The 144179-nt window shown below is 45.5% G+C and overlaps 1 protein-coding gene across 2 annotated transcripts; it reads left to right on the plus strand.

Moving 5' to 3' along the window:
* The first annotated feature begins 53238 nt into the window (after nucleotides 1-53238).
* On the plus strand, nucleotides 53239-102388 carry LOC140728176 (ATP-dependent 6-phosphofructokinase, liver type-like). Of its 2 annotated transcripts, XM_073046492.1 has the most exons (22): nucleotides 53239-53429; nucleotides 60032-60105; nucleotides 60959-61036; nucleotides 65378-65567; nucleotides 67813-67978; nucleotides 69452-69496; nucleotides 73424-73532; nucleotides 76559-76654; nucleotides 77007-77099; nucleotides 79817-79942; nucleotides 85284-85348; nucleotides 87699-87762; nucleotides 90011-90157; nucleotides 90660-90730; nucleotides 91179-91266; nucleotides 92480-92632; nucleotides 93203-93367; nucleotides 94252-94313; nucleotides 96350-96461; nucleotides 98476-98575; nucleotides 99387-99492; nucleotides 100576-102388. In XM_073046492.1, exons 1-22 carry the CDS (start codon nucleotides 53345-53347, stop codon nucleotides 100721-100723), a joined length of 2343 nt encoding a protein of 780 aa, XP_072902593.1. In that variant the 5' UTR covers nucleotides 53239-53344; the 3' UTR covers nucleotides 100724-102388. The 2 variants fall into 2 exon arrangements, with proteins under 2 accessions (XP_072902593.1, XP_072902592.1); XM_073046491.1 differs by lacking the exon at nucleotides 65378-65567 and having other exon boundaries at nucleotides 53366-53429.
* Nucleotides 102389-144179: the final 41791 nt, after the last annotated feature.

A 144179-nucleotide genomic window follows, 5' to 3' on the forward strand; every position in this document is an offset into this window, starting at 1 on the left:
CATGGGTGCGTGAAGCAGCACCAGTGCAGTCACCGAGGTAGCACAGGAAGAGTCGGGAAGGCTTGGAACATGGGCTGTTCTACATAGCCAATGAAAACACAGGCATAACCGCGGCCCATGCGGGTGTCTATGGCTACCCTTTGAGTTTGGAAGAAGTAGTAGGAGCTGAAGGAGAAATTGTTGAGGGTCAGAACCAGTTCTGACAGATGGAGGTCTTCGGTGGAGGAGGGAAACTGGTCAGGTCTTTTGCTGAGAAAGAGGTGGAGAGCTTTAAGGCTTTCGTAATTGGGGGTAGAGGTGCACGGGGACTGGACATCCGTGGTGAAAATAAGGCAGCCAGGGCCAGGGAATTGACCGTTGTTGAGGAGATCAAGAGCACATAAAGTGTTGCAGGTGTAGGAGGGGTGTGGGAAACAATGGAGTTGAGGTATGCAGACAGCAGTTCAGTGGGGAAGAGCAGGCAGAGACAGTGGCCCCACCTGGATAGTCAGGTTTGTTGATTTTGGGTAGGAGGTAGAAACAAGCAGTGTGAGGTGAGGGAACTATGAGTTTGGTGGCAGTGGATGACAGTTCTTGAGAGTTGATGTGGTTAGTGATGGTATTGGCTACAATTTTCTGATGGTCCAGAGTGCGGTCCTTCTCAAGGGGTAAATAAGAAGAGGTAGCTCAGAGTTGCCACCCAGCCTCAGCAAGGTAGAGGTCAGTCCACCACACTACAACAGAACCCCTTTGTCTGTGGGTTTGACGGTAAGGTTGAGATTGGTGAGGACAGAGTGGAGGGCAGTGCATTCAATACGTCAGTAACTTTACTTGAATGGGGGAAAGAGGTAGATGCTGGGCAAGGTGCAATAAAAACAGAACATGCTGGAAATGCTCAGCAAATTGGGCAGCATCTACAACAACAAGAGGCACTTGTATAATGTCATGGCTGATAAAACTTTTGAAATTGCTCAGCTGGAGAAACTGCACCCGGAAATTCAGGCACTTGAGAAGTAGTGAATAAATAGTTCTGTGCTGTAAATTGAATAAAAGCTATTCAGATCAAAATGTCAGGCTTCATAAACTTCAACAAGAAGCCTCAGCTGCAGCAGGAATTGAGATGAGTGTTTCAGTAAATCACATTTCCCAGGGTACAAGTACAGTCAGGACTCAAAAGTCCCTTAAATTCTTCTGCAGAAAACAACTTCCAACTCGTATATGATCTACAGAAAAGTATGATGCATGCAAACATTAGATTACTGATATTTATCACTGCTTATTCTATAATGCAGCACTACAGGTTACCTCATCTTCTACCCAACAAACTGGTTCAGCCTCCTTTACAGCAAGATGATAAGACACATTGGGACACTCAACAAATGTTTAACATTTCAAGTTGACAATCGGAACATCTGGTGAAAGTTCATTGACTGGAAACATTAACCCTTTCCCAAGTTCCTAGATTTCTGGGTGTAGTTTTTTTTTTGAAATATGTCATCAGCCATGACATCATACAAGTGAGTCTTGTTTTTGCAGATGCTCTCTGAACTGCTGATTTACTGTTTTATATGTTTTACTGCAGATTGGCAACACCTGTTTTTTCTTTCCCACTCAAGAGAAATTAGAGGCATCCAGACCACCTAATCCTTGATTGTGATAAAACGGCATATGGATAGATAGCTCTACACTTTGTTCCATTCAGTTAAATTCAGTCAATTCAATGATCAAAAGAAATATAAACAAACAAAGTCTCAATAATCATCTGGGTCACTAATGTTCTTACCTGGTATGGCTGTATTGCCCACACCATGATGGACATCAATGACTACTGGACTGACCGCTGTAATCTGCTTTGATATTTTCATCGGCCTGCCCATAATACAATAGAGACCACAGGAATGTTTCCTCAAGAATATCGAATTTGTCAAGGATGGTGCAAAGATAGCTTGTCTCAGACAGTCCTTCACAGGCCACCTGACAACCCCCAATCAACAGGGGCCACTGATTATTCACAGCATCTGAAATGCCCTGAATTCTAATATAATTACATTTGTGAAGTCACTCTTGGCTTCTCTAACATGAGGAATGGGGTTTGATGAGAATGACCAAGAGACAGGTTCAGAAGCAGATTAATAACACACATAAAACACTCTATCTCATCTTGAGGGAAAGAATGAGGAGGAATCTCGTTGAAACCTATCAAATATTGAAAGGTAGCGTAGACGTGGAGATGGTTCCTATAGTGGTATATTCTAGGACCAGAGGGCTCGGTCACAGAATACAAGAATGTCCCTGTGACCGGGTTAAAGACACCTAGCATGGGTCCGTGGTGCAGGAGGGAAAGAGAGAGAAGGGAGCTGTAGTGATAGGGGACTCGATAGTGAGGGGAACAGACAGGAGATTCTGTGGACGTGAACTGGACATCCAGATGGTATGTTGCCTCCCAGGTGCCAGGGTCAGAAATATCTCAGATGACGTCCACGACATTTTGGAGAGGGAGGGGGAGCAGCCAGATGTCTGGGTACATATCGATACTAATGGAATAGGAAGGAAAAACAATGAGGTCCTGAAAAGAGAATTTAGAGAGCTAGGTAGAAAGCTGAGAGGCAGGACCTCCTGGGTAGTAATTTCTGGATTGCTACCTGCGCCACGTGCCGGTGAAGGTAGAAACAGGATGATTTGGCAGATAAATGCACGGCTGAGAAGCTGGTACAGGGGGCGGAGCTTCAGATTCTTGGATAACTGAGATCTCTTCTGGGGGAGGTATGACCTGTTCAAAAGTGACAGGTTGCACTTGAACCCGAGGGGAACTGATATTCTCACGGGCAGGTTTGTTAGAGCTGTTGGGGAAGGTTTAAACTATCTTGGCAGGGGAATGGGAACCAGAGTGAAGGGTCTCAGGAAAGGACAGATGGTAAAAAAGTAAAGATAACATGCAGTCAGATTGTCAGGAAGGGCAGGCAGGTGATGGGACTTAGTTGCAGCCAACAGGCTGAGTATCAAATCATTAGGGTAGAATCGGAAAGGATAATAAATACGGTACTCAAAGTGTTGTATCTAAATGCAAGAAGTATAAGAAATAAGGTGGATGATCTTATTGCAATATTTCAGGTTGCCAGGTATGATGTTTTGGCCTTCACTGAATCGTGGCTGCGGGATGGTTGTAGTTGGCAACTGAATGTCCAAGGTTACACGTTGTATCGGAGGGATAGGAAGGTAGGCAGAGGGGGTGGTGTGGCTCTACTGGTAAAGAATGGCATCAAATCAGGAGAAAGATGTGACACTGGATTGGAAGATGTTGAATCCTTGTGGGTTGAGTTAAGAAACTGCAAGGGTAAAAGGACGTTGATGGCAGTTATATGCAGGCCTCCCAACAGTGGCTGGGAGATGGCCCACAGGTTACAGCAGGAAATAGAAAAGGCAAGTCAAAAGGGCAATGTTATGGTAGTCATCGAAGATTTTAACATGCAGGTTGATTGGGAAAATCAGGTTGATAATGGGTCTCAAGGGAGTGAGTTTGTTGAATGCCTAAGAAGACAGCTTTTTAGAGCAGTTTGTCATTGAGCCTACTAGGGGATCAGCTATACTGGATTGGGTGTTCTGTAAGGAACCGGAGGCGATTAGGGAGCTGAAGGTAAAAGAGCCCTTAGGAGGCAATGATCACAATATGATTGTGTTCAACTTGAAATTTCATAGGGAGAAAATAAAGTCTGATGTAGCAGTATTTCGGTGGGGTAAGGGAAATTACGGTGGTATGAGAGAGGAGTTGGCGAAAGTAAACTGGAAGGAGCTGCTAGCAGGGATGTTGGCTGAGAAGCAATGGTGTGTGTTTCTGGGGGAAATGAGGGAGATGCAGGACAGCTGTATTCCAAAAACGAAGAAATATTCAAGTGGTAAAATAGTACAACCGTGGCTGACAAGGGAAGTCAAAGGTATTATAAAAGCAAAAGAAAGAGCATTCAACAAAGCAAAAATTAGAGGGAAGGTAGAGGATTGGGAAGCTTTTAAAAACCTACAGAGAGCAAGTAAAAAAAACATTAGTAGGGAAAAGATGAAATATGAAAGCAAGCTAGCAAATAATATCAAAATGGATAGTAAAATTTTTTTCAAGTATGTTAAAAATAAAAGACAACTGAGAGTGGATATAGGACTGCTAGAAAACGAGGCAGGAAAATAATAACGGGGGACAAGGAGATGGCTGATGGAACTAAATGAATATTTTGCATCAGTCTTCACTGTGCAGTATGCCTGATGTTGTAGTGTGTGAAGGAAGAGAAGTGAGTGCAGTTACCATTACAAGAGAGAAGGTGCTCAAAAAGCTGAAAGATCTAAAGGTACATCAGTCACCCGGACCAGAGGAACTGCACCCTAGGGTTCTGAAAGAGGTAGTGTTAGAGATAGTGGTGGCATTAGAAATGTCATTGGACTCTGACATGGTGCCAGAGGACTGGAAAATTGCAAATGTCACTCCACTCTTTAAGAAAGGAGGAAGGCAGCAGAAAGGAAATTATAAACCATTTAGCCTAACCTCAGTGGTTGGGAAGATGTTGGAGTCAATTGTTAAGGATGAGGTGATGGGGTATTTGATGTCACAGAACAAGATAGTACAAAGTCAGCATGGTTTCCATTCAGGGAAAATCCTGCTTGACAAACCTGTTGGAATTTTTTGAGGAGATTACAAGTAGGATAGATAAAGGGGATACAGTGGAAGTTGTATATTTGGACTTTCAGAAGGCCTTTGACAAGGGGCCACACATGAGGCTACTTACCAAGTTAAGAGCCCATGGTATTACAGGAAAGTTACTAACATGGTTAGACCATTGGCTGATTGGTAGGAGGCAGCGAGTGGGAATAAAAGGATCCTTTTCTGGTTGGCTGCCAGTGACTAGTGGTGTTCCGCAGGGGTTGGTTTTGGGACCATTTCTTTTTATGCTGTATATAAACGATTTAGATGATAGAATAGATGGCTTTTTTGCCAAGTTTGCAGATGATACAAAGATTGGTGGAGGGGCAGGTAGTGCTGAGGAAACAGATAGGATGCAGAGGACTTAAATTAGGAGAATGGGCAAGAAAGTGGCAAATGAATACAATGTTGGAAAATACATGGTCATGCACTTTAGTAGTAGAAATAAATGTGCAGACTATTTTCTAAACGGGGAGAAAATCCAATCATCTGAGATGCAGAGGAACTTGAGAGCCCTGGTGCAGAACACCATGAAGATTAACTTACAGGTTGAATCGTAGTTGGCATTCATTTCAAGAGGTCTAGAGTTCAAGAGCAAGGGTGTGATGCTGAGGCTTTATAAGGCACTGGTGAGGCCTCACCTTGAGTATTGTGAACAGTTTTGGGCCCCTCATCTTAGAGATGTTCTAGCATTGGAGAGGGTCCAGAGAAGGTTCACAAGAATGATTCCAGGAATGAAAGGGTTATCACGGGAGGAACATTTAATGGCTCTGGGTCTGTACCCGCTGAAATTCAGAAGTATTGGGGGGGGGGGGAGAATCTCATTGAAACCTTTTGAATGTTGAAAGGCCTACACAGAGTAGATGTGGAAAGGATGTTTCCCATTGTGGGCATAGCCTCAGGATAGAGGGGCACCCTTTCAAAACAGATGCAGTGAAATTTCTTTAGCCAAAGGCAGGTGAATTTGTGGAATTTATTGCCACATGCAGCTGTGGAGGCCAGGTCGTTGGATGTAGTTGAGGCAGAGATTGATAGGTTCTTGATTGAAAATGGCATCAAAGGTTATGGGGAGAAGGCCAAGAACTGGGGTGGGGTTGAGGAGGAGATAGAAAAAAATAGATCAGCCATGGTAGAATGGTGGAGCAGACACAATGGGCCAGATGGCCTAAATCTGCACCTATGTCTTATGGTCTTTAGAACAGAGATGAAGAGGAATTTGTTTAGACAGTGGTTGGTGAATCTGTGGAATTTATTGCCGCAGGCAGCTGTGGAGACCATATCATTGGATATATTTAAAGTCGAGGTTCATAAGTTTGTGATTATTAAGTGTGTCAAAGGTTACAGGGAGAAGACAAGAGCATGGGGTGAGAGGGATAATAAATCAGCCTTGATGGAATGATGGAACAGACTCGATGGGCTGAATTCCTTAATTATGGTCTTATGGTCTTAAGAAGGAGAGAGGCTGTGGTTCAGCAGAAAACATGTGACCTTACAGAACATACAGTGGATGGAAAACAATGCAAGAGGCTCTATAGCTCATTAATAATTACTCCTGCAGACTCTTCAGTGCTGTCAAAACCATCTTCTACACAAATGGCGACAGTACTGACAGCCAAGAATAAAAGAGTTTATGAAGGATGGAGAGTCGGTATGTGACGACTGGAAGAACTCCTCAACCATGACTGTGCTCTTGACTCCATACCATAGCAACCATTTTGGTCCAGCGTCATTGCTCCTGCCTGTAAACCGAATAGAAACTGAAATGCGAGGAGCCATACAGTGCTGGTCTGAGCTTCACAAGACTGCTTTGACCCAGCACACTGATCAACATTCAGGGACCTAGTGATCGATTTTAATGCCTAGGCCAGTGTTGTCACAGACTACATCAGCAAGTGTGCAAGGGGCTGCGTACCAAAGAGATCCAGCTGGGTGTTTCTCAACTGGGAATCATGAATGAACCAAGAGATCCACTCCCTAATGAGGTCCAGGAGCGTGTGTCCTCATCAAAAGAGCTGGTCATTACCATTAGGAAGTGGTACAGAGTACATGTCACCGTATGGCAATAATGTTGAGTTGGCGAAGGTTGAGAGCTTCACATTGTAAATATCACCAATATATTGTCCTAGTTCAAGCCCGTGAAGCCTGAAGACCTACATTCAATGATACAGAAACAGCTTTTTCCCTCCAACATCAGATTTCTGAGCCCATGAACACTACTCCATTGTTCCTTTTCTTGGCACTATTTAATTATTTTGTAATTTATAGCAATTTTATGTCTTTCCACTGTACTACTGCTGCATAACAACAAATTTCACATCACATAGGACAGTGATCCACTGGATGAATGTGGTAAACTATGTATACCTGTCTGGACACGCCCCTCTGCTGACTACTCCTGTGGCTCCTCCCACAGACCCCTGTATAAAGGCGATTGGGACACTGCTCCTCCCTCAGTCTTCAACATGGTTGTGCTCCCTTTTTCGCTGTTAATAAAAGCCTTTCGTTCACTTCCAGTCTTCTAGAGTTATTGATGGTGCATCAATTTTATTAACAGTGATTTTAAAACATGGAATACATTTTACGACCCGACAGATTGGATCTCGACCCTCAATCCCAGGAAGCTGGCAACACTTTTGAACTCTGGCTAGCATGCTTCGAATCGTAGCTGGAGGATATTCAAGAGACCGAGCCTGCCATGATGCGCAGAGTTCTCCTCTCCAGGGTCAGTCCACGGGTCTACTCGATGATCAGGGACCAGACGAGCTACCAGGGCGCGCTGGACGCCCTCAAGAGACAATACCAGTGGCCGGTGAACACAGTCTACACAAGACATCGCTTAGCGACACGGCGGCAGTGGGCCGGAGAGTCAAGCGCTGAGTTTGTCCGGGCCCTACAGACACTCGTGCGGGCCTGCGACTGCAGGGGGCTGACGGCCGAACAGCATGCGGAGCTGCTAGTGAGAGACGCCTTCGTTACGGGGATCAGGTCAGTGTACGTGCGCCAGCGGCTGCTGAAACACACCGATCTTACCTTACATTCGGTAATCGAGCTGGCCGACACGCTGGAGGCCGCTCTGCACAACGCTGACACTGTCCAGGCGCACGATCTCCCGCCAGCCTCATGGACGCCACGGACCCCGCAACCCGCTGGCGAGTCGACCTCGGCTGCTGCCAGTCGCGAGTCCGTGAAGTCCCCGCAACCCGCCGGCGAGTCAACCTCGGCTGCTGCCACTCACGAGTCAGCAAAGTGTTACTTCTGCGGACTCAAGAAGCACCCTCAGAAACGCTGCCTGGCCCGAGAAGCTACCTGCTCCAGCTGCGGAAAGAAGGGCCATTTCGCCAAGGCCTGTAAGTCCAAACCACGAGCGGGGTTGAGCAGCGCCGTGTGCGAGGCATGGGGGTCGCCATCTTGCCTGCCCGCCGCGTGCGAGGCATGGGGGTCGCCATCTTGCCTGCCCGCCACGTGCGAGGCATGGGTGCGGCTATCTTGGTCGGCACCACCTCGCACCACCTACGACCCACGGGTGCTTACCGGGCCTCCCACTGCGCCAGACCAGTGGTGATTCAACTCTGGCCTCCATGACCCTCGACCAAAGCGCTCCACACCAGCTCACAAGGTCAATGATGGACATCCTGGTGGAGGGGCGCAGGACTAGCTGCCTGTTTGACACGGGCAGCACTGAGAGCTTTATTCACCCGGACACGATGCAACGCTGTGGACTCATGACACGGCCGGTAAGCCAGAGGGTCACCATGGCTTCTGGATCGCATTCCACAGACATCCGGGTGGGTTGTGTAGCGACATTGGTGGTGCAGGGCACAGAATATCGGGACTTTGCGTTACTGGACATGCCTCAACTGTGTGCCCCTGTGCTATTGGGGCTCGACTTCCAGAGCCATCTCGAAAGTGTGACTATGGCATATGACGGGCCCCTCCCACCACTCACTGTCAGAAATCCTCAGTTTTGTGGGACTTCGTCATATACCCCGCTACTGACCACACACACACACCGACCCACACATCCCACCCAACACCATGCCAACAGCCGCGCTACTGACACCACTTGCAGCCTCTCCACCCTCAATATCCCTCCCCCACCGTTGTTCGCCAACCTGACTCCCGACTGTAAACCTGTGGCAACTAAAAGCAGGAGGTACAGCGCGGGGGACAGGGCCTTCATTAAGTCGGAGATGCAGCGGCTGCTCAGGGAGGGGATCATTGAGCCAAGCACAAGTCCTTGGAGGGCCCAGGTGGTTGTTGTTCAGACCGGGCAGAAAAATAGGATGGTCGTGGACTATAGCCAAACCATCAATAGGTTCACGCAGCTTGACGCGTACCCCCTACCCCGCATCGCGGATATAGTCAATCAGATAGCTCAGTACAAGGCATACTCGACCATAGACCTGAAATCCGCTTACCATCAGCTCTCCATTCGCCCGGAGGACCGCCCCTACACCGCCTTCGAGGCGGGTGGCAGGCTCTATCAATTCCTGCGCGTCCCCTTCGGTGTCACGAATGGTGTCTCTGTCTTCCAGAGGGAAATGAACCGGATGGTGGACCAGTGCCAACTGAAAGCCATGTTCCCATATCTGGATAACATCACCATCTGCGGTCACGACTGGCAGGATCACGACACCAACCTCCAATGATTTTTCCAAGTGGCCAAAGCTCTTAACCTCACCTATAACAGGGACAAGTGTATGTTTGGAACCACCCGACTTGCTATTCTTGGGTATGCCGTGGAGAACGGGGTCATTGGCCCTGACCCCGACCGTATGCGCCCCCTGTTGGAACTCCCTCTTCCCACCACCCTCAGAGCCCTCAAAAGGTGCCTGGGCTTCTTTTCATATTACTCCCAATGGGTCCCTCACTACGCAGACAAGGTCCGCCCCCAGTCAAGTCCACCGCATTTCCCCTCTCAGCCGAGGCCCGTGCGGCCTTCAGCCACATTAAAGGGGACATTGCCAAAGCAACGATGCACGCGGTGGACGAGACCATTCCCTTCCAAGTAGAGAGTGACGCCTCTGACTTTGCGCTGGCTGCTACCCTCAATCAGGCAGGCAGGCCAGTAGCATTCTTCCCTCGTACCCTTCAAGGCCCTGAAATTCGGCACTCCGCGGTGGAGAAAGAAGCCCAGGCCATAGTGGAAGCTATTAGGCACTGGAGGCACTATCTCGCCAGCAAAAGGTTCACCTTGCTGACCGACCAGTGCTCAGTTGCGTTCATGTTTAGCAACCAACAGCAGAGCAAAATCAAAAATGATAAAATTTTGAGGTGGAGAATAGAACTCTCCACCTACAACTATGATATCCTGTACCGGCCTGGAAGGCTCAATGAGCCCCTGATGCCCTATCCCGGGGAACATGTGCCAGCGCACAGATCGACCCCCTATACGCCCTCCATGCAGATCTTTGCCACCTGGGGATCACCCGGCTTTTCCATTTCGTGAAAGCCCGGAACCTGCCTTACTCCCTTGAGGAAATCAGGACGATGACCAGGGACTGCCAAATCTGCACTGAGTGCAAACCGCACTTCTACCGTCCTGAAAAGGCGCAACTTATCAAGGCCACCCGCCCCTTTGAGCAACTGAGTGTTGACTTTAAGGGTCCCCTTCCCTCCACTGACCGCAATGTCTACTTTCTCAACATAATCAACGAGTACTCGCCGTTCCCCTTTGCCATCCCCTGCCCCAATACCACTGCCACGTCCGTCATAAAAGCCCTGCGCCAGCTCTTCACTCTGTTCGGATATCCCTGCTATATCCACAGTGACAGAGGGGCGTGTCCAGACAGGTATACATAATTTACCACAATGAGAGCTTTGAAAATCTAGTTGCAGTATCTCCAGAAGTAGGTGTCCCCCTTGCTAAGCTATAACAATGCCGCTGCGACACTGCAACAATGCTAACATTTGCCCAGGTACACACTCCTCCAAAAGGCAGAAAGACCCAGTCCAGTTCATCACCTCCCAATACTATACTGGCAACAACCGAAGAATTATCTTTGAAATGCCCATGAGCTGGGACTCACTCATCACAACATGTTCTGTGGACCTTTCAGCTCCATCCCTCACCTTGGCCTAAATGTGGACAAAGAAGCTGGACTGCAAAGATGAGGCAGGGGCCGGTGCCCTTAACTAACTGAACTTGTTGATAAAACTGGAAGCAATGGGAATCAAAAGGAGTGCTCTCGACTGACTGGGGCCTCACCTTGCACAAAAGATGATTCAGATTGAGTCGATCATCTGATCCCCAGAATAATGCTACAGGGAGTTCCTTGGACAGCACCTGAGGCACAACCAGCTTCAGCCACTCATCGAGGATCTAACCTTTATAAAGCCAAAGTGGGTATATTTGTTGATAATTGCGCAATGTTCAATCCTTTTACAACTCTTAAGATAAAAAGTAGTTCATCAATGAATGAAACCTCAATAGTGCTTGAAACCATCCAGGACCCAGTTACTCAATTCTGTCCCAATCAATCTTCCACGCTAGGCTTTCCCTCCACCCTGATAGTGTCGTGGATATACCCAACACTATCTACAAAATGGACTGTAACCACGTGACAAGGCTTCTTCAACAGCACCAGTGAGCCTGCCACTTATAACAACAAGGGCAGAGGGCACATTGGATTGATACCTGATGCAGTTCCCCTTCAAGTCAAGCACCGTGCTACCTCGAGAGTATTTCAGTCCAGCCCAATCCATTGTGGTGTTAGCTTCATCAAAAAGACTGTAGCATTGTCATAGCCAGGGGCAGAGTAGGGGTGCGAGTTTAAGCTCCTATTACCTATTAAATGCCCCCAATGACAAGTGTCATTATTAAGCCCAGCAGAACTGTTTCTACTGACAGGAGAAAGGGCAAACGTGGGATACTAGCACCTTAAAACCAGTTGCTTTGGGTAGATGGGGCTCGTTAGCCACAGTTGGCAGTTCATCGCAAATCTGATCTCAAATCTTCACTGCCTTGAGGCTATAGCTGCTTATAGGAGCAAACCCTGAGGAAAAATCTGGAGCTGGAGTCCCCAAGACTTTCTACACTCCAAAGTAGAAAGCTTAACCGGTCCAACCTCTCCCTATAACTCAGTCCCTCAATTTCTGGCAACATCCTTGGAAATCCTTTCTCGAAATCAATTCAATCAAGTTTAATTGTCATTCAAACCATACTTAGATACAACTGCACAAGACAACGTTCCTCTGGGACCAAGGTGCAAAACATTCAAAAATAGCGAGTAACATAATTCAAATATCAGGCAAAGAAGCATATTCACTATGTGATCCAAGACCCTGAGTGACAATGTCCAGCAATCGATGGTACTGTCTCCTGGCAGTGTACAGGCACATGCAATCCAGCCCATCATTCTACCTCTCAAACACGGGAGGGCAGCACCAATGGGCAAGGCCAGGCCTCAGTGAGTTTAACCTCGCTGCAGCGCTTCATGTCATTCACCTGGTCTGCAGCAGCAGGCAAGCCTGAGGCCTGAGGCCTAGTCCACTACAACTGAGGGCACACAGCTCCTCACACTCTTTCCAGTTAAATAACATCTTCCCACTAGCAAGGTAAATAAACTGACCTCCATACACCAAGTGCAGCCTCGTTAGCGTCTTGTACAACCACACCACAACCTCCCAACTTCTACATATCCACACCCTGACTGAAGAGAATCAATATGCCAAAAGGCTTCTTTAACATTCTGTCTCAACTTTTGACTCCACTTTCAGAAACTATGTACCTGAAGCTCCAGGGCCCTACTGTTCACTTTGAAATTCCTACATTGATTTGACTTTCCAAAATACAACACCTCACACTTATCTGAATTAAATTCCATTTGCCATTCCTTGATCAAGATTCAACCTGTAATTTTCACTCATTGCCAACAATACTACTCTTTTTATTGTAATTTATTGGCTTACTAACAAGGTCTAGTACATTCTCATCTAAATTGTTGATACAAATGACAAACAAAAATGGCCTAACACAAAACCCTGACATACACCAATATTCATAGGAAACAACTTTCTATTATCACCCTCTGCTCCCTACCGTCAAACCAATTCTATATCTAAATGGCCAGTTCTCTCTGGATTCCATGTAACCCATCCTTCCACGGCAACTTGCCATATGGGAACTTTAACAAGCACCTTACTGCCATGTAGATCGTATCTACCCCACCACCCTCATTGACCTTCCTGATCACATCATCAGAAAAGTCAAGTTCATAAGCCGTGATCTCTCATACACAAGTCTATGCTGAATACCCCTAATTGACCCCTGCCTATCATAAAGCATCTATATTTTATCCCTCGGAGTCCACTCCAGTGAATTACCTTCCACAAATGTTAAACTGACTGGTCTATAGTTTCCAGGATTTTAGTTGCAGGCCTTCACAACATTCACCATCCTCCACTTGTCCGGCATCTCACTCATGGCTAACAATGCTTCTCTGAATCTCCCTCCGCAAATGGATCCTCAACCTCCTTATCAGGAGGCCTTAGTCAGTGCAGATCGGCAATAACATCTCCTCCTCACTGACAATCAATGCAGGCACACCTCAAGGATGTGTTCATAGTCCTCTGCTCTACTCTCTCTGCACTCATGAATGTGTGGCTAGGCACAGCTCAAGTGCCATCAACAAATCTGCAAATAACACTACTGTAATCGGTAAAATCTCAGACAGCAATGAGGAGGCATACAGGAGTGAGACAGATTGGCTGACTTGGTAGTGTTGAAACAACAATCTCGCACTATCATCAGCAATACCAAAGAACTGATTGTGGACTTCGGGAAGGGGAAGTCAGGAGAACACACACCAGTCCTCGTGAAGGAGCCCACAGTGGAAAGGGTGAGCAGCTTTAAGTTCCTGAGAGTCACCATCTCAGAACTGCCCAGGACCAACAGATTGATGCAATCACGAAGGAGGCATCCCAGTGGCTTTACTTCGTAATGAGCTTCAGGAGAATTGGTATGTTACTAAAGACTTGCAAGGTGGAAAGTATTTTGACAGGTTGGATCACAGTCTGGTATGGAGGCTCTGATGACCAGGATTTCAAGGGGCTGCAGAGATTTACAGACTCAGCCAATTCCACCAAGGGCACAGCCCTCCCCAACATCAGGAACAGCTGCAAAAGGAGGCACCACAGGAATGCAGCGTTCGTCATTAAAGACACTCGCCATCTGGGACACACCCTCTTCTTGGTACTACCACCATTGAGAAGGGACAGGAGCCTGAAAACACACACTCAGTGATTTAGGAGCAGATTCTTCCCCTCCAACATCTGATTCCTGAATAGTCCATGACATTACACCATTGTTATTAAGCATATAAGGCTGTTTAACAAGTAAGAGGCCATGGTATTACAGAAAGATACCAGCATGGATAGAAGATTGGCTGACTGGCAGGAGGCAAAAGTGGGAATACAGAGGGCTTATTCGGGCTGGCTGCCAGTAACAAGTGGTGTTGTACAGGGGTTGGTATTGGGACCACTTCTTTTCATGTTATATGTCAAATATTTGGATGACAGTACTGATGGCATTGTGGCCAAGTTTGCAGACAATACATAGATAGGTGGAGGGGCAGGTAGTGTTGAGGAACCGGGGAGTCTACAGAAGGACTTGTACAGATTGGGAGAATGGAAAAAAAAATGGTAGATCGTATATATGTTGGGAAGTGTATAGTCTTGCACCTTGCTAGATGGAATAAAGGCATAGACAATGTTCAAAATGGGGAGAAAGACCAAAAATCAGGGGTGCAAAGCATCTTGGGAGTTCAGGACGGCACAAGTCGACCACTCTCCATCTTCTGTGGAGAGAGCGAAAAGCATGAAGTTCCTAGATGTTCACACAGTAGACGACCCAATGTGGACCAACAACACCTCCTCTTCAGTCAGGAAGGTACAGCAGCACCTACACTTCCTGCAGAGACTGAGGCATGCAGGTCTCCACGCCCTCATTCTAACAACTTTCCACAGGACCACCATCAGAATTGTCCCATCTGGCTGCATCATTGTGTGGTGCGGAAGCTGCAAGTCATTGGATCTGAAAACCCTACAGAGAGTAGTAAAAACCACCGTGAGGATCATCAGGAAGCTCCCTCCCTCGTATTGGTGACATCTACTAGGAGCATTACAGACGAAGGGCCCACAGCATTGCTGAGGATCCCGACCACCCATCCCACAATCTCTGTGACCCACTACTGTCAGAACGGGGGTGCAGAAGCATCAGGACTCGGACTGTCAGACTGGGTAACAGCTTCTTCCCTCAGGCTGTGAGACTAATGAATACCCTGCCACCACCGCAGTCTCGTCACTGGGACAGCGAGCTGTTCACTGTTTACCTGTGCTGCACTTTACGACATGCATTTGGAATTATATTTTATTAACTTATAGTATAATATTTTAGTTTATGTGCTGCACGTGATATGTGTTATGAGGGTATACCATGGTCCAGAGGAATGTTGTGTTGTTTGGTTGTGTATATGTATATTTATAGCTGGCCAGTCATGTAGTGGCATTAGCACCAGACTTTGAGGTGAGTGGTCCTGGGTTCAAATCTGGCTTTCCACCTGTGCTGGTTTGAGCATTGAGCTAGCAACTCAGCCTCATAAAAATACAGGCAAAATGCTAATGATACAGCAAGATCACTGCCCAATGTGCCACAAGACATGGAGAGAAATAACATGACACTGTATATATTACAGTCAGATGACAATTAACGAACTTGTACGAGAATGATTCTGGGAATGAAAGGGTTAACATACGATGAGCATTTAATGACTCTGCGCCTGTACTCACTGGAGTTTAGAAGAATGTGGGGGGACCTCATGAAGCCTATTGAATATTGAAAGGTCTAGATAGAGTGGATGTGGAGAAGATGTTTCCTATAGTGCATGGGTCTAGGACCAAAGGGCACGGCCTTAGAATAGATGGACATGCATTTTCAACAGAGATGAGAAGGAATTTCTTCAGCCAGATGGTGGTGAATCTGTGGAATTTATTGTCATAGGTGGCTGTGGAGGCAAAGTCACCTAAGGCAGAGGTTGATTGGTTCTTGATTAGTCATGGCGTGCCTCAAAGGTTACAGGGAGAAGGCAGGAGAAGGGTTTGCAAGGGATATTAAGTTAGCCATGCTGGAATAGTGGAACAGGTTCCTATGTCTTATGGTCTTATTATTCCTTTTTTTTACACTTTTTTTTGGAATAGGTGATAAGCATTGTCTCTTTGCATTACCCTGCTGCTGCAAAACAACAAATTTCATGGCATATAAGACAGTGATAATAAGCCTGATTCAGTAATGGAGGCTATCCCCAAGACCTCCCCATTAACTTTCCTTAGTTCTGCATTCTTCATATCTTTCTGCATGGTAAAAAACAAGAGGAGGGATATTTATTGAGGAATATGCTGCTCTCTGTTGTCTTGACACACACAGTAGATGTCGTCTTTGGTCTTCAAGGGGCTCCGTTCTGTCTCTCGCTACTCATCGTCCCAAAACATAAAATCTCTTTGGGTTCTCCTTAATCTTCCTTGCCAAAGCTATCTCATACGCTCCTGATTTCCTTCATGAGTACACTCCTGCATCCCCCATGGGTTCACTTGATCCCTGCTGCCTACACTTGACTCATGCTTCCTACTCTTTCCTGAGTAGGGCCTCAATATCTTGTCACCCAGGGTTCTCTATTCCCACCAGCCTTGCCTTTCTTTCTAACTGGAATATGGGGACCTTAATCTCTTGTTATCTTACTTTTAAAAGCCTCTGGCCAGAGGTACAACCTACTCCAATTGACCTTTGCAAGCTCCTGTCAAAATTTGGCATGCCACAATTTCAAACTTGAAGCCTTGAGGACCAAGTGAGTAACACTTTACAGCACCAGCTGCAAATTCAATTCCCACCGCCATCTGTAAGGAGTTTGTACATTGTCTCCATGGCTGGGCGGGTTTCTCCCAGGTGTTCCAGTTTCTTCCCACATTCCAAAGACACATGGTTAATACTTTACTGGCATTCTATGCTGGTGCCGAAAGCATGGTGACACTTGCAGGCTGGCTCCAGCATACCTTCGGGCTGTGTTGGTCATTGTTCACTGTATATTTGGATGTTTCCGTTTATATGTGACAAGTAAACTATTCCCTAAGAAAAGTTGCTACAACCTTGGAGGATGACTGCTAATTGAGATTAATTTGTTTTAACCACTAGGTGGCGCACACAGCCCCTTTTTGAGTCCAACAATTCAGATTGTCCACATTTGTATTCCTGAATTCTGTATATTAACTTTCCTACTTTTTTCTCATTTTGTGAAAGCACATGCTCTCCCTGGATATGACTTCACTAGTGCTGCCTACATTCCAGGGATCTTACTTATCTCTGGGCCTGGATAATGAACGTGAAAATAAAGAAGCAAACGTATCCAGAGTGAAAAAGCAAACGTAAGCAGATATTCAAACTCCGAAACGGAAACGGAAAATGCTGGCTTCTGAGGCTTATCTGTGGGGAGAGAGGTAGAGTTCACGTTTCGGATTACTTACCTGTTTCTCTCTCCAGAACGCTGTCTGTCCTGCCGAATAGTTTGAAATCTTCCGTTTAATAACTCGACCTTGAAATTCATCAGTAGCAGCAAAAGCATGGTATAGTAGAGTCCGTGTATTATATCCTGCATTCTAAATACCCATATACTTCCATTAATTTCAATGTGCAGGAGCAACAATACTACTGATTACAAATAGAAAGTCCAAAACCTTGCTGGAAATCTATAAAACCATAAGAAATTGAAGCAAGCGGTGGCCATTTAGCCCATTGTGCCCCATTCCACCATACGAATAAACTCATGACTGATCTTCCACAGCAGTTCTGTTCCCCAGCGATAATGACGCATCTGTCCAATGCTAAACATCTATTCGGCTGGATCTCAAATATACTCAGCAAATGAATCTGCAGAGCATGAGGCCATATTCCAGGGATCTATATGATGGGAGCAAGACACATCTGCTCAGCTCCTCCTCCAGTAAAGCCCAGCACACCTCTCGTCTTCGTAATTACTTGCTGTCCCTCCATGTGAACTCGGTGAGGCGGCGCAGCAGCAGAGCAGTCAGTGCATCACCAGCTGGAAGAACGTGGTTCGATTCCTGTCACCGTCTGTAAGGAGTTTGTACGTTCTCCCCATGACTCCAGTTTCCTCCCACGTTCCAAAAACCTAAGAGTTAGGGCTGGTGAGTTATGGGCAGTGTGGTGAAACTTGCGGACTACCCAATAATCCTCACTGATTTGACAAAGCAAAAATCAACACATTTCACTCTGTTTCCATGGACATGTGACAAATAATAAAGCTAATCTCTGATTCATACAAGAACTCCCTATACCAATACCATTTCAAACACCCACCATTTTTATTAAATGTATTGTTTACTGTTCCTTTTTTTCTAAAGTAAGCCTTAAGTTGTATGGATATCCAAACTTCATTTCCATGCAGACGCAAGCTGTCAGCCTATAGTTGCTAGCAACTTGAAGAATACCCAAAAGTCAACTCAAGTTGATGATCAAGAAGCACAGGAGAATAATTCCTAGACAAAGTTGTGATTTTTGTCACAATTTCTTTGAAGACATTCATTAGTTAAAAATAAATATTGGTAACAAGGGGAAATGGCTGTATGGCTAAGAGTGAAGAAAAGGTCACCCAACTGTGTAGCAAAGAGTCTGTTCAACAATACAGAGAAAATTTACAAGGATATTGCTGAGACTTGAGGACCTGAGTTATAGGGAAAGGCTGAATAGGTTAGGATTTTATTCCATGGAGTGTAGCATAAAGGGAGATTTAATAGCAGTATTCAGAATTATGGGGGGTATGGACAGTGGGAAAAGCCTGGCTTGTACTTACCCAGAGGTTGGGTGAAACTAGAACTAGAGGTCCTAGGTTAAGGGTGAAAGGAGCCTGAGGGGGAACTTCTTCACAGAGGGTGGTGAGAGTGTGGAACAAGATGCCAGCGGAAGTAGCAGATGCAGTTTTGATTTCACAAATTTGGATAAGTACATGGATGGGCGTGGCATTAAGGGCCATGGTTCAGGTGTGGGTGAATGGAACTAGGCAGATTAATAGCCGGCACAGACTAGGTAGGCTGAAGGGGCCATTTCTGTCCTGTAGTGCTCTAAGACTCTATAACAAAAACACAGCCTTACAAAGATGGACATGCTGGGTAATCTATGGTGGGAGTAGCACATTTTGGTGGAAGAAGCTGGACAATGAGCTAGATTGCAATTCCATGCCAGCTCCAAACCTGGATATTGAGGCTTATATTTACCCAGAGGTCAAGAGGGTGAGATCAAGCTAACTACCTGTACATTACCTCTCCACAGTGACAGACCTGCAGTTCTATTTTGCTTTGATTGTTTCATTTAATCCAGGTTTTAAATGTTTCTCTGTGTTCTTTTTTTCTCATTGTTGTGTTTCATCAGTGTAGATATGGATTGCAATTTCACTGATAATCTTCCCCATACATACTTGCTATCTTTCAACAAAAATCTCAGCAATATGGTGCGATATTATACAGCAATTGGAATTCTATTACCAAACAGTGAAGGTAGTGCAATGACCTTCACAGAAAGTCATCATGAATTACATTAGGCTTAGACACAAATGTCAGAGGATGGATTTACAAGTTAATTAAAGTACTGTGATCGATTCTTAAAATTGCAGCAATTTTTAATCAAGCTTTGTCCTTTGTTAATGGCAGGCGTTACTGAGTGCAGAGATTGTTATTATTTGGCCTGTGTTGACGTGAAAATCTGTGAACAAACCCCAAATTAATGCTGAAAAATAACAAAATAAAATTTGTTGTAGTTGATAATTGACTTTTACTGTTCCATAGCAAATAATTGTGCTGAATCTAACAACGAAGTGAAATTTGCAGATGCTCTTATATCATTAGACATCGGAGCAGAATTAGGCCACTTGGCCCACAGAGTCTGCTCTGCCATTCCATCATCCCTCTCAACCCCATTCTCCTGTCTTCTCTTGGTACCCTTTCACACCCTGACTAATCAAGAACCTATCAACCTCCACTTTAAATATACCCAATGGCTTGGCTTCCACAGCCATCTGTGGCAATGAATTCCAGATTCACCACACTCTGGCTAAAGAAATTCCTCCACACCTTTTATCTAAAGGGATGTCATTGTATTCTTAGGCTGTGCCTTCTGGTCCTAGACTCCCCACTATAGGAAACACCTTCCCATATCCACCCCAGATAGGCCCTTTTAATATTTGACAGGTTTCAGTGATACCCCCATCATTATCTAAACTCCAGTGAGTACAGCCCCAGAGCCATCAAACACTCCTCAGGCGTTAATCATTTTCAGAATCATTCTTATGAACCTCCTGGGAACATCTCCAATGCCAAGTTCCAGGGAATTATAAATGGGCTGCACAGGTGGACAATGAAGTGGGTATAGAATTTAATCCACAGGGTGAGAGATCATGCATTCATCAGAAATGAGGGAGGTGTAATATCTATCTATCTATCTATAAGTATCTATCTATCTATCTAATATATAAACTACGGAAAGTTATCTTCTCTTTAGACAATTCCTTAGTATTGAGGCTGACTTATTTCCAACAGTTTTGTAGATAATGAAGTGGGAAAAATTAACTCTCCCACAACCGGTGCAGGAGGTATCTGACAGATTGTGGGTAATTTGTGAGCTCCTCTGCCATTTTGGGGGGGGGGGGTTGTGTCTGCATGTATAGTTCAAGTGTAATTGTCCTTCAACAATATATGAATACCCATGGATCGTGGCTATCCCCTGAGGTCGAGAGTAATGGTCTTTGTTCCGTTTCCACAGAGTGAAGACGCCTGTGTGTGTATTTGTTTAACGTGTACTTGATGTTGCACCCCAAGAAGCACACGATGCTTCACAAATCAACCAACTGATTCCAGTGGCATGGAAACCACGACGATTGGAGCTGATGGATTTGTTGCAGCCTTCATCCGCCTTCACAACCATTGAGTTCGAGGTAACTTCATCCGTCTGTTCCACCGTTGAGGTCCTGGTTGGATTGTTCTTTGTCAGGGACCTCACCCTCGACCTTACCGCCGTGGGTGACCCTACCAGGAGCATAGCTCCAGACGGCATCGCTCTCAGGATCTCAGGACCACACAAGCTTCTCCACCACAACAAGGTGACAGTCCACGGAGAAGCAACCCATGAATACAGCCAAATGAAACAGCGTTACTCTGGGGCCAAGGTGCAACACACAGCACAAAGTATATATAGCACATATAGGATATCAGTAAAACACAGTCACACAAAAAAATATAGTTCAAGACCCTGAGTCCATGAATGCTGCAGAAATCTGCAGTCAAACCCAACATGGCTTGTCTTCTGCCAAGTGAACTCTAGGGGACAGCATTAACTCCAGCCATACCACCTCTGGTGGAGCGCACCGACTCTGATGCCTCCCTCTTGGGCGTCTGCAAACAGGCAACACCGGGGCTTCTGACCTAGTCCTTGCTACAACCAAGGCCACACAGCTCCCCTGCCATCTGCCAATAAATCAGAGAATCGGACTTGCAGCATTCCACATTAACGATGTCCAACAGGGTCTTGCGATCACAAGGAAAGTGACTAAGACAATCACTTGCTGTTAGACTGCACCCCTCCTTCGCACACCAATACCCCCGATGCCTCGAGATATAGGCTTTTATTGACTGGAACAAAGAAAAAGCAGCAACTGACCACCATGCTACATCCTGGAGACTGAGAGCCAGGGCTCAGGCCCCAATCGCCTTTATACCGGGGTCTGTGGGAGGAGCCACAGGAGCAGTCAGCGGGGGGCATGTCCAGACAGGTATATGTAATTCACCACATTCACCCCCCCTTTGTTTTAAAAGAGAGTCCCCATGTGGCGAAGTTTCTTACAAGTATATTTACAGGTTAAGTCTATCAGGTGGTCGAATCTGTCGCTGCGATCTACGTAGCACCGGCTGTGATTGCACAGGTGCCGGTGGTGATTGCACCGGAGAAGGTGGTTGTGCTGGTTCCGGACTAACTGGAGGTGTCAACCCACTAGACGTCAGTGATCCCTCATGCGTGTGCGAGGCGCCTGGTATATACGCGTACGAGACGCCCGGTATAGGAGTGTCGTGAGGAGTCTGTGTAGGGCTCAGTGTGCGTGGTGTCACCTCGGGTACAGGGTTCATAGTTACCGTGGAGTGTTCGGGGTAGTGGTCTGCTGCTCCTGCGGGCGCCAGGTCGCGGACGGAGACCGTGTCCTCCCGCCCATCAAGTAAGACCACGTAGCCATACTGGGGGTTCGCATGTAGAAGGTGAACCCTCTCGACCAGCGGGGAGTATTTATTGCTCCTCACATGTTTCCGGAGCAGCACTGGCCCTGGGGATGTCAGCCAAGCTGGTAGGGTGGTCCCAGTGGCAGACTTCCTGGGAAAAGAGAATAGGCGCTCATGAGAGGTGGCATTGGTGGACGTACATAACAGGGAGCGGATAGAGTGGAGGGCCTCCTGCCATCGAGAGACCGGCAACCCTTTCGACTTAAAGGCTTAAAGTATGGCCTTCCACACTGTGGCATACTCCCTCTCCACCATTCCATTTCCCTGAGGATTATAGCTCGTGGTCCTACTAGTAGCAATGCCCCTAGCCAGCAGGTACTGGCGTAGCTCGTCACTCATAAAGGAGGACCCTCTATCACTGTGGATATAGCAGGGATATCCAAACAGAGTGAAGAGCTGGCGCAGGGCTTTTATGACGGACGTGGCAGTGGTGTCGGGGCAGGGGATGGCAAAGGGGAACCGCGAGTACTTGTCGATAATGTTGAGAAAGTAGATATTGCGGTCGGTGGAGGGAAGGGGGCCCTTAAAGTCAACACTCAGTCGCTCAAAGGGGCGGGTGGCCTTGATAAGTTGCACCTTTTCAGGACGGTAGAAGTGCGGTTTGCACTCAGCGCAGACTTGGCAGTCCCTGGTCATCGTCCTGATGTCCTCAAGGGAGTAAGGCAGGTTCCGGGCTTTCACGAAATGGAAAAGCCGGGTGACCCCCGGGTGGCAAAGATCTGCATGGAGGGCGTATAGCTGGTCGAGCTGTGCGCTGGCACACGCTCCCCGGGATAGGGCATCAGGGGGCTCATTGAGTCTGCCAGGCCGGTACAGGATATCATAGTTGTAGGTGGAGAGTCCTATTCTCCACCGCAAAATTTTATCATTTTTGATTTTGCCCCACTGTTGGTTGCTGAACATTAACGCAACTGAGCGCTGGTCAGTCAGCAAGGTGAACCTTTTGCCAGCGAGATAGTGCCTCCAGTGCCTAATAGCTTCCACTATGGCCTGGGCTTCTTTCTCCACCGCGGAATGCCGAATTTCAGGGCCTTGAAGGGTACGAGAAAAGAATGCTACTGGCCTGCCTGCCTGATTGAGGATAGCAGCCAGCGCGAAATCGGAGGCGTCACTCTCTACTTGGAAGGGAATGGTCTCATCCACCGCATGCATCGTTTCTTTGGCAATGTCCCCTTTAATGCAGCTGAAGGCCGCGCAGGCCTCGGCTGAGAGGGGAAATGTGGTAGACTTGACCAGGGGGCGGGCCTTGTCTGCGTAATGGGGGACTCATTGGGCGTAATAGGAAAAGAAGCCCAGGCACCGTCTGACGGCTCTGAGGGTGGTGGGAAGAGGGAGTTCTAACAGGGGGCGCATACGGTTGGGATCAGGGCCAATGACCCCGTTCTCCATGACATACCCAAGGATAGCGAGTCAGGTGGTTCCGAACACACACTTGTCCCTGTTATAAGTAAGGTTCAGGGCTTTGGCCACTTGGAAAAATCGTTGGAGGTTGGCGTTGTGATCCGACCAGTCGTGACCACAGATGGTGATATTATCCAGATAGGGAAATGTGGCCTTCAGTTGGCACTGGTCCACCATCCGGTCCATTTCCCTCTGAAAGACAGAGACACCATTCGTGACACCGAAGGGGACACGTAGGAAGTGTTAGAGCCTGCCGCCCGCCTCGAAGGCGGTGTAGGGGCGGTCCTCTGGGCGGATGGGGAGCTGGTGATAAGCGGATTTCAGATCTATTGTCGAGTACACCTTGTACTGAGCTATCTGGTTGACCATATCCGCGATGCGGGGTAGAGGGTACGCGTCAAGCTGCGTGAACCTATTGATGGTCTGGCTATAGTCCACGACCATCCTATTTTTCTGCCCGGTCCGAACAACAACCACCTGGGCCCTCCAAGGACTTGTGCTTGGCTCAATGATCCCCTCCCTGAGCAGCCGCTGCACCTCCGACTGAATGAAGGCCCTGTCCCCCACGCTGTACCTCCTGCTTTTAGTTGCCACAGGCTTACAGTCAGGGGTCAGGGTGGCAAACAGCGATGGGGGAGGAATCTTGAGGGTGGAGAAGCTGCAAGTGGTGTCAGTAGCGCAGCTGTTGACATGGTGCTGGGTGGGATGTGTGGGTCGGTGTGTGTGTGTGGTCAGTAGCGGGGTATATGACGAAGTCCCACAAAACTGAGGATTCCTGACAGTGATTGGTGGGAGGGGCCCGTCATACTCCATTGTCACACTTTTCAGGTGGCTCTGGAAGTCCAGCCCCAATAGCACAGGCGCGCACAGTTGAGGCATGACCAGTAGCACAAAGTTCCGATATTCTGTGCCCTGCACCACCAATGTCGCTACACAACCCACCCGGATATCTGTGGAATGCGACCCAGAAGCCATGGTGACCCTCTGGCTTACCGGCCGTGTCACGAGTCCGCAGCGTTGCACCGTGTCCAGGTCAATAAAACTCTCAGTGCTGCCCGTGTCAAACAGGCAGCTAGTCCTGTGTCCCTCCACCAGGATGTCCATCATTGACCTTGCAAGCTGGTGTGGGGCACTTTGGTCGAGGGTTACGGAGGCCAGAGTTTAACCGCCGTCTTGGTGCCCGGTAAGCACCGGTGGGTCGGGGGTGGGGCGAGTTGGCGCCGACAAAGATGGCTGCCCCATCCAGGCAGGCAAGATGGCGGCCCCCATGCCTTGCACGAAGCGGGCAGGCAAGATGGCGGCCCCCATGCCTCGCACGAGGCGGGCAGGCAAGATGACGGCGACCAAGATGGCAGCCCCCATGCCTCACACGCAGCGCTGTCTGACCCCACTTGTGGTTCAGACTTACAGACCTTGGCGAAATGGCCCTTCTTCCCGCAGCTGGAGCAGGTCGCTTCTCGGGCCAGGCAGCGTTTTCGGGGGTGCTTTTCGAGTCCGCAGAAGTAACAATGCGTGGACTTGCGACTGGCAGCAGCTGTGGTCGGTTTCGGGGAGTTCGTGGACTCGCGACTGGCAGCGGTGGCGGGGTCTGAGGTGTCCACGGGACTGGCGGGGGATCGCGCGGCTGGACAGCATCAGCGTTGTGCAGAGCAGCCTCCAGCGTATCGGCCGTCTCGATCGCCGAGCGTAAGGTAAGATCAGCATTTTCCAGCAGCCGCTGGTGCACGTACACTGACCTGATCCCCGTAACGAAGGCGTCTCATACTAGCAGCTCCGAATGTTGTTCCGCCGTCAGACCTTTGCAGTCGCAAGTTCGCACGAGTGTCTGTAGGGCTCAGAGAAACCCGGCGCTCGACTCATCGGGTCGCTGTCGCCACGTCGCTAAGCGATGTCTTGCGTAGACGGTGTTCACCGGTCGCAGGTACTGTCTTTTGAGGGTGTCCAGTGTCCCTTGGTAGGTCAGCAGGTCCCTGATAAGTGAGTAAACTTTCGGGGTGACCCTCGAGAGGAGAATTCTGTGCATAACAGCGGGCTCAGTCGCACAAACCTCCTCCAAGTATGATTGGAAGCATGCAAGCCAGAGTTCAAAGGCAAGAGCTGCTTCTGAGTTTTGAGGGTCCAAGTCTAATTTTTCCGGACGTAAAATACTTTCCATGTTTTAAAACTTACAGTCAATAAAATTGATGCACCATCAATAACTCTCTGAGACGTGAGGCGAGATATCGGCTTTTATTGACTGGAAGAAAGAACAAGCAGCAATTGACCACCATACTACATCCTGGAGACTGAGGGCAGGGCTCAGGCCCCAATCGCCTTTATACCGGGGTCTGTGGGAGGAGCCACAGGAGCAGTCAGCGGGGGGGGCGTGTCCAGACAGGTATATGTAGTTCACCACACACACACAGCAGCACAAACCGCACCACCTCCTGCTCACTGATGAAGTAGACCTGCAGTACTTTAAGTTCTTAATGTCCAGGAGGGTCTTGCGATCATAAAAAATGATTAGAAACATAGAAAATAGGTGCAGGAGTAGGCCATTCAGCCCTTCGAGCCTGCACCGCCATTCAGTATGATCATGGCTGATCATCCAACTCAGAACCCTGTACCTGCTTTCTCTCCATACCCCCGATCCCTTTAGCCACAAGGGCCATATCTAACTCCCTCTTAAATATAGCCAATGAACCGGCCTCAACTGTTCCCTGTGGCAGAGAATTCCACAGATTCACCACTCTCTGTGTGAAGAAGTTTTTCCTCATCTCGGTCCTAAAAGGCTTCCCCTTTATCGTTAAACTGTGACCCCTCATTCGGGACTTCCCCAACATCGGGAACAATCTTCCTGCATCTAGCCTGTCCAATCCCTTTAGAATTTTATACGTTTCAATAAGATCCCCCCTCAATCTTCTAAATTCCAGCGAGTATAAGCTTAGTCGATCCAGCCTTTCTTCATATGAAAGTCCTGCCATCCCAGGAATCAATCTGGTGAACCTTCTCTGTACTCCCTCTATGGCAAGAATGTCTTTCCTCAGATTAGGGGACCAAAACTGCACACAATACTCCAGGTATTAAAAAGGACAATAACACCTTTGGTTAACCCCGTAGCAGCCTCTGCGATCGAACATGCGCCCATCTTACCGGAAGATAGAGCAATGTATGGACCTGATTACCTCAATCCTGTCATGAATATTCCCACTTCATTTCGAGCAGCCACGTATTTTTTTCCAAGGAGATTTTAAACACATCCTTAAATGTTTTCTTTGGTCCACTTGGTAATTATTTCACAAACTAGGCAAAGGTACAATAGTGGCAGTATGCTGAAATACATAGGGGTGCAGCTGAAGAACAGCAGTGTGTTTACATACAAATAAACTGGTTAAGGAGGCATAAGATTTACTGACTGAAAGAGACCATAAAGGAACAAGGAAGTTGGGCCTGAACCATACAAAGTTGGGCCTGAACCTTAGGCCACAGCTCTTGATCACAACCTTGCCTAAAGCATGTGATACCATTACAGAAGACGCAGAAGAGATTTGTAAGGGCATTGTCAGGATCAGTCAATCTTTATTAAGAGAAAAGATGGGGATAATCTCAGATTGCTTTAAGTATAAAGGAATATGATGGGAGCTTTAATTAAGCATGTAAATTATTAAGGAATGAAAATGAAGACCTATTTTTCTTAGCAGACAAGTTAATAGGGGGGGGTCATATATTTAAACTAATAGGTAGAATAATTAGGGTGAGTTGTTATAGAACAGCTTTTTTACTCAGAATGTTCAGATCTAGTACATAGACAGAAAGAGCTGGGAAAGCAAACAAATTTATTATGTTTAAACAGTATCTGGAGAACTCTGCTGTATTCTGGAGTACTGTGGATAGGCAGTTGAAGGTAGGAATGGTATGAATAGTTTTATTTGGTTGGCAGGTTCACAATGATATGGGATTCCTCCATATTATAAATGATAATAATTACAAAAGTGACTACCGTAGATTCCGGATTTTAAGCCGCTACTTTTTTCCCACATTTTGAACAGCTTTGAACTCTGCGGCCTTTAATACGGTGCGGCTAATGCATTATTTTTTTTCATGGCCGCCAAAAACATTTTGCCTCGTAACAGTAGACCAATAAAATTGATGAGTAGTTCACAGAGGTCCAATGAAATTGTACGATAAATCAAGCGCACTTTCACAATTAAATTATTGTAAATCAGTCATTTGTACTCACCTTCATCAACATGGAAAACACTCGAAGAAAAGCATTGTGCTGCCTTTATGGCAGTTATTTAGTTTATAATATTTTCGCTTAGTATTTCATTTGTTAGTTAAAGTTAGAACTGTTTTAACTATATTTGTTTTCTGTACTACATCGCGGGATGCTATGACGTCACACCCGGTTTCGCCGCGTCTTGTGGGAAAATGCCGGTTTGCGATAAACGGGACGGCGGGGGGGAGCGGCGGAGCGGCGGAGCGAAAACGCTGCTTTTAAGTTAAAGGCGATCAATAACTTTTCCTGGTAGGCTGCAGTATATATATTTTTTACCAGTCGTTAGGAGATATTGGAATGTTGTTCAGTAAAGAAGTATACGCAACGTATATTTAAAAGTAGCCGCGTTACAGGCACGGTTCGAAAAAAAGCATTTGCAATATGTATTTGTTTATGTTACCATATGGATTTAATTAAAAGTTAAAAAATCCTCACGTGTAATATCTTTCTGTGTAAATATCTCATATTACAACGTGGGACACCTGCGGCCGAAAATCCGGTGCGGCCTAAAATCCGGTGCGGCCTGTACAAGTAAAAAATTGATTTTATTTCTAAAATTAGAGCCAGCGGCTTTTAATCAGGTGCGCTCTGTAGTCCGGAATCTACGGTATATTCCAAAAATACATTATTATTTGCAAAATACTTTGGGGGTCATCTAAGTGGAAACATTTCCAAATGACCTTGCAGAGACTAAAGAAAAAATGATTCACTAGGTCACCAGGATTATTGGTTTATTATTGTCACATGCAGCAAGATAGAGTGAAAAGCTGTGTTTTGTATGCAGTTCAGACAGATCATGTCCTACGTCGTGGTAATAAAAAGAAAGGAGATGGTGTTGCAGAAAGTGCAGTACAGGTAGACAAATAAAGTGCAAGGGCCATGATGCCGTTGTGTGTGAGAGGTTCACTCGGAAGTCTGATAACAGTGGGATCGAACTGTCCTTCGGTCTGATGGTTCATGTTCTGGCTGACGGGAGAAAGCAGGATCGAGTGCTCCATTCCATAGTGTCCAGTGTAAACTACTTAAACAGGTAATTGGATCCATGTCGTAGCCCTAACTGCTCACATTGACTTTAACCACTAATGCATTGATTCATTTCACACCAATGGGGTCAATGTGTCTGCCGGCATCTAGCTGACCTATTAAATGTACCTATTGATATTAGCCAATCCATTGTGTAAACCATAAGCATACAGGTATTTTAGATTTCCACACATACAGATCGTCTCTGTTTTTCCAGATGCAAGTAGGTCCTACCCCTAAGAATCTTGTCAAGTAATTTCCACACCACTGATATAAAACTCAAAGGCCTATAATGTCTTAGTTTGTTTCTAGTACCCTTCTTAAACAGAGGAACAACACTGCTTATTCTCCACTCCCCTGGGAGTCACCTGTGGTTGGAGAGAATACAAAGATCTTTGTCAAGGCTACAGCAATCTCCTTTCTTGCTCTCTCAATAATTGGGGTAGACCCCTTCATGCCCAATTTACTGTTTGTCAAGATAACCAGCACCATCTTCTTGCTATCAGTGTGCCCTATATTATCAGCATATCCCTCAATGATTTCACAGGGTCCTTCTTTTTGGAGAATACCAATGCAAAATACTCACTTCAGTAACCCACCCACTTCCTCTGATTGCAAGTATAAATTCCTTCCTTTGTTGAGTGGCCCTACCCTCCCCCGAGTTACCCTGATTTTTAATGGATGTAAAAAAATGCCTAGGGTCTCTCTTTAATCCCATTTGCCTAGGACACTCATGATTCCTTTTAGCCCTCCTAACTCCTTGTTTAAGTTCTGTCCTGTATCCTTTACATTCCTCTCAGACCACATCTGGAGTGCTCTGTACAATACACATTGATGGGCTGAACAGCCTAATTCTGTTTTATAGTCTAATACTGATTTCCTTATATAAAGATTTTAATACATAGAAAACAGTTCCTGGAAGTTTACTAGACTAGTACCCTAGAAAAGGAGAATTATCTTGTGAGAAAAGGTTGGATAGACTCAGTTGAAATTTAGAACGGTGATTTGACTGGGACGCCACAGTTGTGTGGTGGGCTAGCACGATGATATTACAGTTCAGGGCATCAGAGTTCGATCCCAGTGTCCTCTGGAAGGAGTCTGTGCCTCCTCCCCGTGGAATGCGTGGGTTTTGTCCGGGTCCTCCAGCTTCATCCCACAGTCCAAAGATCTACCAGGTAATTTAATTGGCTATTATAAATTGTCCTGTGATTAGATTAGGGTTAAATCGGGTTTGTCAAGGGTTGCTGGGCAGTGCAGCTCGAAGGACCAGAAAGGCCTATTCTGTGCTGTATCTCAGAATGACTCAATAAATAGATAGATAAATAAATAAGAATCTGATAGTTTTGACAAGATAGATATAGAGATTATCCTTCCTCTTGTAGCAAAAACATAGAATTAAGTCATTATTTAAAAATAAGGAGTTAGCCAATATAAAACAGATAATTTTTCTTTCTTTGAGAACAATCAGCCTTTGGAACACTGGAAACATTGTCTTTGAATATTTTCACTGAATATGGAAATATTTTATATGCAAAGGATATCAAGCGTAGACAGGAAGGCAAAGTTATAATCAGACAACTACAATCTATTGAATAGCACAGCAAGCTTGATTGACAAATGCCTTACTCTTGCTCTAGCTCCTAACTTGCAAGTTTATATATTTGTTTTGTTTTGCATTCTGATGCTAAATCTTTTGCATTTGCTTAGTTCCTCAGCTCCAAAGGTACTGCAATTTATTATCCACCTTTGACTCGGCTGAATTTCTATTGCCCAGGTAAAATATTATTCCTAAGGAGGAGAAATTGCCCTACTTCATTTTCATGGAAAGCTCTTGGAAGCAAAAATATTTGTACGTGATAACACAGAGATCTGACAGCCCTCGTTGGTTAGACTGTGGCTAGAGATTCTGTATGTACACTTCACTATCTGCCTCCTCACAAATCACCATCTTCAAACAGAAAACTAACTTTTCCTGGCTCAAACCATTTTGATCCCTTCTTCCTATTTTTAAAAATAGAAAATCCAAGCTTTCAAAGAGAGTAAAAAAGGAGAAACAAATTCTTCTATTTTCCACAGGGTTGCTCAAAGCAATGTGCTAAAAATTAAACTTCAATTCCTAGAGGGTGAACAATACTAAGTTTACATTGAGAATCACAGGCAGTTTTCTTAAATTGAGCCCTAATATTTGATGAGTTTTTATGATCAAATTGCACAGATGAATATCAAGCTACTGTCATTCATGGGACAGATTCTGATGAATGAAACTAATAAACTGTCAGTTATAGGTTCTGTTGTGTTTTGTAACTTCAAAACATTACACTTATTCAAAGGAAGACATGGGGGTCTGAAATGTGAGTCTAACTTTGCGTCTGCTTTAGGCAAGGCATGCACGTATCACGTGGTACTGTCATGATGTATATAATTCATGTATTTATTCATCTAACTCATAATGAATTACTTAAACAAACAAGGATGCTTAATCAAACGATATATATACAAGGATACTCAAATATTGTTGAAACATTAAATACACAACACTACTCCCTGCTTGGCTCTAAAATCGTGCTGAATAAAGAATGCATCTCAACTATATACACAGTATATTATATAACTACTATATACAGACATCCACAGCATAGTAAATTTTAAATTGTCCCATTCAGGCCTAAAGAATTAATCACTGTGGAGGATATCTTACTCTTTTGGGATAACACCTTTCCTGACAAGGGGAATCACTCTGCTTGGCAGGTGAGACTTGTGGTTGTGAAAACAATCTCAGCTTCTGGGGCCTCCTCCATGCTGGTTGTAGGGGTTGTCTCTGAGACTACAGGAAGTGGTTTTTGATAGCGGTAGCCAACTTTCTTCTCTAACAGTTGACTCTGCTCTCCTCAACTGATCTCCGCAGACGATATCAGGCTCAATCTCCACTGTGTAGGAGAGTGGTCCAGTTCTGTCCTTAATCTTTCCGAGTACCCACTTTTGATCATCTCTGTAGTCGTCACCAGGACGGCTTGTCCAGAAGTGAGATATCGAACCTCCCTGTTTGAGGAGCCTTCAATTTGTTTCAGCTGTTTGTTCTGCATACTCCCTCTGAGATTGGATTTGAGGAGCTCCTGTTACGAATGTGCCACAACTCTGAGGGGCCGAAGGGTACAAAGTAGCCCCCTCCTTTTTGAGAATTGCAAGATCGCTATTAATTCGGGTCTGGGACCCAGGAAATGAGAGAGAATCCACAAGGTTTTGGAATGTGTCCTGGCCTCAGCGAAACAAAGCCACGGATAACGGCCATTGTCTCTTGGAGATGGAATTGTGTATCGAGTACTGTACTATTCATTGAAGCCCTCAGGGAACGACCAGAGTGGGTTGGTTGAGGGATTGCATCATCTCAACCTGATTGACATCTGAGACCCCGTGAGTAAGGATAAAAGAGGGTCTGGGGAACAACCCCTTTAGACGCACCAGGAGAAACGCTAGAAATCCCGTGACAGCATTTTATAGTGAATGCCGGTGAGGGCCCATGTGCGTCCTCCCTCGCCAGGGTAGCGGGCTCATCATGGAAGATCGGCTTAGCTAAAGGAGAGGCCACAAGTGAACGGCCACACCAACGAGACTCTGATGGATCGAAATCATAAAAGGAATTGGCAAGTTTCTCAAAATCTCTCTCTCGACTCCAACCAAAGGCTGCAGCCTGCATGAACTGAGTGACTTTTATATTTCCATTGGACCATACATTATCCCCTAGACAACGATAGAGCTTATTTCTTATTGATTATTATTATACCCGCACTTTTAGATTTAGTATTGACGACGTATATTATCTGTATATTTGCATTGATATTATTTTTGTGTATTTTTACTAATAAATACTGTTAAAAATCGTATCATCAGGCTTCAACAGACTGCTCTATCTTTGCTGGTAAGTGACCCAGTTACGGGGTTCGTAACAAAGTGGGGGCTTCGTCCCGAGATTTGATACCAAATTGGAGGGCCAGTGAATTGGGCTTTTAAGTCCAAACTTGGATCTGGTTGCGCGGGTAACCAGACGGGAAATCAGCAAAGATGGACGTGGATGAATTTATAGAAAACCTGACTCTGGAGGCGCTAGAGGCGGCCACAAAGTCGGACTTGATAAATATTGCGGAAGGACTAAACCTCGCAGAGGTGAGGTTGTCGATGAAAAAGCGGGAGGTGCAGAGGGCCATAACTCAGTATTATATTGTGAAGAAGGTGTTTTTTGCTGAGGTATTGGAAAATATCCCTGAAAAGGCACCAGCTAGTGGGACGGCTCAGTTAGAGTTGGAGAAATTAAGTTAAAACAGCTGGAAGCAGCTGAAAAGGAGAAGGAAAGGTCCGAGAAAGAAAAGGAAAGGGCCGAAAAGGAGAGGGAGAGAGCCGAGAAGGAAAGGAAGTATGAGGAGAAAGAGAAACAGAGGCAACATGACTTGGACATGGAGAAGTTAAGGCAAGAGCGAAGAGCTCAAGGGTCTGACCGAGAGGAGCGGTTTAATGTTAGTCGGGAGTTTAGGTTAGTACCTCCGTTCGAGGAGATGGATGTTGATAGTTATTTCTTGCATTTTGAAAAGGTGGCAGTGAGTCAGAAGTGGCCCAAAGAGCAGTGGGTGGCGTTGTTACAAAGTGTGTTAAAAGGGAAGGCACAACGGGCATATGCGGCGTTGTCCATGGAGGAGCAAGAGTCGGAGAATTACGAGGAAGTAAAACAGGCCATTCTTCGGGCCTACGAATTGGTACCTGAGGCCTATAGACAAAAGTTCAGAAATTTAAAGAAAGGGTGGAATCAGACGTATACCGAGTTTGCCTATGAGAAGGGTGTGCTCTTGGATCGTTGGTGTGCAGCAGAAATGGTGGAAGAGGATTTTTGGCGTCTCAGGGAGTTAATTCTGATTGAGGAATTTAAAGGTTGTGTTTCGGATGATATCTGGATGTATTTGAATGAGAAGCCGAATAAGTCCATCTCCGAATTTGCTAGGTTCGCAGATGAATATGCCCTAAACCACAAGACAAAGTTTTCCTCGAATAAAAGTTACCAGAGAGACCGTGGGAACGGTAGAGAAAGCCCGCCGGCTGAGGCAGAGATCCCGCCGGGAGCTTGGGGTAAAATTAAGGAGGAGGAAAGGCAAGACGGCAGGAGAGGTCCTGGCTTGACCTGTTTTAATTGTGGAAAGGTGGGTCATATTGCATCTAAGTGCCTTGCTCCGAGGAAGGAGACAGGAAAATGGAAAGCAGCAGTCCCTACAGGATGTGTTGTGGTGATCAGTAAATTGACGAGAGAGCCCCAGGTAGACAGAGTACGAGAAGGGTCTGAGAAATGTATTTCAGAAGGAACCGTGTCTGTGAGAGAGGGAGACACACCAGTTCCAGTGCAGATCTGGAGAGACACGGGAGCTGAGCTGTCACTGATTAGCAGTAAGGTACTAGATTTTGGTCCTCAGACTGGGGAGGTAGCTTTGAGAGGCATAGGAAAAGGGACAGAAGCAGTGCCCTTGCATAGGATCATTATAAATTGTGAGCTGGTATCTGGACCAGTTGAAATAGGGGTGCGATCAGAATTCCCGAGAACTGACGTGGACGTCCTTCTGGGTAACTATTTAGCTGGTGGTGACGTTTGGTTGGCCATGGAGCTGACAAGCCAGCCTGTAAGTGTTGTGGTCCCGCCCCTAGATTCCAAGATCTATCCCGCATGTGCAACCACTCGCAGCATGTCGAGAAAGGCAGCTGAGAACGAGACCCGTTTAAATCCGGCCAGTATCGATTTGGCCGAGACGTTTTTACCGACCCTGTACCAAGAGGGGTTAGAGGGTGGTAAAATGGAGAATAGGAAAGTGAAAGAGAGTAAGGGAGAGGAGGTAGTCCTGCCCTTAGCCAGGAGGAAATTTATAGAGGCACAAAGTAAAGATGAGAAACAGATAAGGCTGTTAAAAGGTCCAGGATTGGACATGGATGATCTGTCCGGTTTGGTAGAACTGTTTGAAGAAGTTGAAAATTCTAAAGGTGTTCCCGATAATGAAATGCGGGCAGTCCTAGATGAAAAGGATGCCATTACCTTGAAGAAGTCTGCTGGGTTGGCAAATGAGGTTGTTTCAGCCCGCGGGGTTGAGTTTACTCCGGAAGGGAGTTGCCCAGAGAGGAACTGGGAGGATCAGGGGAATTTAGAATTTGAAAAGGGTACGGGTATTGAAAGCCTGGAAGAGGCAGATGTCCCATGTGAGTGTGTTCAAGATGTGGATGCACGTGGTACTGAACCTAGTAATGGAGCTCAGAAAAAGTCTGAGGTATTTGATTCAGTGGAAAAGGAATGCAGTCCTTGTGGGTCAGATGGACTTGGTTCAGTGAAAAAAGGGTTAACCTTGGTAATAGTGGGAAGTGAGAATTCCCAGTTGTTTGTGTTCGAAGGTGAGTTAAAAGTTAGTGAGGAGATAAAAGGTGGTGAGGTGAATATTATTATTGAAGGAAAAGGGAACAGTGTAGTTCCTAAATTGAATGAAGAAAATTTAAAGTCTGGATTGATGTCAGAAGCAGCAACCAGGCTGCAGAGACAATGGCTTGGTAACACGGTGCCTGCGAATCAATTACAGGTTGATTTGGAATGTAAAGGTGCCCCACACGCTATTGTTATTCAAGAGTGTGCTGTGAAGAGGCTGAATTTGAAATGCTGTTTGAACAAAGAGGGGTCGCTTGCAGATCTTAAATTGAAAACTAATAGCATGAAGGGTCCTGAAGATAATGCTAACAACTTGCTTAAAATTAAAGAATTGTGTGGAAATTCGGAAAATGGTCTAAGTTTGGAACACATTGTTGATAAAATAACTCCTATGAAAGGAGCATGCAAAAGCTTATTCCACACTAGTATACAAGTTAACCACGTGGGAGTTAACTGGAAAAGGGGCGAGGGTTGACAGGATGCCATTTTAAATAACAGGATCCGGTTCTAAGGGATTTTGACAAAGCATGTGAATAATAAAGACAACCCCCATGGAAGTTTGAAAGTAACATAAAGATTAGTATTTGCATGAACTTTTGTAGTATACACGTAAGCTAAGATCACAACTCTTTAGTTTTTGTTTGCTGAAGGAAAGGAATAAAAAAAATAGGTGGTTATTAAATTGGAGTCTGATGCTACAAGAATTTATTAAGGTACAAGATGTTAAGATATTAAAGGAAGTGACAATGTAATCACTAACTGTTTAGATGCTGAATTGAATGTATAACTGTATTACTCTGTAGAGAAAAAACTCTTTTGTATTGTGTTAGATTCAAAAATCCTGTAAGACTCTGTATTAATTCATTTTTACCGATGGTAAAAATCTTTGAAGGAAGGGGGTGTTACGAATGTGCCACAACTCTGAAGGGCCGAAAGGTACAAAGTAGCCCCCTTCCTTTTTGAGAATCGCAAGATCGCTATTAATTCGGGTCTGGGACCCAGGAAATGAGAGAGAATCCACAAGGTTTTGGAATGTGTCCTGGCCTCAGCGAAACAAAGCCACGGATAATGGCCATTGTCTCTTGGAGATGGAATTGTGTATCGAGTACTGTACTATTCATTGAAGCCCTCGGGGACGACCAGAGTGGGATGGTTGAGGGATTGCATCATCTCAACCTGATTGACATCTGAGACCCCGTGAGTAAGGATAAAAGAGGGTCTGGGGAACAACCCCTTTAGACGCACCAGGAGAAACGCTAGAAATCCCGTGACAGCATTTTATAGCAAACGCCGGTGAGGGCCCGTGTGTGTCCTCCCTCGCCAGGGTCGCGGGCTCATCACAGAAGAACGGCTTAGCTAAAGGAGAGGCCACAAGTGAACGGCCACACCAATGAGACTCTGACGGATCGAAATCATAAAAGGAATTGGCAAGTTTCTCAAAATCTCTCTCTCGACTCCAACCAAAGGCTGCAGCCTGCATGAACTGAGTGACTTTTATATTTCCATCGGACCATACATTATCCCCTAGACAACGATAGAGCTTATTTCTTATTGATTATTATTATACCTGCACTTTTAGATTTCGTATTGATGACGTATATTATCTGTATGTTTGCATTGATATTATTTTTGTGTATTTTTACTAATAAATACTGTTAAAAATCGTATCATCAGGCTTCAACGGACCTCTCTATCTTTGCTGGTAAGTGACCCAGTTACGGGGTTCGTAACACTCCAACCGTGGACCCAAGGTGTGATACAGCAACAGCATGGATGGTGAGTTATTGATTGGGAAATATGTTGCATTACAATATACAAGGAGGAAACTGGCGAGTTTCACTGTAAGTGTAGTCTGTTCTGCTGACATTGCTCACAGTGCTTCCTTTAGACTCTGGACCAACCTTTTCACCAAGTCATTTGCAGCCAGGCAGTACAGTGCAGATATAATATGTCTATTCCATTCATCTTCAGGAATGATTGAAACTTTTCTCCCACAATTATGTCCGTTGTCACTGACTAAGTGTTCCGGAACACCAGTCCCTGTGAAGAAGCTTCTCAATACATCAACAGTGTGTGAGGCTGTAGCGGAGGTTAATGGGAACACTTCTGGCCACTTTGGTGCTGCATCCATTACTACTAAGAAATTTGTGCCCATGAAGTCTGGCAAAATCCATGTGAATCCTCTGTCAGGGCAGTGCAGACCATTCCCAGGCATGGAGAGCTGATGCTCCTGGCATCTTCTGGATGTGTTGGCATCCTCCTGATCTATCCCAGGCCACCAGACAAAGCTTCAAGCCAACACTTTCATTTAACCATGTGTAGACAACTGGCATGCAACTGCAACACTTTAGCTCTCAGCTTGGATGGTACAACAACCTTCAATCCTCACATAAGACAACCTCCATAAATATCCTGACATTTCTGCCAGGATATTGGTCCCTCTCCAGTTCAGCTGCAAACCATCCTATTTGTGTAGATCCCACTTGCCCTGGAAAAGAGCCCAATGCTCCAAAATCTGAAAACTTCCCTCCTACATCATCTGCTTAGCAACATGTTAAATTGCACTATCTTCCTATTTCTTGACTCACTAACATGTGGCACTAGTAGCAATCCTGAGATCACCAGCATGGCGGTCATATCTTTTAAATCAGCACATAATGACCTAAACTCACTTTGCAGGACCCCGTCATTATTCCTGCCTATGTCATTGGCACTAATGTATACCACAATCTCTTGCTATTTGCCATCCCCCATAAAAATGAATGCTATGGGCATGATATGAGGCATCCATCTATCTTTGTGGAAAGTTTTCCAGGCATGAAAAGCAAGCAATCCAACTCAGATATGTAACACACAATCAATTTATTTTTGATCATCAGAAAGGTGATGGAAAGTATCATCAGCAGTGGTATAAAGTGGTACCTTCTCAAAAATAACTTGCGTACTGATGCTCCGTTTCAATCTTGTCAGCACAACTTGGCTCCAAGTCTTGTCACGATGTTAGTCCAAACATGGGCCAAAGGGCTGAACTCTGGAACAGAGGTAATGTCAAGGTGACAATTGAATATATATAGAACCAATATATAAAAGGCCACACTGGGAGCACCGGACACAGTATACCACACCAGCTGACTCACCTTTTATATTTTGGTGAGACCCAACGCAGACTGGGAGACCGTTTCGCTGAACACCTACGCTCTGTCCGCCAGAGAAAGCAGGATCTCCCAGTGGCCACACATTTTAATTCCACGTCCCATTCCCATTCTGATATGTCTATCCATGGCCTCCTCTACTGTCAAGATGAAGCCACACTCAGGTTGGAGGAACAACACCTTTGATGCACCATCAATAACTCTCGGAGACGGGAGGCGAACGATAGGCTTTTATTAGCAGCAAAAGGGTCATCTCGGAGACTGAGGGCGGAGCAGTGCCCCAATCGCCTTTTTACAGGGGTCTGTGGGAGGAGCCACAGGAACAGTCAGCAGAAGGGCATGTCCAGACAGGTATACATAGTTTACCACATTCACCCCCCCTTTGTTTTAAAAGAGAGTCCCCACGGGGCGAAGTTTCTTACAAGTATATTTACAAGTCTATCAGGCGGTCGAGTCTGTCGCTGAGATCTACGTAGCACCGGTGGTGATTGCACCAGTGACGGTGGTTGTGCTGACTCCGGCCTGACTTGAGGTGCCAGCCCATTAGGCATCAGTAATCCCTCATGCGTGTGTGTGGCGCCTGGTATGGGAGTGTCGTGAGGAGTCTGTGTAGGGCTTGGCGTGCACGGTGTCTCATGGGTATATACATCGGTGGGTACAGGGTTCATAGTTACCGTGGAGTGTTCGGGGTAGGGGTCTGCTGCTCCTGCGGGCGCCAGGTCGCAGACGGAGACCGTGTCCTCCCGCCCATCAGGTAAGACCACGTAGGCATACTGGGTGTTCACATGAAGTAGGTGAACCCTCTCGACCATCGGGGAGTATTTATTGCTCCTCGCATGTTTCCGGAGCAGCGCTGGCCCTGGGGACGTCAGCCAAGCCAGTAGGGTGGTCCCGGTGGCAGACTTCCTGGGAAAAGAAAAGAGTCGCTCATGAGGGGTGGCATTGGTGGACGTGCATAACAGGGAGCGGATGGAGTGGAGCGCCTCGGAGAGGACCTCCTGCCAGCGAGAGACCGGCAATCCCTTTGACCTAAGGGCTAAGTGTGTGGCCTTCCACACCGTGGCATTCTCCCTCTCCACCTGTCCATTCCCCCGAGGATTATAGCTCGTGGTCCTGCTAGTAGCAATACCCCTAGCCAGCAGGTACTGGCGCAGCTCGTCACTCATAAACGAGGACCCTCTATCACTGTGGATATAGCAGGGATATCCGAACAGAGTGAAGAGCTGGTGCAGGGCTTTTATGACGGACGTGGAAGTGGTATCGGGGCAAGGGATGGCAAAGGGGAACGGCCAGTACTCGTCGATTATGTTAAGAAAGTAGACATTGCGGTCAGTGGAGGGAAGGGGGCCCTTAAAATCAACACTCAGTCGCTCAAAGGGGCAGGTGGCCTTGATAAGTTGCGCCTTTTCAGGACGGTAGAAGTGCGGTTTGCACTCAGCACAGACTTGGCAGTCCCTGGTCATCGTCCTGATGTCCTCAAGGGAGTAAGGCAGGTTCCGGGCTTTCACGAAATGGTAAAGCCGGGTGACCCCCGGGTGGCAAAGATCTGCACGGAGGGCGTATAGCTGGTTGATCTGCGCGCTGGCACACGCTCCCTGGGATAGGGCATTAGGGGGCTCATTGAGCCTTCCAGGCTGGTACATGATGTCATTGTTGTAGGTGAAGAGTTCTATTCTCCACCTCAAAGTTATATCATTTTTGATTTTGCCCCGCTGTTGTTTGCTAAACATGAATGCAACTGAGCGCTGGTCGGTCAGCAAGGTGAACCTTTTGCCGGCGAGATAGTGCCTCCAGTGCCTAATAGCTTCCACTATGGCCTGGGCTTCTTTCTCCACCGCGGAGTGCCGAATTTCAGGGCCTTGAAGGGTACGAGAGAAGAATGCTACTGGCCTGCCTGCCTGATTGAGGGTAGCAGCCAGCGCGAAGTCGGAGGCATCACTCTCTACTTGGAAGGGAATGGTCTCGTCCACCGCATGCATCGTTGCTTTGGTAAAGTCCCCTTTAATGCGGCTGAAGGCCGCGCAGGCCTCGGCTGAGAGGGGAAATGTGGTGCACTTGACCGGGGGCGGGCCTTGTCTGTGTAGTGAGGGACCCATTGGGCGTAATAGGAAAAGAAGCCCAGGCACCTTTTGAGGGCTCTGAGGGTGGTGGGAAGAGGGAGTTCCAACGGGGGCGCATACGGTCGGGGCCAGGGCCAATGACTTCATTCTCCACGACATACCCAAGGATAGCAAGTCGGGTGGTTCCAAACACACACTTGTCCCTGTTATAGGTAAGGTTAAGAGCTTTGTCTGCTTGGAAAAATCGTTGGAGGTTGGTGTCATGATCCTGCCAGTCGTGACCGCAGATGGTGATGTTATCCAGATATGGGAACGTGGCCTTCAGTTGGCACTGGTCCACCATCCGGTCCATTTCCCTCTGGAAGACAGAGACACCATTCGTGACACCGAAGTGGATGCGCAGGAAGTGATAGAGCCTGCCGCCCGCCTCGAAGGCAGTGTAGGGGCGGTCCTCTGGGCGGATGGGGAGCTGATGGTAAGCGGATTTCAGGTCTATGGTCAAGTACACCTTGTACTGAGCTATCTGATTGACCATATCTGCGATGCGGGGTAGGGGGTACGCGTCAAGCTGCGTGAACCTATTGATGATCTGGCTATAGTCCACGACCATCCTATTTTTCTGCCCGATCTGAACAACGACCACCTGGGCCCTCCAAGGACTTGTGCTTGGCTCAATGATCCCCTCCCTGAGCAGCCGCTGCACCTCCGACTTAATGAAGGCCCTGTCCCCCGCGCTGTACCTCCTGCTTTTAGTTGCCATAGGTTTACAGTCGGGAGTCAGGTTGGCGAACAGTGGTGGGGGAGGGATCTTGAGGGTGGAGAGGCTGCAAGTGGTGTCAGTAGCGCAGCTGTCGGCATGGTGCTGGGTGGGATGTGCGGGTCGGTGTGTGTGTGTGGTCAGTAGCGGGGTATATGACGAAGTCCCACAAAACTGAGGATTTCTGACAGTGATTGGTGGGAGGGGCCCGTCATACTCCATTGTCACACTTTTCAAGTGGCTCTGGAAGTCGAGCCCCAATAGCACGGGGGCACACAGTTGAGGCATGACCAGTAACTCAAAGTCCCGATATTCTGTGCCCTGCACGACCAATGTTGCTACACAACCCCCCCGGATGTCTGTGGAATGCGATCCAGAAGCCATGGTGACCTTCTGGCTTACCGGCTGTGTCACGAGTCCGCAGCATTGCACCATGTCCGGGTGAATAAAACTCTCAGTACTGCCCGTGTCAAACAGGCAGCTAGTCCTGTGCCCCTCTACCAGGATGTCCCTCATTGACCTTGCAAGCTGGTGTGGAGCGCTTTGGTCGAGGGTCATGGAGGCCAGAGTTGAATCGCCATCTTGGTGCCCGGTAAGCACCCATGGGTCGGAGGCAGGGCGAGGTGGCGCCGACATAGATGGCCGCCCCTATGCCTCGCACGCAGCGCTGCTCGACCCCGCTCGTGGTTTGGACTTACAGGCCTTGGTGAAGTGGCCCTTCTTTCCGCAGCTGGAGCAGGTAGCTTCTCGGGCGGGGCAGCGTTTTCGGGGGTGCTTTTCAAGTCCGCAGAAGTAACACTGCGCGGACTTGCGACTGGCAGCAGCCGAGGTCGACTCGCCAGCAGGTTGCGGGGTCTGCGGCGTCCTCGGGGTCAGCGGGAGATCACGCACCTGGACAGCGTCAACATCGTGCAGAGCGGCCTCCAGCGTGTCGGCCAGCTCGATCGCTGAATGTAAGGTAAGATCAGCATGTTCCGGCAGCCACTGGCACACGTACACTGACCTGATCCCCATAACGAAGGCGTCTCTTACTAGCAGCTCCACATGCTGTTCGGCCGTCAGTCCCCTGCAGTCGCAGGCCCGCATGAGTAGCTGTAGGGCTCGGACAAACTCAGCGCTCTCCGGCCCGCTGCCGCCGTGTCGCTAAGCAATGTCTTGCGTAGACGCTAGTATTGTCTTTTAAGGACATTCATCGCACCCTGGTAGTCCGTTTGGTCTCTGATCATGGAGTAGACCCTTGCACTGACTTTGGAGAGGAGAACCCTGCGCATCATGGCAGGATCGGTCACATGAATCTCCTCCAGGTACGATTCGAAGCATGCTAGATTGTAAGCGTCGCCGGCTTCCTGGGATTGTGGGTCGAGATCCAATCGGTCTGGTCGTAAAATGCTCTCCATATTTTAAAATTGCTGCTAATAAAATTGATGCACCATCAATAACTCTCGGAGATGGGAGGCGAACGATAGGCTTTTATCAGCAGCAAAAGGGACATCTCGGAGACTGAGGGAGGAGCAGTGCCCCAATCGCCTTTATACAGGGGTCTGTGGGAGGAGCCACAGGAGCAGTCAGCAGAGGGGCGTGTTCAGACAGGTATACATAGTTTACCACAACCTTATGTACCAGCTGGGTAGCCTCCAACCTGATGGCATGAACATTGACTTCTCTAACTTCCGTTAATGCCCTTCCTCCCCTTCTTACCCCATCCATGATATATCTAGTTTTTTTTCTCCTTTTTTTTTCTTTCTCTCTCTGCCCATCACTTTGCCTGTTCTCCATCTCCCTCTGGTGCTCCCCTCCCCCTTTCTTTCTCCCTAGTCCTCCCGTCCCATGATCCTTTCCCTTCTCTAGCTCTGTATCCCTTTTGCCAATCACCTTTCTGGCTCTCAGCTTCACCCCACCCCCTCCGGTCTTCTCCTATCATTTCGCATTTTCCCCTCCCCCTTCTACTTCCAAATTTCTTACTATCTTTCCTTTCAGTTAGTCCTGACGAAGGGTCTTGGCCCAAAACGTCAACAGTGCTTCTCCTTATAGATGCTGCCTGGCTTGCTGTGTTCCACCAGCATTTTGTGTGTGTTGTTTGAGATAATAAAAACTAATTGTTTCATCTATCTTATATTCCTTACTTTCTCAGATCTGACACTGTTCTATTGAAACTATACATATATAAAACGTAACCATTTATTTCTGTATTTTTAAAAACTCAATTACAAGATATATTACATTTATTTAATTGCTTCTCATAATGTGTCAATATTGGCCACAATCTAACTTTGGTTAACACTTTGTGAAATATTTCTGTTTCTTGCATAATTGCGTCTACTCTCCCTTCTATCATCCACTTGTAAGAGACGGTTTTGCAATTGACACTGGAGTCTTGCTAACATTTGTAAAATAACAGGTTAACAATATTCAGAGGCTCTACAGTTAGTTCTAATTTTCTACCTCAAAGATCTGACCTGAGGACATAGTTTTTAAAGTTCAAGGCCAGCTTTTCTTCAGCATCTGGAGGGAGTCAATCAGGAATGAGTGCATGGTATAGGATTCCTCCGGTGTTGGAGAAATCTGCACAGGCTTCTGAATAACAGTGGCAGGACTGTGCAAAACAGCATTTCTGACAAGGAGTTTCGAAAGTTGCTATGAATGTCCTCTACAAATATCTGCAGTTGAGTAAGTCTTGTGGCTCAGCCAATGCCTCTACAAAGAATAAATTGAAGAATTCATTAAAAACGGAATGTTATTCACTTCATTGACAAAGATTTTCTTGACACTTGCAATGCTACAGTCAGTAATGTTTTAGAGCGATAGAATAAATCATATAAGTCTATACTTCAGCCCCTGTGGGATGAAGAGCCCAACGTATAGATGCAGACACACAAGCTCTCTCTGATTGCACATATGTTTCCTGTGGTGACCATCTATGTTCAACAGAACTGTTACCCTTTCCCGAAACAGCATCATCATCATCAAGTGCCTATTATGCCACTGGCATTTTAGGTATGCTTTCAAGTAGAGATGAATTATTTTGGGAAACAAGCATGTGATTCATTTTATCTTTATCTCCACCGTACCCTTCCCATTGACAGCCTATCTTGAGATAACAAGTCAGCTACCCCTTTCCTCTACACATCTCCATTTGTATGGTCCCATTTGACATGCACTTGTACTAACCCAGGGTATAATTGCTATGGAGTTACCACAAAAGATTTGTATAATCCTGTGACCTGCAATGAGGTGAGGTCAGGTTATCGGAAAGAGTAAGGTCTAATAGACTGTCACGTCACTATTTCTGTTGCAAATATTTCTAGGACAGCTCTAAATTTCTGTGGGGCACAAGTACATTCTTGTCTTATAGTTATGGTATGCAAAATTAACCGTATATGCCACCATCTGTGTCCAGAAATCCCACTATAAGCAATAAAGTGTTCCATGGCCATATCAACAAAGATCACCTCAAGGATCATAAGTCCATGTTTCTGAAAATAAAGGAATCTATGGTTTTTGGACCAGGGTAGTGAGTTTTGTTTGTTTGCTGGACAAACCCCTCAAGTAACAACCAAATACAAATGCCAAGCTGCTCTCGTTATGGAGAATACAGTCAGCATCATTCTCCAAAGTCTTGCTGTGGGCCCTTTGCATGTTGCTTTTGCCACATTTGATACTTGCTGCTCTCTAATGCATTGCAGGTCAAAAATGAGCTTTACCAGCAAACTGGAGATCCTTCCATTTTTGATGAATATGTTTCTTACATCCACAGTCAGATGGGCATACAATTGCACTCTTGTCTTTAGACAGCTCCCAGAAACTTCCTGCTGAAGTGCCATTTCTTCAGATGTCTTTCTCTACTTTATCTTAACATACTTTTCACCTGACCAGCAGAGAACCTTTCCTTTTTTTGCAGAATTTCTGGCTACCTATGTTTCAGGGTGAACCTGCAGAAACATGAAGATTTGAGTGACTGTAGTCCCAGTTTGAACCTTTGGCAATATTAAAAGTTGATTCTTCTGTGAGTGAACAATTCTAGTCCTGATTCAGACTAATGTACTTGAAAGTAATGGGAGAAAAGAACCTTGGATATTGCTCAGTGTTACTATTACTTGACTAACCTAGACTAACTAGAAAACAAACAAGGTTTTTGTAACTATCATATCAAATCATCCGCTTTTTCTTAATGACTCAAAAGCATGCACAAAGTTTTTGAGAAGATGCTCAAAACATCCTCTCAACACAGGAGGCCCTCAGGGTTGTGTACTAAGTCCCCTCCTTTATTGCCTGTATACCCATGACTGTGTGCCTCCCACAGCTCTAAACTGCTAATTATATTTTCCAACGACACTATATTGATTGGCCTAATCTCAAACAATAACAAGGTGACCTACAGGGAAGAAGTTATCCTTCTGACACAGTAGTGTCAAGAAAACAAACTCTACCTCAATGTCGCAAAAAACAAAGGAGCTGGTTGTGGACTGCAGGAGGAATGGAGACAGGCTAACGCCAAAAGACATCAATGGACCTGGGGTTGAGAACATAAACAGTTCCTCAGCATCCACATCACCGCTTGGTATGGGAACTGTACCTCCCTTAATCGCAGAATTCTGCAGAGAGTGGTGCAGACAGCCCAGTATATCTGTGGATATGAACTTCATACTATTCAGGTCATTTACAGAGACAGGTGTGTAAAAAGGGCCCATACCGTGGAGAGCATTCTGACAGGCTGCATCACTGTCTGGAATGAAGGAGCTACTGCACGGGACCGAAAGAAGCTGCAGAAGGTTGTAAATTTAGTCAGCTCCATCTTGGGCACTAGCCTACAAAGTACCCAGGACAACTTTAGGGAGCGGTGTCTCAGAAAGGCAGTGTCCATTATTAAAGACCTCCAGCACCCAGGGCATGCACTTTTCTCACTGTTACCATCAGGTAGGAGATACAGAAGCCTGAAGGCACACACTCAGTGATTCAGGAACAGCTTCTTCCCCTCTGCCATCTGATTCCTAAATGGACTTTGAAGCTCTGGACACTACCTTGCTTTTTTAAAATATACAGTATTTCTGTTTTTGCACGTTTTTAATAATCTATTCAATATACATAATTGACTTACTTTTTTATTTATTATGTTTTACTTTATTATTTTTTCTCTCTCTGCTAGATTATGTATTGCATTAAACTGCTGCTGCTAAGTTAACAAATTTCACGTCTCATGCCGGTGATAATAAACCTGAATCTGATTCTGAGGATCATTGGGGACACAAGTCACCCCAACCACAAACTGTTCCAGCTGCTACCATCCGGGAAATGGTACCGCAGCATAAAAGCCAGGACCAAAAGGCTCCGGGCAGCTTCTTCCACCAGGCCATCAGACTCATGCTGATTCGAGTGTATTTCTATGTTACTTTGACTGTTCTATCAAGACCCTGCTGCCCCCCTCACTGGACCCCCTGCAGTTTGCGTACCATCCCAACCGCTCAACAGATGATGCCATTGCCACCACCCTCCACCTGGACCTAACCCACCTGGACAAAAAAGATACATACGTTCGGATGCTGTTCATAGACTTCAGTTCAGCATTCAACACAATCATCCCTCAGAAACTGATTAGAAAGCTGAGCCTACTGGACCTGAACACCTCCCTCTGCAAATGGATCCTAGACTTCCTGACTGGGAGACCTCAGTCAGTCCGGATCAAGAGCAGCATCTGCAACACCATCACACTGAGCATGGGGCCTCCCAGGGTTGCGTGCTCAGTCCACTGCTGTTCACTCTGCTGACCCACGACTGTGCTGCAACACACAGCTCGAACCACATCATCAAGTTCGCCGATGACATGACCGTGGTGGGTCTCATCAGCAAGAACGACGAGTCAGCTTACAGAGAGGAGGTGCAGCGGCTAACGGACTGGTGCAGAGCCAACAACCTGTCTCTGAATGTGAACTAAACGAAAGAGATGGTTGCTAACTTCAGGAGGGCACAGAGCGACCACTCCCCGCTGAACATCGACAGCTCCTCGGTAGAGATTGTTAAGAGCACAAAATTTCTTGGTGTTCACCTGACGGAGAATCTCACCTGGTCCCTCAACACCAGCTCCATAGCAAAGAAAGCCCAGCAGCATATCTACTTTCTGCAAAGGCTGAGGAAAGTCCATCTCCCACCCCCATCCTCACCACATTCTACAGGGGTTGTATTGAGAACATCCTGAGCAGCTGCATCACTGCCTGGTTCGGAAATTGCACCATCTTGGATCACAAGACCCTGCAGCAGATAGTGAGGTCAGCTGGGAAGATCATCCCACCATCATGGACATTTACACTACACTCTCCATCCGTAAAGCAAACAGCATTATGAAGGACCCCACGCACCCCTCATACAATCGCTTCTCCCTCCTGCCATCTGGGAAAAGGCACCAAAGCATTTGGGCTCTCACCACCAGACTATGTAACAGTTTCTTCCCCCAAACTATCAGACTCTTCAATACCCAGCGCCTGGACTGACACCTTGCCCTATTGTCCTGTTTATTATTTATTGTAATGCCTGCACTGTTTTGTGCACTTTATGCAGTCCCAGGTAGGTCTGTAGTCTAGTGTAGTTGTGTGTTTTTCTCTCTGTGTTTTTTTTAACGTAGTTCAGCCTAGTTTTTGTAATGTGTCATGTAACACCATGGTCCTGAAAAACGTCGTCTCATTTTTACTATGTACTGTACCAGCAGTTATGGTCAAAATGACAATAAAAGTGACTTGACTTGACTTGATAAATCACTATGATTGTACATTGCACATTTAGACAGAGACATAACATGTATGTGAAGGATGTAAGAAATAAAGAAATGAAGTCAATTCAAGTTAGTTAATGCCTCATGAGATGATTTCAGTTGTATAATGCTGATTTGGATACCACACAAAAAAATATATAAGCCAGTAACTTCAAGAGATGACTGATGAAAACAGGCAAATTCTGTTTCTGATAAGTTATTTGATTAAAAAATTTCCTGCAAATACAATTTAATAAATTTAAGTTAGAAATCCTGAAACTGAAACAGTAAAATCTGGAACAAACAAAGGGTACAGAAAAGATTTTAAAAATGACTTAAATGAATCTGTAAACATAGGGCTATCTTGAAAGCTTATAAACTAACACAGGGAAGAGTCAGTGCATTGATTGTTGGGTGATTCAACAGATAAACATAGATAAGGTAGAAAAGACCTAAAGGAAGGAAATTATAAAGTATACTGAGCAACATCAGAAAAAATTGTGGGGGAAAAAACACTGAAAAAAATGAGAGGCATAGACGCATCAAATACCAACTGATAGACTATACGCTGAACACGGAAATAATCACTTACAAACAACGATAGTCCAGCATTTGGTAAGGTAGCACATTATCAGTTTGTTGACTGAATCAATATTCTAATCAATAGAATTATCCAAAATCAGCAGCAACAATACAGAAACATTGACACATTGAAAGAAAAATATTCTGCAGCCAACAATGGTAGATGAATATTCCTATTTTCAAAACAAAAACTAAAACTGTGTTAGCTGTTATACGTTAGAAACAATGGCAAATGAATTCTACTGACATTCTGCCTTTGTGAACATGACATAATATAACCCACATAACACACCAAGCTCATCTTATTATTATAGTCAGGGTCATGCAGATTGGAAACATCTTTCTGACCCTGAGTCTGCGCCAACAATCACTTAGATTAATCCCATTTTATTCTACCCTCATTTCCATTAATTCCCCAGTGATTCTGCCACTCGTCCATTCATGTGGGGCAATTAACAGCACCACTCCTACCCTCACCAAGCATCATGAATTGCCCTACTTCAATTTACTGCCGGTTTATATAAAAATGAAAAACTTATTAATGTCCAATTAAACAACAAAAATAGGAATTGCTGGAAATACTCTGCGGTTATTGTTGTTGTTGAGTGCTGACAACTCATGGTGACCCTACGGATAGTGCAGTCGTCTGTAGGGTTTTCATGGCAAGATACGGAAGTAGACTGCCAGGCCTTTCTTCTGCACAGATACTGCTGCCGCCCAGGATGGAACCCGGCCGGATCTGAACTCCGGACCAGCTGCCTTGAAGTCCAGTGCTGATGCCATCATACTACTTACTGGCCAGCCCACTCAGCAGTTAAGAGAACAGAAAAAGGGAAAGAGAAGTTCACCTTTCAGGTTGGAGACCCTTCTTTAGAACTGGTATAGGTTTATAGGTACAGGTTACATTAGATTCCACTTTTTACAGACATCCATAGGTTGAAATTAGAAAGTACACAGTAAATAATAACCATAATTCCACAATATTGTAATGAAAAGACATAAGGCAGATAAGAAAAAAACAATTATTAAAAGTAGAGAGAGAAGGAAAACTACTTCTGCTGTTTGTATATATGTATACATCAGATGTTGATCTAACAATATTATGGAGGGTCACTCATATGTAGAATTGTCTACCAGTTGGGTGATCCTAACCAGGGGATGGCCTGTAAAGAAAAAAACAAGTTAATTTTGAGTTTCAGAAGAGGAAGTTTATGGAATGCACAGGACAAGGGAATACGTTTGATAGCTCTCAGAGGAACAATGCCTCTTTCACCTCAGATGGTTGAGGAAGTTTGGTATGGGCCCCCAAATCCTAAGAACTTTCTACAGGAGCACAATTGAGAGCATCTTGACTAACTGCATCACTGCCTGGTATGGGAACTGTACATCCCTCAATCACAGGACTCTGCAGAGAGTGGTGCAGATATCCCAGTGCATCCGTAGATGTGAACTTCCCACTATTCAGGACATTTATAAAGACAAAGACAGGTGTGTAAAAAGGGCCCAAAGGATCATTGGAGACCTGAATCACCCAAACCACAAACTGTTCCAGCTGCTACCATCCAGAAAACGGTACCGCGGCATAAAAACCAGGACCAACAGGCTCCAGGACAGCGTCTTCCACCAGGCCGTCAGACTGCTTAGTTCGTGCTGATGCAACTGTATTTCTGTTATATTGACTACCCTGTTGTACATAATATTCATTATAAATTACTATAATTGCACATTTAGACAGAGATGTAACGTGAAGATTTTTACTCATCTATATGAAGGATGTAAGTAATAAAGTCAATTCAATATCTATATTTGACAAAGCGTTGCTTGTGGAGTTAGCCAGGAGGGCAGCAACAGCAAATGCACTCTCATGTTAAAGGAATCTATCAGTTTCAATCCCAGCCTGCAATTCCATGCAAGGAAACATCAGCCTACTGTTACTGCAGCTTAAAGCTGACAAGAGTTTAGGAGACTCTCCTGAGAGGGTCTCCAGGAGAATTCCTGCTTGATACAGAGGTGGATCCTCAGCTGAATGAGAAACCAAACTAACACCTCTTTCCAGCAACTAAACCTGCTGTAGCCAAACAGCTCCAACAGGATGGCTGCAGCGACGAGCGCTTTAAAAGGAGGGCAGGGGATTCAAAACACGAGTCAGCATGGTAGTGAAGGGCCTCAACAAGGGGAACCTCTTCACCAGGCCCCTCTTCATCAAGACAGTCCTGTGGGAGTTGCACAGGTTTGAGGTACAGAAGATATAATGCCTCCAGGACTTCCCAGGAGATGGGTACTTTGATGTTACCTTTAAGTACCCGGTGGGATAGCAGAAGATGCTACAAGACTTTTGGGAGAATGGAAACAAGGCTCTGTATTCATTGTTGAAGTCATGGCCATTCTTCACACATCCACCTAGAAGGAATGAGAGATAATGGTGTGCATTTAATCAACATGTGCACATTGTGGATGTCCTCACCTTCTAGGCTTGTTACATTGAGGGAGCAGGAAGCTATGACGTCCTGTTTCGGTTCAGGAGCAACAAGCGCCAGGTGAGGGTCAAGCTGAGGGTGGATGCAAATGAGGACATCGGCCACCCTTTCTCGGTACTTGCTATCAGAGAGAACTGTGGTACATGGTATAGGCAGGACAACCTAGACTGTGTCATAACTGCAACAAACCTAGATGTGGCAGACCAGAGCAGTACAGTCATCTGCAAGGTTGCAAGCAGGAAGGCCACCAGACCGAGGACTGTAGAGAAAGCAACCATCACAACCTGTGTGGGGAGGCAGGCTGCCCTACAAGACCTAGCCAAAATGTGCCTGTACCTGTGATACACCATCAATAACTCTCTGAGACATGAGGCGAGATAGCGGCTTTTATTGACTGGAAGAAAGAACAAGCAGCAATTGACCACCACACTACATCCTGGAGACTGAGGGCAGGGCTCAGGCCCCAATCGCCTTTATACCGGGGTCTGTGGGAGGAGCCACAGGAGCAGTCAGCGGGGGGGCGTGTCCAGACAGGTATATGTAGTTCACCACAACCTGTGCTCAGGCAATGAGAGGTTGCTGACATCAACAGCTCTGAGAGGAATGGTGGCACACTCCCTACTGGTGCAGACTGCGGGAAGTCCATCTACCTTAAGCTCCCAAACCCCAACTAATGCTGCCAGGACTGTCCCCAAAAGGAGGGGGTCAATGAAAGAGGGGATTGCAGAGGGACAAGGTGAATGGCCAGTGCTGAAAAGGAAGAAGTCTCTGAAGACAACCACTTAAGCGTCTTAGAGTAAAAGTAATGGGAAGAAAGGGGCCAGTAACCTTCCCTTGTTGGAAGAGATAGTAAATATGGAAAACCGAAGACACAGGCAAAGGAAGCATCAAAACGGAGAGGACAAAGAGGAAGTCTACAGACAAATACAGGTGCCATCCCTGGCTCTGGGAGACTGGTAGCAGTGCAGAGGCCAGTGGTCTCCAACTTCAGGAGACCTGCAGTTGCCCAGACTCCAACACACCCCAACTCCAAGAGATGGAAGGTAAACAACGATCAGAGACGGATATCAAAACAGGGATGCAGACTGCTCTCCCCCCCCCCCCCAGTGACAAAACCAGCAACACCCCTCACAGACAGACATACTAAGGATCTGCACATCCTCCAATAACAGTCTGTATGACAGAAAAGTACAGACAACACTTAGTCCCAGGACTTCCTGTCCTCTATCACAGAGATGCTGGACGATAGCAAGCAGGAGGATTTGGATTTGCCACTGATTCTGGAGGAACTGACCAGTTCCAATCGACCTCCGGGCACGAATAAAATTTCTGGAAGCAACGACTGATAGCATTGACCAGAACGGCACAGACATGTTGGAAGTGCATATTCCTATTGTTTTGGCTGGCAACACACTGAACTCCATGAGGGGCATCATGACCCTCATCAACAAGCAAAGTAAAAAGATGGCAGGCATCAGGAACTGGAGAGCCAATTCACTGTTGAATGTGGACTATATGTCCCATTCACAGTCAAATCTGACTATCTGAAGGTGCAGGGGATCTAGTTCAAAGGAGCTGAGGCATGCAACAAGAATTGGCTGGAGTGGATTGTGAGGGTAAAACAAAAATTGGGCCTGTCAGTGGAAACAGAGTTCTCTGTAAGTAACTGGGACGAATGGTTATTAGACACAATGCTCACAAAGCTACTGTGGCATGGCATGACATGGGCTCTAGCCTTCCAATCATCAAGGACATCTTCAAAAAGCAACATCCATCATTAAGAAGCACCCTCTTCTCATTGCAACTATCAGAGGAGGTATAGGAGCCTGAAGACCCACTCAACATTTTAGGAACAGTTCCCCCCCCTCCCCATTAGATTCTTAAACAATGAACCCATGAACACCACCTCATGATATTTGCGCTATTTTTAATATATTATATATTTTATGTATTGCACAGTATGCTGCCCCAAAACAACAAACTGCACGACATATGTCAGTGATAATTAACCTGATTCTGCCCCGCTCCCCCCGTCTCAGTTATCACCGGGGACACCTGCGGTTTTCCTGGGGTCTAAGACGGAGCAAATCTGATGGGTCACCCCTTTGGGCCACAGGACCAGCCTGGTGCTATGTTTTTGTTTCTTTTAAAGGTTTGCATTACTGAATGTATAGAGCATGAATACATACTTCTTGTAGTTTTCTCTTTTGTATATTTTTATTATGATTGGAGTATGTTTTTAAATAATGCAGATTGTAGGACCCATAATCAGAAAGTGCAGAGCTGGCAGGGTAAAGGTTGGGGTGGAGCGAGCATTAAGCGCGCACGGTTCGCCGTGAGTGGGGCGCGCGCATTTGGCGCGCACGAGCCCGGAGAGGAGGGGACTGAGGAGCCAGTGCGGAGGAGGCGCACTCCCGCAGCCGGGACCGACCGACCGAGAGGGTAGACGCCGCGCTCTCCCGGACATCATGGCCCAGGTGGACATGGAGCAGCTGCGAAGCAGGGGCGCCGGCAAGTCCATCGCCGTGCTGACCAGCGGGGGAGACGCGCAAGGTAAGGCGGGCTGTGTCCGGCCGCCGCGGCGGGAGTTGGGTCTGGCCCCCATAACCCCTCTCCCCTGTCCGCGGGGCGGCCTCTCCTCGCCCCGCTCCGGCTGCCCGGATCGCCGTGTTCCCCCGTTACCCCATTAACGGGATCGCCCTGGCACCTCAACCACCACCACCGCCGTCCTTAACGCGGGCAGTAGCGGCGCCCTCCCCGCCTCCGGTTAAAGCATCGGCCGGGCCCGGTGCCGTGCGAAGGGGGTTGAAAACGCGTGGAATACCGACTCGCCGAGCTGCCCGCCTCGGTGTGTGATGGCGGGCTGTCACGTCACGTGGCGCGGACGTGCTTCCCGGCAGGTTGCCCTGTCCCCCATGGGCTCGCAGTCTGCCCCGGCCACGCTCTCACTGCCCTCTAAGTACAGTCTTTCAAGGTTGATGCATGTTCAGACCTGCCATCTTTCAAAAACTGTAGCCGGTTGCTGCTCCTCTCACAGCTCCTTACTGATGAGAGAGGCAGGGGAACAAATTAGTAGGAGCTACAGTTCTCTACAGCACTGAATAACATCGGAGAAGTGATTAGCACATATGACCTCTGAGGCTGTAAGATCACGGCAGATGCCAATTTGTGTTCAATACTTCCCTATCTATTCGTTTTGTATAATGTTGGTCCCCTTGTTAAAGAAAGTATATACAAACATCGTTGACAGACGAGAAAACTAGACTACTTTCTCAGAAGAACATAGAGTACAGGATCAGATCCTCTTGACTACTGTGTCTTTGCCAAAAGTGATGCAAAGTTAAACTAAATCTCTTCTGCCACACACGATCCCTTATCTTGCATTGATTGTATGACTATGTATCTGTCTAAAACCGTCACATTTGCTTCCACCTCCAGCAGCCTGTTACAGGCACCTAACATTCTCTGTGCAAAAAAATAAACTTGGCCTTTACGTACCTCTCAAATGTCCTCTTAAATCATCAAATAGCACATAACTCCCTCATCATTTTGTTAGCATCTTTCAGAATAAAACAACTCATATTTGTCACAGCTCTGAGGGGTTGTCTTACGAATAGCTAATCAGGTTAGAATTTTATTATTTGTGAGGTGGGGTGATCCTAATTAATTTATCTAAGAATGAGGAATGACAGGATAAATGTTGAGATGCTTCCGCTTGTGGGAGAACCGTGGATAGAAAACGCTACTAGATAATGGTGCTGTCGTTTTGAACTGCAGTGTGTCAGAACTTCTCAAAAAAGGTGGCAACACCCTGGAACCCGAACACCATGCTGAATGATTGGAAATATTTAAGGAGGAGGTAGATAAATTATTGAAAGATTAGGGAATTGAAGACGATGTGGAACTTGCACAGAAGATGATTTGTGGTGTGGAGTTAATCAGAAATAACCATTGAAAGGTGGGACAAGCCAGAGGGGGGCCAGGTCGCCTGTTCCTGCTTTTATTGTTTTTCACAACATCTTGCTTTCTAAAGATCAGAAGTCTATCTTTCTAGGCCTTGAATATTTCCAGTGATTCAGCCTCCACAGCCCTCTGCGTTAGGAAATTCCAAAAAGTTTTGACCCCCCCCCCCCCCCCGGTGAAGTTGCTCCTAATTTTTATCTTAAGTAGGTGAATTCTGCTTTTGATAATATCCCTTACATTTCTTGCCCAGGAATCAACTTGGTGAACCTTTCTGAACTGTGTCTGTGCAGAAGTTTGCTCTTTAATTAAGGAATCCAGATTTACTTGGAGACGTTTGAAGCTGCAGGTGCGGGAGCAACACAAAAGCTGCTGGGGAACACAATGTGTCAAGCAGGGAGGGGCAGGGAGGGGAAGCTTTGAGTCAAACCCCTGCATCAGAACCTCGGAAACAGCTCACATTTTTCCAAGAATGTTCTCTATACTGAACAATAGTTCTCGATACTTACACACCGTAACAGTATTTAAGATCACTGGGTTTCCGGACATGGAATCCTCTACTCTGCCCTTTCCTCTTCTGAAATCATTACTTTGCTACGAATTTGATGCACCATCAATAACTCTTGGAGACGGGAGGCAAAAGATAGGCTTTTATTAGCTGCAAGAAACGACCACACAACATCCTGGAGACTGAGGGGGGGAGCAGTGCCTCCAACCACCTTTATACCGGGGTCTGTGGGAGGAGCCACAGGAGCAGTCAGCAGAGGGGCGTGTCCAGACAGGTATATGTAGTTCACCACAGAATTTGATGCAGTCCTAGGCTCTGTTTTATTCAAGAACATATAAAGAATGTAATTTTTGCCCCCAGCTATTCTTTTATGTTCTATTATGGGAGGCAGGGTTTAAGGGTCGGCTCAACATTGTGGGCCGAAGGGCCTGTACTGTGCTGTACTATTCTAGAACAACTAACATAGCATCTGATCTGCTTATTTGCTCTACCTTTTCTTTCTATCAGTGACTTTTGGGGGATTATAGTTATTTTTGTGAAAATAGGATTTCTGTTTTCACACTGAACCATTTGAGCTCTCTATAGCATCTAGATTCCCTAACTAAAGGCAACTCTGTCTCTATACTTACTAATGATACTAATGAAACTTATAATTTTAATCCCATTGGATAAATAAGATGTAACAATCTAAACTGAAAGAAATCCAGTCACATTTTCTAGGTAATACAATCTCTCCTCTTGATTAAATTGCTTGCCTTTCTAAAGTCATTTCAATCTAGGTAGGATTTTGCCTGTTAAGACATAGCTTCCATCAATTTTGTTTCCAACTGCTTTAGATTCCCTAACATTAAATTCCCTAACCTTATTATCATCCCATATATTGATATATTAACTTTAGGTAACAGCGTTCATGAAGCACTTAATTTCGCTGTTCATCCACAGCTTCTGAAGTAGCAGGGATCTGAAGTTCTGTACAAATTAGAAGCTGGGGGTGGGGGCAGGGTAGTCATGTGGCATGGCATCAAGCTGCCCAAATCACCCCATCCTTTCAATGTATATGCCAGAAACACCTATAACCTTGTGTATGTTTTTGTTTTTCATTAATGCAGATGTTTTCTAATAGTCCACTTAAGTCCTGCCTTTCCACGTCAGTAAATTGTTAAACGGATCCAATGTGATCTCCCCCTTCGATCACCTTGCCCTCCAGCCCCCTCCTTCTCCAGTTATCTCGACTGCCATCGTCTGGCCTTTGCCAATGCCTACTCACCTCTGAAACCTTTACAGTTGGCACATCCGAGCCCAAATTAAGTTCTTGCTTCATTAATCCAGTCATGGTCGACATGCTTTTCACAACCTCAGGATATCAAAAGCAACAAAGTAGTTTTGAAATATAATTGTTGTTCCAATGTATTCAGCCCATTTGTGTACAGGAAGGTCTGGCAGGCAGCAACGCAATAAGCAAAGATCATCTGTTTTTGACCAGGATACAACTGAGGAATTCTCACTGTTTTAAAATGTAAGGCACCTAAGGGAAGAATTATATTGAGATTCTGTGCCTCGTCATCTGTTCAAATTGTTCCTATCACTACCAGCTTCTCTATTGGTGCTCTTGTAAATGTGTTTCACCCCTTGTTTAAAATGTCATTGCAGACTTTAAAGGATTAAATCCACCCTATTGTATAAAAACCCTGGTTAAAGCATTATTTTTGTTTCTGTGCTACTTAATTATTCATCAACAAAACTCTTTCCAAGTTAAAGGCATTCCAGATTTAGAATGATGCATTGGTCACAAGTGCAATCCTGGATGCATTCTGAAAATAATTTGTAGACCTTTCGGCACTGGAGAAAGCAGAAGTATGGAATTTTCATTACAGCTTAGGTATCTGAAGTATCTGCTATAAAAATGATTTTTAAACAGCTACTTGGCACCAGTCACAAGGCCAGAACAGCCTAGTTTCAGCGCAGCACAATGTTAGAGGACAATTTACTTAAAGGGTTCCAGGAGCATTCTACATTAACATTTTACATGGCCATTCTGATCACATGGCTTTACTTAACTCTTAACTGTTTTTGTCATGTGCCCAGTGCTCCCAGTGTAAACCCAGTTCACAAAGGCACCCTACCTATTCTAGACTCAACTTGGATGTTAGTCTTTTATTTTTAACTAGCGTACTTCCCAGCTCCTAGATTATTGCATTGTGTATGCAGCTCTTCAGAAACTCCAGCAGGTACTTTTGATCTGTGCTCTGGACTTTGTCTAGATTTTAGACTTTGTTACGAATACTTGAGCTCTTTGGGTGTATATTTATTCCTGATATCCTAACTCTTTATCTTTATGAAGGTCACCCTTCTTAAGCTTTTAATAATGTTACATCATGTGATTAAGTCTTTCCTGGGCCACCTCTATTCCCAACCTTCAAACTGAATTCTATTTGCCACTTTTTTTTCAACTGTTAATATCTTGCAGGCTATAATTTCCTAACTCTTAGCCACTTTGGCTGTATTGGTATCTGAAAGCCTAACTACTGCCAGACATTTAGGTCCTAAGCATTGATGAAAACTAGGCAACCAGACAGAGACCTGCCAAATCCTGAGACACCAAACAATTTCATCACTGAAGCTAGTCAACTAGCACTTTTTGGTGTATGACTAGGCAAATTTTGGAAATAACACCACTTTCCCTGGTCCAGTCTGTCAAATGAATTTTTGTCAAAAATGTTGCTGAAATCCATGAAAATAATATAAGTTGTGCATCTACATCAATCCACCTGATTTATGAAGGATGTTCATGCATTGGAAGTCAGTCTTAGAAGGTGTTACTGTAGCAGTACCTGGAATGAGCAGGTGGTTTTGTGAGGAAATGGTGGAATTGGTTGGGCAGCAGTTGGAAAAAGTGAGTGGGGACCCAACTTGAGAGGATTTCCCCCTTGTGCAGGAAACCTGAATAAAGGATCATCCATTCCATACAGAGATGAGGTGACTTTTTTTCCTCTGGAGGTCATGAATCCTCTTCCTCAAAGGGCAATGGGAGGTGAATTTAACATAGAGATAAATGTTTGAAAGGCAAGGAGATGAAATATTACCATGTGTAATGAATACAGATCATACACAAACTTAATAAATGGCAGAGCATTTGATTGGGTTAAGTGGTCCTAAGTCATATATTTGCTGCTACTTCACAAAATTCAATTATTAACCAGACATAAACCTTTGTTTTTAAACAAATTCATGCTGGCTATAGTTGATTAAACTGCATTAAATATTAATTCATATTGTCTCTGACACATTTTTCTGGTAACTTAATCACTACCAATGTTAGTGTAATGGTCTATCCCACTTTCCAGTTTCAAATAATATAACATTACCAGTCCTATTCAGCAGTGTCTATACACAACAGACAGAAGACTGGAAAAAGACAGTAAGAGGCAATGCTATTTTTAACTTGCTTCTTCCAATGCCTAGAAGCCTAGAATACATCTCATCTGGCCCTTGTTTTTGGTTTATCTACCTCTAAAGATATAGGATGCCTCTCCTGCATTTTTTCCTTTTTTTCCCCATCCTCTGGCCTCCCTCCTTTTTCTCTCCCCCTCCTCTGGCCTCCCTCCTTTTTCTCACCCTCCTCTGGCCTCCCTCTTTTATCTCTTTCAGGTACATTTACTATTTCACTCTTTTGAAGTTGGTACTTAACTCCAAAGCTGACCAGATGTCCCCAGTTCCTTTTTTTTAAACTACTGTCCTGATTCCTCTCTGCTTAAAGACTGTGTTTATCTTGCCACTAATTGCACTGTTAATATAAAGCATTGATTATTAGTATTGAGATATCAGACACTTTATATTGTGCCCCTTGGACCTAGCCATCAGACAGTTTATAATTAGTTAATTGTATGTTTCGACAGCCTGTGCGAATGTAGCCAAGTATTTTCTGCACATCATTCATTGTTTGTCCCTTATTTTAATTATGTATCCAAAGGACAGACAGCACCTGCAACATAATATTTCTACATGTCAGTATCAAAACAATATCTGATGTGCTGATACTCCGATATGGAATACTATGATGTTTCAGATGCTGTCCTTTGGATACAATATTAAATTGGCAACTTTATTACTGGTGGAGGTTCAGATAAATATTTAGGTTCCCATGACACCAATCACACCAACTAATCACAATAAAACAGAATATAATTGATAACTAAATCGACTGATAATTGAAGAGTATCACAAAGGAAACAAGCTTGACGTATATTGATTTGTGTTTGTGTTCTCCTCGGATTTGTGAATGGTGACACACATGTACTTTGATAATAAATTAACTTTGAACTCTGTCTCATTGAAATGAACTCTGCAGCTCAAATCTTATTTGATCACAAAGCATTTCTTGTCTGTGTAGTAGCTCTTTGAAAGAGCTCCTCATTCCCACTCAACTTGTCCTTACCTTTGTGCATTTTGCTATTAAATTATGTTTCAAGGACCTTCTGAAATTGGATTGATAATTTGATGGCTCCTGCCATCCCTTTAGGCACTGAATTTCAGATCATAACACTTGCAAAAAAAAAATTCTCCTTGCCTTTCCACCACCTCCCACTGTTTGTTTTGTCAGTTGTGTGGTCTGGTTACTGCATTCACTATGAATCCAAACTGGTTCATGCTTACTCCCTCAAATTAATTCATTGTTTTAAATCAACAGGTATGAATGCTGCAGTGCGAGCAGTGGTACGGATGGGAATTTATGTGGGAGCTGACGTTTATTTTGTGTATGAGGTTAGTGTCATTCTTCTTGTCTAATATTCAGGGTGAGGTCCCTAGCAGGAAGGGCTCTATCATGTTATCTTACTCTAATTGGCTATTCACTTGTTTGCAATCAAATATTATTGCTCTGCCATTAGTCTCTTTACCTTCTTGCATGGCATTTTATCTGTAAGGTGAAAGGGCAGATTGAACCAAAGACAAACACTTCAGGATTGTTTAAAGCAAAATCTGATTATATGGTAACAAATATCTTCGAACCTTGATTTGATTTTTGTTGCTCTCGGTTTTGGTTAGGCCCGTTTCCTCTTGTGTATGGTTTTCCTATGATGAAGTCATGGATGGGCTCAGATTGCCAGTACCAACAAACCATTCATCTGTATTAGGCAAAATAGCGAACCATAATTCTGTTGTTATACAAAGCCTGTATGCTTCACCAGGCTGGGTATGAAGGCAACAATTGGGAAGAACACCAGTAATCACACATTAATCTTTTGGGAGTGCAATGCTTACAAAGAGACAAAAGAAATACGATTGTTTTCCTCACTTGATGCTAGTGTAGATTTAAAACTTGCATTCCTGGTATTTGAACATTTCAGTTTGCTTCGATTAATGCTCTTCATTCCTTTACTTTTAAAAACTTAACTTCAACTTGATGACCCCCTTGATACATGCTCTATTCCCAGTTTCGACTAGCTAATCACTTTCTTTATTTTGAAATATTCCAATCTTAATTCTACATATGGTAAGTTGCTAGAAATTTTCACAACTATTTTTGAAATGTATTCTTCCTCTTTTTAATGGAGTCTTTTTAATTGTCATTTTAGGGATGCACCAATTTTTTAAGGGAATGTCTTTGTTTTTGCAGGGTTATGAAGGGCTTGTTGGTGGTGAGGAGTACTTAAAGTTGGCAGAATGGGACAACGTTTCCAATATCATCCAACTTGTAAGTAACGGATATCTCATCGTTCTTTTTAAGTCTTAGGAATGTTGTCCTGTCATCCTTTGTTTTTTTAATGGTGTTTGCTGTATTTTCATTGTTTACTTTCCCCTCTTTAATGGAAAATGTGCTACTTAATTTGAAGAGCAGGCCTGTAAGTACAACACTGCTCCTTGTCTGAAGAACATATTCCAAATCAACTTGCAGTTTACTCCTGTGAAAAATTGTGTTAGTCTTGGTTTCCAGCGCTGACTTGTTCACTTTTATTATTATTTTAAGTCCTTTGAGTAAAATATTTTTCTACATTTGGAAGTATTAGTTATGGACAAGGATCTTTCTCTCAGAATCATCACCTTGCTATGATTTGCACTGTCACTTGACAGATCATTTGATCTCCAACAATCAGACTTAGTCTGGGAACTCGGTGCTGGAAAATTACATAGCATTAATTGCTTGCATTGGCAGCATAAGGTTTGAGAAGAAATTTTGGAGAGGTGACATGGTTGGTTCAAATCAAACTGCTGAAGTCTAAGTATCACCCATCTTTAGACATAATTTCGACTAGGACTTGTTATTCACTGTTATCCAATAAATTAACATTTGTACCTACATAGTTCATTTTCACATAGCGTGACCTATGAAAGACACTGGTTGTCGGAAGCTGTAGTCATCAGCCATTTGATAATGAAGACATTGAGTGATTACCCTGTTCCTGACAGGACCAATGTTCTCACAATTCAACTGGTCTATCTAGCTAACTGTTTGAGAATTTCATCCAACTCAATGGTGAAAGGAGGAGGAGAAATAGCTCATTGAGGGTTGATCTCAGGAGTTAGATTGTTCACTTCTTGAATGACTTGACATCCCTTTGAGTGCACTTGTTCAAGTGTGTTCTTTTTTGCCCTCTTAAGTATGTATCTCCCTCTTTCAGTACACCTTATAATCTTATTTTCCCCAGGTTGCATTCATAATGAAATTGCATCTCTTTCCCTTGTAGTGATGAAGTCCCATCAGCGGTAAGATTATTCTGCTTCTGGCATTGGTTGCTTGTACCATTGCAACAAGTGGGACGTATGCTTGGTTGTCAGTGATGGAGTAAGGGCTTAGAGGCGGATTGTGAGAAAGAATGCTGCTTGTGGAACATGTTGGATGTGTCTGCAACCCGCTGCTCCAGCCTTGCCCTCCGGTGGAAGAGAGGGAGTTTGATATTTGTGATTGCATGTTTCCATTAACTGCATATGGATGGCTTGCCATTTTAAGATGAAAACTATTCAATATAGAATAGTTAATGTGGCTTTTAAAAAAAATTAACCTAAGCCTTTCATACAATTTTCATTGCCAGGAAAAGACATTTCATTAATGCTGCATATTGTAATTGGGTGCTTGGCCAGAAAAATCCACTATGCTAGGAGAATAGTGGAGAGATTGTATTTATCATAGTTCAATCATAATTTCTGTTGTAATGTTGCTTTTGTGGATCACAGTCAAATTAGCAGTGTGTACATTGCCTATAAAAATATTTCACACTCTTCTCCCCCCCCCCCCCCCCCCGGAACTTTTCATATTTTATTGTTTTACAACATTGAATCACAGAGAATTTAATTTGGCTTTTTTGACACTGATCAACAGAAAAAGACTTTAGTGTCAAAGTAAAAACAGATCTCTACCAAATGATCTAAATTAATTACAAAAATAAAACACAGAATAATTGATTGCAAAAGTATTCCCCCCCCCCCCCCCCAATAAGACATACCAAATCATCATTGGTGTAGCCAATTGGTTTTAAAGGTATGTCGCATCTGGAATTATTTCCAGGTAGCGGATGATTTCCTTCCACGCCGCTCTGGCGTATTGGGAAATCGCGTACTAGGCAAGTTACAGCAGTGGTTTGCCATTGCCTTCTGTCGGGTGAGTTTTTTTTTAAAGAGATCATCAGCTCTTAACAGGAGCTGGCTGGATTCGAACTCAGGACATCTCGCACCAAAGTCCAGCACTGATGCCACCGTGCCACCAGCTGGCCCAGTTGGTTTTAGAAGTCATATAATTAGTTAAATGGAGATCTCTTTTTGGAGACCTGTGGTGTATCAGGGTGTTTCAATTGATTGTACTAAAAATAGACCTGTATCCAACTGCCGGTGAGTCATATCCTTGCAAAAACTACACCATGAAGACAAAAGAACACTCCAAGCAACTTTGCAAAAAGGTTATTGAAAAGTAAAAGTTAAGTGGATACAAAAAAGTTTCCAATTCACTGAATATCCCTAAATCAATCATTAAGAAATGGAAAGAATATGGCACAGTTGTAAATCTGCCTAGAGCGGCCATCCTCAAAATCTGAATGACCATGTAAGAATGGGACTAGTGAGGAAAGGCACCAAGAGACCTATGACAACTCTGAAGGAGCTACAAGCTTCAGTAGCTGAGAAGGGAGACACTGCGCATACAACATCTGTTGCTCAGGTGCTTCACCAGTTGCAGCGTTATTGGAGAGTAGCAAAGAGAAAGCCACTGTTGGGGGGAAAAAACTCACAAATTCTCGGCTAGTTTGCCAGAAGACATATGGGAAGTCTCTGAAGTCAGATGGAAGGAGGTTCTTTGGCCTGACGAAATGAAAATTGAGCTTTTTGGTCATCAGACTAAATGCTATGTTTGGCGTAAGTCAAAACCACACATTGTCAAAAACACACCATCCCCACTGTGAAGCATGGTGGTGGCTGCATCATGCTGTGGGGATGTTTGACTACAGCAGGATCTGGAAGGCTTGTGAAGGAATGGGGCAAAATGACAGGGAAATCCTGGAGGGAAACCTGATGCAGTCTGCAAGAGAACTGAGACTTGAGAGATTTGTTTTCCAGCAAGACAGTGACCCTAAGCATAAAGCCAAAGCTACATAGCAATAGCTTGAAAACAACAAAGTTAGTGTCCTAGAGTGGCCAAGTCAGAGACCAGACCTCAATCCAATTGAGAATTTGAGAACTTGAAAAGGGCTGTTCACTCATGATCCCCATGCAATCTGACAGGCTTGTGCAATTTTGTAAGAAGAATGCGAGAAATTGCACAGTCCAGATGTGTAAAGCTGATGGAGATCTATCCAGACAGACTCAAGGCTGCAGTTGCTGGCAAAGGTATCTCTACTAAGTATGACTTGAAAGGGGTGAATAATTGTGCAATCAATTGTGTTTAATAATTATAATAAATTTAGACTAGTTTGTAGAAATTTGCTTTCACTTTGACACAGAAGAGTCTTTTTCTGTTGATCAGTATCAAAAAAGCCAAATTAAATCCACAGTGATTCAATGTTGTAAAACAATAAAACATGAAAACTTCTGGGGGAGGGTGAATAATTTTGATAAGCACTGTATGTGTGTAGATCAGCAACCAATCCCCACACCCTGCCCAATCCAATCATCTGCCTTCGTGAGGCTTGTATCAATGTGTTTGAAAAGGCTTTGAGAATCTTGGGGTAGGGGGGCAGTAGAGTGGGGATAGCGGACTGGAGGATGGGGCAGTGTAAAAGCATGTCCAATATGACCACAGCTCGTGGCTGCAGCCAAACATTATTTTAAAAGCTGGAGATCACATCCACTCAAAACTCAGCATGTCGAGTTCCCAGTTTGATCTTGGCGTCAGCGTGGAAGAATCGAGTAGCATCCCGCTGCAGTCTGTCAGATATGGTCAGTGTGTTAATAAAAAAAATATTGACATTAAGAACTGTTGTTTAAGAGAATTAAAATACTGTGTTCAAATAATTGTTGGCTAAACTAATGAGTTAACACTGAGGCCTTTGTTAAGCACTGGAGCAATGAAGGGAGGAATGCAATGGGAATGCAGTTGTGGATTGTAGCCTAATCTGAACAGGGATGAAAGGGCAGGCAAGACAGAGCGGTGCAGAGAAAAGGGGACAAAGAAAAAGGACAGATTAAGGAAGCAATTGGAGATGTATTTTTAATATATCAGTTTTTATAATACTCAATGATACTGTATATTTGAAGAAAAGATTCAGGAAAAATCTATTTGCATGCAGAAATTTGCTTAAAAATGGATTTGGACAATTAAAAGTCGACAAGCCAATTGAATAAACTTTCCAGGCAATCGGAATTATTGGAGAAACCCATACTGACTACTTATGCTCCAGAATACAGAGGCAAGTAATTTGAGATGGTGCTCAGTATCTTGTAAAATATTAAGAGATGGGGCTAAATATGATCAAGGATGATCTGCTAATGTGTTATTTTCCGTTTATGTGAGTCTGATCAGCTTTCACTGCACCTTCTGCAAATGAATGTTGAATCTGAGGCACAAGCATGGGCTGGTTTCAGTGGAATCTTTCCTTTGTCTGGTGGGCAGGGTGGAACTATCATTGGAAGTGCCCGGTGCAAGAGTTTCCGCACCCGTGAAGGACGCCTGGCGGCAGCTTACAACCTGATCCAACATGGTATCAACAATCTGTGTGTGATCGGGGGTGACGGCAGTCTAACTGGGGCCAATATCTTTCGGACAGAATGGAGTGGCTTGCTGGCTACCCTTGTTGAAGAGGGTAGGTGCATTAATCTATTGACCTTGACCCCTACAAAAACCTGGAAAATGAATTACCAGCTGAAAAATGCACTGGATTTCACTGACAGTGATGAACTTCTTGAAGGCCAAATGCTTTAATTCCTATTCCCATTCCAACATGTTGGTCCATGGTCTCCTCTTGGGCCAAGGTAAGGTCAACCTCAGGGTGGAGGAACAATAGCGTATATTTCATCTGGGTAGCCTCCAATCTGATGGTATGAATATCAATTTTTTTTTCTGGTTTAAAAAAAAATTCCCTCTCTTTCTCTCCCTCCCCCCCCCCCCCCTTCTATTCGGGACTCTTACCTCTTCTCAGCTGCCTCTCACCTTCCCCTGGGTTCCCTCCTACTTCCTTTCTCCTATGGTCCACTCTCCACTCCTATTAGATAGGCTTCACCTATCACCTTCTAGCTAGTTCTACTTGCTCTCCCACCATTTTTTTATTCTGTTATCTTCCCCCTTTTCAGTCCTGAAACAGGGTCTCAGCCTGAAAAGTCGACTGTTTATTAATTTCTGTAGATGCTACCTGACCTGATTTCCTCCAGCATTTGGTGTGTGCTTCTATGGAGCTATTGGTCTTTCTCAATTTAAGCATCAGCTAGTTCTGAGAGTTCTAGGTCATTGTAGATTGGTATTGTTGAGTTGCGCTGCTGGAGATGCTGACTCAAGAGTGATGAGAATCTGGGCAGGTTAATCCAAACCCTTGGTCACACAATTTAGAAGATTGCAGCAGCTGTGGGGAATTTCATAACTGAGGAACATTATAAACAAGATGGGGGGGGGGGGGGTTCCACATCTTTATTGCTTATCTTATACCAGAATGAGGGACATCTTGAGGTGACATGAAATAATATTGAGGGAAGAAGGTATCTGGTCGTAATCTGTATTAGGTCTATGTAAATAACAAAGTGATTTTACTTGGAGTAAATCAAAGGGCAGAACTTCTGGGATTGCAATGTCTGGATTGTTGCCTGAGGGAACGAATCCAGGAGAATGTCCATTTGAAGTGGTAAGAGAAAGAAATTTGGCAACTGTTCAAGGATTGAAAAGAACAGAAAGGTGTCCCTCTGGACTATGATTTGAATCCCAGTGGAAAAGATATTTTAAAAAAACTGCATCTCTAGCAAATTTGATAACTTCAAATTATAGGGTAAAGATACTAAGAGAGTAACTATCACTGCTGAAAGAACAGCATGCCATGTGTTTCTGCATTACAAAAACTGTTGCAGGTTCTTTAAGTTAATAAATGCTGGGAGTAAAGCTCACCCCAACTGATGCCAGGTAGATTGTTAATTTTAAACCTGGGATTGATAATGAAAATCGTTGAGGTATTTATTTTTTTAAAAATGCAGGTATTTGGAACTGGGTCACAGACTAACCAAGATCTCATTGAATAACAGCACAAGCTCGTAGGCTTACTGAACAGCCCACTCTGGTTCCTATGCTGCATCGGTTCCCTCCCAGCTCTTGGGACACAAACCTTTAACCTGGTGAAATGAGGAGCTCTATACTGTGAGGAATGTATTTGTAAATGATGTCGGAACTAAGGGTAGAATAACCAGCATTCATTAAGACTAGCAAATTTCTACCTCAGCTGACAAAGTTTCTTCACTTGTTCTCAAATCCCTTGATTTCCTGTGTATCTATGCCTAAAATATACTCATATTCTATGTAAAGACATTTCTTTCATCTCACTTCAAAGTGGAAAGGGTCTGTTTTGAGAATGTACCTCCTGGACCCAGAATGCTCAACCGATACATACCCCATCAAAGCCTTTAAGAATGTTGTGTATATTGATGAGATCACAGATCATCCTTCTCATGTGTACCAGTCGTCTCATCACCTTAGAAGTCACCACGTGAATCTTTATCTCGTTCCCTCTAGGACATGTGTTGTAAACAAACCAAAATTATATGAAGTACAGCAATTGGAACAAGTTCCCATGTAACTGCAATAGAATTTTACTTGTGTCCTCTATTTCATTCATAATTAAATACAACATGTCATTGCTTTCCTGATTGCCTGCCATATTTGCAGGTTAGCTTCCTGTGATGTGTGTGCAAGGATGACATTTTCTGCATCTCTAGCCAATTTGATAACTTCACATGGTAGGGTAAAGAGACTAAGAGTAGCTGTCACTAGTGAATAAGCAACACTCTATGTGCTTCTGCATCAGCTAAACTTCAGAAAACTCAACACTCTTGTATTCCCTATTTGCCTTTCAGGTAAAATCACTGAAGATGCATCCCAACAATATTCCCACCTGAACATTGTTGGGATGGTGGGATCAATTGACAATGACTTCTGTGGGACAGACATGACTATTGGTACAGACTCTGCCCTGCACAGGATCATGGAGGTGATTGATGCAATAACCACCACGGCACAGAGGTATGTCTACTCATGAATGCGCTCGGCAGTCAGTGGCCAGGATTCTGGGAGAATTGCATCTACAATATGTGCCTGAGGCCTACACAACTGCTTTGGACAAAGGGTTCTGAAGAAATGTATGGAAGGGAAATTACGAATCCCCAGAAAACATCAAGGTTCGAGCCAGATGATAACCAATAGCTTTCATTACAAGCTGCTGAATAATTTGAGTTACAGTCTTTCCAGAGCTTTCTCCAGTGACTCCTAACAGTGTTCACGTTTCTTCCCCCCCCCCCCCCCCCCGCTAGAAACTATCACCATTTAGGGAATTAATTCTGTTCAGTTGTGCCTTCAGTCAAAAAATACTCAACTTCGTGTACAGAGTCCTAATCTATTGCCACCTGTGTGACCCCCTCCTGCCCCATAGCCCTCCATGTCCTCTGCATATGTCTTTTATAGAATTCCAACTTCCATTGCCAAACTTGGAGGCCAGGAAAGCTGGAAAACTGTAGTTTTCCATTTCTTCCTACTGTCAAAAGAAGAAATTCCTTACAGAGCTTGGTGTTAAATTTTGTCTGAAGACACTCCTGTGAAGGAATTATTGTCTCATTAGTGTTGCAGAATTGCTCATTTCAACAGTAATTGATGCATTGTGTTAAGCCTATAATAGAGTGCTGGTTTAGTGGCAAATAAGCAATATTAATTTATTGTTTACTGCACCATTATCTTATTAATACTTTTGTTTAAAGCCTAGCCAAGCACCCTCGAATAGAGATAAGCTTAAAAAGTTAACTTTTTAAATAAATCTGAAATGAAATAAACCACAATGGGTTGGAAAAAAAAATGCTGGTTAAATCTTGTGGCTGGGTTTCTGAGAATTTTCACTGCAGATTTGAGAGCAATTCAATTGTTAGTATTTAACCAAGCATTGCTAGCCCACACTGTCTCCACCTCCACACTCTCTGGCCTGCCCCTTCCCATCTCTGTCCAGCCCTGCCTTCCACCCCACACCCAATTGGACCTTGCTTTTCCTCCCACCCAGCCTTTCTCCCCTTCGAGTCTCACCTTCCTTCTGACCCCCCACCAAATGGGCTTCACTTTGTCCAGTGGGGGGCAAGAATGCTTTCCCTCAAGGTTGACTTTATATATAAAAATTTGATGGACAGTGTCATGATCATTTGTATCAATAACCAAGCTTTCTTTACAAATTTCCACAGTATAATTTAAGCTTAAATTCTCCACTATTAAGCCTCTTTATTGTAACATAGTACAGTGTCACTGTGACTGGTGTGATGCATTCTCACCTCAGCTATTCTTGTGGTTGGTCTACGTTGGTATATTGCTGATAATATGATAAACTGTGCTTATTTGCGGTACATTAATTTGCCCATGTTGGTGCAAACTATTTCACTATGAGTTACTGCACCTGACTGGCTAGTTTCAAGCTGTTAAATTAGCTTTTCCTGGAGTTATCAATTTCTTTTCTCTCCACAGTCACCAGAGAACATTTGTACTTGAAGTCATGGGCAGACATTGTGGGTAAGTTACAGATCCTTCTGCATTTCAACATTTAATCTGTTTTAAGTTAATGATTAAATATTATTGAAGTCATGAAGTTTTCTAAAAGATTTTATCAAGTTCTTCGAGCTGATTAAGTGCTTTTGAAGTATTTTCACTATAGTAATAGAGGAAATGTTTGCTCATTGTGGGGCTCACAATACAGATTTAAAAGTATTAGACTGGGGAAAAAAAAGTGAGCATCTGCAGTCCAGTAGCACAGGAAGTAGTTGGGATCTCTGTAAGTGTATTTAATCGTCATTGCATACAAGAGAGAGGAAGAATTAGAAGGCTTTGCTAATAGGATAAGGGTGAAAGATCTACAGCAGGCACAATTTCACTGGCTCTCCACTCAGCCTTGGAACACCAAGGCATTGTGTGTCAGGGTGCTATTTATTGATTACAGCTCAGAGTTCAACACCGTTATCCCCTCTCTACTAGTAAACAATTTCAAAATCTGGGCTTCTGTTTATTCCTTCTGCAACTGAATTCTTGACTTCCTTATGTAATCACAGTCAGTGCAGATCAGTAATAACATTTCCTCCATGCTGACAATCAAGGATGTGTGCTTATCCCACTGCTCTATTCTCTCTACACCCATGACTATGTGGCTAGGCACAACTCACAAACAGCATCTATAAATTTGCCAATGACACCACTGTTGCTGGCAGCATCTCAGCTCGTGATGAGGGGGCAGATAGGACTGAGATGGAGCAAGGAATTGTGGACTTCAGGAATGGTAAATCAGGAGAACACGCACTAGTCTTCATTGAGAGGTCATTGATGGAAAGGGTGTGCAGCTTCCAAGTTCTGGGTGTCAACACCTCAGATGATTAACATCCTGGGCTTACCACAAAGAAGGAACACCAGTGGCTCTACTTCATTAGGAGTTTGAGGACATTTGTTATGTTATCAAAGACTATGGAGGCTCCAATACACAGGATTGTAAGAGCTGCAGAGGGTTATAGACTCAGCCAACTCCATCATGGGCACTAGTGTCCTGCCATCAGAACATCTTCAAGAGGCAGTGTCTCAAGAAGGCTGCATCCCTTATTAAAGACCTTCACCATTGGGGAAATATCCTCTTTTTACTATCATCATGGAAAAAGTACAGGAGCGTGAAGAACCACACTCAATGTTTGAGGAACAATGTTTTAAGAAAGAGATGGTTGTTGACTTCATGAGGGCATGGAGCGACCACTCCACGCTGAACATCGATGGCTCCTCGGTTGAGATTGTTAAGAGCGCCAAATTTCTTGGTGTTCACCTGGTGGAGAATCTCACCTGGTCCCTCAACACCAGCTCCATAGCAAAGAAAGCCCAGCAGCGCCTCTACTGTCTGCAAAGGCTGAGGAAAGTCCATCTCCCACCCCCATCCTCACCACATTCTACAGGGGTTGTATTGAGAGCATCCTGAGCAGCTGCATCACTGCCTGGTTCGGAAATTGCACCATCTTGGATCACAAGACCCTGCAGAGGATAGTGAGGTCAGCTGAGAAGATCATCGGGGTCTCTCTTCCTGCCATCACGGACATTTACACTACACACTGCATCCGCAAAGCAAACAGCGTTATGAAGGACCCCACGCACCCCTCATACAATCTCTTCTCCCTCCTGCCGTCTGGGAAAAGGCACTGAAGCATTCAGGCTCTCACGACCAGACTATGTAACAGTTTCTTCCACGAAGCTATCAGACTCCTCAATACCCAGAGCCTGGACTGACACCTTGCCCTACTGTCCTGTTTATTATTTATTGTGATGCCTGCACTGTTTTGTGCACTTGATGCAGTCCTGGGTAGGTCTGTAGTCTAGTGTAGTAGTTGGTTTTTTTTTTCTTTGTTTTTTTTTACATAGTTTGGTCTAGTTTTTGTAATGTGTCAAGTAACACCATAGTCCTGAAAAACCTTGTCTCATTTTCACTATGTACTGTACCAGCAGTTATAGTCGAAATGACAATAAAAGTGACTTGGCTTGAACAGCTTCTGGCCCTCTGCCATCAGATTTCTGAACAGGGCTCGAACTACCTCATTATAAATTATAGTCATTCTTCTATCTTGCACTGCACTGCTGCCACAAAGCATCAAATTCCACTACATGTGACAGTAAATCTGATTCTGGAGCTTGTTTATACAAGTCACAAATGTCAGTGTACACAGGGGACCAAATACAGTTTTTCAGTCCTAAACCCTAAAATTGTCTTTTCCCAAGGAAAGATTCTGATTGTTGGCCCGAACTCCTGTGCCCCACTGTGTCAGATGAATTCTGTAATGTCCTAGGCTATGAAAGGGTGTTACCACTGAATTGCTGCTTATGAAATTTTCCACCTGTCAAACTTTTGAGTGAATTAAATGCCAAGTGTACGCTGTTTTAAACGAACCCATCTGTCAGGAAGTCCAGAACCAATTCGTTTTACATTATATGCCAATGATCTGGATAATGGAATTGATGGCTTTGTTGCATAGTTTGCAGACGGTATGAAGATAGCTGGAGGGCCAGGTAGGTTTGAGGAAGTGGGGGGGGGGGGCTACAGAAGGACTCAGATTAGGAGAATGGGCAAAGAAATGGCAGATGGAGTACAGTGTCAGGAAGTATGTAGTCATGCAAAAAGATTGACTTTTCTAAATGGAGAGAAAATATAAAAAACTTGAGATGCAAAGGTACTTGGGAGTCCTTGTGCAGGATTCTCTAAAGGTTAGTTTGCAGGTTGAGTCTGCGGTGAGGAAGGCAAATACGATGGTGGCATTCATTTCAAGAGGACTAGAATACAAAAGCAAATTGAAACTTTATAAAGCACTGGTGAGGCCTCACTTCGGGTATTGTGAGGTGGTTTAGGTTCTTATCTTAAAAAGGATATGCTGAAACTGGAGAGGGTTTAAAGGAGGTTCATGAAAAAGTTTCCAGGATTGAGTGACTCGTCATATGAAGAGTTTCTGATGGCTCTGGGCTTGTACTCACTAAAATTCAGAAGAATGAGTGGTGACCTCATTGAAATGTATGGAATGATGAAAGCCCTTGATAGAGTGGATGTGGAGAGGATGTTTCCTATGGTGGGTCTAAGACTAGAGCACACAGCCTCACAAGAAAGGGGCGTCCTTTTAGAATGTAGCTGAGGAAGCATTTCTTTAGCTTGGGGTGGTGAATCTGTGGAATTCTTTGCATAGGTACCTGTGGAGGCCAAGTCTTTATGTATATTTAAGGCAGAAGTTGATAGATTTTTGATTGGTCAGGGTATGAAGGATTACAGAGAAAAGTCAGGAGATTGGGGCCGAGAGGAAAATTAGATGAGCTATGATGAAATTGCAGAGCAGAGTCAATGTGCCAAATGAACTAATTTTACTCCTATATCTCATGGTCTTACGGTGATATGGTCTAAGCTTTGGTAAGATGCTGTTTAACACCTTGTCTAATTTATATTCCCCTCTGAAGTTGTTAGAGAATGTTGTATATGGAAACATCATGTAAATTGGCTAGATTAAAATTACCTTAGATTTTGTCAGATCTTTCAGCTTCGGGTGTCATTCAAATCTATCCAGTGTAATGATTTATTTTTCTTTAGTTGAATAACACTGATAGCTGGCTGTACAGAGCTCAAACTTAACTTAAAACCTTGCTGGAACGTCTCTATCAAGTGAACATTGAAAGTGTAGAGTTCGCTATCACAACGTAAAATTATGATTAAAGCACAGATGTTGAAAGGAGAAAGCTGGGATAGTACAAGAGAGAGAGAAAGTAAAAGAAGATTTTTGTGTTTAAAGTGATAATGAGGAAAAGAAGAACAAGTAGAGATTGTTTTGGGCAGAAAGTCCTGTACTAAGCAGCTCTCCTATAGGTAGTTTTGTCATCAGCTAGAGCTGTCCTGTTACTGGTTGCCTTGGTAATTGATCATCTTGCCTTGGTCTTTATTTTTAGATACCTTGCACTGGTGTCTGCATTGGCTTCTGGTGCCGACTGGCTTTTTATCCCAGAGGCCCCTCCAGCAGATGGCTGGGAAGATTTAATGTGTAAGAGACTTGGAGAGGTAAGGAACAGTTGGATATCTGGCTGCCCTGTTTTTCAAAAGATAAAAGCCTAAAATAAATTTTGACCATTTTTGTGCTGTATTTTAATACTAATTAATTCTATTAGTCATTAGATCAGTAAAATCACTGCCTCAGTTAGCATGGGTTGAAACTCTTGTATTAAAAAGTACACTGTACAAGAGTCCACTGATAGTTTGACTGGCCATTTTGAATTAATGTACAATGATGGGCTTGAACTCTGCACATCCTAACAATTTGAGAATGATATTCACTGAGCTACAGTGACACCTGTTGTGTGGAAACAGGTTTGTGGTTTTGGTGAGTGGGGACAGAAGTAAGTTAACTGTTTATTGACAGGACAGGGCAACACTAAACGTTCAGTAAACCCTGCAATGCTCAGTTACAAATACTTAATCTGATTTGGATGCCCGAAGTGGTAGGACAAAATAGACACTAAACATACATGTAGTAGTGAATACTTCTCTTAAGTGATCGCCCAGGCCCTCTTTAATGCAGCACACCCCAACTATTTGCTATTTCCATAGCACTCTTGACCATCCAGTCCACGACAACCTAGAGATTAAAATGGAACCATCTGGTTACCATGCGCTAGATTTAAATTACCAGCTGAATGGCAGGTAGTGGTGGGGGGTGGTCTGCAGTGCTCCTTACGCACGCCAATCCCCATCTCCTGCATTGAGGTGACTTTCGATGAGTGGATAAGTTAGACACTTACTGTAACATTTCACCCCTCAAAAGACACAGCACTGTGACACTTGGCCTGCAAGCTAGTAAACCCCCCCCCCCACTATAATCAACAGCACAATGATACCCAGAATTATCAGCCCATCAGTTACTACCCAGTGTACTGCAGAAGTCCATGAACCTCCTATACCTCCCAAAAGACCCCAACTCCCCTCCCCCATCTCCCAGGCCCCCCAGGTCTAGGAGTTATGGAACTGGCCCCCTACTTTCCTGATTTTATTTACTGACTGCTGGATATGATCAGCCAGGTGAGTGATGTTCCCAGGCTCATCGGGAATGTAGGTGCAGCACTCCTGACCAGTCACAGCACCAGTGCCATCTTTCTCCCCAAGCAGGTAGTCCAAGGCCATCTGATTTTGTGAAGTCACTGTTCAAGTAGCCAGCATCTCAACAGACACTCTGGCTATTGAATCCTCTGTATGCCTGAACACTGTGGCCATCTCATTGCCCAGCATCTCCATCACAGAGGCCATGCATATCAGTTCCCAGGACATCCTGGCATCCTGGCCGTACCACACAGAGGAAGACAATCATCCAGAACCCTTCTGCCTCTTACTGCACCGACCTTTATGGGCAGGGTGCTGGTCCAGGCTGTTAATGCGCTGTACGTACGGTATCACGTACCCCCAGGTGGCCATCCGTACCATCCCATTGGAAGTTACAAGTAGGCACAGGTGCCACATGTCCATTAACTACCGTTGAGCATCCAGGGAGTGCCCACCTTCACGGCACCATTCAGCGTTGATGCAGTCATCCCAGGGTACTGCTCCCACTCTCACTCGCTGTGCCTTACTGACTGGTTGGACCTGTGCCTGCAGCAACACTCCTTCCCGCTCCCTGTTGGTGTCGTGGTTTCTCGTGCCTCACAAATGACCAGGAGACGCAGAAGATTCTTCAAGAAGGGTTAAACTTTAATTTGCAAATCAAAGCTGAGACAGTCATTGAGCTAGACGCTGATTGCCCACCGATCCCCGGACACAGCATTTTTTATAGCAATCTCCTGGTCCAGTTGCTATAGTTGCGTATCACACGTACATCTTGTCCCTATTGTTTCTACCCATTGACTTAATCATGTTCTAATCTACATCTCTTTAGCTGCCTCTCATCAACATACCATTTCCTTCTGCATTTTTAGGATTTCAGTCTCCTACTAAATTGGGTACATGCATAGCAAATAGCAATCTCAGAACTGACCAATGTTCTAATCTACATCTCTTTAGCTCTTTAGCTACCTCTCATTAACATGCCATTGTCTTCTACATTCTTAAGATTTCATTCTCCTACACATGCATATCAAATAGCAAGTTTCAAAACTGACTTCATAGTTTTGGTAAATTTATACTTTTATACTCCAATATTGGCAGAGGGATTACTCTCCAAGTAATGACTTTGGACTTAGACAGATCATGAGCAGGGAAGTACCAGCCCTCCACCAGGGGTTACGGAGACCCAGGTTCATTGAGGCAATTCCCATACGATAGGGTGAGGTTGGTTGGAATGGACAGAGTGGCGAAACTCGACGAGTTCCTCCAACAGTCCTGCTCTTCATTGAATGGGATCGGTTTCGGTGGCACGTGATAGTGTTCTCATGCAAGCCCAACAGTCTGAAGCATTGATGTGGTTCGCCTACTCATACACCTTCCATGGGAATGTGTTGTAGGATCTCACAGTGACTGCCATCATTGCCACTGGCCCCAGCGAAGTATCCCCTTTTCCCCTAGTAGTGCCATCAATCGTGTAATCCCCTGGTCCATGTGCCACGGTCTCCCTGCGCCCTGGTGGCACGACACCCAAACCTTCCCTGATCCCTCCTCCAACTCCACCCCCTCCGCCTTTGGAAGATCCGACATTGCCAGGACATCAGGGAGCCTCCCTGGTCCTCTGGCTGGGAGTTCAGGTAGTGCACAGCCTGCTGTAGCAGACTGAGCACCCGTGAAGGGTGCAGGTGGGGGTCAATAACTCTATCTGATGTTTCAATGCTCGATCAGCCCTCTTGCCTGTGGGTAGTAGGGGATGCGGTATGCCCACTCCTTGACTTCGGCTCCTGAGAAATGTGAGCTATTGTCCAAGTGGGGCGGCTGATGACATCCTCAGCTAAACAGCAGGTAGTGGGAGAGGCTGCAGTGATCCTTACAAGCGCCAGTCCCCGCTTCCTGCGGGAGAGTGGTTTTGTTTTGATGAGTGGATGTTTATAGACACTTACTGAAACACCTGCTAATTTCCAAGTCTGATTAATCAATCTAATGTTTCCTTTCTCCAGAGTCGCAGTAGAGGCTCAAGACTGAATATCATCATCCTTGCAGAGGGAGCGATTGACCAGCATGGAAATCCCATCAGCTCCAACTACGTAAAAGATGTAGGTACCAGAAGCAGCAAGAGCATCACTGAAATGTTATAATGAAATTGATTTTCCCCAGGATATGCCTTTATGTATATTTGATGTGTTAATTATTAGCCTTCAGAAATGATGCAGAGTGTAGCTACTTGAGATATGGGGACTTGTTTATAATTCATACTAAAGGGAATAACTAGGGTATCAACCACTTTATTTAAAGGACAGTGGAGACCACACTGTTTCCATTTGATAGAAGTTTTGTACGTGGATTGATGTTTATGACAACCTATGAAAGTTTTCTTTTTTATGGTCCATTCAACCACCTTACCCCCACCTCATCAAGTAATTTTATCTTTTTTATTTTTCCACCCAGCTTGTTTCTAAACGCCTTGGATTTGACACACGGGTCACTGTCTTGGGGCATGTCCAACGAGGAGGAACACCTTCTGCATTTGATCGAATTCTGGTGAGCTTATGTAATTATTCTGACTGTTATGGGCCTTTAGCTCCTTCACTGTGGGGCTTCCCCGAATGGCTCTCAAAGTAGCTCGAACATGTTATATACGAAGCTTCAAACCTAGTTCCCAAATTGGAGTTGGATAGGCAAGAGAGTTCAGCACCAGTAGAGGTGCTAGGGTTTGCCTTGGGAACCAGCTAAAAAAGTACAGGACCCAAAAGTACTCTCCTTAACTTAAATAAGGACAATTATAAGGGTATGAAGATGGAATTGTCAAAGATTTATGAGGAAAATGAGCTATGAGATGTGTCAGTAGATGAATAGTGGCAGATATGCTGATGGTTTGACACTCACGTTCAGCAGGAATTTATCCTAATTAGAAAGAGGGGTTGCATGAGAAAGAGGCACAACTTGTGGTTAACAAAGGAGGTTGAGGTTAGTGTTAAAGTGAGAAGTAGGACACACCTAGTCACAAGAGCTGCAGGAAGGCCGGAGGACTGGGATTTTGGATCAAGTAGTGAAAGAAAGGGAGAGAATTGATCTTGTATTGGAAATTTTACATTTGTCTTGGCTCAAATGTCCTCACTCAAAATACAAATGCTACTCACTGAACCATATTATTTGACATGGTATGTGGAAGTAAAATTCAAAGCCAATCAATTAACTGGTGTGGATAAGAAACAGATTTATAACTTTAAAGTTTATTTTTTATTGGTGATACATATTTTTCAGATTTTTGATTTTAGACAAATCAAGATTAAATATTTAATAGTGGTGCGTAAATTCAGAAAGGCTGCCTTTCAAATCATCACAAAATCACAGTAAACCAAATCTCTTAGAGCTTCTACTCTAAGGCTGCACAGTAACACAAATGGGATGTTAGCAGTAAGAGATATTTATACTGGTTTGAAAACTCCCTTGAGAAGCCAGAAACACTCCTGTCATGCCTTTGTCAGAGCCGTTATTTTCCAGAAGCATACACAAATGTACAGAAGGAGATCAGACAAATTCCCAGAAAAGGTAAGATACGAGATTCTGCAGATGCTGGAAATTTTGAGCAACACAAACGAATTGAAAATACACGTGGACTAAGATGTTAACTGTCCTGTGCTATCATCAGTGTGATATGATATATATCAGTATCATATGTGCTGTCACATACAAAATGCTGAAGGAATTCAGCAAGTCAGGCAATATCTGTGGAGGGGGATAAACAGACAGCATTTCAGGCTGAGACCCTTCATCAGGACTGTAATTAAGGGGGAAGAAACCAGAACAAGAAGCTGTCAGATGATAAGTGAGGGGGAAGGAGGATGCGTGAAGGGGAATGAAGATGGGAGGTTTTTGAAATAGCGCTTCATTGCCCCATACAATCAAGTGTCTTTAGTTTGCTGATAATAAAATGGTTACAGCTAAAACACAAAGTTGTAAATGTGCCATGAATATGAATGTTGCAGACATTGTATGCGTTGTGTGGCAGCTGGCCTGATGACCTGCTTGCAGTCAGTGCTAAGGATGTTCGCCCACATTTTATTTGGGGTAATTTGGTGAGCTTTTCTGCATGCCAGTGCAAAAAGCATCTTAACATTCCTGTAACCAGAATATCTTCCAGTTATAAATTAGTTCCTATTTTACAGAAAAGCATGTCACAAGCTCACTCAACATGATTACTGTTACTCTACAGTATTATGGTGAATTGAATTGACTTTATTACTTACATCCTTAATATACATGGGGAGTAGAGATCTTTACGTTGTGTCTCCGTCTAAATGTGCAATTATAGTAATTTATAATAAATAGTATGTATAATAGGACAGTCATTATAACACAGATCCATTGATGTCAATAGGGGTGAGCCTCTATTCCTCCTGTAGTCCACAACCAGCTGTTTTGTTTTTGCAACATTGAGGAAGAGATTGTTTTCTTGACACCACTGTGTCAGGGTGATGACTTCTTCTCTGTAGGCTGCCTCATTATTATTTGAGATTAGGCCATTTGGTGCAATTAGCAGATTAGAGCTGTGGGTGGCAATGCAATCATAGGTAAACAGAGTAAAGGAGGAGGCTTAGGACACAGCCCTGAGGGGTTCCCGTGTTGAGGGTCAGAGGTGAGGGAGCCCACCCTTACCACTTGCCGGTGATCTGACAGGAAGTCCAGGACCCAGCTGCACAAGTGCTGGTGAGAGCCAATTAGTATGAACGTGTATTTATTGTATTGCCCTTCCGTGTAATAAGAGTATAGAATTGGAATGAGGCAGTGTGGAAACAAGCAGTGGCTAGTTTCAATGGGCTTGAAGTATCGGTGGACGTTAGTTTTTAATAAAATATTGTAAAAGTATCAAAAGAACAATTGAATGGCAATTCCCAAAGCAACTCTCTTAAGTGGCCTCCTGCTGTAAAACTGGTAGCGTATGTTAAGAGTCAATGATGTCTGGTTACTACATGAAAGTTGCATGTAAACAGTTTTTTTTCCCAAGACTGATTGTTATTTTAATACTTATAGAGCCCATTCATATATATGGGGTGCTCCTAAGTCAGGTGTTCGTATCCTGAGGGGACATAGAAATTACTGCATAGAAAGAGACTATTCAGCCCAGGTGGTTATGATATTTTCCATGTTTCTCATGAAACTCCTCTAACCTTATTTTATCCAGTCAAATTTTTGATTAATTTCCCCTTTTGATTATTTTCTCTTGTCTGGTTATATACTTTGTTTTCCATCCTCAGAGCAGCAAGATGGGCATGGAAGCTGTACTCACACTGTTGGATGCCTCGCCAGAGACTTCATCTTGTGTTGTCAGCCTCTCTGGCAACCAGGCCCTGCGGCTGCCGCTGATGGAGTGTGTGATGCTGGTGGGTGACAGTTTCCACATTAAGTTCTATTGCTGACGGGACTCACTTAGTGCCAGCCAACTGCTCCAAATTTGGAGGTGGCAGCTGCCCCCTCCATTCATAAGCGCTGACCTGATCTAAAACCTGGCTGCTTAAGAAACTGTAGATCAGAGTAAAATACAAATGGAGGGTGCAGTATTTTGATCAGAAGCCAGAGTATTATGCCTAAACAAGGGAGACCACATCAAAGGGAGAACAGCTGGCTGGGGTAGGCTGGGAATACTGTTTGGATAGCTGAAGAACAGTGGAAATCTTTCAAGGAGATATTTCAGTGCTCAACAGAATCATATTCCAGTAAATGCAAGGGCAGTAAGGGTGGGAAACGCTAGCCTTGGATAACATAGTTAAATCAAATAGACATCAAACTAAAGGCTCATGCAGACAAAGTTGCCAAAAGTAGAGGGAGACTGGAAGTTTGAAAAACTTTAAACAACAATGAAGAAGCACCGAGAATGCAATAAGCACAGGGAAGATAGATTATGAACATCAACTAACTTAAAATATAAAACAAACAAAGTTTTTGTGATTATACGTATAAATCAGTAAAGGGTGGCTAAATTGAATGTAGGTCCATTGAAAGATGAGTAGAGAAGATTAATATTGGGTAATGCAGAAATGGTTCAAGCTTTGAAAGAAATAATGTGTCAGCCTTCCCAGTGGAGGACATGTCTAACGTACCAAAGAGAGATGTTAAGGATGTAAAGGTAGATGATACAATCACTATCACTAAAGAGGTAGAGCTGAGAAAACTAAATGACCTAATGGTAAACAAACCCCTGGCCCTAATGGAATTCATCCCAAGGTACTAAAAGAAATTGATAAAATTTATAATAGAGGCTTTTATGTTAATTTACCAAAATTCTCTAGGCTCTGGACAGGTCCTGGCGGATTGGAAGACAGTAAATGTCACAAACTATTCAAAAAGGATGTAGACAAAAGACCGATAACTAGGCCAGTTAGCTTAATGTCTGTAGTCAGGAGAAATGCTTGAAGCTGTCATTAAGGAAATAAATAATGAGACACCTGGATAGAAATTATTCCATCAGACAGTTGTAAAATGCATTCAGGAACCACATGTCTTGTTTGACACACCTGCTGGATTTCTTGGAGGATCTAAGAAGTACAGTGGACAGAGGGGAACAGGTGGCTGTTACATCCTTGGATTTCAAGAAAAGATTTGATAAAATGTCACATAAAAGACTTACCTATAAAACAAGGATGTATGAAGTTAGGGGTTATGTATTAGCATGGATAGAGGATCGGTTTTATATATGAGAGAGAGAGTGTGTGTGTGTGTGTGTGTGTTAAGTGAGTGGGCAGTGTTCTGGTAAATGGCATACAGTGTAAGTAAATGTGATGCCATACAATTTGGAAGGAATGTAAAAGATCGGAACACTGGTTTGCAGCATGCTGTTGTGCAGAGGGACTTGGGAGTGTTGTGCAGAAATCTCAAAAGGTTGTTTTGCAGGTGCATGAGTTATCAAGAAGACAAATGGAATGTTGCCTTTGTGCTAGAAGGATTGAATTTAAGAGTGGGGAGGTTGTGCTGTAACTGTACTGGTTAGACACATGGAGTACTGCATGCAGTTTTGGTCTCCTTACTTGATGTACTGGGTTTGGAGGCGCTTCAGGGGATGTTCACCAGGTTGATTCCAGAGGTGAGGGGATTAGTCTATGAGGAGAGATAGGGTATCTTATCGAAACATATATAAAATAATGAAAGGTTAAAAAAAGATAGGTAAAATAGAGGCGAGAAGTTTGTTTCCATCGATAAATGAGACTAACAAGGGGGCAGAGGTGAGGCAGAACTGCTTTTCCCAGTGTGTAAAGTGTGCAATTCCCTGCCCAGGGAAACCGTAGAGGCTCGTTACTTCATCAAATATATTTAAGGCACGGAAAGATTTTTGCATAGTAGGAAGTTTAAGGGTGGGGTGGAAAAGGCAGGGAGGTGGAGCTGAGTGCATGGCCAGATCAATCATGGTCTTGTTGATTAGTAAAGCTGGCTCAATGGGCCAGCTGGCCTACTCCTGCTCTTATGTCCTTTATAGAAAGCAGGCAGCTAGAAACGTGGGCAAAGGGAATGTATTTGAGAGTTTATTTATATATTCACTTTTTTTTAATCCAGCTATTTGGTACAATTGAAGAGCAATGTTTTGTACTTGGCTATTAAAGTATGATTTCTTTTGAGTTGCAAGACCATTTGTTGTGATATCTCAATTTTCATGGACTGCTTGCATTGTAATGTGTTCCATTGCATTTTTCCAATTATGGCAGTTCTTTATTGGAAATAATTTCAGTGGTCCATCTGAAGTCTGATTTGCCATGATTTATACTGTAAGACGTGGTAGAATTAGGCCATTAGGTCCATCAAATCTGTTGTGCCATTTTATCATGGCTGAGTTATTATTCTCATAACATCATTCTCCTGCCATCCCCATAACTTAAACCCTTACTAATGAAGAACCTATTCCAAGATCTGAACTCTGAAGATGTGCCCTCTAGTCCTGGACTCCTTGTATGTTAAATCTTTCATTGACAGGATCATTTTCATAACCCTCTTCTGGACTGTATACAATGTCACCACATGCTTCCTTAAATATGGGGCCCAAAACTACTTGCACTACACCAAATGTGGTCTGACCATCGCCTTATAAATCCTCAACAATACATCCCTGCTTTTATTCTGTAGTCATCTAAAAATTAATGCTAATTGCATTTTTCTTCCTTACTACTGACACAACCTGCAAGTTAACCTTTAGAGAATCCTGCACTAAGATTTCTAAGTTCCTTTGCACCTTGGATTTCTGAATTTTGAAAATAGTCTATGCCTTTGTTCCTTCCATAAAATTGCATGACCATGTACTTCCCTCCGCTGTATTGCATTATCCACTTGCTTCCTCCACACTACCTACCCCTCCGTCTATCTTTGTATTGTCTGCAAACATAACCACAAAGCCACCAGTTCTGCCATCCAGATCGTTAACTATAACATAAAAAGTAGCTGACCCACCACTGGCCACTTGAGAAGACTACTAGTCACCAGTAGCTAGCTAGGAAAGGTCCCCATTATTCCCACTCTTTGCTTTCTGCTGGTCAGCCAATCTTCCATCTGCTATTAACTTTCCTGTAACACAATGAGCTCTTACTTAGCAGCTTCATGTGTGGCACCTTGTGGAAAAACCTGGAAATCCACTGACAATTCTTTGTCTATCTTGCTTGTTACTTCCTCAAAGAATTCCAGAAACCATGCTGACTTTGTCCTATTTTATCATGTGCTTCCAAGTATCCTGAAATGTCACCCTTAATAATGGACTCTTACTAACCACTGAAGTCAGGCCAACAGGCCTATAATTTCCTATCTTTTGCTTTCCTCCCTTAAAGACGGTTGTGATTTTCCAGACTTCTGGAATCATTCCTGACTACTGATTGTTGAAAGATCACCACTAATGCCACTACAATCTCTTCATCTACCTCTTTCGGTACCCTGTGGTGGTATCCATCTGGTCCAGGTGACTTAACTACCTTCATACTTTCAGGTTCACAAGCACCTTCTTAGCAGTGGAGATTGCACTCACTTCTTCCCCCGACTCTCGAATTTCTGAATTCCTAGTACGTTGCTAGTATCTTCCAAAGTGAAGATTGACGCAAAACACTTATTCAGTTCATCCACCATTTCTTTTTTCTAATTACTACCCCTCCAGCGTCATTTTTCAGTGGTCTGATATCCACTTTTCTCTCTTTTACTCATATATATGTCTGGGGGAGAAAACTTTGGTGTCCTCTTTTATATTATTGGCTAGTTTGCCTTCATTTTTCATTGTTTTGCTTTATTTATTGTCTTCTGTTGGTTTTTAGAAGTTTCCCAATCCTGTAGATTCCTACTAGTTTTTACAATATTGTATGCCCTCTCTTTTGCTTTTATGCTTTCTTTGACTTCCTTTTTAGCCTCATTTGCCTCATCCTCCCTTAGAGTGCTCCATCCTCTTTGCGGTGAAATGATCCTGTCTTTTGAGTTATCCTGCCATTGCTACTCTAGTCAACCCTGCCAGAGTCTTCTTCCAATCAACTTTGGTCAGCTCCTCTCTCATGCCTCCATAGTTACTTTATTGATATTGGTTTACTATTGTCACATGTACCAAGATACAGTGAAAAGCTTGTCTTGCATACTCTTTAAACAGATCAAGTCATTATCCGATGTATTGAGCTAGAACAAGGTAAAACAATAACAGTATTGAATAAAGTATTAAAAACTTAAGAATCAAATGCAGGACCTGTAAAAGATTAAGTGCAATATTTATATTAATGGTAAGAATTGGCAGAGTGGAGGATCTCCGAGATCTTGAGGTCCCTGTCCATAGGACATAGAAGCTGCTGTGCGGGTTGACAGTTTTGTTAAGAAGGTGTATGGTGTGTTGGCCTTCATCAATCATGGGATTGAGTTCAAGAGCCATGAGGTAATGTTACAACTATATAAGACCTTGGTTAGACCCCACTTGGAGTACTGTGTTCAGTTCTGGTCACCTCACTACAGGAAGGATGTGGATACTATAGAGAAAGCGCAGAGGAGATTTACAAGGATGTTGCCTGGATTGGAGAGCATGCCTTATGAGAAAAGTTTGAGTGAACTTGGCCTTTTGTCCTTGCAGTGATGGAGGATGAGAGGTGACCTGATAGGGGTGTTTAAGATGATGAAAGGCATTAATTGTGCCAGAGGCTTTTTCCCAGGGCTGAAATGGCTAACAGGAGGGGCATAGTTTTAAGGTGCTTGGAAGTAGGTACAGAGGGGATGTCAGAGCTAAGTTCACACAGAGCGTAGTGGGTGTGTGGAACACACTGCCGGTGATGGCGGTGGAGGCAAGTACAACAGGGTCTTTTAAGAAACTCTTAGATACATGGGGCTTAGAAAAATAGAGGGCTATGCAGTAGGATAACTCTAGGCAGTTTCTAGAGTAGATTACATGGTCAGCACAACATTGTGGGCCAAACGGCCTGTAAAATGCTGTAGATTTCTATGTTCTAAGATCATAACACAGTGGATTGTGTGCCTATGAGTGAGTTTTATTGTACAAGAGGTCTGTTCAAGGTGAAAACAGGACCTAATGTGCCAGTGAAATATTCCATGGCTCATTTGTTGATGTAAGTAAGTGCTGCTGGTATCCATGGAACGATACACATCGATGATCAACACCATTACATGAGGGTTAGGAGAATTAATGAGAAAACGTATTTTTAAAACAGAGGGTAATTAGCTTTTATTGCCAGAGGCTGGACACATACTTTCTTCTTTTTGCTTCATTTCTAGACTAAGGATGTTCAGAAAGCAATGGATGAGAAGAGATTTGATGAAGCCATAACACTGCGTGGCAGGTGAGACCTTGCTTCTCCTCTTCCTCTCCATCTTTGTTCTCAATAAATCAAACTCTCATTTATATTTGAGATGTTCCAATTACTTTATAACCAATTGAGTACTTTGTGTATTTAGTATTGTGATGGAAAGAATAGTGGAGCCATATTGTGCATAGAAAAATCCAGAGATCACGAAGGTGGTGGTGACCAGTTGGTTTGCTTTATTGATGTAATTGAAAATAAAAATGTTTGTCACATCAATGGAAATAAGTGTGGCACTTAAGAATTTATTGTGACACTTTCTTAACTGGATAAGAGTAAGTAGTTGTGAGTAGCGGGGCTGATAAAGAAGATATCCTTTGTAAAGGACATAATAACCAAGTACTTGCACGTTGCTCTTTACCAAAGAAGATGCTGCCAAAGTCTCAGTAGAATTGGAGGTAGTAAAGTTCTTGGATGAGGTGACAATTGATAAGGAGAGGTTGTGCTTAAAAGTTAGCAGTGAAGATGCAGTGCAGTTGCTTAGAGAAGTGGGGTAAAGGCTGCAGAAGGACTTGCTGTAATCCTCTTGAGTGTTCCTAGTTACAGGATAGCTTGACGACTGGAAAATGACTAGTAACATTCGGAGAGGGGTGCATAGATCTGCCAGGTGACTACTGTTTAGTTGGAGAAAGATTTTAGAAACAAGGAAAACTTTTATTAAGAAGAAATTTGAGTTGACAAAGGGTGTAACTAGTGTAAACTTTGTAAAGGCAAGGTATGTGTGACTAATCTGCTTGACTTCATGAGAGTCTAGAGAAAGTGATTAAGAAGGTGTTACTAGCTTTTTTTAAACTTATATTTACAATCGCAAGACCCTGCTGGACATTAAGAACAAATACTGCAGGTCTTACCCCATCAGCAAGTGCTCATTGGCAGAGAAATTGAAGGAGCTGAACTTGGTGCAGATCATGATGCTGCCTGGGGCAGAGGGTGTTGGTGTGTGAAGGAGGTGCGCAGTCTTAACAGTGAGTGATCATCTTCATCACTGTTCTTGTGATTGCAAGAGCCTGTTGGACATCGGTGGAGTGGAATGCTATGAGCTCAGTCCTTTGGTTTATTGGTGAACTGCGGGGCCTCGATCGTAGCGAGGACTAGGCCTCAAGCTGTGGTGTCACCTTTTTGCAGCCGCCTAGAAGGAGACATTGGAGTCGGGCGTTCCACTGGAGAGCTAGAGTCGGTGTTTTACTACTGTCTTGTACTGTATGTGCTGACTATCTTATACAGGTCCACAATCCCTTATCCGAAATTCTTGGGGCCAGTTGCATTTCGGAATTCAGAATTATTCAGATTTCAGAATTCCTCCTTATTGGTTCTGGGACCCCCGCTGATACCAAAAGACACGTATGCTCAAGTCCCTTATTTAACCTGGCTCGGTGTAGGTGGACTTTAGGACCTGGCGGAGCTCCAGACCTACGCACATCCTCCTGTATACTTTAAATCATCCAAAATGCCGGTGGAACGCAGCAGGCCAGGCAGAATGGTCTTTAGCATTCTCTCTTTCAATGGCAGCCTCTCCTAATGCTAAACAGTGACTACCATAAAAAGAGTTCTTTAAGCACTGTTCACCCCAACCCCCGTGCCCCCAGCCTTTCCACTGCTGGTTTATTGCACAAATCTATGTTCTTAAATGCCATGCTGCTACTTCTAATGTATTAGGATTCAATTACATTTTGTTTTTCAGGAATGCGTTGCCATTACGACAGACTAAGTTAGAGGAGTCCAGTTCAATCCAATTTGTAGACTTTTAGACTGAGTCTTTAAAAACAAATCTATATTATTTAGTCATAGTCCCATTTTTTAAGGGATCTGAACAGAACACTGCTGCCTGTAAGGAGTTTGTATATTCTCCCTATGACCATACGAGTTTCCTCCCATGCTCCAAAGACTACCAGTTGGTTAATTAATGGGTTAATTGTCCCATGATTAGGCTAGGAGTAAATTGAGAGATTGCTGGGCAGTGTGGCTCAAAGGGCCAGGAGGGCCTGCTCTGTACTGTATGTCAATAAATAAACTTAATGTGGTACAGCCACAAGAAAATATCATTCAGATTGTGTTTTTTAAAATTTTATCATGTTTCAAATGTAGCAATAATATTTAGGAGCTTCCATTTACCATTCCTGAAATACTTTCTAGGTAACTGTTTAAGGAGCTTTCCAGCTGTTCTACACATGGAGTGCTTATTTAACATTGTCTCAGGAATTATACTTCTTGTGGATGTCCCCCAATGTGTTTTTAAAAAAAAGAGTTCCAGTCCTGAGTGTGACATCTGGAGAATTGGAAAATAATTCAAGTGAAATCCAACCTGTAATTGAGTATTCTTTTATTGTAGGAGCTTTGAGAATAACTGGAATATCTACAAGCTACTGGCACACCAGAAGCCTTCTGTGACTAAGGTAAACTTTTGTGGCTTCGATGCATCCAATTTGCAGTTTGGGCCTATTGCATGGGTGCATCAGGTGAACCACAAGTGAAGCCGTAATCTTGGCTGCGATACCATTTCACAGGGTTCACTTGCCAGAGTGACCTGGGATGACAGGCGCACAGGAGGGTAATGTGATGGGTGTGGGGACGGACTGCAGAACAACACATCATAAGAGGTTATGTTATCCACAACAAATATTCTTGAGTTTCACAAGTAGGAAGAACTTGCCCAGTCACTGTACAGATCATTGGTGAGACCACACCTTAACAACCGAGTTCGGATCTGGGCCCAGGAGAGGAACATGTTGCTCTTGCAGGTGTTTAGTTCAGACTCCTCATGATGACTTTAGGAATAAAACAGTTTAGGATCACTGGCTGCATAGATTAGGGTCAAATTCCATTGTCGGGGATGATTATGAAGAGGGCTAACTGCTTAAAATGATTAAAGGATTTAATGGTGTAGAGAGAAATGATTTCTTTTTGTGGGGAGGTCCCACAAGAGTGAGAATTAGGATTTTACTCTGGGATATTCTAAGAAGCAGTTATTCAGTCAAAGTGCAGTGAAACTCTGGGAAAAACTTTCCCCAAAGATGTTGAGTCAGAAATCAAGTATTAAATGAGATAACTTTTCATTGCATTACCGTTTTAAAGAATAAGGAATTCTGAATAAATTGAGTTGGATACAAGATAGCCACTGTTGGGTTAAGGAAGTTTGGAAATGAGATAAAATACATCATAAATCAGAGGGGTAAACCAGAATGTCTTTCGGTAGATCATCTTAAACCACCCCACCAAGATTTGGAGGATTCCGCTCCCATGCCCCTGCCATCACGACCTGAACTTGGGCATGTCAACACACCACCCATGGAACATAGGACCTGAGCAGAGCGGCTTGTCAGAGCTCCAGACAGGCTGTCAGTGCTGGTTTTGGTGAATTTTGGGGAGTGAGGGGGTCGTCCCATGTAGAGTAAGGTTATTGGTGCAAATATAAAGAGTTCACAACCACCAACAGGTTCAGACTCATTTTAAGAGGCTGGTCTGATGTAATGACAGAATTATGTGAGGTTCATTTACCACACTTAATGTTCAGTTTTTGGGGTTCAATAAACGAGTTGTTACAGTTTTTCTTAAACATAAAACGCCTCATGTCGTTTTATTTGTGAAAACCTGCATCACAATCTAATCGAATAGCAGAACATGTTTGAGATGCTGAGTAAACTGCCCCATTATACATCAGTTGCTTTTCTCCACTTGTCTACAGTGCTCTTCTTCAGATACCCAGTTATGGTTTTAAGCACAAATCCCCTCTACTGCTGTATCCGTCATTTGGGCATGGTACATGTATGGTGACTATATACAGGACACTCAGTGGCCACTTTGTTAGGTACCTCCTGTACCTGATAAAAATGGTCACTGAGTATATGTTGGTGATCTGCTGCTATACACATGCACTTCAAGGTGGGATGTGTTGTGTATACAGAGATGCTCTTCTGCACACCACTGTTTTAACATGTGGTCATTTGAGTTACTGTCGTCTTCCTGTCGGTTTGAAGTCTGGCCATTGTTCTCTAATGTCTCTCATTAGCAGAACTGTTGTTCTGGGTGTTCTGTTTGTTTTTTGCACAATTCTCTGTAAATTCTAGAAATGTTAAGTGTGAAAATCCAAAGAGATCAGTTTCTAAGATGTTCAAACCATCCCATCTGGCACCAACAATTGTTCCATACTCAAAGTCACTTGAATCATATTTCTTCCTCATTCTTATGTGTGAACAACAATGGAACCTGGAACGATGGAAGAAATGGAACCTCTTGACCATTATGCATTGAGTTTCTGCAATGTGATTGGCTGATTATATTTTTTGTATTAACATGCAGGCTTACCAAATAAAGTGGTCACTGTGTGTGTGTGTGTGTGTGTGTGTAGTAGGCACAACTACAGTGACAGCTGGCTGTTAACAGCCAGCTCCAGTGTGGCTGAGTTACCACAGCCTCTTTACACCATTAAAATAGAACTGTTATTTTGTCTGGTACCCTACCCCTTACTGACCTGTACATACACCATGCGTAGTGATAACTGAGAGTGGCTCAGGGAAACATGGAATCAGACGTTCTCATCTCATGACTGTATATTGCAGACTACTGTTGATAAATGGGCAAGTGCCCATGATGAGGCCATTTGATGCCCTGCTGACATCTTGCTTTGTTTTCTCGTTTGCACAGAGTAATTTCAACCTGGCCATCATGAATATTGGAGCTCCAGCAGCAGGGATGAATGCAGCCGTGCGGTCCGCAGTCCGGGTTGGGCTGTCAGCTGGTCACGTAGTCTACACTGTTAGCGATGGGCTAGAAGGTTTCTCCACAGGGCAGGTAAGGGACATTTAATTCCAGGACACTGGGGCCCTTGTGGTTCTGCTAGTGTGAGTCACAGATATGGTTTAACTCTGTCCAGGTAGGCATGAGCTGCTCAGCATTAGCATTGCTTCCACTTTGAGACCATGAGGGAGTTATGATATGTCTGCCTGGAGATAAAACTACTGTACTCTTTAACTTTGCCCACCACCAGAAGTGAAACCTACTGTATATTTAAATAGCACTGATGTGAGCAATCTCAGAATTGCTCAATCAGTGGAGCTGTGGGTCTGTAATAGATCTCCAATGGCATTGTTCACATTGTATTTCATTATAAATGGTGGCCCTTTTGTGGCATTGCTTACAGTGAGAACAGAAGCCATGTACTTGTACGTAGATGGATATTCAACATATCTCCAGAAACATTGCCTGCTCTCAGAAAAGATCTATGCAAGAAATTGTCAGTGTTCTGTTACTAATATGAAAGTGACACTGGAATTGTCTTCTCTTTCTGTTGCAGATTAAGGAAGTGAGTTGGCGTGATGTTGGAGGCTGGACTGGACAAGGCGGATCTCTGCTGGGCACTAAACGGTAGTTAACGCCACAGCCCCTGAGATGACTGTAATGGCTGTGTGTGGACAGGATGCTCTCTGCAGAATCTATGTTTACTCAGAACAACTGAGAGTATTTTCAGGATCATTTGAACTAGTCGTTTCAGTGTTGCTGCACTCGATTGATCGGTCCTTTTCCACAGCAGCTCCAAGGGTGTTTATCCGGTCCCTTTCCGATTGAACCCGAGTGCAGGCAGTGGGCTTTAGATCACAGTGGTTCAGTTCCCTCCCCCTTCAGGCATTGACACTGTGCCCACCTCCTTGTGCACAAACAGCTAATTCCTCATAACTTTCAGCATTGTTTTAAGTCCCTCCCTGTAACTGTTGTATTCTAATACACGGTTCCAACTTCTCCCTGTCTGTTAATCAAATGCTTGCATCCACTCTGCCTTAGTTTACATGCTGCTATTTCATCTGTTTGTTTGCAGGACACTCCCCGAAAAGTGCATGGATAAACTCGTGCAACAAATACGTAACCATAGCATCCACGCTCTGCTGATCATTGGCGGGTTTGAGGTGAGGCACGTGCCACATTGTCGTTCATTCTGTGTGGCTTTTTGCTTCTGTTCATCCCAGTCACTGTGCTCTTCACGGTCATTTTCGCACTGTCCCAGTTTCCATGTTCACACGGTATCTTGTGGACTGCTGACGAAGTCATTTTGGCCAGTTCTCATTGGTGCCATCTATTAATGTACAACTTTACTGCAGTTGTATCATGTGTGGCATGTTTTAGCTGAGCATGTAGCACCAAACCTACTATTTTTCATGCTTTCCAGTGACCAGACACGGAATCACATTTGCCTTAACTTGGTTCATGCTGGTGATAAGTCAATACTGCTGTCTTTTGCTGTGCTACGCACTCCCATTGGTATACACAGAGAACTTAGACACAAGATTCTAATCTTGTGAAAAATTCTTAAAAGTCCTGCAAAGTTTTATGATAGTTTTTTGGAAGCAATTCTCACAAATTCAGTGGAAGAGGTATGTTGCTTGCCTTAGTTCTTTAAAAAATTAGAGTTTCTATCCCTCTGCTGGTAGGTCAGAGGTAATGCTACAGCACTGGGTTAACTGGAGCAAAGGATGTGATGGGGTATCTCATCGTAGGTCGAGCTGTCGAGTATGGGGTGTATGTGGCTTCAAAGCCTTGCTGACTTGAGCGCACAATTCTGGAATGTTCCAACTGTGCAACCCTCCCCAGCATACTCCACCACAAATACTGAGGGCTTTTAATTAACTTCTAGTAGGCTTCAACCTCTCTATAGTCCTCTCACTGCTGAAATAAGGTCCCATCACACTGAAGCAAAAATAAAGCTGCAGAGGCAGGATATCTGAAGTAGACTGAAAATGCTTTGAAACACACAAGTCAAACAACAAATATGAAAGAGAAAGTCTGAGTCAGTTTTTCAGGGCAATTACCCTTCCCTGAGCCTCCCAGCAGCTCTGCAAAAGGGTGATTAACTTGGACTGTTTCTCCCTCCACAGATGCTGCCTGACCTGCTGTGCATTTCTGTGCATCATCTTTTATTTGCTCCTTCCTTTCCAAGAACCTTCCAAACCTAGTTAATCTCCCTTATTCTCCTCCACTAGTGAAAGGCATTCCTTGCCCTCCTGCCTTCCTTTCCCTCTCCTACCCCAGCAACTGAACATCTTACCAGCCGCATCTTTGAGGAGTTTAGGAGGCACTGGTGACAGAGCACACAGTTTAATGGGGTTGTTTCTCCCACCACAGGCTTTTGTGGCAGCTCTGCAGTTGACCGAGGGGCGGGAACACTACGAAGAGCTCTGCATCCCCATCTGCGTCATCCCCGCCACCATTAGCAACAATGTGCCAGGAACGGACTTCAGCCTGGGCTGCGACACTGCCGTCAATGCAGCCATGGAGGTAAGGTCAGGTTGGAGCTCTGGGTGGCACCGGGCCTCTCAGCCTGTCAAGCTGGTCAATAGGATGGAAACATATTCACCCCATCAAGCTTATTAATGTAATCAATGGGAGACTGTTGAGGTTACTGATCCTGTTGTGATCTGAGAGTATGTTTGCAATCCTCCTGGTGAAAGTATCCCTGTGGAATTGGTGTTGGTGGGGAGGGTGGGGCTGATGAGAAATGGAGGCAGGATGTTTGCACTGGCCTTGGTGTGGATGGTAGGGAGGAAGTGGGTCTTGGTGCTATGAGGTTCAGGAAATGGAAGACATACTGCCCCCAGTTTTCAGCAGATATATTTGAGCTAACTGAGTTCCCGGTCATTTGGAAAGAGATGAATTGCCTATATTCCCTAATCACATGGTCAATAAAGGTAATTAGTTGTTTAATGGAAAAGTAGATGGATCTCCATTTCAAGTGGGGATGTGTTCAGAAGGGGCCAGCACAGCTAACGGCTCCTCTGAGACCGGGTTATCCCCCGTTTTGTGCAGCCCTCCAGGGGTCCCTGTGTCTGATCTGCTCTTTCCCCACAGACTTGTGATCGCATCAAGCAGTCGGCTTCAGGAACCAAGCGCCGAGTCTTCATCGTGGAGACCATGGGCGGATACTGTGGCTACCTGGCCTCGGCCACTGCTCTGGCTGTCGGGGCTGATGCTGCTTATATCTACGAAGACCCGATCAATATCCATGACCTGACGGTGAGTTGTGATCTGGATGGGGGCTAGGGTGGAAGGACAGTGCTCAGTCTCTCTTGATCCCATGATGTGGTCACTGTAATCCACACTGAGGGTGCTCCTTGCTGCAATCTGCCGTCACGGCCAGGGCCCCTACATCGGCTCTCACACTGATTCAGTTACTTTGTGGTTCAGGCTAAATGTATGTTTTTATTTTTACTTAAGCATGATAAAAGATCCTTCTAGCCCAATGAGCCCTGCCACCCAATTACACCCATGCAACCAGTTGGCCTACTGGAATGTGAAGGGAGACCCGAGTACCCGGAGGAAACCCACCTGCTCACAGGGAGAATGAACAACTCCTTACAGACAACGGCAGAATTGAACCCGGGTTGCAGGCTCTGTAATGGCCATACGTGACCTTGCTGCCCCTCAGTGTGATGAGTGTTTTCTCCAGCATGAAACTACAAAAAAGCCACTCAGCCCCTTGCCAGCTCTCTGAAAGAGCTTTTCAACTCACTGCGCCTTTTTCTCTGGGGATTGTTTCCTGATCAGTTATTCACCAGCCTTTCAGCTTTACATTCTGGATCACAGTTCCATGATGGTTTCCTTACTTGTTCTCTCCTACTTTTGCAGCGCTTCAAAATCTCTGCCTTCCTTCTGATTTCAGGGCCCTTTTGCCAATGCAGCTGATTCTCCAGGGTTACTCCATTGGGAGCTGGAAATTTACTTCTGGGGTCTGAGGAGTAGTGGTGTGGAGGGGAGGGATTGCAAGAGTGTGGCTGTTTCTCCAGGATTACTGCATTGGGAGCTGGCTATTTACTTCTGGGGTCTGGAATTTGGGTGGGGGGGGCAAATTTAGGAACACCTTTTCTTTGCTGCTTACCTTCTGACACCGGGTTCCGCAGGCCAATGTGGAGCACCTGACGGGGAAGATGAAGACGACAGTGCAGCGAGGGCTGGTGTTAAGGTACGTTCTGCGAGCAAGCCGTGGGGAAGCAGGATGTGGCTTCCTGCAAAACCCAAGAGAATGCACACCCTCTACCAGCCCTGCTGTCTCCAGCCAACACCCTCACCTGCCCCTTGGCTTCCATAACTCCAGTCCCAGAAACTGGAGCACAACTGGTAAAGAGTCATCAGTGCTGCCTTTCAGATGAGTAGAATATCCCAGCTTCTTGAGGAGCAGGGAGGGGTGTGATTGCCAGTATTCCAGTCTGTATCACACGTTACAGCTGATTGTGACTGCTATGTTTGCCATTGTCTGTCATTCGTACTGGTAGAAACTAATGACATCAAGTGATTTTGAAATCCAAATACATATCCTTACCTGAAAATGTGAAGATACTCTTTCTTCCCCAAGACCACAGATTGGGGCTGATCCTGATTTTTCTTTTCTCAAGTGGCGAGCAGGTCGGTATGATTCCCAAATCCAGTCTGTGTGCTCCATTTGAAGTCCTTTCAGCACCGAGCCAAGTTCCCCATTTTGAGCTGACCACCAGAGGGAGCCTCTGAGATACCAAGATCACCTCCCCTGTTTACTGAAGCTTGGCCTCTTTCAGAGGGCTTGAATCTGAGTTGAGAACAATATTGCTGGACAGTTGCCTCTGACTAGTGATTTGCAGTTGCCATGGATACTAGCCTCTCAGCTTATTTCCACTGGTAAACTTGAACAGTAGCTATGGTCAGGTGAGTTCAGTTAGTCCTTCCTTCCAGCCCACCTCCGCTGTGCTCACCCCTACAGTTAAGCTATTCAGTGTGGATGAGGAAGACCTTTTCCTTTCCTGAATTTTCCTTCACACCCCAAAGAAACTTTACCATAACCAGAAGAAGGTTAACCTCTGCTCCCTGACATTTCAGTTTATTTAGCCATTGAAAGCATTACAGCAGAGTCCAATTTCATTCTCAGCCAATGCCAGCCAGGTCATCTTTTACAACAGGATATTAAAATAGGCTCCCTGTTCTGTGGAGGTGATCTGTCCATTATCTGCTGCTGTCCCTTGGTCAAGGTCGGCCAATTTGGCACAGGAGGGCAGATTAGTCCTGCACTGTTCTGTCCCCAGCTACTAGTGGTTGAGCTGGACTCTCTGTCTGATGTCCTTATGGTTATTACGCTGGTACAGACAGACCCTGGGGATTATCTGGGTTGGGACTGTAGCTCAGGGGTGGGAATGTTATCACTGGAACATACTGTCCTTGTTAGCTGGTACCATGGTCACACATCATCACTCAGTTCTGGCAATGGCTCCAAGTGCTGCAAACACCTGTCCATGGGGGCACTGTGGAGGTTAGCTGAAAATTTCACAAGGTGTTTACTGGAGGTGTGTAAATGGGATGAGGAAACTAATCAGGCATGATTTAATAGAAGGACCACCTCCTGTGCTGACTTATAAGAGAAACAGTTTGCACATTTCCAACACACACTGTTCTGTCCCAGCCATCATAACAGAGGATACGGAGTATTGTATGATCAGCAGGAACTGGGTCTGCAATTTGCTACTCTGAGCTTCAGTACACTAAGCCTGAGCTTAGATCTGGTAGTTGCCTAACTTGACCTCCACAATACAGGGTCTGGACAAGACAGACACTTTCCTGTGCTTTTTCTTCTCCCAGGTAGTGAAGTAGTTGACTCAAATAGAACATAGTACAGCACAGTACAGGCCCTTTGGCCGACAATGTTGTGCTGACCCTGCCTCCCATATATCCCCCCACCTTAAATTCCTCCATATACCTGTCTAGTAGTCTCTTAAATTTCACTGATTGAGGCAGTGCATTCCATGCACCAACCACTCTCTGAGTGAAAAACCTTCCTCTAATATCCCCCTTGAACTTTCCTCCCCTTACCTTAAAGCCATGTCCTCTTGTATTGAGCAGTGGTGCCCAAGGAGAAGAGGAGGTGGGTTCTCCCACCCACCCCTCCCTGAAAAATGAGTGTTATCTGAGGTGATGTCTATTATATTTCCATATGAAATTGACATGAGCTTTCTTCTTCCTTCCTCTTCCCTCAAGAAATGAGAAATGTCACCCACACTATACCACGGAATTCTTGTACAACCTGTACTCTGCTGAGGGGAAAGGCGTATTCGACTGTCGTACCAATGTGCTGGGCCACATGCAGCAGGTGAGTCTGAGGGCACCAGAGCCTATCGGCCACCTAATGATGCTTTAGTGAAGGGGGGGGGGGCCTATTCAGTTGTACAACCATTGGTTTAGTCAATTGCCTCTCCATTCTCAGGCTCACCTTGTGTTGTAAGTGAGGAAACAGATTCGATAGGTCTCACGGACATGTAGCCTTGGTAGCAAAGGATTTTATTTACAGAAGGCGAATGTGGGAAAATGGCAACAGAAGCAACACGCACACAGTTTACAGTAGTCAGATTAGCAATAAAACTCGCGGACAATTAATAAAATCGCATGGGAACAAAGTGCATGTGCACACACGCATACAACCAAGGGATACCTGCCACCCCTTGACTCTGTGTGGGCACGGCTCTCTGCCTTTAGGGACAATAACTAACATTCCTAACCTTATTCAATGCACAACTCACCAATATGGTTCTCAGCCCGGAGTGATCCCTTGAATGGCAAAAAGAGAAGGGGGTGAAGCGCACGTGGCATCCTTTATAGTGCAGCAGGGCTGATGAGTCCAGCCCAGGTAATTCACAGGGAAGCCAGTGGCTCAGTGCCAGCCAAATTAAGCTGATTATAAAGGCCAATTGCCCGAGGCCAAGTACAAGGCTAATTAAAAGGGCCAATGGTTGGGTGTGCATTGATAGGTGAGGAGGGGTCGAACCTTGATTGGCAGGTGGTGTGTCTTTCGACCAGGTAAATGGGCAGTGCTGTCACGTGATAGTCACGACACCTCCAATACACATTGGTAATCCCCAGTAACATAATCCCTGTGCCACATTCTTTTCTGGATATTTCCAATTCCCAGGTTTTTCTCCCAATAATCCCCAATCTCTCAATCCTGAGTTATTTGATCTTTACAAGGACCAAGATGCTTACTAGTTTAGTCATCATTCCCAGAGAATCTGGGGACTTAGAGCCCAACCGAACTTTAAACATTCCCAGAATGTTAGAGCTTATTAGACATTTAAAAACAAAAAGATTAGTTAAATTTAGTGTTGCTTCTTTACAAATCAAAACAATAGAAATTATTTTAAGAGCAAGAAATGGCACTGAAATTTCACAAGAGAAAATATCTTCATACGAGTAGTAGAGGTCTTAAAAAGTGAGTAATCAACAGAGAATCCAACAGTGGGGGAGTGAATGGGCCCCCAGACTATAATGGCCTATACTTTGGGTTTTGATACAGGTGGCTTCTAGGCATAGTGGATACCTAGATGTCTAAAACATTGTAGATTCAACAACCAATCCCACAGTTTAGGTCACAAATGTACCCCCAAGGAGTGATATCCTTGTTGGTGAGGTAATGCAGTGAAGGTGTGTCACATTGATTCGGGGGCTGGTGAGTTTGTCACATGAGAAATCAAGTAGATTGCGCCTGTATTCGCTTGTGCTTCAAATGAGAGCAGATTTCATTGAAATATAACAATTTTTAAAGGGCTTCCCAGGATAACTGCACAGTGTTTAGAACCATAATGGTCAGGGTGTGTGATGGATTTAATCAGTGATGCCAGTGGAAAATGTGTAGCTTTTGAGATCTATCAGACCTTGTAACGATCCAGAATCCTGGCGGCAGCAGTGCAGATTGGGGTTTCACAGGGCGTGTCCAGAGTACTGTGGGAAGGGTTGGGTAGGTCAGCACAGTCGGGGGATGTTGGTGGGGGGTGGGAGGGAAGGGAACTTATGACAGATGGGATATTTTATGATGGGATTGCAGAAACAATCGTGTGTTTTGTGGCCCATCGTCTGCTCTTGCAATGGTTGAGCTGCTGAACTCCAGGTGGCATGAGGCTCATGTCTTGTCTGGGCACTTTAATAATGCTGGTGTTTATTATCACCAAATGCACCTTGCTGAGCCCAGATCGTCACTGCCCACGTCACAGTGACCAGAAAAGTGAGCAATAGGACCACACTTCAGGATTTTGACCCCTTTCCTGCACATTCTGTTTGCCGCCCTTCTCCTGCACATGAACTTTCACTTTGTTTTCCTCTCTCTCTGTCATCAGGGAGGCGCTCCTACCCCGTTCGATAGGAACTTTGGTACAAAGCTGGGTGTGAAGGCTGTGCAGTGGCTTACGGAGAAGCTCCAGGAGTCCCACAGGAAAGGTATGCTGCGCGGCCTGGCTCTGGGGTTGAGGTGGGGTGAGCCATTTCGGTCTGCACCGCCTTGGGCGTGGCACAATTCTGTAGCAGGAATTGGTGAAGAAATGTTTCCTAGGGCAGTGAAGAAACTTGTACTTCCATGCGGCTTGTGAAGTGGAGAACAGAAAACAGAGGAAGGAAACCGACAGTGGAGAGAAGCCTCAGGTGCTTCTGGAATCAGCAATGACTTCAGATCTTCAATTGAGTTCATAGTTACATAGCACAGAAACAGGCCCTTCAGTCCAACTGGTCTATGCCAACCATCCATACCCCATACAAACAAGTCACTTTTGCCTGTGTTTGGCACATAACCTTCTAAGCCTTTCTAATCCACCTGTATTTTAAAAGTTGTTATTACACCTGCCTCCATTATTTCCTCTGGCAGTTCATTCTACATACACACCATCCTTGGTGTTAAAACATTGCCTCTCAAGTTCCCATAAAATCTTCCCCTCTCACCTTAAACCTATGCCCTCCGATTCTTGATTCCACAGCTCTGGGAGGAAAACCGATTGCATTGACCGTCATTCTGCTCTTCTGCCCAAGAATGACTTGAGGAGCTTTAGAAAAGTCGCCTATCGAGTTCACCAATCCACTGAGCATCACTTTCTCCCAGGTACTGAATCTAAGAAATGCCCCCTGCACAACCCTGAGCAGCAGAATGACCTTGCAACAATGGGGAAAGGAATGGGACTGGGTCAACAACAGTAACGTCAGACTTCCATAGTGTCTTTGTTGTAATCACTCTGTAACCGATTTGCTTCCTCCTGCATAGGGAGAGTCTTCGCCAACTCTCCAGAGACTGCCTGTGTCCTGGGAATGAACAGGAAGGCCCTGGTTTTCCGACCTGTCACAGAACTGAAGGGGGAAACCGACTTTGAGTAAGTGGCTGAGGATTTGGGGGTGGGTGCAGAGGCTCAGGATTTGGGCACTTCAAGGAGCTGTTGGGTGATTGGATAGGGTTATGATGAACACTGAGTGGGAATGGTTCCTTGCACTAAGCAGTCCATATCCCAGCATTAGATTTCATGTGATTTAACAATACATTAATCTTCATTAAGGCATTGCCTCTAAAGTAATAAAAGTACCCCCAGACATTTTCTATGGGTGTAAAAGACATAATTTTACACCGAACTTGGAAGGTTGTCAGAGGCTGGGACAAAGAGAGAGGTTTTGAAGGGAAGAGGGAATCTCCAGATTTAGTACCCTTGGCAATTAAAGTCACAGAATCAGCAAGGAGTCACTTGTACATGAGATCCTCTCAGTTAGTAACAGAGGGCTGAACCCACACCTGTAGACAGTGTGCACCAAGGCACCCTTCATCAAGAGATGGGCCTGCCACATTGTCACTCATAGCCCCCAATCCCAAACTCATCTCACTGGAAGTCCAGTGCTCAAGTCTCAGTGTCTGGAAGGACTGTGGTGCAATCAAACACTGTTGGACCAGACACTACACATGGGACATGCACTACCTCCAATGTATGGGGGACCGATTACCACAGAGACAGTCACCATCCTCTGAAACCCTGTTTTCTGCTCAGGTTGATGTGCATTTGTTATTATTTACCCGTATCCCCAAAGCCAGCAATAACCTTCAGGTTGCTGGAATTTTCGTTTTCATTTGAACTCTTTCCCCTCCTTCTCCCCCCCCCCCCCCCCCAACCAAACCTCAGCAGTTGAGGTGAGGGGTGGGTGGGAACCTCCCACAAAAGCTGGAGTTCTTCCTTAAAGTATGTGATTTTAATGCAGTGTACTCTTGTTTGAGCTTCCCCCGCCACACCTCTTCATCACCTGGAAGATAGAAGGTTACTAGATAGGCAAGAAGACCGAGTGGAGGAGGGGGTCAGACCTTGTGGACACTTGTTGGATGGAGGATGTCAGTGGATCTGATGGAAGAGGTGCGGTTGGGATTGTGACTGTCCCTAGCTGGGATTGATCCTCTCGTTCTCTACGTGTGTCCCCAGGCACCGGATGCCCAAGGGACAGTGGTGGCTGAGGCTCCGGCCCCTGCTGAAGATGTTGGCCAAGTACCAGACTCGCTTCGACAACTACATCACGGGGAAGGTGGAGCACGTCAACCGGAGGAGCCTCAGTGTGGAATCTGGTTTCTGAGAGAGGCAGCTTGCGAGTACTGTGTCTCCCCTACCAATGCATTTCATCCCTTTACTGTGTCCAACTGTGAATTAGTGTACAATAGCTTGCTCCTATAGAGCACGTGAAACCTAGAACATCCCTTGGTGCTTTAGGCACACTTTCAGACTAAAGGAGTTTTATACCCCAAGTGGTAACAGCATTGGCCCTGAAGAGGCAATCTCTCTTGCACTCTTAGAGCAGGATATTCTCTCCCTCTCCTTCCCCTCTCTTTTTCTTTCTCTCTCCCTCCCCTCTTCCTCCATCCTTCTCTATCTCTCTCCAGCCCCCCATCTCTATCTCTTCACAGGAGTTCTGCAACTACAAGAGCTCCAAACAAAGCAAACAGTGTTCTTAGTATTTTTAGTTGATTGACTCCTGATGAAAGTAATCTAATGCTAATGCTTCCACTCAGTGCAATAACTCGAGTCTGTCTGAAGGGTGAAAGCAGAGAATGGAAGTGGGGATGGTTGGAACAGTATTCTTTCAGTCTTTTTGGACAATCATGTGTAATGGAATGAGTGGGGAGGGGTGCCAAAGATCAAGTCACAAAGTGAGCATCTTAGCTAGCTTCTCCATTTCATAGGAAATGCAAACACAGCACTGAGATAACTACCTCCCCACATCTAACCACAGCAAAGCATCTCCCAAAAATAATTCTGAAAGCATAGCTGTTGTGTCTGTACATTCTGTGCCAGTCAGTTCTAGTGCTGAATGCACACCCTCCTACTTTTAGCACCTGTGTTGAGTACACTGTTATGTCAACATCCTCCGAAATTTACTGATGTTGTTTAAATCACCGCTTGATTGCAATGTAGGGCCAGGAAGTGAATAATACTGATTCTATTTTTCAGAAATATATTGATCCTGGAATTAATTGTGGTTAATTTTACTAGATTCTTTTAACAACCCCACATTTAAAATTTGAAGTTCAACCCCAGTTCATAGCAGGTTTCTCTTAAGAAAGTGTTGTCAATGTTTCAGAGAACTCAGCCGTGGATTATTGTTGCAAATTACATCATGCATTTATTCCAGTGTTTTCAAATGAATAAACATTTGTTAAGTATTAAGGTGGCATTTCCCTAAGTATTACCATAGCATGCACTGGTTGTGTGGCCGTTCCAGCCAATGCTACGTGAACAGGTCCTTTGTGTTGTCACTGTTAACTTGTGTTCAACCAAGGCAAGGCAGCAGGATGGATTATTATTACTCTGTCCGCCTGAGTCTCCTTTGCCAGCTGGTAAACTCAGGTCTGCTTGATGAATACAAGGTGCAACATAGGATATCTGGTCTGCTCACCAGCAGGTGCAACCTCTCATTAGAGACTATGCACCAGAGCATGGTGAAAGCAGTTTACCTCCTAGCTGGCTGTTGTTCACCTGCCCCAGAGGGATCAACTCTTGCACAGTGTTGAGAAGTTCTCTGTGCCAATGTGATGCCTTGAAATCTCCCAACAATAATTCAATGGCGTACATTAACTGTTGTATTCCACCGCTTTCATTATTGAGTAAACTGTCATTGGCCAGTGTATCTAATATGTACAATGGCTTTCTGTGGGCTCTATGTATATAAAATTGTCTACATCATGTACTGACATTGGAATTTGAACTAGATAGATTGTCTTGTGATTAAATTTATATCGCACAATGGCTGTAGTCTGTGAAATTGATCATTTTTGTATTCATTGAAATCCTTTGGCATTTTACTGGCCTTATTCACATTTACCTGCCTGGAAAAGATATGCCCACATAGTATTGAGCATGCATGCTAAGTGGGCAGCAAAATGGCTCTAGTTACCCATATTTTACAAATCCCTTCCATCACTTTATTGTATCCCCTGCCCTTGGAGCTGTCCACATATGGCATCTGGAGTATGAAGTACCCCTGCCTGTCAGTGCTAAGGATAGATGTACAAAAATTTCCTCTCTGCAGTTGTTCTTTCTAGATAGTTAATGGAATGCATCAGCACTGGGGGGAGGAAAAACAAATCCAATTATTTCCAGTGTCTAGGAATGGAGAACAGTGCACCTATAAAGCACAAATGGTAACTGACAACCTGAAACAGAGATACTGAAAAGTCTACAGAAATTAATTTCTTCTTCCTAGTGCAGTTCCTTAAGGTTGAAGATGACCTGCTTCCATTCCAGTGCTAAGGATTCTAATGAGGCAATGTAGGACCTTCAGCAAATCATAAACACGAGATTCTGCAGAATCTAGACTAGGCTCTCTGTCTCAAGACTGTAAAGCCACTCGTCGTTATTTGAGATGCAACCCCAATAAGTGGTATCCTCTGCAAAGTTGTAGATTGAGTTAGAGCAGAGTGTGGTCATGTGTATAGGGAATAGAGTAGGAGTCTGAATACACGCACCAGTGTTGAGAATAATCATGGCAGAGGTACTGCTGCCTGACCTTACTGAAAATGACCCTTACCTACCAGGGTTCAGGCATGGACATTGATAAACAGGGTCAGGGCTAGTCCTAGAAACATGGGTTATGACCAAAGAAAAATTGGCTTAGCACTTTAGTGCCAGGGTGTTTATTAGGTGCATCAAAAATCAAGCTTAGAAAAATAGTAAAAATAATGACAAGAAAAATGTCACAATGATACCTATAAGAAAAAAATAATAGCTCTATACTTTTTCTTGTCCATTGTGAACTAGCAGCCCATATGTAATCAATCTATTTCTCCCCCCGCCCCCAGTGATGGCAATAAACTTTATTAGGCTCAAGGACATACCATTTTTAATTACAGTAAGATTATAGGAGCAGAATTGAGCCATTTAGCTCCATCAAGGCTGATCTATTTCCCTCTCTGTCCTAGTCTACTGCCTTCTCCCTGTAAACCTTCATGCACTGATAAATCAAGAAACTAGCAATCTCTGTCTTAAATATATCCAATGACTTGGCCTCATCTCTTCTAAATTGATGTCCCTCTATTCTGTGGTTGTGTCCTCTGGTTTTAATCTCCCCCACCATAGGAAACATCCTCTCCATTATCTACCCTGTTGAGGTCTTTCAATATTCAATAGGTTTCAATGAGATTTTCCCGTCCCCATTCTTCTGAATTGAGTACAGGCCCATAGCTATCAAACACTCCTCATATGGTAGGCTTTTCAATCCCAAAATCATTTTTGTGAACCTCCTTTGAACCCCCTCCAACGTTAGCACATCATTTTTTTAGATAAGGGGCCCAAAACTGCTCACAGGACTCCAAGGCCTCACTTAGTGCCTTGCAAAGGCACATTACATCCTTTCATTTATGTTCTAGCCATTCTCAAAATGAATGCAAACATCATATTTACCTTCCCCACCATTGATTCAAACTACAAATTAACCTTAAGGGAATCCTGCATGAGAACTTTGCACCTTTACTAGACTACAGACCTACCTGGGACTGCATAAAGTGCACAAAACAGCGCAGGTATTACAATAAATAATAGACAGTAGAGGGCAGTAGGTTGGTGTCAGTCCGGGCTCTGGGTATTAAGGAGTCCGATATCTTGGGGGAAGAAACTGTTACATAGTCTGGTCGTGTGAGCCTGAATGCTTCGGTGCCTTTTCCCAGATGGCAGGAGGGAGAGGAGTTTGTATGAGGGGTGCATGGGGTCATTCATAATGCTGTTTGCTTTGTGGATGCAGCGTGTAGTGTAAATGTGACCTCACTATCCACTGCAGGCCTTGTGATCCGAGGTGGTGCAATTTCCGAACCAGGCAGTGATGCAGCTGCTCAGGATGCTCTCAATACAACCCCTGTAGAATATGATGAGGATGGGGAGGTGAGAGATGGAACTTCCTTAGCCTTCGCAGAAAGTAGAGACGCTGCTGGGCTTTCTTTGCTATGGAGCTGGTGTTGAGGGACCAGGTGAGATTCTCTGTCAGGTGAACACCAAGAAATTTGGTGCTCTTCACGATTTCTACCGAGGAGCTGTCGATGTTCAGCGGGGAGTGGTCGCTCCGTGCCCTCCTGAAGTCAACAACCATCTCTTTTGTTTTATTCACATTCAGAGACAGGTTATGTCATCTTGCCTTTAGATTACTTCTTCTGTGGGATGTATATCCTGTGCCTTCCACATTGCTCCAAGAAACTCCATCCATTGCTGCTCTGCCATCATCCCTGCTAGTGTCCCCTTCCAATCAACTTTGGCCAGCTCCTCTCTCATGCTTCTATAATACCCTTTATTCCACTATAGTACTGATAGATCTGACTTCAGCTTGTCCGTCTCAAATTCTATGATGATATGATCTCTGTTCTAGAGTTCCTTTACCTTAAGCTCTCTAATCAATTCCAGTTCATTGCACAACACCATAATAGCTGATCCCCTAGAGGGCTCAACCATGAGCTGCTCTAAAAAGCCATCTTGTAGGCATTCTACAAATTCTCCCTCTTGGGATCTAGCACCAACCTAATTTTTCCAATCTACCTGCATATTGAAATCCCCCATGACTATTGTTACATTGACCTTTTGACAAGTCTTTTCTATTTTCCTGTTGCAATTTGTAGCTCACACCCTGGCTACTGTTCAGAGGCCTCTATATACCTCCCATCAGGGTCTTCTTACCCTTGCACTTTCTTAATTCTACCCACAATGATTCTCCATTTTCTATCCAATGTCACCTCCTTCTAATTATTCGATTTCATTGCTGACCAAAAGAGCCATGCCACACCCTCTGCCTACCTGCCTGTCCTTCCGATACAATATGTATCCTTGGCTATAAAGTCCCCAGCTACAATCTTCTTTCAGCCATGATTCAGTGATGCCCACGACATTGTACTTGCTGATCTGTAACTATTACAAGTTCATCTATCTTATTCTGTGTATGTGAATGCATGCAGTATAACACCTTCAGTTCTGTAGTCCTTTTCGATTCAGTCCCCCTTTTCTATTGCAATTCATCCTGTTAACTGCAATTTTGCCCTATTATCAGCCTCTCCTTGCTGACTGTCTCGCTACACACTGTCTCTGTCAACCAGCTTCCTCACCCTCAGCACTATCACTCCGGTTCCCACTCTGCCCACCCCCCCCCCCCCGCCAAATTAGTTTAAACCCTCCCAAACAGCCACAGCAAATCAGTCCGCAAGGATATTAGTCCCCCTCAGGTTCAGGTGTAGTATGTCCTGTTTGTACACGTCATACCTTCCCCAAAGGAGATTCCAATGATTCTGAAATCTGAACCTCCGCTGCCTTGTGGCCGTACCCACTCATGGGAAAGGCTTCGGGAGTAAACCCTGAGGACAAATCTGGAGCTGGAGTCCCTGAGGCAGTCCGACGTTGCCTTCAACCTCGCTCTGGCAACTCCTGTGATGTCACTGGTGCCAAGCTGTATCGGCCCTTGCCCTTCCCTTGGACAACATTGGTGGCGTGGAGAGGGGAGGCTTGCAGCATGGGCAACTACCGGTCTTCCATACAACCTTGCCCAGGCCTGTGCCCTGGAGAAGACTTTCCAGGTGCAGATCCATGGTCTCGCGAGACTAACAGATGCCATACATATACCCCCAACAAAGTTAACTTAAGACTAGACATGAATTAGAATATGAAGCACCACACAATGTAGTTAGAATCAAATTACAAAATAAACCGCAGTATCTGCTTTTAATAGAGTATACAAACAATACTGGACGTACACATTTACAGATCCCCATTACTAAAGAAAGGTGGGAAAGCCAACCCGAATGCATCAGCTTGGCTTAGAATCAAACTAAACGTTGGCGTCTGGCTCTGAATGTACACTATGTAGCAATGCAGAGGGAAAACAGCAGGTTAATTATGAGAACATACCGGGGAAGACATTGAAATGTACACCCACCGCAACAACAGCAGAATGACAAGGTAATGCTTGCGAGTGTGTAAGGAGTATGTTTACCAAGTGCTCTCTGTCACAGTTTTACAGTGGGAGCAAGTGAGTCAAGTGCCTTCAGCTGGTTAGAGGAAAGCCATCTCTAGGCATGCTTCAGCAATGACTTGCATCTTGGTCTGCAGATGTGCACGTAGTCAAAGGTAGTGGCCGCACATCTGGGTGAACGGGGCCACACCATGTATGTTACCACGAGCCTGAATGGAGGCAGGTCTCTGAAGGCACCCAAATTTGAGAAGGATTTTCCACAACCTCTCTGGTCTAACTAAGCAGCATCACTGAACTGTACAGATCTTTCAGCCCAAGATGTTGGGCTGACCTTTTAACCCTTCCCTCCTACACAGCCCTTCATTTTTCCATCATCCATGTGCCTTTCTAAGAATTTCTTAAATGCCTGTAATGTATCTGCAGGCTGTTCCATGCAGTTTGTGTAAAAAAAAACATACCTCTGACATTCCCCTATACTTTCCTCCTATTATCTTAAAATTATTCCCCTTCATATTAGCCATTTCTACCCTGGTAGATGCCATTGTGTGACTTGGGATGTAGGTAGTATGTTGGCCATATTGAATTTCATAGCAGGCTCTGTTCTTCAGTTGTAGGGCAGTCCTGGAATTGACAAGTGTGGCAGCAGTAAAAACAGGCAAGTTTTTCAGGGAATGGTATATTGGGAAGGTGCCCCCTCTTTACATCGAGAGACAGAAGAGACTACAATTTCTTTACATTTAGCAAAATCAGGACCACCAAGTTCCACAGAGGAGTTTTAATCTGGAGAAGGCAATGCACCAGGGTTAAGCTACCAGCCGCTTGCTGTAACTCCTCTGTGCAGTGGACCCTGCATCGGCAACCATTACCAGACAGAGCATATCAGAAGGGGAGCGTGACGAACAGACCCATATGCTGCAACATAAGGACCCTTGGCTGCAGGTTGGAACATATTGAGAGCTAGAACTATAATAATGCTTGACAATAACATTCGTTCCAAGTTATAAATCACAGCCAATTCCATTGACCATAATGTCACATACACGTGTAAAATTAATTACTCCCATCCAATAAACACTGACTTAATTATGGTTTCATTTGCCTTGGAGTCGGATTTAAATCCTAATCTCGTTGGAGAGGTTCTGATTAATATAACAGTGAATTATTACAAGCCTGTGACAAGAGGCTGTTCTGAATAATTGATTTCCATCCTGGCCAATTGTCTAACGCATTCTGTGAGCCCCAGTACTCAAGGGCACATTCGCTGGAATAGTATAGACAAAAGACAGAACCATCGCTGTATTGGAGAGCTTTGATTGGAAAGGTTATTTTCCAATTTAAAAAGAAGTTTTGAAAGGAATTAATACCTTTATCCCAACTTTCTCTAATTACTCTGAAGGTGTTAATGGCCATCTGAGGCTGCATTTCACAGATACCAGCATCAGGTTTATTATTACTGATATACTGTACACTCAGTGGCCACTTTATTAGGTACACCTATACACCTAGTAAATGTACATATCTAATCAGCCAATCGTGTGGCAAAAATTCAGTGCAAAAAAAGCATGCAGGCATGGTCAAGAGGTTTATTTGTTATTCTGAACAAACACCAGAATGGGGAAAAATGTGATTGAAGTGACTTTGACCGTGGAAACATTGCTGGTGGCTTGAGCCTTTCAGAAACTGCTGATCTCCTGGGATTTTCATGAACAACAGTCTCTAGAATTTACAAATAATAGTGCAAAAAAAAAAACAAACGAAAAACAGCAGTTCTGTGGGTGAAAATGCCTTATTAATGAGAGAGGTCTGAGGAGAATGGCCGGACTGGTTCAAGCTGACAGGAAAGCGACAGTAATTCAAATAACCACGCATTCCAACAGTGGGATGTAGAACATCTTTGAATGCACAACATGTCAAATACCGAAGAAGATGGGCTACAGCAGCTGAAGTCCACAAACGAACACTCAGTGGCCACTTTATTAGGTACAAGAGGTACAGTAATAAAGTGGCCATTGAGTGTTTGTTATGAAATGAGTTGGCTTGCAGCACCAGTACAGTGCAATATAAGTTTCAATAGAATTTGATAAAAACACAAGGAGTGCGAGAAGAGAGCAAAGTACTGACGTAGTGTTCAGAGGTTCATGGACCATTCAGAAATCTGATGGTGGAGGGAAACAGGCAATTCTCAAGACATTGAGTGTGATCCTAGAAGCTCGTGTACATCTTTCCTGATTGTGATAATGCGGAAAGTACTCTGTGATGGATGCTGGCTTTTTGGGGCATTAACTTTTGAAGATGTCCTCAATGGTGAGGAGAATGTAACTGGGGGAGTAGATCTGGCAGCATGGATTAAATTCAAGTTCAAGTTTATTGTCATCTGACTGTACATATATACAACCAAATGAAACAACGTTCCTCTGGACCACAGTGCACCCACGAAGCATATATCACACAGAACATAAAACAAAATATTACCACAAATAAACTAATAAAATATAATTCCAAGTGCATGTAGTGTGTTACACAGGTAGACCGTAAACAGCTTGGTGTCCTAGTGATGAGACTCAGTGGTGGCAGAGGAAGAAGCTGTTACCCAGTCTGGTGGTCTTAGTCCTGATGCTCCTGTACCTCCTTCCTGATAGTAGTGGGTCAAAGGGCTTGTGAGATGGGTGGTAGGGATCCTGAACAATGCCTTGGGCCCTTCGTCTGCAATGCTCCTGGTAAATGTCACAAATAAGGGAGATGGAGACTCTGGTGATCCTCTTTACTATCCTCGGTACGATGCCCTGCAGGTTCCATACCACACAATGATGCAGTCAGACAGGACACTCTTAATTGTGCTCCCGTAGAAAGTTGTTAGAATGGGGTTGGGATGTCTTGCAGAATTCAGTCTCCTCAGAAAGCATAGGCACTGCTGTGCCTTCTTGGCTAATGAAGAGATTTGGTGAGACCAGGTTAGACCATCTGTTAAGTGCACACCAAGGAACTGTGGCTCTGCTGTGGAGATAGTTGTTGTGTACTTAATATATCAGTACCACTTGAGTAGTATTATAAATGTATTGTTTCATTAAGCATTCTTAATTTGCATGGTTCATTGTGCATTCTATATGGGAAGTATGTGAATGGCATGTCATTACACCACCACATCGTAAGTGTGCACCCTATTAAAGTAAAGACTAAAGAGTACACGTACACGACTCCGTGTTTTTCTTTCAATTATTATTTATGTTTTGGAATTACAAAGCATAACAGCAACGATGAGTTGGTTTTAAAAAGGACCCAAGATGGCTACCTACCTGTTGAAGCACAGCCAGGCGGTAGAGTTTTTTAAAAAAGTACATCACGTTTTCTTTGCAAGAGGAGAGAGGCATTCAAGTTTTTTTAAAAGCACAGCACACATCTCTTCGAAAAGGGGAAAGAGAAGGTTGAGTTATTTTTTTTAAAGACAGAAAATGGACAAAATTCAGTTTTATAAACTGTGAGTACCAGATGTTATTAAAAATAAGTATTTTTTTAAAAAGCAGAAATGGCTGGCTACATCAGAAAGATAGATGTGTTTGATTGCACAACAGATAACTGAAATATATACTGAACAAATTGAACAATATTTCAAAACAAATGAACCCAGGCAACATGTTCATATTCTATACCTTCACAGTATGGTCCAGGTAAATTTTGACTTGGCCCAAGAATCCCCTCATAACAAGTGTCTATACCAAATTTTGAACCGCAGATCTATTTAGAACGTATACATAGCCTATCTGACATAAATAAATAAATAACATTAATTAATAAATAACATTAATCCTTAATTAATGTTTCAGAGATCTAAGATCCATTTCAATAGATAAGGGGTCAAATTTGACCCCAAACAGCCTCAATGTACAAAAGTTTGTAGCACCTGTATAAAAGTATAAAATTTTTAAATATTTTCATTTTTGCACATTTTGGTTCACTTTAGGAAAAGTCATCAAATTTCAGCAAAAAAATGGAATTTAGAGTGTTTTTACTGCTGTCAAATGACAAAACGGGTCAAATTTGACCCAAACAGTTAAATTGCCAATGAAAAGCAAGTGCCAGTTTTGCTGAGAGCAATTGGTGAAAGACCATACAGTTTGCTTAGTCTGGTCGCTCCAACCAACCCAGCCGAAAGGTGTCAGAACCACTTCCTGCATTACAGAAGAGGTGCCAGAACCTGAGATTGTTTGACATCCACAAGACTCACCAGCCAAGCAGTGACTGCCCCCCAAGCCCGCCCAGTCAGGAAAGATGCTATCGCACAAAGAATATGAAATCCTTCACAGTGATTAAATGTTTAGGCCTGAATGGGACATTTTAAAATGTACTATGCTGTGAATGTCTGTATCATAGTTGTATTATTGTGTATACAGTTGAAATACATTCTATGTTGTTTAGAATTTATTTATAGCTAAGCATGAGGTCCATGCTTTTCTTTCAATTACCTACTTTTTATGTTTTGGAGATAGAAAACTTAACAAGAGTGAGAGCACATTGGTGGGCAATGAAGAGTGATCGAGCTGTGCCTTTCTGAAGTTCACAATCATCTCTTTTGATTTGTCCACGTTGAGGCACAGGTTGATGTTCTCACACCACTTGACAAGCCTCTCTGTATGCCGACTCATCATTGTTGTTGATGAACTGTCGTATCATCAGTGAACTTGACGACACTGTTTGAGCTGGATCTGGCCGTGCAGTCATGAGTCAGCAGCATGAACAGTAACGGGCTGAGCCCCCAGCACTGGGGAGTGGGACTGGGTAACAGTGTGCGGCATTATGGAGCTTGAGATGTAGCTGCTGACTCGGACTGACTGGGGTCTTATCGTCAAGAAGATTGAGGCTATGGGGGGCCCAGGTAGCTGGTGATGGACTGAATATAGTCAAAGAGCTTTCCACTCTGTGCAGTCTGTACTATTGGGATCCAAGCAATGTTGATGCCAATCAGGACCAACGTGAAGACCCTGAGAACACAACATCAGAGAGAAATTCATCATGTTCCCCCTTGTCCTTCGCCAGTTTGTATAGAGGCGTAGACAGCTGCCTTGCCAGCAGCCACGAGAAACCACAGAGACTTGCAGACGCACTCAGCACATCATGGAAACCAGCTTCCCTTCTATGGGCTCTGTCTACACTTCTCGCTGCCTCGGGAAAGCAGACAGCCACATTAAAGAGCCCACCCACCTCAGAAATTATCGCTGTTTCTTCCTCTCATTAGGCAGAAGATAGAAAAGCTTGAAAATGCGTAACTCCAGGCTCAAGGATAGATTCTGTCTCACTCGACTGAACTGACCTCTTGTGCAACAAAGGGGAACTCTTCATCTTCCGGTTTACTTCGCTGTGGCCCTCGCTCTTTCCGTCTGCCTGCACTGCACTTCCTCTGTGATTGCAACACTAGACTCTGTATTCCTTTGCACTGCCTCAGTTGTTAGGAGAGGGGAGGCAGTTCAGATAACATGCAAGGCAAAGTTTTGCACTGTACTCCGGTACACCTAATAACAAACCAAACATCATTTTCCAGAGGCAACACACACAAAATCCTGGAGGAACTCATGGAGGGGAAGGAACAGATTGTGCTTCATGCTGAGACCCTGCATCAGGATTGAAAAGGAAAGGGGAAGCAGAGTAGGAGGGCAACACAATCTGGCAGCTGACTGGTGAATCCAGATGAGGGGCAAGATAGGTAGGTTGCTGCAGGGTGTGCGGGGCTGAAGGGATGACCACCTTTTTCAGAAAACGGGGTTTCCCCACCACTGCTACTAATGAAGCCTTCGACCACATCCCCTCCATTTCCCACACATTTGTCTTCACTCCACTCCCCGTCCTGACATAAGAGGGTTAGGGTCTTTCTTGTCCTCACTGAGCATCCAGCACATTATCCCATCATCTCCAACAGGATCCCACCAGCAGGCACTTCTTCCCCTCCCACCCGCTCCACACCTCACTTTCCACGGGGATCACTCTCTTGCCCACTTGTCCCTCCGTGACTGTGACGAGAGTAATTGCTGCCTCTACATCTCCTCCCTCATCACCATACACCTCCACTCCAAACCAGGTGAGGCACTCTTTACCTGCAGATCTATCGGTGTTTATTGTCCCTGGTGAGCCCAGAGCGGTCTCCTCTATAACAGGAGATCCAGCGTAAATGAAGGGACCATTTTGTGGAGCATATTCACTCCACCCACTCCAACAGCCAGGATCTTCCACGACAAGCCATTTTGATTCCACACTAACATATCTGTCCACATCCTCTACTCCACATTAGATTAGAGGAACAATTTCTCATATTCCTCTAACCACTCCCTTCTGTTCACCCCCTCCCACTTTGTTTTCCCATCCCCCTGGCCCCATTACCTCCCCCACCTTACCCTCACAACCTGCCCACCTCCTACACATCCCTCCCTCTGGTTCCCCACCTCCTCCCCTTTATACCCCACAATGTACTGTCCTCTCCTATTAGGGGGCAGCACGGCGGCATAGTGGTTAGCACAACGCTTTACAGTGCTGGTGACCTGGGTTCAGTTCCCGCCGGTGCCTGGATGCAGCTTGTACGCTCTTCCTGTGAATGTGTGGGTTTCCACTGGGTGCTCTGGTTTCCTCTCACAGTCCAAAGATATAGGGATTGGTAGGTTAATTGGGCATTGTAAATTATAATGGTCATTATAACATGATGAGGGGCATTGATTGTGTGGATATCCAGAGGCTTTTTTCCCAGGGCTGAAATGGCTAACATGAGGGGGCGTAGTTTTAAGGTGTTTGGAAATAGGTACCGAGGGGATGTCAGAGGTAAGTTTTTCACACAGAGATTGGTGGGTGTGTGGAACGCACTGCTGGCGACGGTGGTGGAACTGGATGCAGTAGGGTCTTTTAAGAGCCTCATAGATAGGTACATGGAGCTTAGAAACATAGAGAGCTGTACACTAGGGAAATTCTAGGCAGTTTCTAGAGTAGGTTACATGGTTAGCACAACATTGTGGGCCGAAGGGCCTGTAATGTGCTGTAGATTTCTATGTTCTATGTTTTGTTCTATGTCCCGTGATTAGGCAAAGATTAAATCGGGAGATTAATGGTGGCATGACTCGAAGGGCCGAAGGGCTTTTCCCATGCTGTATCTCAATTAAAAAAAAATTTTTTTTAAGTCTAAGATCCAGTTGCACCGTGTGGTTGTAACATTACCTCACAGCTCCAGAAACCTGGCGGTCTGCACCTTCTTTCAGAGACCTAATAGGTTTCCTCTGGGTGCTCCAGTTTCCTCCCAAAGGAGGTCCTGTCTGCTAAATTGCCCCTCATTATTTAATAGATCTTAGAGTAAGTTGAAAGGTTGTGACAATATTGTGGGCTGAAAGGCCCGTACTGTGCTGCAGTGTTTTATGTTATAAACTGGACTGTATTATAAATTTCCCCTAGTGTGTGGGCGAGTGGAAAAACGCTGGAGGGCACATTGGGACAATAAAGAAATACTACTGCAATATTAAACTTACATTAATATTACTGGTGCCATTGGGTGTTTGATGGTTGAATAAGACTCAGCGTCTGTTTCTGTGCTGTATGGTTCCATAGATAATTGAGAACTGAAACACTGGCCAATATACCCTTCCCATTGGTACTGAGGCCAGTCAATGCAGCTCAGCATCAGCTGAGAACAGAGAGATTCTCCTTCACTGTTACCAAAAATTGACTTGATTTTTCTCTGTCCCAGTTCCTACGAAGGGTCCTGGATCTGAAACGTTAACTCATCCTCTCTCTGCCGATGCTGTCCGAGCGGCTGAACGTCCTTTGAGAATCTTCTGTTTTGATTTCAGATTTCCAACAACCGTGATCTTTTTCCTTTTGATTTTCACACACTCCCCTCCTTTGCTCTAGCCACAGCCGGTTTGCCTCATGCGTAAGGTGTCAGGGGACCATTTACTGAAGAAACAGATGCAGGAAAGTAGGCCTCACAGCACCCATACAAGTCCCTTCATTCCTTCTCTGTCTGCAGATTGGCCAGTTTCTGGGTATTGGATAAGCTAGTGAATAAAGCTCTGCATAGAAAATACCAAGGAAGCAGCTCCAGTTAGACTCTGTGACCCCTGTCCCGGGCGGGTGGGAGGACGGAGGTAGGCCGGGGCTTGTCCTGCTGTTGTTGGTTGTGTTCAGTGTTGTTCTGCCCACATTGCAGCCATGCGATGTTGGCACGGGAATGTGTGGTTACACTTGCAAGCTGCCCCTGCTCATCTGTAGGTTGAATTGGTTGTTAATGCAAACGCCGCGTTTCACAGTATGTTTCGATGCACGTAAGTAAATTCTGAATCTCTCACTGAAAGCTAAACTCATAATAAAATGTTAGAGAAAACTGCGTGCCGAATGAGCTGTAATCACTTTCCATATCTTATATTTATTAGAATGTATGAAACTTGTTCCATTATTTTTCATAGGGGACCATTCAGCCCATTGCTGCCAGCTCTCAGAGCATTCCCATTCCCTCGGCTATTTCTCATTCTCTCCCGACCAGCTGTCAGGGGTAGCTGACGGCAGTCAAATAGCCTGCCAACCCGCAGATCACTTGGAATATTGAAAGCAACCAGAGCTCCTGGAGAAAACACACACGTTCACAGGCAAACTCCACGCAGACAGTGCCCAAGGTCAGGACTGCACCATGTCTCTGGCGCTGTGAAACAGTAGCCAGTGTGCTAACCAAGCTGCTCTTAATAGACTGGAGTGAGCCAGCACCCCATCATTTGGAGTTAACCACTTCATTGCTTATACTGTTAGGGAACCCGTGAAATAATATTTATCCTACGTACAGTTAGTGTGTACTAGGCTGGACACAACCTTGTTTTAAGCTGCTCATCCCCTTCTGCGTTAACAGATATAATACAGAGACCAGGTTTAGCAACAAATGCCATTAAGATATTCATAGAACAGTACAGTGCAGGCCATTTGGCCCACAATGTTGTGCTAACTTTTTAACCTACTCCAACATTGTCCTCCATTTTTCCTTCATCCATGTGCCTATCCAAGAGATTCTTAAACTTTTCCGATATACCTGCTTTTACCACAATGACCCCCCACCCCTCCCTGGCAGATGAGTCCCATGCACTCACCACTCTCCGTGCATAAGACCTTCTGATCAGTATTCCCATTCCCATCTGTCATGTCGGACCATGGCCTCTTCTACTGCTAGGATGAGCCACTGTCAGGCTGTAGGAGCAATACCTCGTATTCCATCTGGAAAGCCTCCATCGTTTCTCCCCCTTCCCCCTTCTGCCTTGTCCATTCCCCATTCTGGCTCCTCTCCTACCCTTTCTCCTCAGCTGCCTTTCATTTCCCTCTGGGGCCCCTCCCCCTTCTCTTTCTCCTGTGGTCCTCTCTCCTCTCTGATCAGATTCCGTTCTCTTTATCTCTTTCACCCATCACCTCCCAGCTGCTCACTTCATCCCCCCCTCCACCACACACTGATCTTCCCCTCAGCTGACTTCACCCATCACCTGCCAGCTTCCCCTTCCCCAACCTCATTCTTCTGGGTTCCTCCCCCTTCCATTCCATGTCTCAGGCTGACATGTTGATCCTTGATTCTTCACAGCCGGTGCCGCCTGACTTGTCTGTTCACTGTTTTATTCAGCACAGAACAGGCCCCCTGGGCCCAGTAAGACACAGTGCCCAGCAACCCACCTGTTCAACCCCAGCCTGTTCAACAGGGCAATTTACAATCACCAACTAACCCACTAACTAGTATGTTTTTAAACTGTTGGGGGAGACCAGATGACCTGGACGAAACCCATGAGCTCACAAGGTCGTAACTGAACTCCGAAATCCGACGTCCTGAGGCTGTAGTAGCGTTGGACTAACCGCTACGTTACCGTGGCGCTCCCAGTTCCTCTGAGTCCTGCTGAGCTCCTCCAGCATTTGTGTGTGTTACTCGTTAATATCAATGAACCTGGGAAGTGCATCAGCAATGTAGAGTTAATTTGGTAAAACTGCCCACCAGCTTTCAAAGGAGAATTGAAGGCAAAGAGGATCAGCTATATACGCAAGGAGATGTCAGCGCAGGAAAACCAACACTTGCCTTGAATTTCAGGGAGTGGAGAGAGAGAGATAGGTGGGGAATTTTAGTGAAGAAATTTCAGAGTATAAAATACACTGCAATTTCGTTCTGATGTGAAGTGTTATCTGGAATCATTAACTATTTCTGTCTTTTTCCACAGATGCTTTCTGACCGGCTGAGTATTTCCAATAGTTACTGCTTTTATTTCAGATTTGCAACATCTGGAATATGTTCCTTTTGGTTCTTCACCTGGTGCCCGGCGCATGCGGTGAAGAGCCCCTTCCAACACCCTGGCTGTCACCAAGCACAGCTCCGAGTGTCATAGGGAGGTTAGGAATAGGCCTCCTCCGCCCAACCCAGCACTCAGAACCATGGCTGACTTCCACTTTCTTGCACCAACCTCATACCCCTTCACTCCCCTGATAACTGAAAATCCAGTTTGAAAACACTCAGTGACTGGAACTCCTCAGCTGAAGAAAAGTCCAGAAAGTCAACATCCTCAGGGTGAAGGGTCTTCCTCTCATCTCTGTCCTGAACGATAGTCACCTTTTTCAGAGAGTGTAGCCTCAGTTCTAGACATCCCAATCAGGGCAAACGTCAGCCGTTCCATGCCAACGAGGATGCTGTATGTTTTGAAGAGATGATCTCTCGTTCTAAACCCAAGAGAGGACAGGCCTAGTCTGTATTAGGCTTCTTCCTCCTTATCTTCCAGTCAGGGTAAGGGGTCTCAGCCTGAAAGGCTGACTGTTCATCTCCCTCCATGGATGCTGCCTGGCCTCCTGAGTTCCTCGAGTACTTTGTGGGTGAGGCCTAATCTGTGTAATGCCTCGTATTTTGACAAACTTCCCAGAAAATGGAGCAGGGTTGGCCTTCACTAACCCCCTTCCCCCTCCATTGTAAGTACATCATCACTGTGGTGTGCTGCAGAATGAACTGGACAATACTTTCCAGGACTTCACAATCTGACCTAATCCCAGAAATAATTCTGGAATTTAAACAGTTCCACCATACCTGCAACAAGTCAACTGGACCTCCTTAGAACAGAATTTCCATGGCCTCATCCAGATTCTGAGGGGGTGCAGCTTTACAGATCAGGGCAGTGTATCCTGCCAAATCAACATACAGCCAACAGAGTCAGAGGCGTAACTGTTCTTTCCAACAAACTGCGCCTAATTGAGGTAGGACAATTTAGGCAGTGGTGATAGGTTAACTGGTCTGGTTACCAGACCAATGATTAAGTGCAAATCTCCCATTCCTGGGCCATCTCAGGTATTTTATCGGTCCAGATTCAATATGAGGCATCTTGATAATGGAGGGTTGGATTGAGACCCATTACCCTGGTGCCGGGGCTGGATGGATTGGATGCTGCTCGTCCTGGCTTCAATTTGCCATTTCACAGAGACCTAGCCCCTCCCAGCTGTCTGCACTGCCCAGCTTCAGAATCTGTACCTGTGTCAGTACCCATCCATGGGACCATAATACATAGGAACAGAATGAGGCCATTCGGCCAATGAGTTCTATCAAATCCATTCTCCTGCCTTCTCTCCATAACCTTTGATGCTCTTACTAATCAAGAACTATCAGCCTCAGCATTAAATATACCCAGGGCTCCACAGCTGTGCAATGGATTTCACAGACTAAACACCATCCAGATCTAGAAATTCCCCCTCATCTCTGTTCTAAAGGGACACCCTTGTATTCTGAGGCTGTGCTCTCTGGTCCCAGAGTTCAACAGCATAGGTGAGACCCAGTTTTGATGGACAGAGTGGACGGTGGCTCAGGGAAGCTGGACAGGAGGGACTTCCACTCCCAGCACCAGCATCCCTCACCCCAACAAGCAGAACAAAGTCATTAATCATACAATCAGTTCTTAATTACTGTTTATACCCAGTTGTCTCCAGCCAGCACTCCAAGAATGTCTACAACAGTGCTGGGCGAAGTTAACGTGTTAATTACATTCTGCGTTGCCTTAGCACTATGTTAATTAACCCAACACACTTGGCGACAAATGTTCATCATCGGTTAAAGGAGATCAGTCACTGTCACCCTGCCGACAGTGGAGCAGGGCAGATGGGGTCGATGGGTAGGGGCAACTCACTGGTTGAGGGAGAGGGCCAGCTGGCCAGCTGCTGTGACCTGACACTTCCCCAGATCCCCAGACCCCAGGGAAAAAAGGAGGCTGGTGGATGGTGATTGGAAGATGTGAGGACAGAGCCAGACATTTGGTTCTTGGCTGGTTCTAAGCCAGATAAAGGCCTCAATCCATCTCTATGGCAACTTCAGTTTGACATTTGGTTCTTGGCTGGTTCTAAGCCAGATAAAGGCCTCAATCCATCTCTATGGCAACTTCAGTTTTTTCCTTCCCTCTATATTATGATGTGTGACTCTCTCTCGCAAACTTTTACTCTGCCCCTCACCCGCTTTCAGTCTCCCCACCCCCTCTCATCATTTTTTCTTTCTATTTTCCTTTAACTTCTGTCTTCCTCCTTATCCTCACTCTTTCTCTCTCACATTTCTCAGCCCATATTTCTTTACCATCTTTCTCTCTCTTCCCTACTCCTTGTCCTCATCCACTCACTTCTCTCACTCCAGTTTTCTTTATTCTCTCTCTCCCCCCTCATTTCTCCTTCTCTCTCTGTCTTTGTCTTTCTGTCTGTCCATCTATCTGTTTGTCCATCTGTCTGTCTGTCTGTCTGTCTGTCTCTCTCTCCCCCTTCCCCTCACAAGGGAATGATCGACCTATATTATCTTGCTCCGTTCAAGCAAAACTCCTCCCACAATGTGCAAGTGGTGGGGGGGGGGGTTGCAATTAATTGTCATTCCTTCATTATCACTGGGTCTGAACTCTGGAGTTCTGTGTGCACCACAGTGCTATGGGGAAACACTCACCAGGTCTGCATTCATTCATGAAGGCACTTTCTCAACAGCTAGTAAGAATGGGGCGTAAATGCATACAGCTCGAACATCCATTCATATTAATAAATGCGGATAAATCTTTAATGCTTTTGCTTAAAACCTAACCAAAAGTTTATCAAAGCTGAGTAGGAAATTTGCTATTGACACCACTGCTGTTGGACAAACCAAATGACCTGGTTAAGTCAGGCCACACTGACAACACCCCGTTCAATATCAGTAAAATTAAAGAGCTGACTGTTGAGTTCAGCAAGGGGAAGGAGGGCAAGCACGCTCCAGACTTTGTTAGAGAATTGGCGGTAGACAGGGTCAGCAGCTTTAAATTCCTGGGTGTCAGCATATCAGATGAGCTGTCCTGGGTGCAATCGTGAGGAAGCTATGCCAGCATCTTTACTTTCTTAGCAGGTTAAGGAGTTTTGGCTTATCACGAAACACAGAGATACTGTTAAAAGTATCCTGACTGGTTATATCATTGTCTGGTACTGCAAATTGAATGTGCAGCAATGCAAGAAGCCACTGGGAGTTGTGGGATCAGCCCACTATATCCACAAGCTCACCCCTCCACACCCCCACCCTCATCCCAATACATCCACAATCACCCCCTCCCCACCGTCATCCCAATACATCCACAATCACCCCCTCCCCACCGTCATCCCCATACATCCACAGTCACCCCCTCCCCACCGTCATCCCGATACATCCACAGTCACCCCCTCCCCACCGTCATCCCGATACATCCACAATCACCCCCTCCCCACCGTCATCCCCATACATCCACAATCACCCCCTCCCCACCGTCATCCCCATACATCCACAATCACCCCCCTCCCCACCGTCATCCCGATACATCCACAATCACCCCCTCCCCACCGTCATCCCCATACATCCACAATCACCCCCTCCCCACCGTCATCCCCATACATCCACAATCACCCCCTCCACACCGTCATCCCCATACATCCACAATCACCCCCTCCCCACCGTCATCCCGATACATCCACAATCACCCCCTCCCCACCGTCATCCCGATACATCCACAATCACCCCCCTCCCCACCGTCATCCCCATACATCCACAATCACCCCCTCCCCACCGTCATCCCCATACATCCACAATCACCCCCTCCCCACCGTCATCCCCATACATCCACAATCACCCCCTCCCCACCGTCATCCCGATACATCCACAATCACCCCCTCCCCACCGTCATCCCATACATCCACAATCACCCCCTCCCCACCGTCATCCCCATACATCCACAATCACCCCCTCCCCACCGTCATCCCCATACATCCACAGTCACCCCATCCCCACCGTCATCCCCATACATCCACAATCACCCCCACCCCACCGTCATCCCCATACATCCACAATCACCCCCTCCCCACCGTCATCCCGATACATCCACAATCACCCCCTCCCCACCGTCATCCCGATACATCCACAGTCACCCCCTCCCCACCGTCATCCCGATACATCCACAATCACCTCCTCCCCACCATCATCCACATACATCCACAATCACCCCCTCCCCACCGTCATCCCATACATCCACAATCACCCCCTCCCCACCGTCATCCCCATACATCCACAATCACCCCCTCCCCACCGTCATCCCGATACATCCACAATCACCCCCCCTCCCCACCGTCATCCCCATACATCCACAATCACCCCCTCCCCACCGTCATCCCCATACATCCACAATCACCCCCTCCCCACCGTCATCCCCATACATCCACAATCACCCCCTCCCCACCGTCATCCCCATACATCCACAATCACCCCCTCCCCACCGTCATCCCCATACATCCACAATCACCCCCTCCCCACCGTCATCCCCATACATCCACAATCACCCCCTCTCCACCGTCATCCCCATACATCCACAATCACCCCCTCCCCACCGTCATCTCCATACATCCACAATCACCCCCTCCCCACCGTCATCCCCATACATCCACAATCACCCCCTCCCCCACCGTCATCCCCATACATCCACAATCACCCCCTCCCCACCGTCATCCCCATACATCCACAATCACCCCCTCTCCACCGTCATCCCCATACATCCACAATCACCCCCCTCCCCACCGTCATCCCCATAAATCCACAATCACCCCCTCCCCACCGTCATCTCCATACATCCACAATCACCCCCTCCCCACCGTCATCCCCATACATCCACAATCACCCCCTCCCCACCGTCATCCCCATACATCCACAATCACCCCCTCTCCACCGTCATCCCCATACATCCACAATCACCCCCTCCCCACCGTCATCCCCATAAATCCACAATCACCCCCTCCCCACCGTCATCCCCATACATCCACAATCACCCCCTCCCCACCATCATCCCGATACATCCACAATCACCCCCTCCCCACCGTCATCCCCATACATCCACAATCATCCCCTCCCCACCGTCATCCCCATACATCCACAATCACCCCCTCCCCACCGTCATCCCGATACATCCACAGTCACCCCCTCCCCACCGTCATCCCGATACATCCACAATCACCCCCTCCCCACCGTCATCCCCATACATCCACAATCACCCCTTCCCCACCGTCATCCCCATACATCCACAGTCACCCCCTCTCCACCGTCATCCCGATACATCCACAATCACCCCCTCCCCACCGTCATCCCGATACATCCACAATCACCCCCTCCCCACCGTCATCCCCATACATCCACAATCACCCCCTCCCCACCGTCATCCCCATACATCCACAGTCACCCCCTCCCCACCGTCATCCCGATACATCCACAATCACCCCCTCCCCACCGTCATCCCATACATCCACAATCACCCCCTCCCCACCGTCATCCCCATACATCCACAATCACCCCCTCCCCACCGTCATCCCCATACATCCACAATCACCCCCTCCCCACCGTCATCCCCATACATCCACAATCACCCCCTCCCCACCGTCATCCCCATACATCCACAGTCACCCCCTCCCCACCGTCATCCCCATACATCCACAATCACCCCCTCCCCACCGTCATCCCGATACATCCACAATCACCCCCTCCCCACCGTCATCCCGATACATCCACAATCACCCCCTCCCCACTGTCATCCCATACATCCACAATCACCCCCTCCCCACCGTCATCCCCATACATCCACAATCACCCCCTCCCCACCGTCATCCCGATACATCCACAATCACCCCCTCCCCACCGTCATCCCCATACATCCACAATCACCCCCTCCCCACCGTCATCCCGATACATCCACAATCACCCCCTCCCCACCGTCATCCCCTTACATCCACAATCACCCCCTCCCCACCGTCATCCCCATACATCCACAATCACCCCCTCCCCACCGTCATCCCGATACATCCACAGTCACCCCCTCCCCACCGTCATCCCGATACATCCACAATCACCCCCTCCCCACCGTCATCCCCATACATCCACAGTCACCCCCTCCCCACCGTCATCCCCATACATCCACAATCACCCCCCTCCCCACCGTCATCCCCATACATCCACAGTCACCCCCTCCCCACCGTCATCCCATACATCCACAATCACCCCTTCCCCACCGTCATCCCCATACATCCACAATCACCCCCTCCCCACCGTCATCCCCATACATCCACAATCACCCCCTCCCCACCGTCATCCCCATACATCCACAGTCACCCCCTCCCCACCGTCATCCCGATACATCCACAATCACCCCCTCCCCACCGTCATCCCGATACATCCACAATCACCCCCTCCCCACCGTCATCCCCATACATCCACAATCACCCCCTCCCCACCGTCATCCCCATACATCCACAATCACCCCCTCCCCACCGTCATCCCGATACATCCACAATCACCCCCTCCCCACCGTCATCCCGATACATCCACAATCACCCCCTCCCCACTGTCATCCCATACATCCACAATCACCCCCTCCCCACCGTCATCCCCATACATCCACAATCACCCCCTCCCCACCGTCATCCCGATACATCCACAATCACCCCCTCCCCACCGTCATCCCGATACATCCACAATCACCCCCTCCCCACCGTCATCCCGATACATCCACAATCACCCCCTCCCCACTGTCATCCCATACATCCACAATCACCCCCTCCCCACCGTCATCCCCATACATCCACAATCACCCCCTCCCCACCGTCATCCCCATACATCCACAGTCACCCCCTCCCCACCGTCATCCCCATACATCCACAATCACCCCCTCCCCACCGTCATCCCCATACATCCACAATCACCCCCTCCCCACCGTCATCCCCATACATCCACAATCACCCCCTCCCCACCGTCATCCCCATACATCCACAATCACCCCTTCCCCACCGTCATCCCGATACATCCACAATCACCCCCTCCCCACCGTCATCCCGATACATCCACAATCACCCCCTCCCCACCGTCATCCCCATACATCCACAATCACCCCCTCCCCACCGTCATCCCCATACATCCACAATCACCCCCTCCCCACCGTCATCCCCATACATCCACAATCACCCCCCTCCCCACCGTCATCCCCATACATCCACAATCACCCCCTCCCCACCATCATCCCCATACATCCACAATCACCCCCTCCCCACCGTCATCCCGATACATCCACAATCACCCTCTCCCCACCGTCATCCCCATACATCCACAATCACCTCCTCCCCACCGTCATCCCCATACATCCACAATCACCCCCACCCCACCGTCATCCCCATACATCCACAATCATCCCCTCCCCACCGTCATCCCCATACATCCACAATCACCCCCTCCCCACCGTCATCCCCATACATCCACAATCACCCCCTCCCCACCGTCATCCCCATACATCCACAATCACCCCCTCCCCACCGTCATCCCCATACATCCACAATCACCCCTTCCCCACCGTCATCCCGATACATCCACAATCACCCCCTCCCCACCGTCATCCCGATACATCCACAATCACCCCCCTCCCCACCGTCATCCCGATACATCCACAATCACCCCCTCCCCACCGTCATCCCCATACATCCACAATCACCCCCTCCCCACCGTCATCCCCATACATCCACAATCACCCCCTCCCCACCGTCATCCCGATACATCCACAATCACCCCCTCCCCACCGTCATCCCCATACATCCACAATCACCCCCCTCCCCACCGTCATCCCCATACATCCACAATCACCCCCCTCCCCACCGTCATCCCGATACATCCACAATCACCCCCTCCCCACCGTCATCCCCATACATCCACAATCACCCCCTCCCCACCGTCATCCCGATACATCCACAATCACCCCCTCCCCACCGTCATCCCCATACATCCACAATCACCCCCTCCCCACCGTCATCCCCATACATCCACAATCACCCCCTCCCCACCGTCATCCCCATACATCCACAATCACCCCCTCCCCACCGTCATCCCGATACATCCACAATCACCCCCTCCCCACCGTCATCCCCATACATCCACAATCACCCCCTCCCCACCGTCATCCCCATACATCCACAATCACCCCCTCCCCACCGTCATCCCCATACATCCACAATCACCCCCTCCCCACCGTCATCCCGATACATCCACAATCACCCCCTCCCCACCGTCATCCCATACATCCACAATCACCCCCTCCCCACCGTCATCCCCATACATCCACAATCACCCCCTCCCCACCGTCATCCCGATACATCCACAATCACCCCCTCCCCACCGTCATCCCCATACATCCACAATCACCCCCTCCCCACCGTCATCCCCATACATCCACAATCACCCCCTCCCCACCGTCATCCCCATACATCCACAATCACCCCCTCCCCCACCGTCATCCCGATACATCCACAATCACCCCCTCCCCACCGTCATCCCCATACATCCACAATCACCCCCTCCCCACCGTCATCCCCATACATCCACAATCACCCCCCTCCCCACCGTCATCCCGATACATCCACAATCACCCCCTCCCCACCGTCATCCCGATACATCCACAATCACCCCCTCCCCACCGTCATCCCCATACATCCACAATCACCCCCTCCACACCGTCATCCCCATACATCCACAATCACCCCCCTCCCCACCGTCATCCCCATACATCCACAATCACCCCCTCCCCACCGTCATCCCCATACATCCACAATCACCCCCTCCCCACCGTCATCCCGATACATCCACAATCACCCCCTCCCCACCGTCATCCCCATACATCCACAATCACCCCCCTCCCCACCGTCATCCCGATACATCCACAATCACCCTCTCCCCACCGTCATCCCCATACATCCACAATCACCCCCTCCCCACCGTCATCCCCATACATCCACAATCACCCCCTCCCCACCGTCATCCCCATACATCCACAATCACCCCTTCCCCACCGTCATCCCGATACATCCACAATCACCCCCTCCCCACCGTCATCCCCATACATCCACAATCACCCCCTCCCCACCGTCATCCCCATACATCCACAATCACCCCTTCCCCACCGTCATCCCGATACATCCACAATCACCCCCTCCCCACCGTCATCCCGATACATCCACAATCACCCCCTCCCCACCGTCATCCCGATACATCCACAATCACCCCCTCCCCACCGTCATCCCCATACATCCACAATCACCCCCTCCACACCGTCATCCCGATACATCCACAATCACCCCCTCAACGCCATCAGTACTGTTTATGATCAGTGCTGATTCAAGAAGCCGATATCCATAATTATAGATCCCCACCATGCAGGTCCACGGCAACTTCTCGCCTGTATCGTCGAGCAGGAGGTACAGAAGCCACGTTACTTCCCTTCAACCATTCAGTTCTTGAACACAACCCTACTCACTACAGCCTCAGTGATACTGTGACCGCTTTGATCACTTTGCACTCATATGGACTTTGTGTTTTTCTATTGTTCTAATTGTGTTTGTTCTTGTAAAATGTGCATAACTTCTGTTTAACATGTTTTTCTTGTGAAAGTTGCTTTACGATGCAATAGGCCTATGGTTCTGCTGCACTTTCATTGCCCCTGTGCCCACATGTACTTGTGTACATTGACTGTAAACTGGACTTTGATTTTGAATTGTTATTTGCAACACGAAGGCTTGGGGAAGCAATCACTAAAGGAAGCCAGTCCTAATTTTAACACAGCTTGAGGACCAAGTTGGAGTTTGAGGATTGCTCTCAACCACCAGCAGGTGGCAGTCATCACCAGTCTTCCAATAGGCCAAAATACACACTCCATATTTCCATCCTAAAGTCATTATGATTTCCTCTTGTCATTATCACTTTGAGAGCTCCCCATTCTCTTACTCTTTTGTCTGTAGTTTCAGCAAATCTAGGATTCCTTCATCATCATCACATTGTCTCATTTTTTAACTGCATTGCATTTGTGGTTTTTAAATGACAATAAACTAAACTGAATCTGAATCTGAATCTCTGGTCCATATCAGCGTGTATTGATGCTTTGACTTGAGTGTGATGTAGGATAGTAGATGATGGAAGGTCATTTTCCTAAATTTGCTCCTATCCCCTCTCTCTCTCTACACACACGCACACACACACAACCTCACTCTCTCACACACACACCACACACACACTCACACTCACCACACACACACACAACCTCACTCTCTCACACACTCACGTACACACATTCACTCTCACCACACACACACACACTCACTCTGACACACATATACGCTCACATACACATACATGTCACAAACACACAGAGGCAGGAACAGATGGGGGTGGGGATAAAGGAGTCAGGTGTAGAGGAGGTGAAGAACAGGAACTTGCTGGATATGGGATACAAGTGGGGATTGCTGAGTTTGATTGGGAAACACAATTTATTTGATTCCATATCATGGAATCATTTGCTACGGAAGACCATTCACCTCATTTTACCTTCAATGTATTTTTGTTTTGTTTCTATATGGCTTGAGTTTTTTTTTATAAATTTAATTAGTTTAACTGAAAAGTATGCTTGAATATAGTGCTTGAAGTGGACAGCCATGCATTATACAGTGCAGCAAAGAAGCAAATATTTTTCCTGGAGTAAGCTATTTCTGTTATCAGGAAAGATGCTGAGTCTTTTATTAAGAAAATAGTAACAGGGCCAATAGAAAATAATAGGTCAATTAACATGGTTTTATGAGAGCTTGGTGGTTTTGTGGATAGTGTAGAAGGACATAATTTTAAAGTGATTGGAGGAAAATACAGGGGGATGCCAGAGGTAAGGTTTTACACAGAGAGTGGAGTAGATCGCCCTTCCAGGGTTGGCAGTAGAGGCAGATACAACAGGGTTAATTAAGAAACTCTAAGATAGGCACATGGATGACAGAAAAATGGAGGGCTATATAGGAGGAAAGGGTTAGATTGATTTTAAGATAAAACCATAAGACCATAAGATATAGGAGCAAAATTAGGCCATTTGGCCCATCGAGTCTGATCTGCCATTTCTTCATGGCTGATCCAATTTTCCTCTCAGCCCCAATCTCCTGCCTTCTCCCCTTATCCCTTCATGCCCTGAGCAATCAAGATTAAATGGGGTCAGCACAATGTTGTGGGCTGAAGGGCCTGTACTGTGCTGTATTGTTCTATGTTCTTAATTGGGGTCTAGGGTTTGAATGCAACCGTACATCAGAGGGTAGATCAGCAGCAGCTCTGCTTGGAGAGATGGCGCAGGAAGGCAGGATGTCAGGTTAGGCCAAAGTCAAATCAGAGACCATTGTGCTCTGTCCTGGCTCAGGAGTCAAAGGTAAATCCTAATATTATAAGCAGCGATGTATTTCAAAACGCTGGAATAAGTTTCAGATTTGCTCAGGAAGTGGAGAAGCGATGGCTTCCCTGGAGAGTGCGCTGATGACTTTAATGGCCCAATTAGCTGGCAGTGGAGATAAAGAGACATGCTCTTCTTGACAACAAGATGGGCTGCTTTATTCATACTTCTCATCACCATGGTAACCGTGGAAAGGAAGATCTTTTGGGGATAGTTTTATCAGCAATCTATAGAGCTGTCCTGTCAGAGGACAGAGAAATAATTTACTGGCTTTTTACTCCTTGGCCTGAGCTGAGATAAGTCAGGGTGATCTTGGCTCCGTCATCGGAGACCTATGGCTAGAGTTGTTTCCTGATGATAGTGAGGAGGGAGGGTCTGCATCGGCCAACAAACGTTGCTACTACCCATTAGCCGGGCTGAATTGTGTGGAGCGAGGGTCCAGCTGTGGTGAGCTGTCCTCTCCCTCTGTCACCCTTCGTGAGCCAAGGGCCACAAATGACAGACACAGTGGGAGAGTCAATTGCTTGTCATCTTCCAAAAAGCCTTATCTTTCCGTGCCTTTAACACTGAGTGATCAACCTTTAATTGCCTGCCAAGACCTGGGTTACAGGGAAAAATGGAATAGGTTAGGACTTAATTTCCTGCAGCATAGGAGAATGAGGGGAGATTTGATAGAGGTACAGTATACAGAATCATAAGGCGAATAGATAGGGTAAATGCAAGCCATTTTTTTTCCACTGAGGTCGGGTGAGACTAGAACCAGAGGTCATGGGTTAAGGGTGAAAAGTGAAATGTTTTAAGGGGAACATGAGGGGGAACTTTGTCACTTCGAGGGTGGTGAGAGTGTGGAATGAGCTGCCAGCAGAAGTAGTGGATATGAGTTCAGTTACAACATTTTAGAAAAGGTTGAGAAGTACCAGAATGGGGTGATATAGAGAGCGGGCTGTGGTCCAGATACAGGTTGATGGGACCAGGAGAAGTAATATTTTGGCACGGTCTAATTAGGCCAAAGGGCTTGTTTCTGTACTGTACTGTTCTATGACTCTGTGATTACTTCAGGATATCCTCACAAACAAGAGAAAGTCTGCAGATGCTGGAAATTCCAGCAACACAACAAAATGCTGGAGGAACTCAGCAGCCAGGTCTATGGAAAAGAGTACAGTCGACATTTAAGAGTACAGTCTCGGCTCAAAACGTCAACTGTACCCTTTTTCATAGATGCTGCCTGGCCTGCTGAGTTCCTCCAGCGTTTTGTCTGTGTTGTCAGGATATCCTCAAGTCGTTTGCAAACAGTTAAGTACAACTCGGCAGGCAAGGTCCCTCTGACAGCAGCTGGATGATCTGCTGTAGTGAAGTTACAAGGTTAAGTACTAGTCAGGGCACCACAGAGACTCCTTGCAATGGTGCTGTAGGATATTTCTCTCCTTGGTGTAGAGTCCAATCCAAACCCTGATAGAGCCCATCTCCCTCAGAAACATGCTGGATTCATTCTGTGCTCATGTCATAGAGTTATACAGAGGCCCATCAGCCCATTACATCCACGCTGACTTCCATGCCCTTTTACACTAATCCCTTTTGCCCACGTTAAGGCTGTGTTCTTCTGTGCCTTACCTCTTCAAATATTGGTCTAAGCACCTCTTAGACATAATGGTATATGGAGTCGGGAGTGCGGTTTGAATTTCCAACCATTGCTCTCATTGGCTCAGTGGATGGGTACGTCACGGGCTTTATCAATGCCCCTGCTGGACACAGAAGGCAAAATCGTTGCGGAGCTTGCACGTGGTAAAGCACCGAGGTTAGAAGGTCGAAAGGCCGACCTGAGTCAATTCAGATTTGCAGCCAGCTCTCGGTGACCACATTGCTGACCATCTGTCCACTGCAGGTGGGAATCCATGGTACATGAACAGTCTCCAAATCCATAATCTGCCATAAACCCTTCATTAAGATTAAGGCATTGTGCTTTCAAGGAACCAAATTTCCCTTTCTGGCTTCTCTGTGACTGACCCATCAGACCGTGCTTGCATTAAACAGCGTGGGAGATCGGGGGAAAGGCAGATGGACAGACAGACACGAGGAGATGGACGCAGATGGACGATGTCATACGAGCAGTAGGGCAAGATGGTCAGGCAGACAAACAGACAGACCTAGGGGGAAGTGGGGCGGGAAGGATCCAAGATGGACACAGGCAGACAAACAGACAGACCTAGAGGGGAGTGGGGTGGGAAGGATCCAAGATGGACACAGGTAGAGGAGTCCAAAAGGAGATAAGGAGAGGTACAGAGATGTGAAAAAATCTGATGCAAATAGAGGGAGAAAGAGAGTGACAGGGGACAAGATAGTGAGTGAGTGAGAGGAAAGGAGAAGGAAGGAGAAAGAAAGAGAGAAAGGGGGAGACCAAGATTAATAAAAATAGAGCAGCTTGTATAAAAAGAGAGGAAGGGGGGAAGGCTGAGAGGGAAGTCAAAGCAAAAAATAAAATGGCTAATTGACAGGTTAATTGTTATCACTAGAGTTTGGTCTACCTTTAGTCTGAGTACAAAACCACAGCATCCCTTTCTTTGTCTTTTCTCTCAGTTATTGTAACACTTAGCAACCAAGCATAGGAAAGTTAAACTATAAGGAAAATTCTAGAAAAGTAACAATTCTACACCCTAATCCAATGCCTTGTGTGTGTATGTAGGCCTCCATTAGTCTCGATAGACCATGGATTTGTGCCTTGGAAAGTTTCCAGGGCGCAAGCCTGGGCAAGGTTTTTTTTTATGGAAGACCGGCGGTTGTCCAAGATGCAAGTCTCCCCCCTCCACGCCACCGATGTTGTCCAAGAGGAGGAAATAGGGTCCTAATGCCCTTCCAACACCATACCATGGGGAAGAAGGCCATTCAGCCCATGAATCTGTACTAACCTTTTACCCTACTTCACCCCACATTATCATCAACTCACAGATTCTCCTCTTTACCCACACACCAGGAACAATTACAATGGCTGATTTACCCACCAACCAGCACGTCTTTTGGGATGTGGGAGGAAACTGGAGCACCGTGAGGAAACCCCCTTGGTCATGGGGAGAACGCACGAACTCCACGCAGTCAGCACCCGGGGTCAGGATCGGAGCCGGGATCTCTGTAAGTCTGAGGCAGCAGCTCCACCAGCTGTGCCACTGTGATCCCTAGCTTAGTGCACACCCCCTGGGAACAGCCTGCTCGGAGGAACCTCAGCATATACGCCTGCCTCTCCTCCTGGGCTCTCCTGACCATGGCACCTCCAGTGCATATGTCATGAGGTCAGCAGCCAATGGCTGAAGCAGGATGACAGAGGGCAAAGGGCAAGGGAAGTGCTGGGCTGCAGGTAGGGTCAGTTTTCAGAGGGGAGGCCTGCAAACGATTCACACTTTTTTTAAAAAAATGACTTATTGATATATTTACAGTATTTAAATCATTATCAGTTCAGTACTTAGAAACGTGCAGCAGATTAATAAGACCTGATGAAGGATCTCTGTCTGAAATGTCACCTCTTCATTTCCCTCCTCAGATGCTGCCTGACCTGCTGAGTTCCTCTGGCATCGTGCGTGCGTTGCTCAAATTAAAACCTTGCCTTGTCCCGGATACACCTCAGCCTGATTATTGGGTGGCAGCTGTGTAAAATCAAAGCCTCAGTCTCGTCTAGACCAACTCATTTAACCCACCTTGTTCTAAGACCAGTCATTGCAAGGTGAGCAAGACAGGTTTTTCACCTGCATCTCGGCACACGTGACAAGCTGCCAGTCCACCAGCTCACCCCCACCAGGGTTTGGTGCAGGTTGGGGGCAGTGTGAGCTATTGGGTCAGGGTTCACTTTACCCTGCTGTCGGTGAGGGGTCGCCCGTTCACCCCGTGACCGTGTGGATTCCCACATTCCAAAGAGGTACGGGTTGGGGTTAGTGAGTTGCAGGCAAGCTATGTTAACCCCCAGAAACATGGCGATCCATGCGGGCTGCCAGCACAATCCTCGCTGATCTGATTTAATACAAACAAAGCATTTCAATGTACACGTGTTACGTAAAGCTCAGCTTTCATCTCTGGTCTTTTTTCAGGGGTTGTTTCCCTGGATACATGACTCATTTATATTCTGTTTGGTCTCAGTTCTGTCCAGCGACCCTGTATTGATTATTGCTTGCGTTAGTCTCTGTTCCCCTGCCTTCCCGGCATTGATTCCTTCACATTAGCTCCCATAACCCGTTAAACACCAGCTTCTATCAATGAGAACTTGTAGTCTTACTCACGTCAGGAATGAATCCACCTTTCACTGGATCTGATTTCACTGGAACGCCTCATGGAGAAGACAACTTCAATTCCTTGCCTTCACGGATCCTGTTTACATTTGGAGGTTTATGAAAGAAACCATGGCAAACACCTCAGCTGACCGCCATGTCACAGACTAATCCTGAAGGTTACCTCTCTTGCGGCCTGTGCTCACCGGTTCCCACTCTTGCCTTGCTTCATTCTGCGATTTCTGTCCCAATTCCAGACTCTCTTCTGCCCTGTCTCAGCTCGACAAGTCTCGTTGCTTTTGGTCAGTGCTGTTACCCTCCTTCCTGTCTCTTTTCCTTTCGTAATTCTTTTGCTGACTAATGCAGCTCTCTCCTGCTCTCCTCCAAGGTATTAAAGGGACCCTGAGTGGGAAGTTCTTCACTCAGAGGGCAGGCCGAGTGTGGAGCGAGCAGCCACAGAAAACGGAATGATCCAGATGATGTGGCTAGGAAGAGTAATAGTCCAGCATGGGCTAAATGGGCCGAAGGGCCTGTTTCTATGACTGTATTCACCAGCCAAATCTGACCTCTGGATCATCTCTCTTTAATCCTTTCCCCTGATGCCCCTGGTGTGCCCTAAACCTTTCAGCTGCCTTCCTAAACCTCACTGAGCCCACCTCACTCTCCTCCCAAGTGCTAGTTAAAGCCCACCCGCTGAACGAGCTCGCAATCCACCAGCCCCGCTCCCTGCTCCCTCCCAGCGCAGCTGGATGTTAGCCCATCGATTCCCTCTCCTGCAAAGTGCTCTGTATTGACTTGCCACATTAAAGTTGCTGCACAAACAATTGATTCGGCTCAGCTCTACCTCTCTCATGGACCTGCTGCTGTTCTTTTTGCTGTCTGTTTCCCACCAGCCCAAGGTGAGAGTTGCCAGTGCATTCGGTACAAACGGGTGCACTACCGTAAAAACATGTTTGTGTTTGTACCGGTAGCCGAAGTTAGATTTCCCTCACACATCCCAATCTGAAGCTGCTATCTGTACTCATAGACTCATGCAGCATGTATTAATCTCATCTTCCCGCTCTTGCCCTTCTACACTGAGGCGATTCAAATACTCCTCTAAACACTTCAGTCAGCAGCTCTGCTTCCAAACTCATTTGGGCAGGGGCGTTGATTGGAGAGTGTATACCGTGAGGATACGCTGAGGGAGCCAAGGCTTTTCTTTCTGGAGTGAAGGAGGATGAGAGTTGACTTTCTGAGGCGTACTAGAAAGAGGCAGAAACCGGGTGGATAGACAGATACATTTTCCCAGGGCAGAAATGATAAATACAAGGGGCAGAATTTTAAGGTGATTGGAGGAAAGTATAGGGGTGGTGTCAGAGGTACGTTGTTTACGCAGAGAATGGAAGGTGAGTGGAAAACCATGCCAGGGTTGGTAGTACAGGCAGATACAAGAGGGGCATTTAAGAAACTCTTAGATAGATGCATGGATGATAGAAAAATGAAAGGCTATATGGAAGGGAAAGGTTAGATTGATCTCAGAGGAGGCTAAAAGATAGATATAATATTATAGGCCAAAGGGACTGTCCTATGCTATAATGTTCTTCTTTTCTGTGTTCTACATTCTAAGTTGCGCAAGGCATTTTTGATTGGTCTTTAGTTTATATTTGCTCTGATGAACTTTGTGACCTCTCTGTCTAGGTTACTGTGTCAGAGTTCTCTGAGGTCCCCCTCCCTCTGGGTCAGTTTGGAAGGTACAGAAGCCTGACAAGGCCAGAGTCTATGACTATCACATGCTGGTCAGGGAACCAGACCTCACTGACTGGGTACCACGCAGTCTGAAGTTACAAATGGTAACAGGCTCTTCCAGCCCAAAGAGCTCGCTCTACCCGATTACACCCATGTGACCACGGAGAGAATGTACTAACTCCTTACAGACCGTGGCGGGACTGAACCCGGGTCACTAGGGCTGTGACCCTAGTCGCATACTCTAACCGCTATGCTGCAGTGTCAAAGGTCGTCGCTGTGGCAACTTCCAGACTTAAAGGAACCCTGGTTAATCCGTTGTTCTTCTAAAGTTTAGATTTGAGGACTGGGTTAATTTAGAGGTAGAAATTTTAACTTTCACGTCGATGTGTGCTGGACTAGATGCGGAATAGACATTTCAAATTCTCACAAACGCAATCTACAAATTCTTCCGTGGTGTCAGACTCACAACCCATTACCTCTGATCCTTTGTGACCTTAGACTTCCCATATGTCTCGACAGCCTACAGCACCCCGCATGGTTACCATCTCCATGAGATCTGTTGACCTGTGGTTCCTGTGACAGGAACCTTCAACCTCCATTTGCCATACCACCCTCCCACCCCCCCAGTCACTCTCTCCCTCGCTTCATCTCCAGCTCTGCTTGAGGTCTCTGAATGTGAGAAGTGACAACGGCTATATGGACACAGAAGCTACCGTGCAACGTTGCGGAGTGGAAAATGCACGAGACATTTAGGGAGGAAAAGTGGTGGAACTGGAATAGCAGGAGGAGGAAGAGGATAAGGAGGCGGTTTCGAGAAATCCTCTTCTTGTCTTGTGAAGACATGGAAGGAGGACATTTGCCCAGAGTCTGGGATCTCATCATCAGCTAGTACAGAGGTCAATACCAGGGATCGGAGCCCACAGATCAATCCGAAGTCCGGAATTTAAAGCCTGGAGACTGGAGGCCCAGAAGCCTGTCCTGGAGTTGGAGGACTGTTCGTGTGGGCGGGTGGGTGAGAGGGAGTGTGGGAGGCCAGGAAAGGGGCTTGTTTTGCTGTTGGTTTGTTACTTGTTATGATCTGTGTTATTTGTGCCGGCAATTGTGGGCAGACTATGTTGGCACTAGAATGGGCGGCAACATTAGCGGGCTGTCCTAGCATAATCCGAGGCTGCGCCGGTGGTTCCTTTGATTCTGGTTATGAGTTTGCACTTTATTGGACTCCTGTAGCGGGCCAGAACATGGAGACACTTAGAACACGCCGGACATAGTGGTCCTTCCCAAGGGTTTCTCGAACCACCGAGTGGACCATTCGGAGAAGGCAACTGGTGGGGATCTGTTTCTCATGACGAGCTCTATGGTAATCGAACATAGCAGTCCTGACACACTCTTGTTCTCCTGACATCTAATGATTACGTGCTGTCCGTGCTACTGACCGACAGAACTCTCCTCCCACAATCCTGACGGCAGCTTACATCCCACCAAAGGCAAATGCTCGAAGTATTTGATTCCGAGATTAGCAAACAAGAAACAGCCTTCCCCGACGCCTTTCAAATCATTGCCAGGGACTTCAGTAAGGCTTGCTTGAAGAAATTTCGGCCCAGCTGTCATCAGCATATCACCTGCAGCACCAGGGGTCCCAACACACTCGACCACTGCTTTACTCTGATTAGGAATGCCTATCGTTTGATCCCTAGATCACATTTCGGGAAATCTGATCAGCTGGCTGTTATCCTCCAGTCTGCATGCAGACTGAGGCTGAAGAGCAAAGCATCAGGGGTAAGGACCACCAAGAGGTGCTCATGGGAGGCAGAGGAGTTTCTATGGGATGGTTTCCAGTCAGTGGACTGGGCCTTGTTCAAGGACTCATCAGAGGATCTGAATGAACATAGCACAGTTGTCATGGTTTCATAGAGGCAGTCATGGATGAGCGTGTCCCCACAAAATCACTCAGAGTCTTCCCCAACCAGAAACCCTGGATGAACCAAGAGATCTGCAGCCTGCTGAGAGCCAGATCTGTGGCATTCAGGTCTGGCAACCAAAGAAAGTCAAAGAGGTCCAGGTATGACTTCTGGAAAACCAATTCACATGTGAAGTGGCACTTCTGGACCAAACTTGAAGCTCAGAAGGATGGTCCATAGCTGTGCAGGGCCTGAATGCTATCGCCTCCTACGAAGTTCAACCAAGTGAAGCACTGTATGTGACAAACAAGGTTTCACTCCCAGATGAGCTCGTTGCCTTTTCTGTTCAATTTGACTGACAAAACATGCAGGTTCCTTTATGAACTACTATAGCCCCCGACAACCCTGTGCTTCCTGTTTCTGAGGCTGATTGAGAGCATCCTTCAGGAGGGCGAACACACAGAAAGCATCTGGTCCAGATGGGCACCAGGCTGGGTACTGAAGGCCTGGACTGCTCAGCTAGCTGGAGTGTTCACTGATATCCTTAATCTCTCATATCCGCAGTCTGCTTGGTGAAGAGGCCATAGTCTCGTCTCACTGTGACAGTCACAAAGGAGGTACCGGGTCATTTTGCATTCAAATGGACTTCATTTTTTTGTTCTAATTGTGTCCTTTCTTGTAAAAGTTGTCTATAGTTTATGTTTAATTGCTGTTTTTCGTGAATGTTGCTTTAAGATGCGATGCCCCTGTGATGCTGCTGTATGAAAGATTTTCATTGCACCTGTACAGGCATGTACACGTGACAAGACACTCAACTTGAACGTGACCTTGGCCCCCTATGCCTACACCCAGGGAGCTGCCATTGGCCAGGCATGGAACAGCTTTGTGATTACTGTGGTTCAGAAGAAGGCTGCCTGTCCTTTAGTTAGCACAAGGATCTCCTGGCTCTCACCTTCCACTTCACATCTCATTCAAACAGCTACCACACAACGTCACCACCTTGTCTCCTCCTTCCACGTTTCCTGATTCCATTCACTCCGAACAACACCTATCCCCTCCCTCCACCAATTCACCACGGAGACCTTGCACATTTTCCCTTCTTCAGACTCTCCTCGACTTCCATCCATTCTCAGCAGACCCTTCACCAAGGGCAAGGGTGACAACTCTGCCCCTCCTGATGACTCCCCCTCCATCCCCGTTGTTCCTCTGTTTACCACCTCATCCTGTGACTCACTTCTCCTCTCTCAACCCTCCCCTGTAATCCTACGTGTGCAATGAGTGATCACCAGTAGGTTCCAGATGGAGCCTGCTCAACGCAAACGAGAGAGAGGCAAACCGACATCCCAACCTCCTGCGATGAATTTTGTGCCCTCTCCCTCCCCCTTTCTCTGCAAGTTGCTTCCTTTCTGACTTAACCAGTTCTGAGGCAGAGTGATTATCTCTAAACGTTAAGTCTCGTTCTCTCTCCGCGGACACTGCCTGACCTACTGGGTGTTCAGATCTGCTGAATTGATTCTCTTTCTGATGGTTCCGAATCCGAATCACTGATGTACATCAGGAAAATCTGCTGTCTTGCCACAGCAGTACAGTGCAATACATAAATTATAATTGTGTGTGTGTCCTCAGTGGTGGAGAGTCTAGTGCCCATCAGCCCATGATGAATTTTTGTTGGTGGGAGATAGCAAGGGACAACAGTTCGGAACTGAATATCCAAGATCGATGTGATGCCTTAGTGGGACTGAGGATCTGAATGATCCAAAAGCACTTCCATACTCACTCCACGTTGGAAGAAACAACCCCAGTGGACAACGTAGATACATTGTCAAGGATTTAAACGCGCTGTTTACATCTAAAGTACCATGATGCATCTGTCACAGAAACAACTTCGTGAACAACATGATGCATTCTAAAATAAATGGAATTTAATCTTTGTGGAACTCAGTGACATTGGTTTGGAGATTAGCTCCTCCCTCATAGCCTCTGTTGATTCTGTACCTGGTAACCATTACTCATCTCACCTGACTGATATTGCCAGTAACCTCTTTGGTTTACACACAAACTCTGGTGCTGCCTGCATTGAGCTTGCATGTGTGTTTCCCCCACCCCCACCCTGGGGCTCTCCGGTTTCCTCCCACATCCCACGTGCCGGTGGGTTCACTGGCCGTTGTAAGCTGCCTCTTTGGTGTATGTGGGCGGTAAGAGGATCAGCATTATCCGACAGACATGTGAGGGACAGCAAGTTGAAAGTCCACAGTGAAAGAAGGAGAGTGGGAATGTAATGCTGGCATGAACTTAATGGGCTAAGTGGCCATTACAGCACAGTATAGGACCCTCGCCCCACAATGTTGTGCTGATTTTAAATCTATTATGAAATAAATCTAAACCTTCCCTCTCGCATAGCCCTCCATTTTTCAATCATCATGTGCCTATCTGACTCTCTTAAATGACCTAATGTATCTGCCTCCACCACACACACACAATTCTCTGTATTATAATGAGTGTTATTAACACTGCTTTGGGTGTATGCAAGTTGCTGTGGGTTTTATGTATAACCGGCTTAATATTCATTGACAAAGCCTCTGTATCTCTTGCATGGATGGCCAAAATACTCTCTCACTCTTACCTTCTTCTCTCAGCTCTGCTGAAGGGCCTTATTGACGAAGCGGCAGAAGAATGTGTGAGCTAAGAAGCCATTAGCAGCCATGGGCGACAAGTCACGTGACCAGGAAAGGAAGATGGTAACGTGGCAACCTCAAACTGTGGATTGGGAGAAGAGATCTCGTTGGAAAATGATGCATTCTGTTTTATTGGAAGACAATACCTTAGGGTACAAATTATCTGTAGAATTATAGAGTGAATAATAGAGGCGTAATTACCTCGGGCTTGAGATGATATCATGAACCTAGAGAGGAAGCACAGGTGGTTGATGAGCTGGTGTGACCTTGATGATTCAATTACCGCTCTGAGTCCATGAGTTTCCTTTATTGGGGCATGGTAGTCTGAGTGAAATGAAACTATTGTAAGAGCTTTCATTGTCTGAGGTACGGTATGAAGCTGAGTGATCTCACCACCTCTGGAGACCATCTGAAGGGTAAATGGAAAATGGGAAGAGATGAGGAGGGATTTCTTTAGCCAGAGAATGGTGTATCTGTGGAACCCATTACCAAGACAGTTGTGGAGGACAAGTCATCGAGATTATTGAAAGTGGAGGGTTCTTGATTAGTAAGAGCAAAACCTTGTAAGTTACAGGGATAAGGCAGGAGAATGGGGTTGAGAGGGATAATGAATCAGCCATGATGGAATAGCAGAGCAGATTGGAAGGGCTGAATGGCCGAAATCTGCTCCTATAACTTAATAGTCACTGACTCAGCTTCAGGCTCACCAGCCTGCATTTACCCCAACATCATCCAAGTTAGACCTGAAGGACTGGTGAACCTCAAAAAGGCCCAACACGCTGCATTTAATCTGTGGATCATCACCAACACACCGGTCTCATCGCATTTAATCTGTGAAATGTCACACCAACACCGGTCTCATCGCATTTAATCTGTGAAATGTCACACCGACACCGGTCTCACCGCATTTAATCTGTGACTCGTCACACTGACACCGGTCTCACCACATTTAATCTGTGAAATGTCACACCAACACCGGTCTCACCGCATTTAATCTGTGACTCGTCACACCGACACCGGTCTCATCACATTTAATCTGTGAAATGTCACACCGACACCGGTCTCATCACATTTAATCTGTGAAATGTCACACCGACACCGGTCTCACCACATTTAATCTGTGAAATGTCACACCAACACCGGTCTCATCACATTTAATCTGTGAAATGTCACACCGACACCGGTCTCACCACATTTAATCTGTGAAATGTCACACCAACACCGGTCTCATCACATTTAATCTGTGAAATGTCACACCGACACCGGTCTCACCACATTTAATCTGTGAAATGTCACACCGACACCGGTCTCATGACATTTAATCTGTGAAATGTCACACTGACACCGGTCTCACCACATTTAATCTGTGAAATGTCACACCGACACCGGTCTCACCACATTTAATCTGTGACTCGTCACACCGACACCGGTCTCATCGCATTTAATCTGTGAAATGTCACACCGACACCAGTCTCACCACATTTAATCTGTGAAATGTCACACTGACACCGGTCTCATCACATTTAATCTGTGAAATGTCACACCGACACCGGTCTCACCACATTTAATCTGTGACTCATCACACCGACACCGGTCTCATCACATTTAATCTGTGACTCATCACACTGACACCGGTCTCATCACATTTAATCTGTGACTCGTCACACCGACACCGGTCTCATCACATTTAATCTGTCACTCGTCACACCGACACCGGTCTCATCACATTTAATCTGTGACTCGTCACACCGACACCGGTCTCACCACATTTAATCTGTGACTCGTCACACCGACACCGGTCTCACCACATTTAATCTGTGAAATGTCACACTGACACCGGTCTCACCACATTTAATCTGTGAAATGTCACACTGACACCGGTCTCACCGCATTTAATCTGTGACTCGTCACACCGACACCGGTCTCATCACATTTAATCTGTGAAATGTCACACCGACACCGGTCTCACCACATTTAATCTGTGACTCATCACACCGACACCGGTCTCATCACATTTAATCTGTGACTCATCACACTGACACCGGTCTCATCACAGTTAATCTGTGACTCGTCACACCGACACCGGTCTCACCACATTTAATCTGTGACTCGTCACACCGACACCGGTCTCATCACATTTAATCTGTGACTCGTCACACCGACACCGGTCTCACCACATTTAATCTGTGACTCGTCACACCGACACCGGTCTCACCACATTTAATCTGTGAAATGTCACACCGACACCGGTCTCACCACATTTAATCTGTGAAATGTCACACTGACACCGGTCTCACCACACTTAATCTGTGAAATGTCACACCGACACCGGTCTCATCACATTTAATCTGTGACTCGTCACACCGACACCGGTCTCATCACATTTAATCTGTGACTCGTCACACCGACACCGGTCTCACCACATTTAATCTGTGACTCGTCACACTGACACCGGTCTCATCACATTTAATCTGTGAAATGTCACACCGACACCGGTCTCACCACATTTAATCTGTGACTCGTCACACCGACACCGGTCTCACCACATTTAATCTGTGACTCGTCACACCGACACCGGTCTCATCACATTTAATCTGTGAAATGTCACACCGACACCGGTCTCACCACATTTAATCTGTGACTCGTCACACCGACACCGGTCTCACCACATTTAATCTGTGACTCGTCACACCGACACCGGTCTCACCACATTTAATCTGTGACTCGTCACACTGACACCGGTCTCATCACATTTAATCTGTGAAATGTCACACCGACACCGGTCTCACCACATTTAATCTGTGACTCGTCACACCGACACCGGTCTCACCACATTTAATCTGTGACTCGTCACACCGACACCGGTCTCATCACATTTAATCTGTGAAATGTCACACCGACACCGGTCTCACCACATTTAATCTGTGACTCGTCACACCGACACCGGTCACACCACATTTAATCTGTGACTCGTCACACCGACACCGGTCTCATCACATTTAATCTGTGACTCGTCACACCGACACCGGTCTCACCACATTTAATCTGTGACTCGTCACACCGACACCGGTCTCACCACATTTAATCTGTGAAATGTCACACCGACACCGGTCTCACCACATTTAATCTGTGACTCGTCACACCGACACCGGTCTCACCACATTTAATCTGTGACTCGTCACACCGACACCGGTCTCATCACATTTAATCTGTGACTCGTCACACCGACACCGGTCTCACCACATTTAATCTGTGACTCGTCACACCGACACCGGTCTCACCACATTTAATCTGTGAAATGTCACACCGACACCGGTCTCATCACAGTTAATCTGTGACTCGTCACACCGACACCGGTCTCACCACATTTAATCTGTGACTCGTCACACCAACACCGGTCTCATCACATTTAATCTGTGACTCGTCACACCGACACCGGTCTCACCACATTTAATCTGTGACTCGTCACACCGACACCGGTCTCACCACATTTAATCTGTGAAATGTCACACCGACACCGGTCTCACCACATTTAATCTGTGAAATGTCACACTGACACCGGTCTCACCACACTTAATCTGTGAAATGTCACACTGACACCGGTCTCACCACACTTAATCTGTGAAATGTCACACCGACACCGGTCTCACCACATTTAATCTGTGACTCGTCACACCGACACCGGTCTCATCACATTTAATCTGTGACTCGTCACACCGACACCGGTCTCATCACATTTAATCTGTGACTCGTCACACCGACACCGGTCTCACCACATTTAATCTGTGACTCGTCACACCGACACCGGTCTCACCACATTTAATCTGTGAAATGTCACACTGACACCGGTCTCACCACATTTAATCTGTGAAATGTCACACTGACACCGGTCTCACCGCATTTAATCTGTGACTCGTCACACCGACACCGGTCTCACCACATTTAATCTGTGACTCGTCACACCGACACCGGTCTCACCACATTTAATCTGTGAAATGTCACACCGACACCGGTCTCACCACATTTAATCTGTGACTCGTCACACCGACACCGGTCTCATCACATTTAATCTGTGACTCGTCACACCGACACCGGTCTCACCACATTTAATCTGTGACTCGTCACACTGACACCGGTCTCATCACATTTAATCTGTGAAATGTCACACCGACACCGGTCTCACCACATTTAATCTGTGAAATGTCACACCGACACCGGTCTCATCACATTTAATCTGTGAAATGTCACTCCGACACCAGTCTCACCACATTTAATCTGTGACTCATCACACCGACACCGGTCTCATCACATTTAATCTGTGAAATGTCACACCGACACCGGTCTCACCACATTTAATCTGTGACTCGTCACACCGACACCGGTCTCACCACATTTAATCTGTGAAATGTCACACCGACACCGGTCTCACCACATTTAATCTGTGACTCATCACACTGACACCGGTCTCACCACATTTAATCTGTGAAATGTCACACCGACACCGGTCTCACCACATTTAATCTGTGAAATGTCACACCGACACCGATCTCACCACATTTAATCTGTGAAATGTCACACCGACACCGGTCTCACCACATTTAATCTGTGACTCATCACACTGACACCGGTCTCACCACATTTAATCTGTGAAATGTCACACCGACACCGGTCTCATCACAGTTAATCTGTGACTCGTCACACCGACTCCGGTCTCACCACATTTAATCTGTGACTCGTCACACCGACACCGGTCTCACCACATTTAATCTGTGAAATGTCACACTGACACCGGTCTCACCACATTTAATCTGTGAAATGTCACACCGACACCGGTCTCACCACATTTAATCTGTGAAATGTCACACCGACACCGGTCTCATCACATTTAATCTGTGACTCGTCACACCGACACCGGTCTCACCACATTTAATCTGTGAAATGTCACACCGACACCGGTCTCACCACATTTAATCTGTGAAATGTCACACCGACACCGGTCTCATCACATTTAATCTGTGAAATGTCACACTGACACCGGTCTCACCACATTTAATCTGTGACTCGTCACACCGACACCGGTCTCATCACATTTAATCTGTGAAATGTCACACCGACACCGGTCTCACCACATTTAATCTGTGACTCGTCACACCGACACCGGTCTCATCACATTTAATCTGTGAAATGTCACACTGACACCGGTCTCACCACATTTAATCTGTGACTCATCACACCGACACCGGTCTCACCACATTTAATCTGTGAAATGTCACACCGACACCGGTCTCATCACATTTAATCTGTGA

This window comes from Hemitrygon akajei, chromosome 5 (genome assembly GCF_048418815.1).
Source record: "Hemitrygon akajei chromosome 5, sHemAka1.3, whole genome shotgun sequence".
In the NCBI taxonomy this organism is placed as follows: Eukaryota; Metazoa; Chordata; class Chondrichthyes; order Myliobatiformes; family Dasyatidae; genus Hemitrygon; species Hemitrygon akajei.

Excerpts from the sequence above, each read along its gene's own strand:
- LOC140728176 (XM_073046492.1), top strand. The coding sequence starts at position 53,345 with ATGGCCCAGGTGGACATGGAGCAGCTGCGAAGCAGGGGCGCCGGCAAG. Across the intron at positions 91,267-92,479 it reads TGATCATTGGCGGGTTTGAG|GCTTTTGTGGCAGCTCTGCA; the intron begins GTGAGGCACGTG and ends CTCCCACCACAG. Across the intron at positions 99,493-100,575 it reads AAGGGGGAAACCGACTTTGA|GCACCGGATGCCCAAGGGAC; the intron begins GTAAGTGGCTGA and ends GTGTGTCCCCAG.